The sequence below is a fragment of the Theropithecus gelada genome, chromosome 9 (assembly GCF_003255815.1).
Source record: "Theropithecus gelada isolate Dixy chromosome 9, Tgel_1.0, whole genome shotgun sequence".
Lineage (NCBI taxonomy): Eukaryota > Metazoa > Chordata > Mammalia > Primates > Cercopithecidae > Theropithecus > Theropithecus gelada.
In genome coordinates this window covers 21,230,203-21,374,381 of record NC_037677.1, presented here as the reverse complement: position 1 = coordinate 21,374,381, position 144,179 = coordinate 21,230,203, and the positions used below count along the sequence as shown (strand labels likewise).

Genomic DNA, 144,179 nt, shown 5'->3' with positions numbered 1-144,179 from the left:
CTTTTTTTTTTTCTTTTTTTTTTTGAGGCAGAGTTTCACTCTTGTTGCCCAGGCTGGAGTGCAATGGCACGATCTCGGCTCACCGCAACCTCTGGCTCCTAGGTTCAGGCAATTCTCCTGCCTCAGCCTCCCTAGTAGCTGGGATTATAGGCATGTGCCACCAGGCCCAGCTAATTTTGTATTTTTAGTAGAAACGGGGTTTCTCCATGTTGATCAGGCTGGTCTCAAACTCCCGACCTCAGGTGATCCACCCGCCTTGGCCTCCCAAAGTGCTGGGATTACAGGCGTGAGCCACTGCGCCCGGCCCTTTTTTTTTTTTTTTTTTTTTGATGTTTTCTTTATTCATTCATATGTTGATGGACACTTAGGTTGCTTTCAAATCCTGGCTATTGTGAGCAGTGCTGCAACAAACAAGAGAGTGCAGATATCTCTTCAATATACTAATTTCCTTTCTCTGGGGTCTATAACAGCAGTGGGATTGCTGAGTCATATGGTAGCTCTATTTTTAATTTTTTGAGGAACCTCCAAACTGTTCTCCATAGTGGTCAGGAACACTCCTTAATAAAGATCCTGCCTACTAGTTTCCATCTCAGAGTCTGCTTCTGGGGGAGACCCAACCTTAACATTCGTATTTGGTTTATTATACTGACAACAATTGCATCCACTTCCAGAATTTTATATGTATAGAAAACTGTCTTCGATACGGTACAATTTCTTGAGAGACTTCTGATTGTTGACTGTTAATAAGGAGCTAGTGTGACAAAATAAATAATTAAACTGATACTTATTGTTGACTTTCGTTTTGAAAATGACAACCTTTAAGAAATGAAAGACTTAGATATACAGGAAAGTGAACTTGGAGTCTGAGGGGCTAGGTCAGTTACACAGCAGAGTCTCTCACCGGCCAAGCAAGAAGTGATGTCAGGGAACAACCGTGGTCCTTTCAGCCCCAGTTCATTGGTGGTAAATGTTAAACATTCTGTTGGTACTTGTTTAGCTCCTATTTCCTCCTACACTAGCAGGGGAGCAGGAAAATGCATAGCAGCAAACTCAAATGAAACCACAACTACCCCACCCCTGCCACAAAAACAAAAGGAAAAACCTCCCAACTCATAGGCACTTGTGTTTGTGTAGGAATGGAAGGGAGGAGGAGAAATTGTGCAGTTACTCAGCAGTGAAAGTAATGTTGATGGTAGAACTGCTAGTGACCACCAGAAATGGAAAGAAGAATGTCAGCTCCTTCAGCCCCAATAGAGAGAGGGAGGGAGGGAAAGGAGAGGGAGAAGGAAGAAATTCTGAAAGAAAAATGACCTGGCGGGGCACAGTGGCTCACACCTATAATCCCAGCACTTTGGGAGGCCGAGGCAGGTGGATCACTTGAGGTCAGGAATTGAAGACCAGCCTGGCCGACATGGTGAAACCCCATCTCTACTAAAAACACAAAAGTTAGCTAGGTGTGGTGGTGGGCATCTGTAATCCCAGCTACTCAGGAGGCTGAGGCAGGAGAATCTCTTGAACCTGGGAGGTGGAGGTTGCAGTGAGTCGAGATTGCGCCACTGTACTCCAGCCTGGGTGACAGAGTCAGACTCAGTCTCAAAAAAAAAAAAAAAAAAAAGAGGGAGAGAAAGAAAGAATAATGACCTGAGAAAAGTATGTAATAGTAGGAAGCCCCTGATACAAAGAAATCCCAGTTTTGGTAAAAATTGGTTGTGATTTATGTGCAATTCTTTTGATAAAATTCTGTGGTCTCCTGGAGGAGCCATAACCACAGACATGTCGAATAACAAATAAAACAAATAAAAAGCAAGAGAGAAGGTGCTGATCTTTTTTTTTTTAAGTTTATTCTCCAGCTGGTTTGTTTCCCCAGAAAGCAGCTGTTTAAAATTGAGAAATAGCTACTACTCTTCTGTAACACACTCTGGTGAAAGAGAAGAGGAAGGAAAGCAAATACAATATTACAAAAAAAACCTGTGTAGTGTTAGGTTAAATTGGAAACGGTTTGTGGGTTCCTTCTCTCATCAGAAAGGAAAAAGAAACGTAGGAAGAAACAGATGACTACATCTGAGAGGAAAAAAATTAAATTCTCGCTATGCACAGGAAAAATTAAGCTACTTAAGGTAATTATTAACAATGTGTATGTTAGCATATTGCTTTGGGAAGCGGTGGAAAATGCTCTTTTGAGCATTCTCTACTTGATTATGATCTTGCATACAATTTTGAGGGCATTGTAAAACAACAGGTAGAAGCTTATTATCTGCCACACCCGCTCTGACTAGCTCTATAACCCGCCCCATTCCATTCGGTGACTGAGAGGCCCAGGGTGTTAGTGCACAGAGATCACGGGGAAATCCATACAGAAGCCTCTGGAGGCGGGGCCCAGTGGCTCATGCCTGTAATCTCAACACATTGGAAAGCTGAGGCAGGAGAATCACTTGAGGCCAGGAGTTCGAGTCCAGCCTTGGCAATGTAGCGAGACCCCATCTCTATGAAAAATTTTAAAAATTAGCCAGGCATGTGGTGGCCTGAATCTGCAGTCCCAGCTACTTGGGAGGTTGAGGTGGGAGAGTCGCTTGAGCCCAGGAGTTTGAGGCTGCAGTGAGCTAGGATTGTGTCACTGCCCTCCAGCCTGGGTGACAAGGCAAGAATCTATCTCTAAAATAAACACATACAAAAAAAAAAAAAAAAAAAAAAAAGCCTGTGTAATCTGCTGTCTATACATGCTCAAGCAATTCAGCAAATATGTAGGTTACAAATTGTGTCACCAGCTCTGTGTGTTGTGGGGCTACAATTTCAAATATAGCCCTTTAGGGACCTATTTTTTATTTTAAATCATTAAAAGTAGAATCTTGTTTTTAAAGAATACGTTGCATGGATACCAATCTCTTTTTCAATATTTTATTATCTGTAGTAAACCAATTCAGATTTCAAGACCCCATGTGTGAGCAGATCAATGCTAAGCACTAATGACAACGGAAGGATAAATACTGCCATTGTCGGCTGGGTGCGGTGGCTCACACCTGTAATCCTAGCACTCTGGGAGGCCGAGGCAGATGGATCGCTTGAGCTCAGGATTTCGAGACCATCCTGGCCAGCATGGTGAAACCCCGTATCTACTAAAAACACAAAAATTAGCCAGATGAGGTGGCGGTCACCTGTAACCCCAGCTACTTGGGAGGCTGAGGCAGCAGAATGGCTTGAACCCAGGAGGCAGAGGTTGCAGTGAGCCGAGATCACGCCACTGCACTCCCGCCTGAGTGACAGAGACTCTGTCTCAAACAAATAAACAAAACAAAACAACACAAAAAGCTGTCTTTGCCTTCTAGATCAGTCTTGGCATGAAGTCTATCCAATGAAGTAGCTTGTGACAAGTACTGGAAGCAAATAGTTTGTGCATTTTTCTACATTTATGCTAATTATTCCTATTTCGGAACGGCAGTCTTTCAAAACAGTGTGATGGTTTTAAAGATATATCCACAAATCCTCTGATACTGCCTCCCTTAAAAGAAGAAACTTAATTCCTCTCTCTCTGTGTGAGGATTAGGGTTAGGGCTAGGATTAGCCAATAGAATATGGCAGAAATGATGTCACTTCTTTCTGTTTTTTTTTTTAATTGTGGTAAAATATACATAACAAAATTTACCACTGATACCATTTTTAAGCATACAGTTCAGCAGCATGATATACATTCACATTCTTGGGCAACCGTCATCACCATCCATCCATCCCCAGAACTTTTTTTTTTTTGAGACAGAGTCTCGCTCTGTCACCCAGGCTGGAGTGCAGTGGCCGGATCTCAGCTCACTTCAAGCTCCGCCTCCCGGGTCCACGCCATTCTCCTGCCTCAGCTTCCCGAGTAGCTGGGACTACAGGCGCCCACCACCATGCCCAGCTAATTTTTCTGTATTTTTAGTAGAGATGGGGTTTCACCATGTTAGCCAGGATGGTCTCAATCTCCTGACCTCGTGATCCGCCCACCTCAGCTTCTCAGAGTGCTGGGATTAAAGGTATGAGCCACCGCACCCAGCCATCCCCAGAACTTTTCATTTTGCAAAACTGAAATCTGTACCCATTAAACATTAACTCCACATTCCCCTCTCCCCTGGCCCCTGGCAACCACCATTCTACTTTCTGTCTCTATGAGTTTGACTACTCTGAGTCCCTCATATAAATGGAATCGTACAGTATTTGTCTTTTTGTGACTGGCTTATTTCACTTAGCCTAATGTCCTCCAGGTTCATCCATGCTGTAGAGTGTGCCAGAACTTTCTTCCTCTTTAAGGCCTAATAGTACTCAATTGCATGTATATGCCACATTTTATTTATCCATTAATCTGTTGATGGACCCTTGAGTTGCTTCTGCCTTTTGGTTATTGTGAATAATCCTGCTCAGAACGCGAGTGTACAGATAGCTCTTAGAGATCCTGTCTTCAGTTCTTTGGGGTATATACCCAGAAGTGGAATAGCTAGATCACATGGTAATTCTGCTTTTAATGTTTTGAGGAACTGCCATACATCTGCATCATTTTACATTTCCATCATCAGTGTCCAAGGGGACCAATATCTCTACGTCCTCACCAGCTGGAGCAGACTAATACAGTCTCACAGGCATTCTTTGTAAAAATTATAAGAATAAAAGCAGGGACTCTGTAGTCAAAATACTGGGTTTGAGTTCAGTTCCACTACTTACTAGCTCTATGACCTTAGGGAAGTTAATCTCTCTGTTCCTACTAGGGAAAAAAAATCATATCTACCTTATAGGATTATGAGGACTACATTTGTTAAAATTTTAAAGCACTGTGCGTGGCTCATATAGAGTAAATGCTGTATAAGTGTGTGACAAATAACAAAGAAACTGAACCAGGCACAATGGCTCATACCTGTAATTCCAACGATTTGGGAGGCTGAAGCAGGAGGATCACTTGAAACTGGAAGTTCAAGGCCAGCCTGGGAAACATAGCAAGACTCTGTCTCTAAGAACAAACAAAAAGACTGGACACAGTGAATCACACCTGCAATCCCAGCACTTTGGGAGGCCGAGGCAGGCAGATCACCTGAGGCCGGGAGTTCAAGACCAGCCTGGCCAACATGGTGAAACCCCGTCTCTACAAAAATACAAAAATTAAACAGGCATGATGGCGGGTGCCTGTAATCCCAGCTACTCAGGAGGCTGAGGTGGGAGAATCACTTGAACCTGGGAGGCAGAGGTTGCAGTGAGCCAAGATTGCGCCACTGCCCTCTAGCCTGGGCGACAGAGTGAGACACTGTCTCAAAACAACCAACCAACCAACAAGCAAAACCCACAAAAACCAGCCGGGCATAGTGGTGCATGCCTGTAATCCTACCTACTTAAGAGGCTGAGGTGGGAGGATTGCTTGAGCCCAGGAATTTGAGGCTGCAGTGGGTTACGATCACACCACTGCACTCCATCCTAAGCAACAAAGTGAGACCCTTTCCCTTAAAAACAAAGAAAACTAACACACACACACACACACACACAAACTGATGAGTCATATTCCATTAGTCAGGAAAATAAGAGCAACCTAAGAAATTTGAATAAGGAGATTATTATTGGGAACAAGAGACTTATATAACCTCTGAAGATAAAAAAGGCAGGAATGGCAGGAGTCAAGGATCACAGAGAAGCCACCACCAATCCTCAGCACTGATTCTCAGAGGACCGTTAAAAGCCTCGGGCCGACGCTGATGTCAGCTGTCTGCATCTGCAGATATCCATGTGTTTCTGGGGAAGAATGGTTCCTCCTAGTCTTCCACCCACCACTCGCTTCTCAGATGCCTCCCTGTGTGCTGGCGAGCCTGGAAAGTGGGGGGTTCAGGCTTTCAACAGCTCCTGGGAGGTCTCAGGGAGGCAGGGCTGACACCAAGTTTGAACAGACAGGGTTTTATTTAACTTCTGATTATCTCCATGTGTGTTTTGCCTTCATTCGTGATTAAAACATTGATTAGAGCCCTAAGAGATCTGTCTACAGCTGTATTATAAATTCTTTAATGTAAGGGAGAGCATATTTTATACTTCTTTTACTCTCCTTTTGTGCCTTAATAGAATTTTGAACCTGGAATGCACTATGGATGCTCAAGAGACTTTTTTTATTAAAAAAATTAAAAACCTTTATAAGAAAAGTGACTGTGATATAATTCAAGCCACAAAGGGCCACTGCTGAAATTATTTTAGATGAAACTTCCTTTTACAAAGCATCTCTTTTTCCTTTTTTTTTCCCCAGTGTATTTTATGTTTATTTCCCAGTCCATTCTACACTGCTAATAAAAACATACCCGAGACTGGGTAATTTATGAGGAGGTTTAATTGACTCACAGTTCCGAAGGGCTGGGGAGGCCTCAGGAAACTCACAATCATGGTGGAAGGGGAAGCAAACACATCCTTCTTCACACAGAGGCAGCAAGGAGAAGTGCACAGTAAAGGGCATATAAAACCATCAGATCTCATGATAACTTACCTTCATGAGAACAGCATGGAGGTAACTGCCCCTATGATTCGATTACCTCCCACTGGGTCCCTCACACAACATGTGGGGATTTTGGGAACTACAGTTCAAGATGAGATTCAGATGAGGACACAGCTGAATCATATCACCCAGTAATAGTAGAATTTATTATTAAAAATCAGTTCTTAAAAACACCCTGGGCTGGGTGCGGTGGCTCATGCCATGTAGCACTTTGGGAGGCTGAGGCGGGTGGATCACCTGAGGTCGGGAGTTCGAGCGAGACCAGCCTGACCAATATGGAGAAACCCTGTCTGTACTAAAAATATAAAAATTAGCTGAGCGTGGTGGTGCATGCCTGTAATCCCAGCTACCCAGGAGGCTGAGGCAGGAGAAGCCCTTGAACCTGGGAGGCGGAGTTTGCAGTGAGGTGAGATTGTACCATTGCACTCCAGCTTGGGCAACAAAAGCGAAACTTCATCTCAAAAAACAAAAAACAAACAAAAAAACACCACCGCTATTCATGGCATGTCACAAAGACACAGGACTCAGCTTGATGGGGAGCTGACAAGCCAGATCTGGGACAATTTGAGCACCAAAATAACTGCGTGTGTCAATACATTGCAAACTGTTGGATAAAATAGTAATCCATGAGTTCATACTGATAATAATAGGTAATGAGCAATACTAAACAGGTAAATCAACAACTGGGAGAAAAGGAAGTCTTGTTGACGGTTCACTGGTCAACTTGGAGGAGTGCTGAAGTTGGACACTCATAGTAAAGCCTGAATAAGGTAAGAATTATTAATATCAACAGGTGTTCAACCTTGGAGGGTATTTCAATGAGGAGCTTGGCTTTAAAGTGTGTTCCCCTAGACCGTTTATTAGCTGCAAGATAAAAGAATACAGCAATTATACAGTGGAGAGATTGGATAACACCTTGACTGGGGTCTAAGTGAACCCACTGAGGAACTGGTGAATACCACTTGCCATCAGACGTGGTCCCCTGAGAAGGGTCCATCACTGATGTGGCTGTTTGGAGACGAATGCATACCCACATCTAATAAGGAAACACCAGCCAAACCCAAAGTGAGGAATATTCTATGTTTTTTAAAAGACGGGGGAGCTGTATTTTCAAGAATATCAAGAAAAGTTGTAGAAATGTTCTAGTAAAGGGGACTAAAGAGACATGACAATGAAATGCAATATCTGACCCTAGAATGAATCCTGTACTGGAGGAGAAAAAAATTCTATAAATGACACTGGCCAGGCACAGTGGTGCATGCCAATAATCCCAGTGCTTGGGGAGGCAGAGGTGGGAGGATTGCTTGAGGCCAGAAGTTCAAGACCTACCTGGGCAACATAGCATGACCCTGTGTCTTCAAATATATAAAACAAAAAATTAGGCTAGGCACAGTGGCACACGCCTGTAATCCCAACACTTGGGGAGGCCAAGGCAGATGGATCACTTAAGGTCAGGAGGTCAACACCAGCCTGGCCAATATGGTGAAACTTCACCTATACCAAAATATACAAAATTTAATTGGGCATGGTAGTACATGCCTTGTAGTCCCAGCTAGTCAGGACGCTGAAGTGGGAGAATTGCTTGAACCCAGGAAGTAGAGGTTGCAGTGAGCTGAGATTGCACCACTGCACTCCAGCCTGGGCAACAGAGCAAGACCGTGTCTTTAAACAAACAAACAAAAAGGGACATTAGTGAGTTAACTGACAAAACTGGAATACCAATGAGGTTGCTATTTTAAATAAAAGTCATTGTATGATGTCAAATTTATTGAGATTAATAACTATGAAGTGGTTAGGAAATGTACGTTGTCATATATAGGGATAAAGAGCCTTAATGTATGTAACGTACCCTCAAAATAGTTCAGGGAAAAATGATTAGGAAGAGATAGACAAAACAAATGATAAAGCAAATGGGGTAAAATGCTAACAGTAGGGGAACAATCTAAGTGTTCTTAGTACTATTCTTATTCTTTCAAGTTTTCTGTGAATTTGAAATTATTTCCCCATTAAAAAAGGAAAAAAAAATTCACTCATGTTTTCACCTTTTTTTTTTTTTTTTTGAGACAGAGTCTCGCTCTGTTGCCCAGGCTGGAGTGCAGGGGCGCAATCTCAGCTCACTGCAAGCTTCACCTCCCGGGTTTGTGCCATTCTCTTGCCTCAGCCTCCTGAGTAGCTGGGACTACAGGCGCCCACCACCACGCCCGGCTAATTTTTTTGTATTTTTAGTAGAGACGGGGTTTCATCATATTGCCCAGGATGGTCTTGATCTCCTGACCTCGTGATTCGCCTGCCTCAGGCTCCCAGAGTGCTGGGATTACAGGTGTGCGCCACTGCGCCTGGCCCACTTTTCACTTTTAACTAATTTTAATGAACAAATCTCAAACAAATGGAAGAATATAAAGGAAATTATAACTAAATCCGATGTACTTATTATTATTATTATTTTTTACAAAGAAAAACTTTAGTAAGAAATAAAACTCAAGAAGATTTCTTTTTTTTTTTTTTAATTTGAGATGGAATCTCACTCTGTCACCCAGCCTGGAGTGGTGCAGTGTCATGCTCTCAGCTCACTGCAACCTCCACCTCCCAGGTTCAAGCAATTCTTCTTCTTCAGCCTCCAGAGTAGCTGGGATTATAGGCTCCTTCTACCACGCCAGGCTAATTTTTGTATTTTTAGTAGAGACGGGGTTTCACCATGTTGGCCAGGCTGGTCTCGAACTCCTGACCTCAAGTGATCTGCCTCCCTCGGCCTCCCAAAGTGCTGGGATTACAGGTGTGAGCCATTGTGCCCGGCCCTCAAGTAGATTTCTGAATGCAGTCTGAAAACTGAAGAGTTCTGAAGGTAGACCCATTGATGGAAACTCGTGTTCCTAACCAAAGGGAACATGCAAAGCCGTGATAGAGGAAAGGTCTGCCTCTATCAGAGCTCACCAGGTCTCCTGTTTTCTCCATCACTACCTTTTCTAGTGTAGGGTTTGCCCCTGTGTCATCCTTACAGAGCACAATGTGGTTACTTCACTCCCCTTCTCTACTGAGTTGAAGAGTGTCTCCCCCAAATTCATGCCCACCCAGAACCTCAGATTGTGACCTTATTTGGAAATAGGGTCTTCACAGATGTAATTAAGTCAAGAGGAGGTCACACTGGATTAGTGTGCACCCGAATCCAATGATGTGTGTCCTTATAGGAGGGAATTTGGGCACATAAACAGACACATGGGGAGAACGCTATGTGATGACAGAGGCAGAGACTGGAGTGATACACCTGCCAGCTGAGGAAGGCTAAAGATTGCAGGCAGCCGGCTGGGTGTGAGAGCTCATGCCTGCAATCCCAGCACTTTGGGAGGTCAAGGTGGGTGGATCACTTGAGTTCAGGAGTTCAAGACCACCCTGGGCAGCATAGTGAATCTGCGTCGCCACTAAAAATACCAAAAAAAAGGCCGGGCGCGGTGGCTCACACCTGTAATCCCAGCACTTTGGTAGGTCGAGGCAGGTGGATCACAAGGTCAGGAGATCGAGACCATCCTGGCTAATACAGTGAAGCCCCATCTCTACTAAAAATACAAAAAAATTAGCCAGGCGTGATGGCAGGCACCTGTAGTCCCAGCAACTCAGGAGGCTGAGGCAGGAGAATGGTGTGAACCTGGGAGGTGGAGATTGTAGTGAGCCGAGATTGCGCCACTACACTCCAGCCTGGGCAACAGAGTGAGACTCTGTCTCAAAAAAACAAAAAACAAACAAAAAAAAAGATTGCAGACAGCACCAGAAGCTACAAGAGGAAGTGAATGACACTCCTTTAGAACCTTCAGAGAGAGAGCATAATCCTGAATATGCCTTGATTTTAGACTTCTAACCTCCAGAGTTGTACAACAATAAATTTCTGTTGTTTTAAACCACTTACTTTGAAATAATTGGTTACAGCAGCTCTAGGAAACTAAAATACTAAAACACTTTCCTTTTTTTTTGGAGATAGGGTTTCACTTTGCCATCCAGGTTGAAGTGCAGTGATGCCATCACAGCTCACTGTAACCTCCAACTCCTGGGCTCAAACGATCCTGAGTAGCTAGGACTACAGGCACGAGCCACCACACTCGTCCGACTAATTTTTAAAATTATATGTAGAGACGGGGTTTTCACCATGTTGCCCAGGTTGGTCTTGAACTCCTGGCCTCAAGCAACCCTCCTGCCTCAGCCTCCTAAAGCATTGGGATTACAAGCGTGAGCCACTGCACCCAGCCAAAAACACCTTCCTAATCGGGTTTAACCTGCTGAGGATAGCATTCAAGGTCAGGGTGGTACCACACCCTTTATTCCAATACACTAAACTTGGGATTGCTGAAATGCGAGGCGACGGGGCCTTTCAGCAGGAAGGCCGTGAGCACCCACTCTCAAGTAGTCACCCTCATCCTCTATATCATATTATTGGTTTATTGTCCTCATCATATAACATTATTTGTTATCATTTTTCCTTGCTTATCTTCTGTCTCCCCCATCAGAATACAAGACGTAGGAGAGCAGGGATCTTATCTGTCTTGCTCGTGTTGTCCCCATGTCTGGTCCACAGTCTAGGCTGGGTGAAGATGTTCTGAATAAACAGCATGAGTGTGAAGAAGCTCGACATCCTGGAGAAGGGAGAGAAGGTCAAATGCCTGCAGCAAGGCCAGCAAGCCCAGTGACAAGCAGCAAGCAGAAACATCTTGTGGCGCCCCAGAAACACCTTAAAAGATTGTGAATTTGTTTCCTAGGATCTTAATGTTAAAAAAAAAAAAAAAAAAAAAAAAATCCCGGCACAGTGACTCATACCCATAATCTCAGCACTTTGGGAGGCCCAGGTAGGAGGATCACTTCAGGCCAGGAGTTGAAGACCAGCCTGGGTAACATAGGGAGACCACATCTCTACCAAAAATAAAATAAAAATTAGCTGGGCATGGTGGCATCCACCTGTGGTCCCAGCTACTTGGGAGGCTGAGGTGGGAGGATCACTTGAGCCCGGAAAGTTGAGACAGCAGTGAGCTGAGATCATGCCACTACACTCCAGCCTGGGTGACAGAGTGAGACTCTGGCTGAAAAAAAAGAAAAAGAAGAAAAAGACTGTAGATATATCTATTTCGCTCTCTGTGAATGGAGCTCCTTCATGTCGTTTCTCTTCACTGTCTGACCATCTCTTCCATCCTTCAGTTTCCACTTTAAATGCCTTTCCATCTGCCAAGTAGTTGGAGGTGTCCTTACATACTTCCCAAGTCAGTTCACATCTCAGTTTTAGGGCTTGTATTGTATCTTTAGTCCGCCTGTTTCCAAGCCTATCTTCTCCATAGACTTGAGTTTCTTGAGGATAACCTCTGTTATCTTCAGGGCCCACCAGTGCTGGTCATAGAGTGGGTGCTTCATGGACTTCTTTGTGTGCATGGGTGGATAGATAATGAGGTGACAACTTGCCTCTCAGAGCCTTAACCACCCCTAGTTAAGCCATGAGATAGGGCTATGGTTTCCAGTTTGCACGACCTCCTCCCTAAGTTCATTGCCCCAGACCCAGAATGAGGAGAATTGGCTGGTCCCACTTCTTTCCTTTTGGCTTTCCAATGGTTTTCTTCCAAGCTATAAGGCCTTGCTCTAGAGATTTTAAAGTATTAAGAACTGGAATACTGTTCTACATGTTTAGGTCAACAGAGTCAGTTGATCCACAAAATGCACATGTTGGTTTTTTTTTTTTTTTTCATCATTAGGTCTTAACCCTTCTAATGAATGATATTTGCCCCCGAACTCAGAAGTGATGTTTGATCCTACATTACACATGCAAAACAAGTTACTTAAATAATGATTTAGTCCAGGTTCTCTGACAAGCAGATGCCAAGACAGGATTAGCTGGATAAGAGATTAATTGGTGAAAACACTGGGGAGGGAGAATGAGAAGGAAACAAGAGGGTGATAGGAGAGCCATCAGATCATGACACAGGTCTGACCCCTGGGAAGGCAGAAGGAAGAAGGGAAAGAAGGAAGGAAGGGAAGGAGGGAGGGTGGGAGGGAGGAAGGAAGAGAGAAGGGAGAGGAGGGAGGGAGGAGAAGGGAAGGAAGGAAGAAAGGAAGAAACTGGAGAGGGAAAGAGGAAAAGAGAAAAGGAGGGAGAAAGGAAAGAAGAAAGGAAGGAAGGGAGGGAGGGAGGGAAGGAGGAAGGGAGAAAAGGAGGAAGGAAGGAGAAGAGACAGGCCATAGACTGCCTTGTAGTTCTAAGAAAGTTTCAGCAAGGTCAAAAGGGAGTCAGTGAACCTAAGTTGCCCATTAGAGGAGTCCCTGCCTCCCAAGAAGGGGCCTCCTTGGTATCCCTGCCATACTCAGTCTTTGACTGGGAACAGCCCACAGGAAGTGTGGCCTCAATGCTGGGCACACCAGCAGCTAGGGCTGGAAATAAATTATGCTTCCTGCAGTAGGAGATCTGAAAGGTGTATCCTCATGCTACTGCAGACAACAATTTGTATAACTTAGAGTTAACTACCCTCTGATCTTACCGGAAACAGTGGAGTGATCCAAGGAAAGTTTGGGGTTTAGTCCTCAATCATCATCCACCTGGGCCTTGTTCTCAATTCCACTAACTAAACAAAGGGTTGTAGTCACAGCATCCTAAATGAAGATTGAGAAGAAGGATCCACATTTTGCTAAAAATGTTAAGCTATAGCTCTGTAGCAAAATAATTCGTTTTCATTTCAAAATACAATAGATGTATTACTTTTCTTCTGCTTCCGCAATACACTGATTTGAGATGAGTGTTGGATGCCTGCAAACAGGCAAAAACAAAACAAAACTGTTAGTCCAAAGTCTTACTTATTTTTTATTTTTTATTTTTATTTTTATTTTTTTTGAGACGGAGTCTCGCTTTGTCGCCCAGGCTGGAGTGCAGTGGCCGGATCTCAGCTCACTGCAAGCTCCGCCTCCCGGGTTCACGCCATTCTCCTGCCTCAGCCTCCCGAGTAGCTGGGACTACAGGCGCCCGCCACCTCGCCCGGCTAGTTTTTTGTATTTTTAGTAGAGACGGGGTTTCACCGTGTTAGCCAGGATGGTCTCGATCTCCTGACCTCGTGATCCACCCGTCTCGGCCTCCCAAAGTGCTGGGATTACAGGCTTCAGCCACCGCGCCCGGCCCACAGTTTTTAAAATAAGATTAAGGACTGAGGACTGGTGGGGGCTCATAAACGATATAAATAAAGTGTTAGCCAAAACAGAAGAAAAAAAAGGGTGCCCAAACAAGTCACCTTAAAATTTGATACCTGTGCTATCATTAATAGTAATAAGTTAGGAATAAAGTGTGGTTGTCTTAATTAGAAAAGAGGCTATATAGCAGAAAATAAGTACATCTGTCATAAATTAGGACTGTGTGGAAATAAATGTAAATATTGGTCTTGTGTCATTTAGGCCACTTGGATAAAAGAAAAAAAAAATGATGAAAAGGATCCAGTCCACCTTCAGAAAGGAAAAAATGGCCCTTCCTGTACTAAGGGACAATGTAACCCCTTAGAGCTAGTAATAACCAATACCCTTGATTCTTGCTGGAAAAAAGAGGAGTGTGTGATCTTAGGAATTGACGGGGCCAGACTGGATCCTCGAGTAAATATCTTGGTTCGAGGAGAAGTTTACAAAGGCTCTCCTGAGCCAGTGTTTCAAACTTTCTATGATGAGCCAAATGTACCAGTATCAGAAATTCCAGAAAAAACAAGAAATTTGTTTTTGCAATTAGCCGAGCATGTAGCCCAGTCTCTCAATGTCACTTCATGTTATGTATGTGGAGGAACTGTAATGGGAGATCAATGGCCATGGGAAGCCCAATAATTAGTGCCTACAGACCCAGTTCCTGATGAATTTCCAGCTCAAAAGAATCACCCTGATAATTTCTGGGTCCTAAAAGCCTCAATTATTGGATAGCTAGAGAAGGAAAATAATTCACTCACCCTGTAGGACGACTTAGTTGTGTGGGACAGAAACTGTATAATGGTACCACAAAAAAGGTCACTTGGTGGAGTTCAAATCAAACAGAGAGGAATCCATTTAGCAAATTCCCAAAGTTGCAAACCGTGTGGACCCACCCGGAATCCCACCGGGACTGGACAGTCCTCACTAGATTGTATTGGATATGTGGGCATCAAGCTTATGCCAAATTACCTGACCAGTGGGCAGGTAGTTGTGCTGTTGGCACTATTAAACCATCTTTCTTCCTACTGCCCATAAAAAGAGGCAAACTCCTGGGCTTCCCTGTCTATGCTTCCCGTGGAAAGAGAAGCATAGCTATAGGAAATTGGAAAGATGATGAATGACCCCCTGAGAGAATCATACAACATTATGGGCCTGCTACTTGGGCACAAGACGGCTTGTGGGGATACTGGACCCCCACGTACATGATCAACCGAATCATCCGGTTACAAGCTGTCTTAGAAATAATCACTAATAAAACCTGCAGAGCCTTGACTATTCTGGCCCGGCAAGAAACTCAGACGAGAAATGCTATCTATCAAAATAGATTAGCTCTTGACTACTTGCTAGCAGCTGAAGGAGAGATCTGCAGGAAATTTAACCTTACTAATTGCTGCCTACACATAGATAATCAAGGGCAAGTAGTAGAAGACATAGTTAGAGATATGACAAAACTGGCACATGTGCCCGTGCAAGCGTGGCATGGATTTGACCCTGGGACCATGTTTGGAAAATGGTTCCCAGCGCTAGGAGGATTTAAAACTCTTATCATAAGAGTTATAATAATAATAGGAACCTGCCTACTGCTCCCTTGTTTGATACCTGTACTTCTTCGAATGATAAAAAGCTTCATTGCTACCTTAGTTCACCAAAATGCTTCAGCACAAATGTACTATATAAATCGATATCCATCTGTCTTGCAAGAAGACATGGGTAGTGAAAATGAAAGTGAGAACTCCCATTAATAAAATGAGTGAGAGTCTCAAAAAGGGAGGAATAAGGGAGGAGACCACCCCTCATATTGTCTTATGCCCAGTTGCTGCCTCCAAAAAAAGAAGAAGTAAAAACTAAAAGGCAGAAATGAAATCCACAGGCGGACAGCCCGGCGCCGCACCCTGGGCCTGGTTGTTGAAGATCGACCCCTGACCTAATTGGTTCTGTTATCTTATAGGTTACAGACATTGTATAGAAGTGCACTGTGAAAACCCCTATCTTGTTTTGTTCCGATCTAATTACCGGTGCAGACAGCCCCCAGTCCCTTCCCCCCTGCTTGCTCAATCACGACCCTCTCACATGCACCCCCTTAGAGTTGTGAGCCCTTAAAAGGGACAGGAATTGGTTACTCCCGGAGCTTGGCTCTTGAGACTGAAGTCTTGCTGATGCCTCCGGCCGAATAAACCCCTTCCTTCTGTAACTTGGTGTCTGAGGAGTTTTGTCTGCCGCTCGTCCTACTACAGGATTACAGGCGTGAGCCACTGCGCCCAGCCTGCAACTTTTAAAATTTGGTTTATCCATCCATTTTTTTCTAACCTTATTCTATAAAAGATTTGAGGTGGTTGTACTTCAACTAGATCCAATATATTAATGGGTTTAGCTAAGGAGATTCTATACATAGAAAGCCTGATAACTTTCTGAGATTATCCTTAGTTAAAACTACTGGATGACTTCCACTAAAATATCACATATATTTGATTAAACAATTTGTTAAGCAAAGCAATATATTTTTGGTTGAGAAACTCACAATAATAAGAATTTGTAATTTACCTTTATTCTTGTCAAAAACAAAATATCAGCTTTTAAAAATAAAAAGTATATTTTAAAAAGAAACCACAAAATTCACTTCTTTAATCCTTTATGAGATACAATGCAGAAAAGTACATAAACATACAGTTTAATTGATAATTAAAAGCAAATATATGCAATTACCATATAGGTCAAGAAAGAAAACGGCCAGCACTTCAGCAGCAATCCTTTTCAGTAAAAAACTCACCATTAATTCAACATCTAATCTTTTGAATTCGTCAGGACATAAATTACCCATAACACTAATTTTTGTTTTCACAATCGCATTAGACACAAGCATTGGAAATGTTACTGAATTTGCCTTTTTTTTTCCAAAGCAGGTTTGAGTTTGCTTTAGATACTCTATTTCAGCTTTTCAAGATGCTATTTATTCAAAGGAAGTGAACATCATATTCAAGGTACTGACGCCCTCAGAAAGAGAAATTGGAGTGAGCTGTATTGTTGCTATGATTTTTTTTTTATTATAGGAACATCATTCAGATTTGAATTACTTCATGGAGACGCCACCATTAGGCCAAACTAAATAACTTGGAGTACAGTATGGTCTATTTCCTTCCTTCCTTCCTTCCCTCCCTCCCTCCCTTCCTTCCTTCCTTTTTTTTGAGATGGAGTTTTGCTCTTGTTGCCCAGGCTGGAATGCAGTGGCACCATCTCAGCACACTGCAACCTCCGCCTCCCAGGTTCAAGAGATTCTCCTGTCTCAGCCTCCCGATAGCTGGAATTACAGGCGCCCACCACCACGCCCAGCTAACTTTTTGTATTTTTAGTACAGACGGGGTTTCACCATGTTGGCCAGGCTGGTCTCAAACTCCTGACCTCAGGTGATCCACCCATATTGGCCTCCCAAAGTGCTGAGATTACAGGCATGAGCCACCACGCCCAGCCAGTATGGTGTATTTTCAAAAGGAGGTCATTTCTTCCCATATTTGAGGTTTACCCATTTAAATTAGTTTAGCTAGGAGTAACAGTAAATGAAAAATTACAGTGGTTTATCAAAAAAGCAGATTATTTTCTCACTCCTCACATTAAAAATCTCTCTAGAGAGGTAGTAGTCTCTCTAGAGGTGACATGCCATCCCATGATGCTAGGAAACTGGGCTCTTATCTTTGGCTCTATCATCCTTAGCACATGGTTTCCACTTCAGAGTCCAAGGTGCGTACTCACCCTCCAGCTCTCACATTCACATTGTAGCCAGAAAGAAGGAGAAAAGTAGAAGAACCTTTTCCCCTTAAGGACATTTCCTGAAAATTCCGTGCACCACTCCTGCTTATGTCCTGTTGTCAAGCTACAAGGGAAGGGGAGAAATACAGTCTGTTTCTGGACAGAGAGAGGCCCACTAAAACCTAGGGATTCTACAAAGAAAGAATGGAGAAAAAATACTGGGAGAAAGCCTCCTTTTGACAGAGCTTTTATATTTGTAGTGTTCCACAGGTAAATGTATTCACTATATAAACGGGTCAATCTTCTTTCAAATGTGAAAGTAACTTGCATATAGAAAAACATCCAAAATTTACTTTAGAATTTTGCAAATTAAATCTAGTTTTCTAAATGTTGATTTAAGATGGCCTGTCTTTGTTGATAAAGTAATATTCCTTTTTTCGGAAGTATACTTTGTGATGAAAAAAAAAGAATCAAAGCCAGATGGAAAACAGCATTGTAAAAGGAAAGAATTCAGTACTACCACACCGTTGTATACCACCTGGCAAGCAGACAACACTAATATGAATTTGGAACCCCACCGATGGAGTCATATGTCCGTGCTGGACTGGGCTGCTAGGATACGCACCTGCCTATATATGCCAAGCGCGTTCCCTACTACATGCTTTTAAAGCAGTGGCTTAAAGGCACATAATGCAGGCCAAAGGTGGGCTTGAAAGAATACTCCCATAGAAGTCACATTATCCCAAAGTAATAACAAGATTTGATTAATTAGGAAATACTGGACATTTATATGAGTAGAATTATCGTATTTCCTCAACACTCTCTCTTTACAGACTCTAATGCTCCATCAGCTCAACGTAGCATCCACGTCCTCAAAACCCTCCATCAGAGTAAACATAAGGCTCGGTAAACACAAACATATTTGAGGAAATATGATAATTCCACTCATATAAATGTCCAATATTTCCTAAGTAATCAAATCTTGTTACCACTTTGGGATGATGTAACTTCTGTGAGAGTATTCTTTCAACCCTCAAACACTGCATGAAAACTGGATGCCTAGTAATTCAATGCTACCTTGGATTAAACTGTAGCCTGCATGACTCCTTTGATCTATCTTGCAGGAATTCGAACTATGAAAATAGTACCTGAATATGCATGTTTGAAAGATGTTTGTTTGTTTATGTTTACCGAGTCTTATGTTTACTATGATGGAAGGTTTTGAGGAGGTGGATGCCATGTTGAGCTGAGGGAGCATTAGAGTCTGTAAAGAGAGAGTGCTGACAGGGGTAATGATTGCCGGCTACAGGGTCCAGAGAAATTCTACATTAACAAGAGACAATTGCAGAAAACATTAGAAACCTCTGGGATTCTACAACACACTCTATTATTAAGCAAATTTTGCTTTACCAAAGACCTCTAGATAGGTACCATTTCTCTAAAATTTGGGAGAATAAAGGGGACCCAAGAAATCACTGGCAGGCTTTCCTTCTGCTTCATTTCAAAGACAAATAGCTGAAGGATAATACAGAAGCCTCTGAGGCAATGATAAGCCATTGAAAGCCGAAGAACTACATGTAACTTACCTAGTGACACTATTACACTGGCAAAACAATTGCAAGAATAAGAAACCAAAGTAGAAGATCATTGCATTCACTGATTCATTTGTGTTCACCCTGCGAATTAATACTGCTGCTTCTATATTGGGGCTGGGAAAGTTGCATAGTGCTCCAGGATTTGGTCAAGGATGAAAGCTTCCTAGATACAGGTGGCATTTGGGACCTGAAAAACAGCATACAGGACAGCAACGAGTAAGCAGCAAGAGAACCCACACACAGAAGAAAAATACTAAAGAGCTGCTCCCATTTCTTTTTCTCTCTTTCCTTTTTTTTTTTTTTTTTGAGTCTCACTCTGTTGCCCAGGTTGGAGTGCAGTGGCACAATCTCAGCTCACTACCACCTCTGCTTCCCAGGTTCAAGCGATTCTCCTGCCTCAGTCTCCCAAGTAGCTGGGATTACAGGAGTGCACCACACTTGGCTAACTTTTGTATTTTTAGTAGAGATGGGGTTTCGCCATGTTGGGCAGGCTGGTCTTGAACTCCTGACCTCAAGGATACATATCAGGTGATACGCCCACCTCGGCCTCCCAAAGTGTTAGGATTACAGGCATGAGCCACCGCGCCCAGCTGTGCTTCCATTTCTAAACTATCTCTTGCAGAAATGTTGCTAGTTTACCCAGTTCGTAATATACATATTAAATAACAACCACAGCCTGGCCAACATGGTGAAACCCCATCTCTACTAAAAATACAAAAATTAGCCGGGTGTGGTGGCATGCACTTCTAATCCCAGCTACTCTGGAGGCCAAGGCAGAAGAATGGCTTGAACCCGGTGGGTAGAGGTTGAAGTGAGCCAAGATCGTGCCACTGCACTCCAGCCTGGGCAACAGAGTGAGACTCTGTCTCAAAAAAAAATTAAATAAATAAGTAAAAATAAATATATAAGTAACAACCAACCATTTACTCACAAGAAAAGCGGGACTACACTATCTTGGTAAAAAATAGATAAAATTATGAAAATGTTTTGAAATACAGATCACCTTTCCTATTAAAAAAGTGCTTATGATTCTCTTAAGGTTTTGTACAGTACATGTACTGTTTTGCAAAAAGAAAGTCTGCACAGCAAAATGATCTGGATACACCAAGGATCTGAATATGTAGGCCCTGGACAACTGTTGCTGTAGCACTGTAACTCCCCTAAGCACGGTTGCATCATACATTAGTTGGATAACAGGTGCTTCTGTTTTGGGGTAACTTCCTGGCACAACAGAGCCCCATTGCTTCCTTTTTGGCTCCAGCCTTCTGTATTGTAATATTACCAGGGTTGCAAAAGAAAAGCCTAAAATGGAGACCTAAATGCAATATTCTATCTGTCTAAATTTTTAATCTGTGAGTAAAACAACGGATAACCATGCCATGCAAATTACATTAACTATTGTGGTTTGTGAGCAGGGATTGGTTAGTACCTTGGGGTCATCTGTGCTGTATGTCTCATTATCTGTTTCACATGAGACATACAGTAATTCAGATCATATTTTAAGTTATATGGATAATAGTTCCTAACAGTGTTTTTTTAAAAATTGTGATTGAATAGATATAACATAAAATTTACCAGTAAAACCATTTTTTAAATGAACAGTTCTGTGGCATTAAGTACATCCACATTGTTGTGCAACCATCACCACCATCCACCTCCAGAACTTTCAAAATCATATCAAACAGCAATTCTGTACACGTTAAATAAGAACTTCCTGCTCCCCTCTCCCCGCACCCCTGGCAACCACCATGCTACTTTCTGTCTCTATGAATTTGACTACTATAGGCACCTCACATAAGTGGAATCATACAATATTTGTCCTTTCATGATGACATTATTTCACTTAGAATAATGACTTCAAGTTTCATCCATGTTGTAGCATATGTCAAAATTTCCTTCTCTTTTAAGGTCGAATAATATTCCATTATATATATATATACACACACACACACCACATATTGTTTATCCATTCACCCATCAACAGACACTTGGGTTGCTTCCACCTTTTGACTTTTGTGAAAAACTTTGCTATGAACATTGGTCTGCAAACACCTGTTAGGGTTACTGCTTTCTTTTGGGTGTATACCCAGAAGTGGAAATGCTGGATCATATGGTAAATATATTTTTAAATTTTTGAGAAACTGCCAACTCTTTTTCATAGGAGCTGCACTTTTATTTTATTTTATTTTTTGAGACGGAGTCTTTCCCTGTTGCCCAGGCTGGAGTGCAGTGGTGCGATCTTGGCTCACTGCAAGCTCCCCTTCCCGGGCTTGCACCATTCTCCTGCCTTAGCCTCTGGAGTAGCTGGGACTACAGGCGCCCACCACCATGCCTGGTTAATTTTTTTGTATTTTTAGTAGAGACAGGGTTTCACTGTGTTAGCCAGGATGGTCTCGATCTCCTGACCTCGTGATCCGCCTGCCTCAGCCTCCCAAAGTGCTGGGATTACAGGTATGAGCCACTGCGCCCGGCCAGTAGCTGCACCATTTTATATTCCAACCAGCAGTGCACAAGTGTTTCCAGTTTCTCCATATCCTCACCAACACTTGTTATTTTCTGCTTTGTTTTTGTTTTGTAATAGCCATCCTAATGAGTGTGAGGTGGTATCTCACTGCGGTTTTGACCTGCATTTCACTTGTAACACTGAGCATCTTTTTATAAGCTTATTGGCCATTTGTATATCTTCTTTGGAAAAGTGTCTATTCAAGTCCTTTGCTCATTTTTTAATTGTTGTGTGTGTGTGTGTGTGTGTGTGTGTGTGTGTGTGTGTGTGTGTGTGGTTGAGTTGTAGAGAGTTCTTTATATATTCTGGGTAGCAACTCCTTATCAGATAGATAATCATAAAGTGTTTTAAGGGAAAATTAGGTCTCTAGTGAAGACTGAGTAGCAGTAGAAGACATATAGGTGTGAACACAAGCTTTGTGTGAGTGAAACATACCACTAAGCAGATTTACTGGGGAAGGAACAAGTAGAGACTAGAGGTCCTCTCACGAATGCCAGGGTGCAGAGTTTCAACCTTTCACTCTCAGGTAGAGTTGCCTTTCCACTTCACTTCTTAATCTCCCTTAGCGTGGGAGTCTGGAGTTACTCCATGTCTGCCCCATTTTTCTCAGACCCCTAACTACTACATCAAAGACCCACCCCAGACAGACTAATGATGTGCTTTCTAGCAATGTTTCTCAAACTTCCTTAACAATTTTTGCCATCTTTACGTATATAACATTTTCCTAACACTTTTCTTTAAATCAATTCAATTTTGAAAATTAAATTTATTTTATTATTTTATTTTTGAGACGGAGGCTCAGTCTGTCACCTAGGCTGGAATGCAGTGGCACAATCTCAGCTCACTGCAACCTCCGCCTCCTGGGTTCAAGTGATTCTCATACCTCAGCCTCCTATGAGTAGCTGGGATTACAGGTGCCTGCCACCACGCCTGGCTAATTTTTTTTTTTTTTTTTTTTGAGATGGAGTCTTACTCTGTCACTCAGGCTGGAGTGCAGTGGCACGATCTCAGCTTACTGCAACCTCCGCCCCCCTGAGTTCAAGCGATTCTCCTGCCTCAGCCTCCCGAGTAATTGGGATTACAGACACCTGCTACTGCGCCCAGCTAATTTTTTTGTATTTTTAGTAGAAACGGGGTTTCACCATCTTGGCCAGACTGATCTTGAACTCCTGACCTCAGGGGATCTGCCTGCCTCCTCCTCCCAAAGTGCTGGGATTACAGGTGTGAGCCACTGCAGTATTATAAATGGAAAACCAGAATCAGGTGTCTTGAGGCACAACAGATAAGCATCAGTCACTCCTTTGTCATCCAGGACATTTCTTACTGTTGGTACTAGATAAGCACGTCCTTTCCCTAACAGAGAGCATCTGCTAGCATGCCATGGTGGGGCCATTTAGTGAACACAGGTGCTACTCAATAGACAGTTTGCACTTGTGCAAAAGTTTGTGTCCAGGAAGTAGAGAACGACTGATAGTGACATGGTACCATCTCAAATGTTTATCCTTACCATACTTTGCTCTAGCCTACAGAAGACCTCTTGAGATTTTATTCCTGGGGGAAAAGCCACAGATTCCCAGTGGGTTCCCTCCGTATATGTGAGTGAAGGGTGATAGAGGCCTAACTGACTCAGCTGTCAGTTGACTGGAGGTAATTCTTTAATTCAGTAGTTCTCAAACTTTGTGGCCTCAAGATCCCTTTACATCCTTAAAAATTATTGAGGAATACAAAGAGCTTTTGTTTATGTGCATTTTATCTATTTATATTTACCAATCAGAAATTAAAAGTGAGAAATATAAAACTATTTATAAATTCATTTAAAATAAACTAATTACATGTTATAAATATTTTCATGAAAAAGTTACATATTTCCAAACAAGAGTAGCTTTGTTTACTTTTTTGTAAATATCTTTAATATGAGACTTAATGGAAATCAGCTGAATTCTCGTATCTGCTTCTGCATTTAATCTTTTGCAACATTACATGTCATGAAGCCTCTGGAAAATGATACTGCCATACTCATGAAAGAGTGGAAAAGCCAAATTATGTTTTGCTATTATTATGAAAAGTTTTAACTTCATAGATCTTCTGAAAGTGTCTTGGCCACTCCCAGACCTGCTTTAGTTCATTTAGAGGTAGCATAGTATGGTGGGTTAGAGGGTAGATCCTAGAGTGCAAATGCTGAGTGCACACCAGCTCTGCTGCTTTGATTATCTGTTTGACTTTTGCCAAATGATTTAACTACTTTATGTCCTAGTTTTCTTATTTGTAGAGTGATAATAATAATGAGGTGATGCACCTAAGGGTATGTAATGGTGAAATTAGAAAAATAAAGACCTTGAAAGAGAGGTACCTATGGGTGCTCAGTCTAGCCTTACACTGAAAGTTCAATGTTATTTGTGTTTCATATTTTATATATGAGATTAAACATTTATTACTGGCCATCTGCGTTTCCTTTTCTGACTCATCTATATGTTAATATATTCTATCTACTTTTTGTTGAGTTGGTATTTTTACTAATTTTGGGAGTTCTTTGTATAGTAAACGTATTAACTTCTTGATTCTTTTATGTATTGTAATTATTTTCTTCAAATCCATAGCTTATCTTTTAACTTTATTTATATTTTTCATCATAAAGAAGTTATAAATTTGTATGTGTCAAATCTATCAGTGTTTTTCTCTGTGGCTTCTGGGTTTCATGTTCTGTGTATACCTAGATTAAAACAATTCTATATATTATTTTAGTCCTTTCATACTTTTTTTTTTAACATTTAGGTATTTAATACATTAAGAACTTATTTGGGAGTACAATGTAAAGGAGAGATTTAACTTTTTCTTCAGAATGAGTAGACACGTTTCAACATCATTTCTTAAATATTCTGTCAATTTGCTACTGATTTAAAATGCCTCCTTTAAAATTCACTGAATTCTCATAGCCATATGGAGGTATTTTTGAAGTATTTTGATTCATGTAGTATTTGTCGCTTCCAGTAGCTACATACATTTAAAATGACTTTAGACTTACAGTACATTTTAATGTATGGTATTCCCTCATTCTTCTTCTTCATGATTTAAAATTTTTCATGAATATCTCAGGATAAATTTTAGAATAAACTTATCAAACACTACCCTCATTTTCCCAAAGTTATGATTATGATTGAAATTGTTGCATTACATGTATACCTTTACACTATTAGGTTATTCTAACCAGGAAATTAAATGGTTTTTTTTTTTACTTAGTCAAATTATTTTTACTTTTTTTTTGAGACGGAGTCTCGCTCTGTCACCCAGGCTGGAGTGCAGTGGCCAGATGGATCTCAGTTCACTGCAAGCTCCGCCTCCCAGGTTCATGCCATTCTCCTGCCTCAGCCCCCGCCGAGTAGCTGGGACTACAGGCGCCAGCCACCACGCCCGGCTAGTTTTTTGTATTTTTTTAGTAGAGACGGGGTTTCACCGTGTTAGCCAGGATGGTCTTGATCTCCTGACCTCGTGATCTGCCTGTCTCGGCCTCCCAAAGTGCTGGGATTACAGGTTTGAGCCACCGCGCCCGGCCTACTTAGTCAAATTATTTTATGTCCTTCTGTAAATTCTTAAGATGTTCTCAATATAAGTCTTGATATTTCTTTTAAAACATATTCGTGGATATTAAACAGGACATTTTACAAAAATCTGTTAGTGATTATGAACCTCAGGATAAAAATTGTAAGGCTGATAGAAGCCTATGATTATTATTTCAACACAATATTTTTGTTTTGGTTCATCTTAAAAATAGAAGTTAAGGTAATGATACTGAAGGTATACATGGTGAACAAAATGCATCCAGAATGAAAGATATATATATATATCTTTATATACATATATATCTTTATATCTTTATATATATATATAGTTTTTTGAGAAGTAGTCTCACTCTAACACCCAGGCTAGAGTGCAGTTGTGTAATCTCGGCTCACTGCAACCTCTACCTCCTGGGTTCAAGAGATTTTCCTGCCTCAGCCTCCCAGGTAGGTGGGACTGCAGGCACGCACCACCACGCCTAGCTAATTTTTGTATTTTTAGTAGAGATAGGGTTTCACCATGTTGGCCAGGCTGTTCTTGAACTCCTGACCTCATGATCTGCCCGCCTCAGCCTCTCAAAGTACTGGGATTATAGGCGTGAGCCAGCCACCGCGCCTGCCCCAAAGATAATTTCATATTGGTTAACATGGGAGAAACGATTACCTATTATACTAACCCTGTCTGATCCATTAAATTTGTCTCCCTAAGCAAGACTGCGTTTGAATCAACAGCAGACTCTATTCCTCTGTGTGAGGAAACAAAAAGGCGGTAAGAAATAATCTTCCTGAGTCTCATGCAATATTCTCAAATAATCTCATGTATAGAAAGCAGTTGGAGGACTTACTAAAATGCAATTTGCATTTCTAACAAGTTCTCAGGTGAAGCTGACGCTATTAGTCCAGCAACTACATATTGAGAACCACTGTTTTGACGTAGTAACTTTGGGAGAGAAAGCCCAGTAGCTTTGCTAGGAGATTGATGCAGGAAGTGATGATAGATCATTATTAGTAAGAGCTCTGATCACACTAAGAATTATTTTGTTTGGCATTATATTGCTTTAAAGCTATGAATTCTTCTCTGGGCTTAGGTTTGATTCACTTCCCATAAATATTCATATGAAGTGTTCCAATTTTTCAATTTGTATACAACTTGTAATCTCAAATTTGACTTCTGCTATACTCCAGTAATTATTTTGTAGTGTTTTCAAAGAATTGGGAAGTTTTTAAATTCATTTTTATTTATTCCACAAATATTTATGAAGCATCAACTATGAGCCACGTGCTTGGAATATATCACAGAGCGAAAGAGATTCTGATTTTTATCCTTATGAAGCCCCCATTAGGGGGCAGGAGCTAGACAATAAACATAATACATAAATTATACAGCATGCTAGAAGGTGATAAGTATTATATGTAACACAAAAATAAAAAAGAGGAAGGAAAATCATATGTGCAGATGGGGGGCTGCAATTTAAAATAATGTGATCAAGGTAGGCCCCACTGAGCAGGTGGGGTTTAGGGAAGGACTTAAAGGAGGGGAGGGAGTTGGCCAAGTGAATGCACAGCAGAAGAATAGAAAGTAAACAGCTTGTGCAAAAGCCCTAAATTAGTAAGTGCCCAGAATAGCATGAGTGAAGAGTTGGAGATGAGGTCCGAGAGGCAAGAGGGATGAGTTCATGTAGGCTTTTAGGCCATTGTTATGACTTTGGGTTTCACTGAGTGAAATGGGGGGCCACTGAAGAATCCTGAGCAGATGGGTGACACAAAATAATTCACATTTCAAAAGCATGACTGGCTGCTATTTGAGCACAGATTACAGGGAACAAGGACAGAAGCAGGAGGCAAGTGAGCAGTAACCCAGGTGAGATAATAGCAGCTTGGATCAAGGTGGTGGCAGTAGAGGAACTGAAAAGGGGTCAGACTCTGTTTCCATTTCAAAGCTACAGCCAGCAGGATTTCTTGATACAATGAATGTGTGTATTAAACAGGAAAGTCAAGGATGACTCTAAAGTTTTTTTTCTTTTTTTTTTTTTTGAGATGGAGTCTTGCTTTGTTGCCCAGGCTGGAGTGCAGTGGCAAGAACTTGGCTCACTGAAAGCTCCGCCTCCTGGGTTCATGCCGTTCTCCTGCCTCAGCCTCCCAAGTAGCTGGGACTACAGGTGCCCGCCACCTCGCCCAGCCAATTTTTTTTTTTTTGTATTTTTTAGTAGAGATGAGGTTTCACTGTGTTAGCCAGGATGGTCTTGATTTCCTGACCTCATGATCCGCCCCCCTTGGCCTCCCAAAGTGCTGGGATTACAGGCGTGAGCCACTGTGCCCGGCCTTTTTTTTTTTTTTTTTTTTCTGAGGCAGAGTCTCACTCTGTCGCCCAGGCTGGAGTGCAGTAGTGTGATCTCAGCTCACTGCAAGCTCCGCCTCCTGGGTTCATGCCATTCTCCTGCCTCAGCCTCCCTAGTAGCTGGGACTACAGGCGCCCGCCCCCACACCCGGCTAATTTTTTTTTTTGTATTTTTAGTAGGGACAGGGTTTCACTGTGTTGGCCAGAATGGTTTCGATCTCCTGACCTCGTGATCCGCCTGCCTCGGCCTCCCAAAGTGCTAGGATTACAGGCGTTAGCCACCGCGCCAGGCTGACTCCAAAGTTTTTTACCATCATTATCGAGAAGGATGAGTTAACATTCATAAAATGAGGATGACTACTGAGCAGGTTTAGGATTGAAGATCAGAAATTTGGTTTTACATGTTTTGGTTTTGAGATGTTTATCTGACATTTACCTGGAGATGTTGGGTAGGTTGTTAGATAAAGGAATCAGGGTTTTAGGCGAGAAGTCAAGGCTACATATAAATTTGGGAGTTGTCAGCAAATAGATGGTTTTGAAAGCCATGAAACTGGGTAAGATCCCTCAAGATGTGTAGATGGAGAAAGACAGGGTGAGCCCTAGGGCACTTCACTGTGAAGAGATCTGGGAGAAGTATCAGACCAATAAAGGAGACATCAGTAATGTAGGGAGAAAACAGTGTGGTGTTCTGGCAATCAAGTGAAGAAAGTTTACCTAGGAGGAGGTAGTGATATACTTGGTCAAACGTTGCTAATAGGTCAAATAAAGGAGGATTGAAAAGTGACTGCTGGAATTAGCACATGGAAGCTATTAGTGACCGTGATAAGGACAGTGGTCTTTGTGACAGGGGAGAAAGCCTGATTAGAGTAGGTTCAAGTGAGAATTAGAAAGGAGGAATTCAAAACAGCAACTAAAGACTATTATTTCAAGGTGCTGGCCGGGCGCAGTGGCTCGTGCCTGTAATCCCATCACCTTGGGTGGCTGAGGTGGGCGGATCGCCTGAGGTCAGGAGTTCAAGACCAGCCTGGCCAACATGGTGAAACCCTGTCTCTACTAAAAATACAAAAATTAGCTGGGCGTGGTGGCGCATGCCTGTAATCCCAGCTACTCAGCAGGCTGAGACAGGAGAATCCCTTGAACCCGGGAGATGGAGGTTGCAGTGAGCCGAGATTGCACCATGGCACTCCAGCCTGGGCAACAGTGAGACTCTGAAAATAAAATAAAATAAAAATAAAAATCAAGGTGCTGTGTTTTGAAGGGGAGCAAAGAAACAGGACAGTAACTGGCAAGAAAAGTAGCATGGAGATTTTTTCGGTTTGTTTAAAGATGGAAGAAATAACAGAAGGCTTGAATGCTAGTGGAAATAATCTTGAATGAGGGCAAACACTGGTTAATGTAGAAGACAGAAGGAAGAATTGCTGTTACTCTCAAGTAGGTGTGAGGGAATGTGATCTAGTACAGGATTCAGTTTTGGAAAGAGCCAAACAGTAAATATTTTAGGCTTTGTGGATCACACATGGTCTCTGCTGTATATAAATTTTTCTCCTCAACACTTAAAAATGTAAAAACTAGCCGGGTGTAGTGGCTCACGCCTGTAATCCCAGCACTTTGGGAGGCTGAGGCGGGCAGATCACAAGGTCAGGAGTTCAAGACCAGCCTGGCCAACATAGTGAAACCCCATCTCTACTAAAAAATACAAAAATTAGCCGGGCATGTTGGTGGGCGCCTGTAGTCCCAGCTACTTGGGAGGCTGAGGCAGAAGAATCACTTGAACCCGGGAGGTAGAGGTTGCAGTGAGCTGAGATCGTGCGACTGCACTCCAGCCTGGGTAACAGAATGAGACTCCGAAAAAAAAAAAAAAAAAAAAAAAAAAGGAAAAACTATTCTTGGCTTATGGGCTGTACAAAAACAAAGCAGGATTTGGGACACAGGCTGCATTTTGTCAACCCTGATCTAGTACACAAGCAGAGGCTGATTTTAGATGACAGCACGGACATCATCCTTTTATGTATAGTAACAGGCTGGAAAGAACATTATATGAGTTCAGAAGCTGCTAGAAAGATAGATTTAGTGGCAGGGGATCTCTTCTGATTGCTCCAATTTACTCCAGGAAATAGGAACAAGAGTTATCATTGAGGGTAAGACTGGGAATAGAGTGTTGGATATTTGAAAAGAGAGAATTATATAAAATCATCTCAGGAAAAGGGAGTGTTATGCTCTGAATGTTTGTGTCCCTTCAAAATTCGTATGTTGAAATGCTAACCCACAAGGTGATGGTATTGGAAGGCCTAATCACCTTTGGAGGGTGATTAGGTTATGGGCAGTGGTCCTCATCATTGAGATTAGTGTCCTTATAAAAAAGGCTCGAGAAAGGACCCCTCTTTCCTTCCACCATACCTTCTCACAGTGAGAAGTCACCATCCATGAACCAGAAAGCTGGACTTCAACAGACACTAAATCTGCTAGTGCCTTGATCATGAATTTCCCAGCCTCCAGAACCATAAGGAAGACAAGTCTGTTGTTTACAAGCTACCTAGTTTATGATATTTTATTGTAGCAGCCCAAGCTGACTACAAGTGTATAAACTTGGAGAAAATATAATTTGATTGACTGGCAGCATTTTGAGGTCACATGAGGTTTGTCTTCAAGAATTTAAAGTGAAACTCTTGCAAATTTCTTCCAGTCATGTTCAGCTACATGGGAGCAAGAATGGAGTAGGTAAGTAATGATTAGGGTTATGGTTTTGCCAGTGAGTAAAAGGAATATCCAATCAATGACTGGCTATGGAATTTAAGCCAAGGGAGGAGGAAAATAAGGGTGAGGGGCAGTGAAATAGGGATAGAATCAATAGATTAGAATTAGCAACAAAGGGCCAGGTGCAGTGGCTCACGCTTGTAATCCCAGCGCTTTGGGAGGCTGAGGCGGGCGGATCACCAGGTCAGGAGATCGAGACCATCCTGGCTAACACAGTGAAATCCTGTCTCTACTAAAAATACAAAAAAATTAGCCAGGCGTGGTGGCGGGCGCCTATAGTCCCAGCTACTTGGGGGGCTGAGGCAGGAGAATGGCATGAACCCAGGAGGTGGAGCTTGCAGTGAGCCGAGTTCTCGCCACTGCACTCCAGCCTGGGTGACACAGAGTGAGATTCTGTCTCCAAAAAAAAAAAAAAAGAATTACCAACAAAGTTCAATAGTTATTAGGAGCTAGGGATCTAGAGGGGAAAGCTGGAAAAACAGGATGTGGCAGTCAGAAAGGTGGATGCATGAAGCTGAGATAATTGAGTTTGCTGTTAATGGTAATAAGCAGATCTAACTAGGGAATGACCAAAGGAGTGGCTTAAGTAGAATGAAAGAGGTGTCCAAGAACCTGGAGGTCAAGATATTGGAAAGATCATTGATGCGCATATTAAAGTCACCTAGAATTAAGGCGGGAGTGTTGGAGAGACTGATAGTAAACCAGCAGTTAAAATCATCAAGAAACAAAAATAATCTTTGTTGACTTTAGGTTTTAGTGCACTATCTGAAAAGTAGCTTTTAAGATTTCTACTTTTCGAGATTCACTAAGGTTTTCTAGTTGGTCAATCTTATGATTAATATTTGGAAATGTTCCTTGGGCATAAAAAGAGAAGAATATAAATTCCCTACCTGTAAGATACAAATTTATACTTATAAATATTTTTATTAGGTATTGTCAGTGAATATGGGAGTTAAGAGGCCATTGTATAGACAAAAGACGGCTGCTTGGATAAGGCTGGTGGTAGCAGATGAAATGAATTGGATGGAGTGAGAGTTATTTAGGAAGTCAAATCAATAGGACCTCATGATAAATTGTATAAAGCATGTAAAGAAGTGACAAAGATGACTTCTAGGTCTCTAGAAAAAGGTAGAGGATGGTATAGCAATGGCATTAAGAACACAGGCTCTGAAAAGTCAGGCTGCTTTTGTTGAGGGCTAGCCTTTCCTTAAAAGGTGTACGATTTCAGTAAGTTCTTTTTTTTTTTTTTTTTTTTTTTTTAAGACGGAGTCTCGCTCTGTCGCCCAGGCTGGTGTGCAGTGGCCAGATCTCGGCTTACTGCAAGCTCCGCCTCCCGGGTTTACGCCATTCTCCTGCCTCAGCCTCCCGAGTAGCTGGGACTACAGGCACCCGCCACCTCGCCCGGCTAGTTTTTTTGTATTTTTTAGTGGAGACGGGGTTTCACCGTGTTAGCCGGCATGGTTTCGATTTCCTGACCTCGTGATCCGCCCGTCTCGGCCTCCCAAAGTGCTGGGATTACAGGCTTGAGCCACCGCGCCCAGCCTCAATAAGTTATTTTACCTTTCAACTTTCTCACTGCAAATGGAAAATAGTATTATCTGAGGCTTTTGTGAGGATTAAGTGAATTAATGGATTAACACTTACTTTAGTCCCAACACACAGTAAACCCTCAACGACTGGAAGCTATCTTTAGTGAGACAGAAAACATTCACAGATAATCAAATTTAGGAGAAAAGGTAATGAACTCAGTTTTATATTTCAAAGTTGCATTTGAAACATGTGTGGAGGTGGTAGGTAAGTAAACATCTGGAACTCAGAAAAAGATGTGGGTTGGAGATACAAACTGCCTCTAGTGAAGCATCTGTGTATGGATGCTAACTACACACAAAAGCCACGGGAGTGGAAGAATTCATGGAAAAAAAATAGTGAAGAGAGGGACTGCTATGGATTGTGTCCCCCAAAGTTCTTGTGTTGGAAAATTAATCTTCAATGCAACAGTGTTGGGAGGTAGGGCCTAATTAGAGGAGAATAGATCATGATGGCTCTGTCCTCATGAATAGATTGTTATCATGGGAGTGGGTTCGTTATAATGGAATGGGCTTGTAACAAAAGCACCTTTTCTTGCTCTCTCTCTCATGATGTGATGCCTTCCACCATGTTACGATGCAGTAAGAAGGCCCTCACTAGATGTGGCTCCTTCATCTGCCAGAATTGTGGGCCAATATATTTCCTTTTTTTTTTTTTTTTTCTTTTCAGACAAGGGTCTCTCACTGTCACCCAGGCTGGAGGACAATGGCTTGATTGCAGCTCACTGCACTGCAACTTCCACCTCCTGGGTTTAAGCAATTCTCCTGCCTCAGCCTCCCAAGTAGCTGAGATTACAGGGACACGCCACCACGCCCAGCTAGTTTTTGTTATTTTTAGTAGAGACGGGGTTTCACCATGGTGGTCAGGCTGGTCTCGAACTCCTGACCTCGTGATCTGTCCACCTCGGCCTCCCAAAGTGCTGGGATTACAGACGTGAGCCACCGTTCCCAGCCAACATTTGTTCTTTATAAAGTTTCGGGTATTCTGTTAGAGCAGCACAAAATGGACTAAGAGAGGGGCTACTTTTTAAAAATTATTGACCTAAAATTCACATGACATAAAATTCACCATTTTAACCATTTTACTGTACAATTCAGTGCCTTCCAATACATTCACAATGTTTGCAAGTATCATCACTACCTAAATCTGAATATTTTCATCACTCAAAAAAGAAACCCATTAAGCAGCAACTCCCCATTTCTACATTTCCCTAACCCCTAGCATCCACCAACGTTTTCTGTCTCTATGGTTGTGCCTCTTTTATATGTTTCACATAAATAGAATCATATGAATGTGGCTTTTCCTTTCAGTTAGCATGTTTTCAAGGTTGATCCATGTTGCAACATATACTAGTAAGTAATTTCTTTTTATGGCTGAGTAGTTTTTCATTGTATGAATATACCACAATTTGTCCATTCATCTATTGATGAACATTTGGGTTGTTTCTACTTATTGGCTATTATAATGCTGCTGTATACATTCATGTAGAAGTTTTTGTTTGAATATTTGTTTTCTATCCTCGAGTATATATTTAGGAGAACTGCTGGGTTATATGTTAATTATGTTTAAAATTTTGATGAACTGTCAAACTATTTTACAGTGACCGCACAATTTTATATTCCCGTCAGCAGTTTATTAGCTTTCCAATTTCTCCACATCCTTGCCAACACTTATCTTTTAATAACAGCACCCTAGTGAGTATAGAAAGCGGTATCTCGTGGTTTTGATTTGCATTTCCCTTAAGGTGGAAGGTTATGAGGCAAAGCATCTTTTCATGTACTTGGCCATTAGAATATCTCCCTTGGAGAAATGTCTATTCAAGTCCTTTGCCCATTTTTAACTTGGGTTGTCTTTTAATTGATGACTTCTAAGAGTTATTTGACCTTTACCAGGTATATGACTTGCAAATATTTTCTCTCACTCAGTGGGTTCTCTTTTCTCTTTCTTGTGTCGTTTGATGTGTAAATTTAAGTTTTGGATTGAAATTTTGATCAAGCCCAATTGTATCTATTTTTCATGTTGCTACTTGAGTTCTTGGTATCATATCTAAGAATCCACTGGCAAATCCCAGGTCATGTAGACTTACCCCAATATTTTCTTCCAATAGTTGTATAGTTTCATTCTTATATTTAGGTATTTTATTTCTTTCGACAATGTTTGCATGTGGTGTAAGATAAGGGTCCAAATCCGTACTACTGCAGGTGGATACCCAGTAGCCTCAGCATTTGTTAAAAATACTATTCCATTCCCCAGTGATCTATATTGACACCTTTGTCAAAAATCAATTGACCACAGATGTATAGGCTTACTTCTGGGCTCTCAATTCTATTTTATTGGCCTATATATCTATCCTTATGTCAGTACCACTCTTTTGATTACTGTACCTTTGTGATAAATTTTGAAATCACAAAATGTGGGTCTTCTAACTTTGTTCTTTTCCAAGACTGTTTTGGCAGCCTTGTAATTTCTTATGAATTTTAGGATCAACCTGCCGATTTCTACATTAACGGCAGTTGGAATTTTGATAGGAATTTCACCGATTCCGTTGGTCAATTTGGGGGAATACTGCCATTTTCAAAGTCTTCCAATACACGAATATAAAATGCCTACTTTATTTAGGTTTTTTAAAATTTATTTCAGCTATGTTTTGTAGTTTTCAGTATACAAGTCTTACATCTTGTTTATTAGTATTTTCTTCTTTTTGATGCTATTGTAAATGAGTTTTCTAAATTTCACTTTGAAATGTTCATTGCAAGGATACAGAAATATAACTATTTTTTGTATGTTGATCCTGGGCATCGTGTGACATTGAGGTATTAGCTCTAACAGTTTTTTCTGTGGATATCCTTGTAATGTGATTCAGGATTCACTTTTGTTAAGGATCTTTCCATCTATATTCATTAGAAATATTGGACTGTAGTTTTATTTTCTTGTGATGTCTTTCTCTGGATTTGGTACTAGGGTAACGCTGGCATGACATAATGAGTTAAGAAGTATTCCCTCTTCCCCTACTTCAAGTGTTTGAGAAGGACTGGCACTCTTATTTTACATCACCAGTAAAGCCACATGGTCTGATCTTTCCTTTCTTGGAATTTTTTTTTTTTTACTGGTTTGCTTTTTTTTTTTTTTTAACTAGTATGATTATAGGTTTAGTTTTTTCTTGAGTCAGTTTTGGTAGTTTGTGTGCTTCTAGGAATTTGTCCATTTTATCTAGGTTATCTAATTTGTTAGCATATAATTAATAGTATTTCCTTAAGTCCATTTTATTTCTGTAAGATTGGCAGTAATGTCCCCACTTTATTCCTCATTTTAGTAATCTGAATCTTTTTGTCTTGCTCAGTCTTTTTAAGGGTTTGTGAACATTATTGTTTTGAACAATCCACTTTTGGTCTTGTGGATTCTATTTTCTACTGCGTATTTCATTTATCTCTGCTCCAGTCTTTATTATTTCCTTCCTTCTGCTAGCTTTGGGTTTGATTTCCTCTTTTCTAGTTCCTGAAGGTGGAAGGTTAGGTTGCTGATTCTAGGTTTTTTTTTTTTTTTTTTTTTTTTGAGACAGAGTCTCGCTCTGTCTCCCAGGCTGGAACGCAGTGGCGCGATCTGGGCTCACTGCAAGCTCCACCTCCCGGGTTCACGCCATTCTCCGGCCTCCGCCTCCCAAGTAGCTGGGACTACAGGCACCTGCCACCACACCCAGCTAAGTTTTTGTATTTTTAGTGGAGACGGAGTTTCACCATGTTAGCCGGGATGGTCTCGATCTCCTGACCTCATGATCTGCCTGCCTCGGCCTCCCAAAGTGCTGGGATTATAGGCGTGAGCCACAGTGCCCGGCCAATTCTAGGTATTTTTTAATGTAGGCATGTGCAGCTATAAAATTTCTTTTGAGCACTGCTTTTGCTGCATTCCATATGTTTTAGGGTGCTGCATTTTTGTTTTTATTCATTTCAGAGTATTTTCTAATTTCTCTTATTTAATCTTTATTTGAGCCATTGGTTGTTTAAGGATGTGTTATTTTTAGTTTTATTCCATTGTAGTCAGACACTTTGTAATTCAATCTTTTAAAACTGAGACTTGTGAACTAATATATTTTATTGTGAAGAATGTTTGATGTGAACCTGAGATAAATTGGAATGTCTTTTTCCACTTGCTACGGTTTGAATGTGTGCCCTCCAAAATTCAGATACTGAAACTTAATGGCCAACATGATGGTGTTAAGAGGTGAGACTTTTAAGAGGTGGCTAAGTCTTTTGTTTTTTGAGTTGGAGTCTCACCCAGGCTGGAGTGCATGGCGCGATCTCTGCTCACTGTAAGCTCCGCCTCCTGGCAGGCGCCCGCCACCATGCCCAGCTAATTTTTTGTATTTTTAGTAGAGACAGGCTTTCACTGTGTTCACCAGGATGATCTCGATCTCCTGACCTCGTGATCTGCCTGCCTCAGCCTCCCAAAGTGCTAGGATTACAGGCACGAGCCACTGCGCGCCCCCAGGAAGAGGTGGTTAAGTCTTGAGGGCTCCTCCCCTCATGAATGAGATTAAGTGCCCTGATGAGGAATTTCATTCCTTTTTGCCCTTTTACCTTCTGCCATGTTGAGGATATAACATTCCTCCCCCAAGGCTAGGCACGGTGGCTCATGCCTGTAATTCTAACACTTTGGGAGGCCAAGGTGGGTGGATCGCCTGAGCTCAGGAGTTCAAGACCAGCCTGGGCAACACAGTGAAACCTCATCTCTACTAAAATACAAAAAATTAGCCACGTGTGGTGGTGTGCGCCTGTAGTCTCAGCTACTCGAGAGGCTGAAATTGCTTGAACCCGGGAGGTGGAGGTTGTAGTGAGTCAAGATCGCGCCACTGCACTCCAGTTGGACAGAGCAAGACTCTGTCTCCAAAAACAAAAACAAAATAACATTCCTTCCCTATAGAGGATGTGCAACAAGGTGTCATCTTGCAAGCAGAAAGCAGCTCTTAGCAGACAACCAAGCCTGCCAATGTCATAATTTTGCATTTCTCAGACTCCAAAACTGTGAGAAAATAAATTTCTACTCTATATAAATTACCCAGTCTCAGGTATTCTGGTATGGCAGCACAAGAAAACTAAGGTACCGGCTGGGCATGGTGGTTCACGCCTGTAATTCCAGCACTTCGGGAGGCCAAGGTGGTGGATCACCTGAGGTTGGGAGTTCAACACACCAGCCTGGCCAACATGGACAAACCCCATCTCTAGTAAAAATACAAAATTAGCCAGGTGTGGTGGCGCATGCCTATAATCCCAGCTACTCAGGAGGCAGGAGAATTGCTTGAACCCAGGAGGCGGAGGTCGTGGTGAGCCAAGATCGCGCCATTGTACTCCAGCCTGGGCAAAAAGAGTGAAACTCCATCTCACACAAACACACACACAAAAAACAACTCCATCTCACACAAAAAAAGAAAACTAAGGTGCCACCCTCTCACTTTCAACATACTTATTTCTTTAGTTCTAAAGTGAGTCTTTTATAAACACGATATAGTTAGAAGATTTAAAAGACTCCATTCTCCCAATCTCTCCATCTGCTAAATGGAGTTTAAAGCATTCACACTTAATGCAATTATAACAACGAAGGTCATGGCCACTAGCTATTTGTTTTCCCTGTATCTTCCTCAATTCCTCCCTTATGTCTTTTTTGTATTAGGTATTTTCTAGCATACCATTTTTATTCCCTTTTCAAAATTTTTAGTTATTTTCTTAGTAGTTGCTCTAGGGATTACCATTAACTCTTTCATTTATAACAATCTATTTCAAATAAATACCAACTTAGTTTCAATAGTACACAAAATTTTTGCTCCTATACTTCATCCTTTCCTCATCATCATGAATCACCTTTATGCATTGTGCTTTCATTGTCACAGATATAATTATTGTTTTCATTTATATCTACCTATGTATTTAAATCTTTATCAGTGGTTTTAATTTATTCATGTGGATCTGAATTACTGTCTAGTGTCTTCATTTCAGGCTGAAGAATCCGTTTAGTATTTCTTGCAGGGCAGGACTACTAGTGACATACTCTCTCAGGTTTTGCTTATCTGTGAATGTCTTAATTTCTCCTTCACTTTTGAAGGATAGTTTTGCTGAATACAGAATTCTTGACAGTTTTTTCTTTCAGCACTTTGAATATGTTATCCCACTGCCTCCTGGCCTCTGTGGTTTCTAATGAGGAGTCAGCTATTAATCTTATTGAGAATCCTTTGTACGTAAGGAATTGCTTCTCTCTTGCTGCTTGCAGGATTCTTTGTCATTGACTATTGACAGTTTAATTATGATGTGTCTTGCTGTGGGTCTTTTTGAGTTTACCCTATTTAGGGTTCTTTGAGCCTTTTGAATATCTAGATTCATGTATTTCATCAAATCTGGGACATTTTCTACCATTATTTCTTCAAATATTATTTACGTTCCTTTCTCTCTCTCTTCTCCTTCTGGGACTCCCATTATGCATATACTGGTATGCTTGATAGAGTCCCAGAGGTCTTTTATGCTCTGTTCATTTTTCTTCACTCTTTTTCCTTTCTGCTCCTCAGACTGCATAATCTTAATTGAACTATCTTGAAACCTGTTAATTCTTTCTTCTGACTTCTCCAGTCTGCTGCTAATAGTGGATTTTTAGTTTTAGTTATAATACTTTTCAATTCCAGAATTTCTATTTGGTTCCTTTCTACAATTTCAATCTCTTGATATTTGATGAGACATTGCTTTCCTAATTTTTTTGTTTTCTGTCCACGGTTTCCTTTAGCTCTTCTAGCATATCTAAGAGTTGATGAAAAGTCTTTGTTTTGTACATCCAAAGTCTGTGCTTCTTCAGGGGTAGTTTCTATTAATTTCTTTTTTCCCTGTGTATGGGCCATACTTTTTTGGTTTTTCCTTGCCTTGTAATCTTTGCTAAAAATGTGACATTCTGAATAGTATTATAATGTGGTAACTCTGGAAATCAGATTCTCCTCCCTCCCCATAGTTTGTTGTTGGTACTTGTTATGGTTACTATTGTTTGGTAACTTTTCTGAACTTTACAAAGTCTGTATTCGTTGCTGTGTGTAACCAGTAGAGCTTCCGTTCTATTAGCTTAATTTGCAGCTAGTGATTCAACAGAGAAACAGATTTTCTTAAATGCCTGAAACCAAGACAAAAAGAAAACACTCTCAGTCTTTACCAGTGGGCTCTGTGTAAGTGTTGGGGCACACCTTCAACATTCAGCTAAGCAACTTACAAATTCACCTTAGTTTTCACTTCCTATTTTGAGTAGAGCCTGATGGTTAGCCAGAGGTGAGAGTTTAAGGCTCTCTCAAGTCTTTTCTGAGTATTTGCTCACCCTGGGTGTGCATGTGGCCTTTTGGGTTCTCAGGTATATGTGGATGTTTTAAAAGCCTTTATTCTCCAAAATATCTTACTTTCTAGCTTTTCCTCCCAGGCTTTTTGGTGTGGCTATTGTTTGTCTTAGCTATTATTCTTTGCCCCAGATGGCAAAGGATAATAAACTTGCCTTTACAAATTTTTGACAAATGCCTGTAATCACCTTTCTTCCTTAGGAGATTTCCAAGTTACATGAACTAAAATAAGTCTCCATAATTCTTTTAAAACAAGGTCCATGGCCAGGCATGATGGCTCACACCTGTAATCCCAGCACTTTTGGAGGCTGAGGTAGGTGGATCACCTGAGGTCAGGAGTTCGAGACCAGCCTGGTCAACATGGCAAAACCCCGTTTCAACTAAAAATACAAAAATTGGCCGGGCGTGGTGGCAGGCGCTTGTGATCCCAGCTACTCGAGAGGCTGAGGCAGGAGAATCGCTTGAAGCCTGGAGGCGGAGGTCGCAGTGAGCCGAGACTGTGCTACTGCTCTCTAGACTAAGCAACATGAGCAAAACTCCAACTCAAAAAAAAAAAGAAAGAAAAAAAGAAAACAAGGTCCATTCTGCTCCCTTTGGCACCAGGAACTGATATCAGAAACGCAGGTCGTTGAACAGATATCAGAAATGCAGGTCATTGTTTTCAAAGCTGGACAGGGAGGTGGCACCAGGGTAAGTTTAAATGATAGAAAGCGCTCCTGAGATTCAGGATTCAGACATCTTTTCTTTTCTTTTTTTTTTGAGACAAGAGTCTCGCTCTGTCACCCAGGCTAGAGTGCAGTGACACGATCTTGGCTCACTGCAACCTCCACCTCCTAAGTTCAAGTGATTCTCCTGCCTCAGCCTTCCGAGTATCTGGGATTACAAGTGCCCGCATCCACATCCAGCTAATTTTTTTTGCTGGTCTCAAACTCCTGACCTCAAATGATCCGCTCGCTTTGGCTTCCCAAAGTGCTGGGATTACAGGCATGAGCCACTGCAACCAGCCTCAGCCATCTTTTTAAAAAGATGTTTCCTTGGTTACTATAAACCTTTGACTAATTTCCAGAATTTATATAAAATTGATTCTGACATTTTTTGCCAATGTATTGACTGGTTTTGTGCAGAAATGCGTTCTTGAAGTTTCCTACTCATCATTTTCAATGACATCACCTCCAAAAGACTGATTCTTGAAGAACTTCAACATTTGGTAGTGAAGTAGATGAGGATGAGCCTGTGAAAAATGAGAGAAGCAGTCAAATAAGGAATAAGAAAATACAAAATGTGTTGTGCCACAGAAGGCGAGAGAAAAGGGCGATGCAAAGAGAGTTGCTATCAAGGTCAAATATTCTGAGATCGAGTAAGAAAAAGAATGAAAAAAAAGTTTGTTAAACATAGGTACAAAGAAGTTGTTTGTGACCTTAACACTATTTCTAAATGAGACAACATTGATATTTTGAGCAGGACAAGTCTTTTAAATATAAAGGACTGTCCTATGCATTGCTACATGTTTAGCATCTTTGACCTCTGGTAACTAAATATCGGTAGCACCCTTCACCCGTAAGTCATACAGAAAATACAGCAGTGATAATAAAAAAAATACTGCCATACATTTCCAAATGCCCCCTGGAGACTCAGCACTGCCTCTTGAAGAACCACTGCCTTGGGGAAATCTATTTTGCTAATATTATGGGGGCAGATGTCAAACTATAGTGACTTAAAATGTAAATACGAGAATAAAGAATGAAACACGTGAGGTACCACAAATAAGACTTAGCGGATGTTTGGCTGAAGTGAGCAGTTAAGAGTATAGGGTCAAGAAAGGGTTTTTAGTGGTAGGATTTAGGTATGTTTAAAGACCAGTGGAAATAATCCAGATGAAAGAGTTTGAATATTCAAAGGGATAATTGATAATATAAGGTGAACTGAAAGCAGGGTGGGGGGGGTGGCAAGAAAGGACAAGTAAAGAAAATGGCCTTAGATAAGCTTCCTTTCTGCTTTGAAACAGTAACCTTAGGCACTCAGGCAATGCAGTAGCATCCTAACTTAGTTTCCCTGCTTCTTTCCTTGCAATATAGACTATTTTCAATATAGTAGCCGTGTCATTTTCTACTCATAACTCTTCAATGGCTTCCCCATTAACTCAGAATAAAAGCCAGTATTCTTATAATGGCCTATAAGATCCTTCACAGTCTGTTCCTCCACCCACTCCTTTAACCTCACCTCATTTCCTAATATTTTCCCTCTCAGTCACTACCCTTCAACCACAGAGCTTTCCTTATTATTTCTGAACACATCAGGCACAGTCTTTCCTCAGGACCTTTGCTCTTGCTGTTCCCTTTCCCAGAAACATTCCTTTCCAGATACCTGTACAGCTTGCTACCTCATCACTTTCAAGTCTTTGCTCAAATGCCACGTGCTCAATAACCACTCTACTTGAAAACATTACTCCTCCATCCAACACTTTATCTTACCCCACTATTCTCTGTAGCACTTATTACTTTCTAAATTACTATGTCATTTGATTTTGGTGATGATGGGGCTGAAGTGGCATCAGTATATTCAATTATTTTATAATCTCCTGCGGCGTGCAACTGCTCAGTGGTGCTCAGAAAATGAATGGTTGGGTTAACTCAGGCTGAAGTTTCACCAGACACAGGTAAAGGGTTTAGGGTATGCTTCTCAATATTAGCTGAAATTTAGTATCTATTACCTGGTAGAACTTTAAAAAATGGCCAATCTTGAGTCAGTAAGTAATTCTCCCAAGATGTGTTGATTGCATCATTTACATCATCCCTGCCTAGAAGGGTACACCATATGTTGATATGGTGACGTCCTGGAGGTTTTTACTCCTCTTTCCTAGACAGCAATTTCTGTTGCAATTTCTTATTTTTCCTCATAATTGAATGAAAGCTTCATATCACAAATCTGAGACCCCAAAGTATCTCCTTTTAGTTATGTATTATACTTAATTAAAATATAAACTCCATAAGAGCAAAATCCAAGTGACTTTGCTTAACACTATGTTCCTAAGACTTGACACACAGAACTTCAATACTATTTTCAAAAAATGAATAACCACCATTAGTAAAACATGTATGTGCCAGGTACTGCTAAATTATTTACACAATTTCGATTACTTTTCACAAAAAGCACTACGTCCTATTAAGCCAAGTTTAGATACAAAGCAGGATAATCCTCAAGACCAGTAATTTGCCCAAGGTGACGTTGCTAGTCAATAATGTAGCCAGAGCTCTATGTAATGTCATACTGATTCTAAAATCCATGCCTTTAATCACTATAGTAGGCTGAGTTTGTGAGGAAGGCAAGGACAGAGAAAAAACAGAAATGAAGTACGTGAACATTTTAGGGAATACATCCTTATTTTATGATGTTTTAGAAATTGCAGCAAAGCTTTTAAAAGTCCCTTTTGGCCAGGCGCGGTGGTTCATGCCTGTAATCCCAGCACTTTGGTAGGCTGAGGTGGATGGATCATGAGGTCAGGACATCGAGACCATCCTGGCCAACATGGTGAAATCCCATCTACTAAAAATACAAAAATTAGCTGGGTGTGGTGGCATGTGCCCGTAGTGCCAGCTACCCAGGAGACTGAGGCAGGAGAATCGCTTGAACCTGGGAGGCGGAGGTTATAGTGAGCCGAGATCGCGCCACTGCACTCCAGCCTGGTGACAGTCAGACTCTGTCTCAAAAAAAAAAAAAAGTCCCTTTCCCAACTAGAGGCTTGAGGATTTCACTCTTCGGTTCTTCCTTCAACAGAATCACATTAAAATCTTGCTCAACCTACATATAACCTATGAGTTGACAGTTTCTCCCCTCTATTGGTTGGTACGTGTTCAATCTACAGTTGAAATACGGGTCTTTTACTTATTTGCAAACTTTCACTCATTTGCAAACTCATTGCTATCATTAGATAGCAGTGTAAATAATCTGGTTTAAGATTTGCTATACATGCAAATTCATGTATATTTTAAAATATTATCTATTACAATATTTTGCCTGTATTAGGAATAATATAGCTTTATTCTCCATCTTATTTATGAGAACAGGACTGGATTTATAATTCTTTTATTCTTTTGCAAAGCAAACAGAAATAGAACCTATGCTTTTTCCTCTTGAGAATTCAATTTTGCTATCTTTGTTGTATATGTTTCTGCAGGCAAATATCCTTTCATTCAACAAATATTTATGGTACGTCACATGAAGCATTCATTCTAGTGGGAAACAACTAATAAACAAAATATATTGCAAATGGTCTAAGAAAAATAGATCAGGGTTAAGGGAGCAACATGGTGGTAAGGTGCCATCACGTAGAGTTCTGAATTAAACAAGACAAGACTTAAGCAAAGACCTGAAGAAGTGAGGGTGTGAGCCAAGCAGGTACTAAGGGGGAAGAGGATTCCAGGCAAAGGGACAGCAGTGCAAAGGTCCTGAGGCAGAGGCATGCTTGGTATATTGGAGAAACAGGGAGGGAGGGTAGAATGGTGGGAAAAGGAGAAAGTAGGGCTGGGCTTGCTGGCTCACGCCTGTAAATCCCAGCATTTTGGGAGGCTGAGGTGGGTGGATCACGAGGTCAAGAGATGGAGACCATCCTGGCCAACATGGTGAAACCCTGTCTCTACTAAAAATACAAAAATTAGCTGGGTGTGGTGGCAAGCGCCTGTAGTCCCAGCTACTCAGGAGGCTGCGGCAGGATAATTGCTTGAACCTGGGAGGCAGAGGTTGCAGTGAGCCAAGATCATGCCACTGCACTCCAGCCTGGCAACAGAGTGAGAATCAGTCTCAAGAAAAAAAAAGAGCAAGTAGTCAGTGATAAGAGGCCAGAGGTAACAGGCAGTTTACATATGGCCTAGTGGATCATGGCTAGAACTTTGGCTTTTATTCTTTTTTTTAAGATTGGAATGATACTGTCTGACTTTTTAAGGGATTATTGCACTGTATGAGATAGCAAACAATGTGGAAGCAGGCAGAGAAGGGGAAGATCAGTCAGAAAGTCTTTGCCACGGTCCAGATGTAATGATGGTGGCTTGGACCAGAGTGAATGTGGTGGAGGTGGGTTACAGAGATCAGATTGTGGATACATTTTGAAGATAATGTTGGCAAAATTTGTTGATAGAGTCAATGTGAGATACAAAAGAAACAAAGATGATTCCAAAGTTTTTAGCCTTCACTCGAAGAATGGAGCTGTCACTTCAAGAGATTGGGAAGATCTCAGCAGGACTTGTTTGGGGTGGGGGAGATTAAGAATTTGGTTTTGAATACATTAAGTTGGTGATGCCTGTTAGAAACTCAAGCAGTGCTATACAGTAGGCACTTAAGTGTTGGCCTTGTGTTCAGAGGAAAGGTGTGGACTGGAGATTCAAATGTGGGTTTCATCCAGCCAGAGATTTGAATGAGATTGCCTACGGGGAGAGAACAGAGGAGTGCAGGTTGTGGCATTTGAATCTTGGGCCACTCCAGCATTTAGAGGCTGGAAAAGGAGGAGAAACCGGTAAGAAGTCTAAGGAACAGCCACTTGGGAAGGAAGAGAAGCAAGAAAGAAAATGAAATCCTGGTAGGTAAGATAAGGAACTTTAGGGAGAAGAAAGTTATCAGCTGTGTCAAATACTGCTGACAAGTGAGATGAAGACTGAGAAATAAAAATCAGGCTTGAAAACATGGATGCCACAGATGATCTTGAACAGGTTCAGGAGTGTGGGAATGAAGTCTGTGGGTTCAAGAGTAGAAGTGAAGATAAAGTATTTCTGTAAAGGAGAGCAGATCAGACTTTTGGTAATGTGATTTTATTTAAAGACAGAGTCTTACTCTGTCACCTAGACTGGAGTGCAGTGGCGAGATCTTGGTTCACCACAACCTCCGCCTCCTAGGCTCAAGCGATTCTCCTGCCTCAGCCTCCTGAATAACTGGGATTACAGGCGCACACCACCACACATGGCTAACTTTTATATTTTCAGTAGAGATGGGGTTTCACTGTGTTGGCCAGGGTAGTCTCAAACTCCAGACCTCAAAATGATCCACCCGACTTGGCCTCCCAAGGTGCTGGGATTACAGGCATGAGCCACCACATCCGGGCTATTTATTTTTTGAGACAGGGTCTCCCTCTGTCGTCCAGGCCAAGTGCACTGGTGTGATCATGACTCACTGCAGTCTCGAACTCCTGCACTAAAGCGATTGTTCAGCCTCAGCCTCTGGAGTAGCCAGGAATACAGGCAGGCATCACCATCCCTGGCTACTTTTGAGCAAATGGTTTATACCGATTTCAGCAGACATCTAGTTATCAAACAAATTAGTAGTAATTTTGCTACCAGTTTTCAAAAAGTTTCTATGTAATATTTGTTATTTGTTGTACTCCTGATGTTTGTCTTCAATGGATTCACTACAAATGTGTCAGAAATTGCATGTTAAGATGCTACCGAATTTTTTTGTTTTCATCATTTCAGTCACTGGCAATTTTTTTTTTTTTTTTTTTAGTTGCTGATACTTTCATTAAATAGGCTTTTTATTGGTCTGCACATCTCCACAAACAGCAATAAGCTTTACATCTGGCAGGTGGATGTGACAAATAAGATTATACAATTAAAGTTTTTTCCAACCAGTTGTGATTTCAGAGCCTTTCTCCCTACATCATTCCATCTCTTCATTCTATTAGGTCTAGCAGTATTGTAACTTCTTGCATACCAAATAAATCAGTTACTTTTTATTACTGTTTATTTGGAGAGGATCTTGTTTCTTCTGACTTGTTTAGTATTTGCCTCTTCTGTGTTAATCACGTTTATGTTTATCACAATTCTTTTCATTAAACTAATGTTGCCTTACAAAGAGTTTAGTGCAAAAAAAAAGTCAACCAATCACCCGAATACCACCACTCTCAACTAACGGTTGTTTGGTATACTTGACGTTTCTCCTCTCAATGTGCCTGCAGCAGTACATAAAATCAAATTTGTAGCAGTTTCACTTAACACACCTCAGGACTTTATTCACATCCAGAACTTGCACATGAATTTTCTTTAGCCAACGGACTTCAGCGAGGAAAAAACAGAGCAAAAAGTGAGAGATAAAGAGAGGGTGGGGCAGGGCACCGATGGGCATGGAAAACGTTAGAAAGGGGTAAAAAGCCGAGCGCTGTGGCTCACGCCTGTAATCCCAGCACTTTGGGAGGCCGAGGCGTGAGGATCGCTTCAGGACAAGGGTTCGAGACCAGCCTGGGTAACACAGCGAGACGCTATCTCCGGAAACACTTTTTAAAAAAATTAGCCGGGCGTGGTGGTGCATCCCCGTGGTCCCAGCTACTCAGAAGGCTGAGGTGGAAGGATCCCTTGAGCCCCCGAGATCGAGGCTGCAATGTGCCGTGATCGCGTCACTGCGCTCAGCCTGGACCACAGCGCGAGAGCCTGCCTCAAAAAAAAAAAAGCGGGGGGTAGGGTGGGACAGAGAAACGGTTCAGCGCTGTTCCCAAGGAACTCATCTCCCTAAATCTCCAGTCTCAAGCGCCCCTTTCATTCCCTGCCCCGAGCGGCGCTCCCGGATCCGTGCAGGCATCTCCGCTGAGGGCCGCCCTGGCGCACGGCTTTCCGCCTTGGGCACAGAACCCCTCAGCCCTTCCTTTTAGCCGTTTCTGGCCGGGACAGCACGCACTCCTTCCCGCCTCGCGGCCAGGGTGAGACTTACGTCCAAAGGGCGCCCGGCGAGCTCAAAGCAGCCCCTGCCCCGCGGAGGACCGGTGGCGCGCGCAGCGTCCGGTGAGGGGCAGCGGCTCGGGCTCGGTTCCGGCTTCCAGCAGCGGCCAGAGGGCGCCGCAGCACGCTCCCCGCTTCCTAGAGCGAGGCTTCCGCGGCTGCAGCCCAGGCAGCTCTTCGGGAAGCGTCCGCCCGTGGTCTCGCCAGGGGGTTTCCGACCTCCCCGCCCGAGACCGCAGGGGCGGGGGCAGCGGCCGGAGAGCTCGCACGAGAACACCCCCTCCCGCGGCGCCTCTGGGCGCACGCGCAGCCGCCGCAGCCTCCCTTATTTAGTCCGCGATGGCTTCCCTCGCGCCCCACCGTCCTCTTCCGGAAGGCGGCTCCCTCCCCGCGCAGCCCGGAGCCCCTGGGATCTGCCTCGAGCAGGCGCCCGAGCGAGACTATCCCTAAAGAGGAACGGCGGTGGCCGGACTCGCGAGTGAGGAAAAGAAGGAAAGCGCTGACAGGTCGCGAGGAGGAGAGCCAGGCCTCAGAGGAGGACAGAGGCCGGAGCCAGCCGAGGTTTGCAGAGGGCGGCGTTCCGGACCCGCGCGGGGCGGGGAGGAAGGCCGAGGGTAGGAGAGGAGGGGCGCGGCGGAAACTGCCGAGGTTTCCCGAAGGCGGCAGCGTCCGAGTTGCCCGGATGTAGTTGGTGGAGCGGCAGCGGCGGCACCAGCGGCGGCGGCGGCGGCGGGAGGAGGAGGAGGAGAAGGACCAGGCGGCGGCAGCAGCGGCGGCGGCGGCGGCGGGGGGAGGAGGGAAGGAGGCGGCGGAGCAGGACGAGGAGAAGGCGGAGGAGACAGTCGCTCTCCGCAGGGCTGAGCCGGGCGCGTCGTCTTGCCCCCCTCCCCCCGGTTCGCGCTGCCGCCGTGTAGTTGGCGCCGCTGCCCCGGCTGAGAGTGAGCGTGGTGTCGACGGAGGGAGATGGCCCGGGAGCGCCGGCGCCAGTAACTGGGAGGTGCTGAGAGTCGCCTAGGGCGCGCCGGGCCCAGGTGCCGGGGCTGCCTGCCGCCCGCCGCCGCCGCTGCCTGCGCGCCCGCCCGCCTCTTGCGGCCGCTCTCCCCCCTCCCCGACACACACTCACAGGCCGGGCATTGATGGTAATGTATGCGAGGAAACAGCAGAGACTCAGTGATGGGTAAATTGTCTTTTCGTTTCGGTCCGGGCGGCGGCGGGGGGCGGCGGCGGGGGGGCTGTTCCTCCTTATCTGGAGCTGGCCCGGCCGCCATTTTTGTTGTTAACCCTGATCCGGATTGGGTTGGGGAGGAGGAGCGGCCGCGCGGGCGGGCGGGCGGGAACGGAGTGTGGCGGGGAGTGGGGGCCCGGCTTTGCGGCGTTTCGCCCTCCCCGGCCCTCCCGGAGGCGCCGGGTTTGCGCCGTGTGCGCGCGGGGCTCGGCGCCGGGGCGCTGGGTAGGTCTCCCGCGGGGAGGGGCGGCGGGGGACCCGTTTTCTTCTTCCCCGGCCCCCCCCACCCCCGCCGTGTCTTATGTCGCTGTCTTCTCTTCCTGTTTTTCAGCTGTCACGACCGGAGGGGGGACTCGCAGCCTTACCAGGTACCAGCCGAGGCCGGGGTGGAGGGATTGGAAGGGGCCGAAGGGGGAAGGGAGGGACTGCTACTCGAGCGCAGGCCTCAGAAGTCGATACAGGCCTTTCGGTGCAACACATCCGAAACTAGCACCGCGGGTCCCCTTAAAATTCGAGGTTTGGTTCCATTAGTGCTCTCCAGCAAGGTTTAGTGACTTATTTTGACAGGTGACTGGAGGGAGTTCGCTGATTTAGGAAAAAAGAATCATTTGCAGCCAGAAAGACCTGACTGGATTATTTGCGGGTGAAGGAATCGATGGGATGAGATGATAGGTGACTTCCGAGGCTTATTTATTTATTTATTGTGTGGGGGGAACTGAAAGTTAATGTAAAGATACTAAAATTAAGTGAAGGACTTGGGATAAATAGCTAAATGACTTAAAACTTTTAAGTCGGTTATAGAGTACTGTTCTCTTTTCCTTTTTAATATTTTTGGTATACTTAATTGCGTTATAAGTGAAAGATGGTACTTTTGTTTCTGTAAGAATTGAGGTTTTTGGGTACTTGGATAATCATTCTGATGTAGGTGGTTCTAGGTAGGTGGGTTCCTTTTAGTTACTGCAGTCGTTGCGTGTAAAGTTCTAAGGATTATGCTAGAAGTGGCTCCAGTTTTCAGGAGGCAAACCTCATAAATGATTGTTAACCATCAAATAACTACAGAAACACTTTCTACATCTTAAAGGCCCAGAGAACAGGTTTCTACCTGATAGTTGTGTTATACAGCTGAATTTGAAAACACCGTCTTCTGATGTGTAAAACATTGGATATGTCAAAAATTAAACCTTAGTGAATCTGTCCTCCAAAGCATAGCTAATTACACATTGCAACAGACTAGTACATCATGGTTGTCCTAAGATATGTGTTAGAATAAAGCTAAACGATTATTTTGAGTGCATTATGCTTGGTTAGAAATAGTACTCACATTAGTTTATTTTGGTCAATATTTTTATACCTTAAAATTGTTTCCCACACCTGTGAGAGTAAGGAAGTTAGGTCTGAAATGCCTTATTTGAATCAAAGAATTGGAGAAACCAGTGTGTGGATTTTTTTTTTTTTTTGGTAGGTTTGCAAAAATATGCATGTGCTTATTTATACATGTGCTTGTGTATATCAGCTGTAGAGCAGAAATTGATTATAGTAGTACTGAATTTCTAGCTTTCTTTTGACTGTCAAAAAATGGTTTTAAATATTCCTAGCCAAATTTGTTTTCTTTTTTTTTCAGAATCAGTGTGCCAAGGTGGTTTGATTTATTTATAAGATAATGGAGTTTTTTTTTTTTCTTTTTAAATGTTTAGTATTATGATTTGTAGCAGGAGTCTTATTGTAACACTTAAGCATTAGGTTTTTTGTCTGAGAAACTTTAAAGAGTAAAGCAGAAAGTGGAAATTTTAATTTTATAAGTTCATAAAATTTGGTGATAATACACCAAAATTTATGTTTAAATTAGTTTAGGGAGTTTAAGGTTTCAATTCTTTCTCTCTTTTTTTGGGGGGGTGATGTTTTACAGGCACTTAAGTATTCATCGAAGAGTCACCCCAGTAGCGGTGATCACAGACATGAAAAGATGCGAGACGCCGCAGATCCTTCACCACCAAATAAAATGTTGCGGAGATCTGATAGTCCTGAAAACAAATACAGTGACAGCACAGGTCACAGTAAGGCCAAAAATGTTCATACTCACAGAGTTAGAGAGAGGGATGGTGGTGAGTATCTTTCTTGTTGAAACTTTGACATATATGTTTAACAATAGTTCTATATAAAACAATAGGCGGCAGAGTATTTCTAGCTTGAAAAAGTTACTCTTCGGTTATGTCATTAAAATATTTTAATCCTATCAATGTTTTTTTTACTCCGAACAAGTTACTGTAGAAATAAGATGCTGATGTGAGCATCTAAAAAGTGGACTCTAAGGCCGGGTGCAGTGGCTCACGCCTGTAATCTCATCACTTGGGAGGCCAAGGTAGGCAGATTACTTGAGGTCAGGAGTTCGAGACCAGCCTGGCCAACAGGTGAAAACCTGTCTCTTATTAGAAACAAAAGTTAGTTGGGCATGGTGGTGGTGGCAGGCGCCTGTAGTCCCAGCTACTCAGGAGGCTGAGGCAGGGGAATCACTTGAACCTGATTGGTGGAGGTTGCAGTGAGCCTGAGATGGTGCCACTGCACTCCAGCCTGGGTGACAGAGTGAGACTCCATTACAAAAAAAAGTGGACTTTAGTGTCTGGTAACAAGGGAATGCATTTATGAATATAGTTTAAAACATGCTTTGTTAAGGATGGGAAAATGCAGGACGTTTTTCCAAGAAAGGAACTTTGGACTTAAAAAGATTTAAGTTTATTTCGAGATCCTTGTTGCTTCAGTTTGTTACTTTTTAAGGTGTTCAAATCTGTTTTCTAATTACGATGATAAATTATGAATTTAAAAACTCAGTATGTTTTTTCAGGATAGTTCCTAGATTTAAAAAATTATTCATTAGTTAGGATACATTCTTGCTTTTTGTTGTAAACATTTTTTCAGTATTCTCCAGTTTCGCTGATGTGATTTTGATACCTGGTTCATTGAAATATTCTTTTTAAAAGTTAGTCTGATTTCCTTTGCACAGTCATCTGTCTTCAATTATAAGTTTGCCTCAAGCTCTTTGTTGTAGGAGGCTGAGAATAAGTAAACAAAACCAATTCTCAGTAACTATTTTCAGAGTTAATTTGCCCTAAATTTGCTAGAATTACATTTCATGTCAAAAGCATGCATTAAGGAACAAAGCAATTTTAGTAAAGACATCTATATTCTTTCCTACTGTAACATGTTGCTCACGTAGATAATATATCTTAAGTAGATTTACAATATTAAAAGCTTCCAAGAAAACTGAGTAAAGTATTATGTGACTTTTTGCCCCTATTGGCAACTAATTCGTCAATATTTTGCTTACTTTAAAAAAACACCTTGCATCTTCTGGTCCCTTTTGTCCTCCTATGATAGCAATCAGCTTTATTCATTGTGATCATATATTGAGAAACATTGGCTTCCTCTACATAATTACTGGTTTGAGAAAATTAATACTGGTCAGAAGATTGCACTGGGTTTGAATAATTTGGATGAGAAGAAAGTAGTTCTCTATTGAATGTAGTTATAGCTTAGTGCTATTTATGCAGATAAACCACGTTTTTGTCTGTAACAGTAGTAGCAGGTGTATTTGATTATTAAAGTGTTACAAGTTATTGAGGTGCAAAATTAAACTTTTAGAGTTACCAGTTTTGTGGGTATGTTTTCCATAGTGTTATATAAAACCCGAGATGGTACTGTCTACCAACCACTCTTCTATAGCAGATTTCATTTCAAATTTTAGCTCTTGGAGAGGAGGAGGTATTGGTTGTACTATACTGTACTTTATTTTGAAAAATTTGGTGATTGTAACAAAATATGACACCTCATCTTCCAGGTTGGCTCTTATTTTAGTGACTGTGATCCAGTATATTCCCAAATGCAAGAAGTCAGTTTCTCATTCAAAGAAACTTACTTTATAAATGCTTTCAATCATTTCCAGCCAACCTTGCTCAGCCAATTCTTTTACAGGTGAAGTAATCCCAGGAACATTCTGTTGCTTATTCATTCAGCAAACGTGGGGCATTTACTGTGTGCCAACATTTGTGTGATAACTCCTGGGAGTCAAGATGTGATCCTGGCCTTGAAGCTATTCTTAAATACTTAGACTCTTAAGAGCTAGTGGTGTTTTAGCCACTTACTTTTTCTGTACCTATTTTTTCTTCACTTTGTTTTTTTCATTTTTCTGCCTGTGTGAACTCCAGGTACTTGTTAACTTTTCGTTTTTAAAAATTTGCATCTTTCTGATGTTTCTTTAGCTTCATTTGCAAGAAACTTGATGTTTTTCTGATCTAATCACTTGCTAAGTTAGGCCCCACTTTCTGATTTTCTTTTTAGCTGCTTGTTGTCTTCTGGAGTCTTCCAGCTAATACTGCAATTCCATTCCTGGCTCTGCCATCTCTAACAGACCTGGCTGCCATATTCCTTTATATTATATGGGAATAATAATATGAGCTATATCTCCATTCTGGAATTGAGAGTAAATCTTTGATATTAATACTATCTTTAAAAAATGTAAAATGGTGATTTTTCCTCATTTAATACTGAGATATTTAGTCATAATTTGATTTTTGGTGTTTTATTTTTTCTTTTATTGCTAATGATGTGTTTGGCACTAACTTGTTAAAAGTGTATATGTATGATTTTTATTGCAGGCATTATAAACTACTTTGGATTTTTATCCAAAAATGAATTCAGGTGGGTTCAGTGGCTCACGCCTGTAATCTCAGCACTTTGGGAGGCTGAGACAGGCAGATCACCTGAGGTCAGGTTTTGAGACCAGCCTGGCCAACATGGTGAAACCCTGTCTCTACTACAGATATAAAAATTAGCTGGGCACAGTGATGAGTGCCTGTAATCTCAGCTACTAGGGCAGGAGAATCACTTGAACCCAGGAGGTGGAGGTTGCAGTGAGCTGAGATTGTGTCACTGCACTGCAGCGTGGGAGACCGATTGAGACCCTGTCTTAAGAAAAAAAAAAAAAAAAAGCAGCCAGGCACTGCTTCATCTCTGTAATCCTGGTTGCTTGGGAGGTTGAAATGGGAGGGTCCTTTGAAGCCAGGAGTTTGAGATTAGCCTTGGCAACATAGCAAGACCCTGTCTCTACTAAAAAAAAAAAAAAAAAATTTTTAATTGGCTGGGTGCGGTGATGCCTGCATGTAGTCCTAGTGCCTGTAATCCCAGTTCCTTGGAGGCTGATGTGGGATAATTGCTTGAGCCCAGGAGTTTGAGGTTAACAGTGAGCTGTGGTTGTGCCACCACACTCTCGCCTGGGTTGATAGAGTGAGACCCGTCTCTTTTTAAAAAAAAAAAAAAAAAGAAAAAAGAATGTATATAAGTTCAAGACCATTAGCAAAAATCAAATGCAAGTGAGTTGGATTATCTAAGCTCTAAGCATGTAAAAAACTTAAGGTTACAGCAGGTTACTTACTATATTCATTGAACTACAAATTTCTTATTTTTTTATTTGAAGATTTAATGATATTCTTTACTAATAATTACCTATATGCTACGATTTGTAACTTGTATTTTACAAAGCAAGTTAAACAAATGTGGAACTTGTAAAGTGTTTGTTTTCTTTAGGATTAGGCTTTACTGGCATCACAGCATTTTTCAGTAATTACTAGATTTCTTAGCATCTTGGATATCATTGAAAAATGCTCGTTCGGAAGTAATGTATGAAAGGACTTTCAGGTATACTATAAAAAATGAGAAATCGGGGATTGTGAGAGTTTTTACTCCCAAAAACCTTATTAGTTAAAATAAGACTTGCTGGCCGGGCGCGGTGGCTCACGCCTGTAATCTCAGCACTTTGGGAGGCCGAGGCAGGCGGATCACAAGGTCAGGAGATCGAGACCACGGTGAAACCTCGTCTCTACTAAAAATACAAAAAATTAGCTGGGCGCGGTGGTGGGCACCTGTAGTCCCTGCTACTCAGGAGGCTGAGGCAGGAGAATGGCGTGATCCCGGGAGGTGGAGCTTGCAGTGAGCCAAGATCACGCCACTGCACTCCAGCCAGGGGGACAGAGCGAGACTCCGTCTCAAAAAAAAAAAAAAAAAAGACTTTAACATAACGTGTATAAAGAGTTAGAGAGTTTATCCTTTAGGATTTATTAAAGGAAATAATGTGTATTGTAAATTTTAAGAGAGGTTATATGAGAGTATAATTAAAAGGTTTTTTTGTGAAATTAGTTACTGTTATATAGTCTGTGATCTGTCTATAAACATACAATTTTTTGTTTAAAGTAACCAAAAGCAAAAACCTTAAGGTACAATCGTTAGGGTTTTTTTTGTTTTTTTTTTTTTTTGGAGACGAGTCATTCAGGCTGGAGTGTAGTGGTGTGATGCCGGCTGGCTGCACCCTCTAACTCCTGGGTTCAAACGATGCTTCTGCCTTAATGTCCCAAGTAACTGGGATTACAAACATGCGCCATCATGCCAGGCTAATTTTTGTATTTTTAGTAGAAACAGGGTTTCACCGTGTTTTCCAGGCTGGTCTCAAACTGCTGGCCTCAAGTGATCTGCCTGCCTCGGCCTCCCAAAGTGCTAGGATTACAGGCGTGAGCCACCGCATCTGGCCCATAGTGAAGTTTTTATCTTGTCATTTAGCTATATCTTTGGAAAAATTTGGAAATGTATTTTCATCTCCCTAACTTTCAAACAAAAGTTACTGTTAACGTTTTGAAGGAGTTAGTAGGGATTATTTGGCGATAATTTGTCTTTTTTTTTTTTTAAATATAATTAGTAAAGTTTGAGTCTTTCACATTGAATAATAGACTGGCAGTTGAGCAACATGGTCTTGTCCTTATTTAGATGACTTTGAAATATGCTTTGCGTTAGTAATGTTAGAAATTACTAACATTAGAAATGTATAGAAAGTACTATATAAATTAACAGTTGCTTTTGATATTCATGTTGACATTGGAAGACAACAGGTAGTATCCTTATTTCACAGTTTTACAAATGAGGGAAAATTTAATAAAATTGAAGAGATAGCAACAGAGCTGCATCTAGAAACTAGTTCTCTAACTTGGGTAAGTTTTGTACATTGTCAGAGATGAAACGCTTTTGTATTGAAAGCTTATTTGGTGGTGGTTACTATGGCATGAATTAGTTTGAAGGTATTTTTGCTTTTATCCTCCTAATATCTATCTTCCCTCAGTGGTTACAACGTGCCAAATTATAGTACGCTGATAAAATGTATTTGTGTAGTTCTAGGCCCAGTTGTCACATTAGTGTTTTATTTTCAAAAATAAGTTTTGACATGGAAGCATGACACAAATTTCACTAGGAAAAGTCCATTTTCTCTTAATCCCTCATATCTAAAGACTTGTTTACAAAGTGGAAATATTGTATGTAATCTAATATACTAATGTTTGGATTTTAATACTATTGACTAATGTTAAGTATTTTTTGTCTAGTAAAAATAGTGACACATGACCTTTTTTCATTGATTTATTCTCAGTGATAATACTATGCAGAAATGTTTGCACTGGATTTCCATTGGTCAGTTTAGAAAACACAGGAAACATACTCTGTTTCAAGAGAAATGGAGTAAGATTGAAGGAGTAGCAGTCTTAATGTTCCAACTCTTCAGCGTTTTTTTTTAGTTTTAGAAAACTGTGATGTAAGCATCTGTGCATGTAAATTTTTAAATTTGAACACCAGCACCAAGTCATTTGTCTTATGGCTTCTCATCATCACATTTTAACATTTTTTATATTTTTAGACATGGTTATTATGTATTGTTTATGATTTAATGGTATTTCTATTATGCAATCATAATATTTTGGAATGAGTTCACTTAGATCCTTAGATCCTCTAAGACAGTCTTATTGAACTGTTTTCTAGTTGTGCAAGAAGTATTTAAAATTTTTGGTGTAACACACTGAGGGTTTTGGTCTGTAAATCACAGGAAATTTATGTACTTTAATTTGTCTCTATTAAGCATCTGTTACCTTACTCTGTTTTGCAGAATTGTTTGGGGGGTAGTGCATCATTTTGTTAAATGATGCTGGAAAGACCAGGCATTAGATATAATTCATTGTCAATTTAATCATACAAAACCAGTTTTTGTGTGTGTGTGTGTGTGTGTGTTTTTTTTTTTTGAGACAGAGTCTCACTTTGTACCCAGGCTGGAATGCAGTGGCACGATCTCAATCTCACCTCACTGCGACCTCCACCTCCTGACAAAACCAGTTATTTGGGGCTTGTAAATATATTGTATGAACAGTCTTTTTCAGGATTTGTACGATGCTTTATAATTTTCAGAGGGTTTCTATATTGTTCCTCATCTGACTCCACAGTAGCTCTTTGAAATAGGCTGATCAGTATTATTCCTGTTGTACTGATGAAATTATAAAGTATTTAGCCTACTGTTGTTGAAACTGGAAAGGAAGTCTCTTCACATAAAATTTTATCTCTGCCACATTAGTTAAACTTTAAACTCCAAGTTTAACTAATTCTCACTACTTTATCATTTTAGTTCTGGCTACCAGCTTTTCTCAGCTTGAATTCTGCAAGAGCCCCCTGGTGTTCCTGAGTTCATTTTGCTTTATATAATTGTTTCCCCACACAGTAGCCACAGTGATCCAGTTAAAATGCCAGTCAGCTCACATCTCTCTCAAGCTCATGGCCCTCCAGTGACTCCTTGTTTCTTAGCAAGACTTAGATCCTGTGTAATGTGGTGTCTGGGTATTTTTTCAGCCTCTTCTACTATCTTCTTGTTTATGCTACTCTCTCCATACTGGCCCTGCAGTCAGAAGTTTGTTCCTGTCTCGGGGGTTCTGCATATTATGCACCTTTATGTTTCTCCTACTGTGCTCACTCCAGTAATGTGTTCTCTGCTTAGGTGTCACCCTCTCACAGGGCCTTCTCTGCCCATGCTGAACACCGTGAAACAGTCATTCTCATCATTCTTTCCTTGCCCTGCTTGTTCCTTCCTTGTATGAAGGTGACCTGTTATGATTTACTTGTAATCATTGTGCTATAACATGACATGAGCATTCCTGAAGGTCACTGTGCTGTGCAAAATTGCACCACACCAATTTATGGGGAAAAGGGGGTTAGGAGCACAGTAACCAAAAACATTGTCAGTGACATATTTTAAAAAGATAAGAACCTAATGAAAATTGTAACTTAGTTTCATACATATAAAATAGTTAAGGAATACTTTAGCACCGCAATAAATGGCACTTTACCTTGACCAAAATCTGACTTCTGTGGAAGTGGGCACTCATTGGAAGGGTTGCAGCTCATGAATTACTGTGAAGTGATGGATGGAAGATACCTGATATGAGACAAAAACTTGTAACATCAAATGTGAATGGACCTGACTCATAATTCATAATGAACTAAGACCTATTAGATGTTTGAGCTGTGTGTATCTGTGCCTTGCGAATTCCTGTGCAGCTTGATGTAACTAGTGTTTCTCACAGGTGAAAATACACATGGGTGGGAAATTTGCTGTTTTCTGATATATCAGCTTTCAAACAAATTTGTGTATTTGGAAATAAATGTTATAGCAGAGCTGACTGTATTTTAGTTTTTGTTTGCTTGCCTTCTGTGGAATATAAGCTCCACCAGAAGAGGAAGTGAGTTTTAATGTTTTAACCACCTTGTATTCCTGTGACCTAGAATGGTGCCTGAAACTTCATAGTATTTCACTGAACAGATAGATAAAAAAAATTTGGATTGTTATAATTTAAGGGAATGAAATTACAGTATTTTGGATTAGTGTTCCTCAGACTTGAATGTGTATACTAAGCACCTGGAGATACTATAGTCAGTAATTCTGGGGTGGGTTCCAAAGATCTGCCTTTTAACAAGATCTCGGGTGATGCCTATGCTTCACTCCAATAACGGTTCTATAGCAGCACTGTCCAGTGGAAATATGTTAGCCACAAATGCAAACTGTATGTGTACTTTTCTAGTAGCTTTGCTTAAAAAAAAGTAAAAATGAATCAATTTAAGTATATTTGACCTAATATATAAAAAATATTTAAAAATGTAATTGATATCTTAAAAACTATTAATGACATACTTTATATTCCCTTTTTTGTATAAGATCTTTGAAATCCAGTGTCTGTTTAATATTTACAGCACATTTCAGTTTGGACAAGCCACATTTCATGTGTTTAATTGCCACATGTGAATGGTGGTTGTTGACTTGGACAGTGCAGTTCTGAAGAATGTGATTGCCCTGTTGGCCTGTCTGACTTTCACACGTATTTTTATTTCTCTAAAGAAAGTTTTTTGTATGCTTGACTTCTGAAATGCCATATTTATGCAAAGCAAGGTTGGAGTTAATGGGTCCTTGAACTATGTATTCTGTAATCTTTCCAGAATTGGTTTTCTTTGTTTTTTTTTTTTTTTTTTTTTTTGTAGTAGTTGTTTTAGGCAGGGTCTCTCTCTGTCAACCCAGGCTGGAGTGCAGCAGCTCAATCTCGGCTCACTGCAAGCTCACCTCCGCAGGTCAAGTGATTTTCCTGCCACCCAAATAGCTGAGATTACAGGTGCACACCGCCGTGCCCAGCTAATTTTTGTATTTTTAGTAGAGACGGGGTTTTGTCGTGTTGGCCAGGCTGGTCTCAAACTCTTGGCCTCATGTAATCCATTTGCCTCAGCCTCCCAAAGTGCTGGGATTACAGGCGTGAGCCACTGAGTCCAGCTTCTTTCCAGATTTTTTGGTAAAATTGTTTCACATTGTGTTCCCTTTTTTTAAGCTTGTATTAATATTTGCATAGTGGATTAAACAAATTCTTGGTGTTGACTCTCCATCTTAGAGGACTGACTAGAATTAGTTTTCATTTGGGGCTCAGGGAATATTGATACCTACTTTATATTTCTAGCTAATTAGGAAAATCATTTTTCAGTTAGGTTTGTGTTTTGATTCAGCACTCATAGCTAAGTGACCTAACATACTACTTAATTTCTGAGTGTTTGTGTCCATCCCTGTAGGATTCTTGTGGGGTTAAATGAGATTATGTGTATCTAACACTTCTAAAGCATTTACTTCAGTGCCCAGACTGTGACAGAGTAGATTATTAGGCATGCTGTTACTTCTGTGATTAAATTTAGTGTCAGATTAGCAACCTGTAGCTACTTCTAAAGCTGCTGCTGCTTGCTTTGTTTAGAGTTAGGAAGAAACATGCTGGACACTTTGCCAGATGAGACCTACATGATGTGGGCTGTGGGAACATTCTGACTTGGAACTTGCCCATCTCCAGAACTTTGTGGTTCAGAGATTTTTGGGGATAGATGTAAGGGTTAAAAAACAGAAAACGGCCAGGTGCGGTGGCTCACGCCTGTAATGCCACCACTTTGGGGGGCCAAGGTGGGCAGATCAGGAGTTTGAGACCAGCCTGGGCAACATGGTGAAACCCTGTATCTACTAAAAATACAAAAATTAGCTGGAGCCCGGTGGTGCATACCAGTAATCCCAGCTACTCGAGAAGCTGAGACAGGAGAATCGCTTGAACCCGGGATTGCACCACTGCGCTCCAGCCTGAGTGACAGAGTGAGACTGTCTCAAAAAAAAAAAAAAAGCAGTGCAGGTTTAGAGTAATGGTTCCCAAATTAGGCTGCTTATTAGGCTCCCTTGAGAAACTTTTAAAGTTACAGCTTCCTTGACTCCATCCCCATTACCCAGAATCAAAGCAATAGTCGATGGAGCCTAGAAAACTGAGTTGTTATGCCGGGCGCGATGGCTCATGCCTGTAATCCTGGCACTTTGGGAGGCCGAGGTAGGCGGATCACCTGAGGCTGGGAGAGACTAACTAGCCTGACCAACATGGAGAAACCCCATCTCTACTAAAAATACAAAATTAGCGAGGCATGGTGGTGCATGCCTGTAATCCCAGCTGCTCGGGAGGCTGAGGCAGGAGAATTGCTTGAACCCGTGAGGCGGAGGTTGTGGTGAGCTGAGATCACGCCATTTCGTTGCACCCTGGGTAACAAAAGCAAAACTCGGTCTAAAAAAAGAAAAAGAAAAGAAAACAATTTTAAAATAAACACTGGGTTAATTTAAATATTTATAAACTGCAGATTTAGGGAGAGTACACAGAAGGGAAGAGGAACTCTGAATCGGACATTGAAGAATGAGTTTTATCATTAACAGTCTGATTATTAGAGTGGTTATTTGGCAAATCGTGTAATGTGTTCTTGTTTCAAAGAATTCTCTATAGCCTTTTAGATTCACAGATAGGATTTGTAAGTGATTGCTATTAAATAGCTAACTTAATATCCTGTGGCAAGGGTATCTAATGCCTAGCAGTAGAGAAGTTTCTAATTGGACAGGCCAGTGAGATATATTGGGTAGTATCTGGAGCCACTGGTGTTACTTTAGATAATACGTACTTAGGTACTACATTTCCACCATAACCCCTCGTCTCTAGCATAAAGCTGTCCTGAGACACGTCAGTGGTAAATTTCATTTAGCTTTTATCTCGGTTTGAAAAATAGCCTTTCCCCAAGTTAGTAAAGTATACTTAGGCCAACCTTAGGTGTTAACAAAAGATTTCTTGAAGTTTACCCTTAGGAGTATTTGCATCTTAAAGGAAAATTAGAATGTGTGTGGTTGATATATTTAGATATAGTGCTAGTCTTTCTGTGTAGGTTTTAATTACTTCTGACTTTGTATGAAAGTGTGCCAAAAGAGCATGACCTACTACTATTGGCATCTTCAGAAAGGTTCTGACCTGTTCTATATTCATAGAACTAATCTTTTCTGGTAGCTGAAAAAGCAATACTAGTGAATTATGATATCCTGGGAATACTTTGGTTAGGATGAAGAGAGGATCATGATAAAATATTTCTGCATTTAATAATTTGTTCTAACTTCATAGAATTGTGTGCCTGTTGATTGTGAAAAGATTCTTTGTAATGGAAGAAAGCTGGAGAAGTTGGGGTACAGAGTGACAGGCTGCTAGAAGTACTGTTCTCTGCTGCCTTCAGCCTTTTCTGTGGTTATTGGGGCTGGTTTCTGTTCTGCTGCCTGTTGGGTCCTTGACAGTCTTCTAAGCATTCATACTTAATATATGCACAGATACCTGAATCGCAGTTATGATACTTTGATTTTTTAAAATAAGTCCCAAAGTACTACTTTCTAAAACTAAAATAATTTTTTATTTTTGCATAGTTATGAGAGTTCCTTTTTTATATAGCTGTTAAATAAATGCCAGTGTTAAATTATTTTGGAAAAATAGAATGAAATACTTAGACCGTTAAACTCCCCTTTGAGTTTGACCAATTTTATTTATTTAAACATGTAAATTTTGTGAACTTTGCTGCTTTGTTCATATTGCATAGGTTTTGATGGAAAGTTGAAGAGTCGTATCTCATTTTTTATTCAAGCCTAAATGTAATTTCAGTTTTGATTTCTTTTTTTTTAACCCAGATCTCTTAAGAAGTGTATTTTAAAAATCTAAATGAGTCAGTTTTGTAAATGACTGTTAGGCTTTCTGTTTCTAATTTTCTTGGCTTTTTGGAACTAGGATTGTTACTATCTCTGGATACTTTGTCGGTATTTTTTGGATATTTGAAAATAATGTATTTCCTGTTGGGTACAAAGCTCTCTGTCAGTAGATCAGGCTTTTTAATTATGTAATGAATAATTATTTAGTATGTCTTTTGTATCTTTATTTGATTTAGGATTTTCTGACAGATAGGATAATTTTCTAGCATAGTTGATTTCATTTCTCATTTTTAAAAGCACTTTTTGCTTTATCTGTTACATATGTTTTTGCTTAAAGACTTAGGGCTTTTGGCCAGGTGCAGTGGCTCACTCCTGTAATCCCAGCACTTTGGGAGGGCAAAGTGGGCGGATCACCTGAGGTCAAGAGTTAGAGATCAGCCTGGCCAACATGGTGAAACCTCGTCTCTACTAAAAATACAAAAATTAGCTGAGTAAAAATTAACTACAAATTTAAACATATTACTTTCATTAACCCTGAAAGCCTGAATTTTAGAGGTCTTAATTATGTTGTATTGATGACAGTTGTCCAAATACGAGTTTTTCTCTCCGCTTGCACATATACTTATCAGATGCATTTTCTTATGTACATAAGAGGCTACTGAAATGAAAAGAACTGTTATGTCCATGCCAGAAAGTTAGCATCTCAGACTAGGTTTTTGGCTTGTGTAAATATAACTTGAAGTTTAAAGAGTTTAAGTTATGGCCAGGCACAGTGTCTCACACCTGTAGTCCCAGCAGTTTGGGGGGCGAGGAAGGCAGATCCACGAGGTCAGGAGTTCAAGACCAGCCAGCCAAACATGGTTGAAACCCCATCTCTACTAAAAATACAAAAAGTTAATCTGGGTGTGGTGGCTGGCACCTGTAATCCCAGCTACGTGGGAGACTGATGAGGCAGGAGAAGCGCTTGAACCTGGGAGGTGGAGGTTGCAGTGAGCAGAGATCATGCCACTCACTGCACTGCAGCCTGGGCGATAGTGCAAGACTTAGTCTCAAAAAAAAAAAAAAAAAAAAATTTTTTTTCATGAGCCACCATTACCCAGAGTCCACATTACTCTTTTCTCAGCCACTCTCTGCTTTGTCTATAATCTAGTCATGTAAAAGCACTTACCCAGTCCTAGACTTTTTTTTTTTTATGCTGTTGTCCCATTGTATGTTTTCATAGCCAAAACTGTCCTCTCTCCACTCCTACCTTACTATTTTTTCCTTTGCCAAACCTCTTACTCCTTCAAGGTCCCACTTTATTTTATGAAGCCTTCATTGGGCCTATCTTTATTATAGCTCTTTTGTAGAGATTTGTAAATATTTACATATGTTGTTTGCCTGCTACACTGTGAGCTCCTAATAGGCAGCGATTTGTGTGTGTGTGTGGGCGGGGGGGGGGGGTGGTGTATATATACGTGCTCAGTAAATGTTAAATGTCTTATATGTCATTTGACATATTCAGAAACAGGTGAGTGGCAGTAACCTTCAGAGAACTGGTGTCCCTCAAAGTTTCTTTTTTAAGTGCGTTTAAGCGTAAAATCGTAAGAATTTACTACTACAGAGTTCCTATAGTGTTTGAATTGAAGTTGCTTTTGTATTATTTGTGGAGGAAGCAAATAGTCTCTTCAGGCTTTCAGGAAAGTATGTAAATGATAAGCATGTAAACTTAAAAATCGTGTACATAATTGATATGCTGATTCCAAACCATTATCAGTCTCTTAAGTAGCACTGCTTGTTAGTGTCCGTTGCATTAGTGTAATCCTATAAAAAGCTGTATGTGATTTGAATACTGAAGTGACATTTTAAATTTTGCAGTTCAGACTACTAATTTTATTGTTTCTTTCCCAAATCATTTCTCAAACCCTGTTAAATTCATATCTGAATAGGAGATTTTTATGGTTTTTCTCTGTAGTAGATTAGGTAGAATAATGGGGATATTTTGGGGTGGTGTTAGTGGTGGTCTGTTTTCCAAATATCCTGTATTTGAATATTAAGTAAGCTTTTTGAAGCTACTTGTACATCCCTAAAACTTCTCAGATGTAGTGCTCTATTTCCTGTATCCTTAAGAATGGCTAATTGTTTTGAACTGGTGATTGATTATGTTGTGATTTTATTTCTAACGTGACTATAGTGATGTAAAGTGACTTTCATCACTTTGTATCAGGGGAAAAAAAAGAATGCAGCTATTACATGGGCATGCTTTAGCTCTTGAGCTTGTGCATTTTGACAGTAAAACTATGACTTTTACAGGTAAACCTATTGAAAGCATATAGCTATTACAGTCCAGCAGTGGCTCAGTTGTAAAGTCTTTTTGGGGTTGAATTCACATCTTGTGGAAAAACCAGGGGCCACATAGCAGATCAGTCTTGATTTCTCTTCAATCCCATCTTATTTTTGATTTGAAACAATATAAACCACATTGCCTTTTATCTTATTTACTGTTATTTTCACTGAATTATTGTTTTTAATAAACCCATCCCCAGTGATTAAAGAATTAGCTTAAGATATTGGAGTGAATGATGTAGGATCTGAAATTGTTTTTCAGAAACAATGTTTTGAGAATTGATGTCATTTTAAACAAGTTAAATGCTTTTATGTTTCCTGTCTACACTCTCTGTGTGTGTGTGTGTGTGTGTGTGTGTGTGTGTGTGTGTGTGTTTTCTGAGATGGATTCTTGCTCTGTTGCCTAGGCTGGAGTGCAGTGGCACGATCTCTGCTCACTGCAACCTTTGCCTTCCGGGTTCAAGTGATTCTCCTGCCTCACGGCCTCCCTAGGAACTGGGATTACAGGCATGCGCCATGATGCCCAACTAATACTTGTATTTTTTTTTTTGAGATGGAATCTCGCTCTGTCACCCAGGCTGGAGTGCAGTGGCGCGATCTCAGCTCACTGCAAGCTCCGCCTCCCAGGTCACGCCTTTTCCTGCCTCAGCCTCCAGAGTAGCTGGGACTACAGGCGCCAGCCACCACGCCCGGCTAATTATTTTGTATTTTTAGTAGAGACAGGGTTTCACCATGTTAGCCAGGATGGTCTGGATCTCCTGACCTTGTGATCCGCCCGCCTCGGCCTCCCAAAGTGCTGGGATTACAGGCTTGAGCCACCACATCCAGCCCTTGTATGTGTATTGTAATATTTATACTGTTTACTTTTCAAAAATCAGCACATTATTTGTTACTTTTCAATTTTTTTTTCCTCTTAGTATTTATTCTTAGGTATATGTGTGGTTTTTTGAAAAGCCATCTTCTGACTTTAAAAAACTAATTTTGTGGATGCTGCAGTGGTGTATCATTATGGCTTTTCTGCCTAGACTCAGAATTGATCAGAATCAGGTGGTTAAAATTAGGCTTGTTGGTCAGAGTGATACTTTATATTTTGGTTTGTTAGCCCTGTTTCTTCCTTATGACATTAGGTACTATCCGCTCTTTCTACTTTAATTTTTCTTTTTTTTTTTTTTTTTTTTTTTTGAGACAGAGTCTTGCTCTGTCGCCTAGGCTGGAGTGCAATGATGTGGTCTTGGCTCACTGCACCCTCCACCTTCTGGGTTCACGCCATTCTCCTGCCTCAGCCTCCCAAGTAGCAGGGACTACAGGTGCCCGCCACCACACCTGGCTAATTTTTTATATTGTTAGTAGAGATGGGGTTTCACGGTGTTAGCCAGGATTCTCGATCTCCTGACCTTGTGATCCGCCCACTTCGGCCTCCCAGAGTGCTGGGATTATAGGTGTGAGCCACTGCGCCCAGCCTCTGTTGTAATTCTTTCAATATCATTAATGTTGCTATCAATGGAGGGATTCAAAAAAGCGTATAGAGAGCTTGTGTTTTGTGTAGTTTTACTTCAGAAGACCCTTATTGGTTGGCCTTTGGGTTTTTAATGTAAATGTGAAAGCATCATGTTAAGGAGTTACACCAAATAAAATTTAAAACTGAAAATGTTGAATCATATAGTCAGAACTCTTTGAATATTGACTGGATTCTAATGTGTTTGAGGAAGTTCCTTTTTGGGTTTGGATATTACATATCATTTAGGGTTGTATGCTGCTAGAGAGTATTGTTAACTCGATAACAAGAATTGAAGTGTGAAAAAAGGTTTTAGAACAGTCTTGTAGTCTGTATGTTGTCATTTTTATTTTGGTTTTTAGTGTTTTGACAATGAGCAAATCTTAAAACCACTTGACTGCTATTTTTTTTTTTTTTTTGGTCTTCCTTGGGTATAAAGAACAAGGTTGAATTTGATAATCTCCAAGGTCCTTTTCAGAATAAATGATTTGAGACCTGTACAGGAGAGCCTTTTGATTTTTGTACTTTAATTTCTGCTTTCAAATATTCTGTGTCCTGCCAGCCCATGGTATCTTTCTCTGCCAGAGGTAGTGTTTATGGCTTCATTTGTTTGTGTGGAGATGAATGGAATATTTTCCCCAGTGTTCATTTAATATTTTCATCAGTATTTAGAGAAGGATAGAACAGGAAAATAGTTATCTCTGGATTTATTAGGTTTAAATTGAGAAATAAGGTTGAAAATTTTCACAACTATTATAAACAGAAATCTTTTATAGTTTTTGGTGTATATAGTGTATGTACTATTTGTCTACAAGTAATTTTTGTTTATGTAAAAAGTAATTTACTTTGTGACCATGTTAATACAGCTTTCAATTTAGTAAATCTTAAGTTGCCCGCCAGATACAGTATTCATTTTCTGCTGCCAGATACAGTATTCATTTTCTGCTTAATTCAGGAAATACTCATTTTAACTCTTGAAATAGTAGATACTAAGCATTTTAAACTTAATCCACTGGGCAAATACAATTTTTATTTCTGGTGGGTTTAATTTTTTTTAATTTAAAATGAATTTCATATTTCAGAAATTCTTGTGTATTTGTATTTGAATGTATGACTTTTTCTTTTTTCCTTAAGACACTTATGGTGTTGAGGAACAAAGGCATTATACGATTTTATAGTGCTATATAAGATTGAGGGAAGAGTTATTGTTTTAAGTTAAAGTTTTAAGGTTAAGGTATATATGAGGTAGAGTATAAATGTTAATACAGTCAGCCTTCTGTATCCATGGATTCCACATCTGTGGTTTCCTCAACCACAGATAGAAAATATTTGGGGAATAAAAGGGTGGTTGTGTCTTTACTGAACATATACAGACTTCTTTCTTATTCCCTAAGGAATAGGGTGTAAGAACTGTTTACATTGTAATAGATATCATAAGTATTTAGAGATTTCTTTTTTTCTTTTGAGGCAGAGTCTTGCTCTGTTAACCATGCTGGAGTGCAGTGGCGCTATTTTGGCTCACTGCAGCCTCCACCTCCCAGGTTCAGGCAATTCTCCTGCCTCTGTCTCCCAAGTTGCTGGGACTACAGGCGCACATCATCACGCCAGGCTAATTTTCGTAATTTTTGTAAGAGATGGGGTTTCGCCATGTTGGCCAGGTTGGTCTCGAATTCCTGACCTTAAGTGATCAGCCCACTTCTGCCTCCCACAGTGCTGGGATTTGTAGGCATAAACCACTGCACCCAGCCTCAGAGGTGATTTTAAGTACGCAGGATGTGCATAGGTTATATGCAGATACTACACTATTTCATATAAGGAAATTGAGCATCTGGAATTTGGTATCAGTGGGAACATCTTAGAACCAGTCTCCTGTGGATACTGAGACACGACTGTAAATGTGATTTATTTTTTGTGAAAATGGATTTTTTCAAAATGCAGATATCTAGAATCAGTAAATATGTGTAAAGTTGTTTGCTTCTGTTGCTGTGGAATGGAAGGAACTACTGAGGTTTAATAAAACTTAGGAGTTGTACTAACTTAAGTTCATTTTTGTATTTTGGTTTCCTTTACTTTGCTTAGCTCATTATTCTCCCTTATCCTCAATATCCACACATAGCTCATGAATTTGTTCGCTTTTTATAGCTTAGGCCATGATTGTCTCTTGCCCTGAGTTAAGAGTCATACTACCCCACCATTCCCTCCCAGTTCTTTCTCTACATTGCAGTCAGAATCATCTTTTAAGAAAAGCACATTTGCTCTTTCTTTCTGTAAAAATCTTTTGTTGTCTTCCCATCGCCCTTAAAGCACAGACATCGCAGTGGTCAACTCCTATGTCTTTCTACTTTTCCACCCCCCCCCCCCTTTGCTCTTTTGTTTAAGATGTTCTTTGAAGACGGTAAGAGTTCTGACTGACTTAGGTACCTCACACATGCTTTTTCTTTCTCACTCCGTCAACTCCTTTTGCCTAGTTAATTCCTTATTTTTCAGGCCTCAACTTAAAAGTTACTTCCTCTATCCTCTCAACCCCAGTCTAAGTTACTTAGCACATCTGTTGTCACATATAATAGTTTATGATGATAGTATTTTAGTGTCTGAAGTGGAATTGTGTGTTTTCCCCTCCCAAACCTGCTTTTCTCAGGTCTTCTGCATTTTGTTAAATAGAAACTACAGTTTCCCAATTGCCAGGCCAATAATCTTGAGCCTCCTTCTTATCCGGTCTTTCTACTTTCCAACCTTCTACTCTTCAGTACCTTTATGTAGGAATGAGCTCAAGTTACTCTTCTGCTCAAAACCCTCTCAGATGTCCTTGCAAGTGGCTCATGAGACCCTACACCTTGTTACTCCTGCCTAGCCCTTTTACCTCTCCAGCCTCATGTCTCTGAGTTATGCTCTTCACTTAGGTTTACTCATTCACATGAACATTGTAGTTCTTTGAGCATTCCAGGCACATTCCTGCCTTATGTTAGAGAATATATTATTCAGTGATACTTGTTTAAAGCACAGTAAGGAAGATTTTCTTTTTTTGGGACGATTGCAGTAGATATAAGAACTGCAACCAGGTCTTGGAGTTGGTGGGAGTGTTGGGCTCAACTCTGAATGCATCATGAGCAAGTGGGAGTTCATAGCCAAGGAGTAGTGTAGGAGTCAGTGGATGGAAAATTACTAAGAGGAAACATACAGTGGTAAGGGGGGATTTGGCTAAACCAACTGCTGTGGTTTGAGTGTGTTCCTTAAATTTTTATTTGTTGGAAACTTAATTCCCAGATTCATATGTTGATGGTTTTTGGAGGTTGGGCCTTTGGGAAGTAAGGTTAGATAAGTCACCAGGATAGGGCCCCCATGATGGCATTGGTGGCTTTGTAAGAAGAGGAAAAGAGACCTCAGTTTGTATGCACTGGACCTCCCGTCATGTGATGACTGACACCGTGCTATACGACTTTCCAGCTCCCAGAACCATGAACTAAATGAACTTCTTTAAATTACACAATCTGGTATTCAGTTATAGCGACAGAAAACTAAGACACCAGCCGAGCAGGATTCCTGCTGAATATTTGCCAGGGTGATTAGACATCACCTGGGAGATGGTGGAGGATGAGAACACTGATCAGATATTGAGTATATCTCTTTGAGATACTGATTTCCTTTCCTTCGGATATATATCAAGTTGTAGGTGTGCTGGATCATATGGTAGTTCTATTATTAGTTTTTAAAGAAGCCTTTATGCTGATTTCCATTACTCCCACCAATTGCGTACAAAGGTTCCCTCTTCTGCACCCTCACCAACACTTATCTCTTGTTTTTTCCATAATAGCCATCCTAAGAGGTGTGAGCTAATAGATCATTGCAGTTTTATTTGCATTTCTCTGATGATTAGTGATGCTAAGCACTTTTTAATATACTTATCAGCCATTTGTATGTTTTAAAAATGGTAAATTGAATGTCTTTGCCCATTACATTTTTTTTTTTTTTTTTTTTTACCATGAAGCTGGTGAGTTCCTTACAGATTTTGGATACTTAACCCCTTATCAGGTACATGGTTTGCAGATATTTTCTACTGTTTCATAGGTTGTCTTTTCGTTTTGTTGATTTTTTTCTTTTTTGGCGAAAGAAGCTTTTTAGTGTGATATAGTCACACGTATTTTTGCTTTTGTTGCCTGTACCTTTGGTGTAATATTAAAAAAGTTATTGCCAAGACCAAAGTCAAAGAGCTGTTTCGTCCCCTATGTTTTCTTGTGGGAGTTCTACAGTCTCGGACCTTATGTTTTCAGTTGTTATTCATTTTGAGTTACTGTTGTATATGGTGTATGACAAGGATCCAATTTCATTCTTCTGCATGTGGATATCCAGTTTTCCCAGCAGCATTTTTTGAAGAGACTTTCCATTTCCATTTTTCATTGTGTGTTGTTGTCAAAGATTAGTTGACCGTGGAAGCATGGGTTTATTTTGGCATTCTGTTCTGTTGCATTGTTGTGTGTTTTTGTTTTTATGCCGGAACCATACTTCTTTTTATTATTACCATAGCTTTGTAAGACAGTTTTAAATCAAAAATTGATACCTCCAGCTTTGTTCTTTCTCAAAATGCGTAGCTATTTGTGGTCTTTTTATGTTCCATACAAACTTTAGAATTTTTTTTGTGTGTGTGTTAAAAATTTCATTGGAATTTTGATAGGTTTAAGTCACAATTATTTAAGTTGAACAGCCCTTTTCTAATAACTGGTAATGTAGGTGTTTATATCCTGACTCAGGTTCCTGTACCAGATTTTTAAAGATAAATTTGAGTGCCTTGTAATACTGACTAATAAACTGTTAGGCATAATTTAATGCATTGTCAGTGCCAATAAAAATCACCTGTTGAAGCAATGTAATAATATTATAAAACTGTCAATATTACACAGTATCATTAGCTATATAAAGGATATGAGATTTTCTTTTGTATAAACGTCAAAATTGAAAAATAAAGGAATAGCTGTAGGCTGAGTGTGGTGGCTTACACCTGTAATCCTAGCATATGGGGAGGCCAAGGTGGGAGAATCACCTGAAGTCAGGTGTTCAAGACCCACCTGAATATAGTGAGACCTTGTCTCTACAAAAAATTTTTAAAATTAGCTGGGCGTGGTGGTGTGCCCCTATGGTCTTAGCTATTTGAGAGGCTGAGGCAGGAGGATTGCTTGAGCCTAGGAGGTTGAGGCTGCAGTGAGCCATCATTGTGCCACTGCACTCCAGCCGGGGAGACAGAATGAGACCTTGTGTCTTTAGAAAAAGGAATGACTTTATTAAAATGGTCCTGGAATGTGGAAAAATGTCTTTGGATAGATTTTGATAGATGTTAAGAAAATACTCTTAGGGGTCGGGCTCAGTGCCTCACGCCTGTAATCCCAGCACTTTGGGAGGCTGAGGTGGGCAGATCACGAGGTCAGGAGATCGAGACTATCCTGGCTAACACGGTGAAACCCCGTCTCTACTAAAAATACAAAAAATTAGCCAGACGTGGTGGCGGGCGCCTGTAGTCCCAGCGACTAAAGAGGCTGAGGCAAGAGAATTGCTTGAACCCAGGTGGCAGAAGTTGCAGTGAGCCAAGATCGTGCCACTGCATTCCAGCCTGGGTGACATAGCAAGACTCCGTCTCAAAAAAAAAAGAGAATAGTCTGATGGTCATTTGAAACACTTTGAGAAATTCCTTCTGTGTCATCTTTTGGCCTAGCTCTTTCCTTATGAAATATCTGCAAGAAAACTCAATTTTTAGAGAGAAAACTTTGTGAAATTATTTTGCTCCTTTTTTTTTCTGTTGCCACTTTGTTCACTAATGTTTAAATTTTAAAGATTTTATTGATGAGAGTGATTTACACTCAGACCTTAAGCAGTTGGGGAGCTCAGCCTGCAGTGTTTGAGGGGAAAGCTTATATAGGGTAAATGCAGAAGCAGAACAAAGAAATTATTTGATTTCTTAATGTTTGAGCAGTTGCCTTACTTGGACTGTCCAAGTGGGAAGTTCAAGACACTGTAAGTAATACCTGTTTGGCCACCTGTGATTGGCTGAGTGTGTTTCATTTTCATTAGGAAGCCGGGTTTATTTCATTTTAATTATTTTGAGTTATGTGTAGCAGTCTATTTGTATAAATATAAATTGTAAAAAACAAGTGAGCCACCTGTGTGTGTTCCAGAATTTTCTATTTTTTACTTTGTTCCTCATTGCCTTCATTGTATCAGAGACTAACATCGTGGGTATTAATGAAGGCAACTAAAATAATAGTGAGTTTGCTTTACAATGAATCAATAAAGTCTGGTGCACTCAAGTAATTCCAGGAATCCAAAGGTGGTGCTGTCCTGTAATAAAGATACATTGCAAAGAGTAGAATATAATTTTTGTGCACTGTAGGTTTTTTACTTGATAACATTGGCAGGCCCTTAGAAGTCAGGTATTGCTTTAGGTGTTATTGGAATGTTGGAAAATATCAGAAAATCCTGGAATGATGAATATGTGTAGTTCATTTGGTGCAAATCAACCCAGCTCAATTTGTTAATATAAGGAATAGAATGTGTAAAATAAAGCTTTGGAGGTGGGTATAATATTTTCCATCAGATACTAATGTAGTACATATATATGTCAAGCAGCCTAGTGTGTCAAGTACTGTGGGTATGGTAGACAACAGATGAGTTAAATCTCTGCTCTCGAGAAACCTGATGTATGTGTGTTTAAGTCTGATGTTCTTTTGGGTGCAATAGCATATGAGTTGGTGATAGTGCTGTCTTGTAGAAAAATAAAGCTAGGTAAAGGAAGTAGTAAGATATGCTTGGAAAGTAGGAGTTGCTTTTCTATGTAAAATGAGGAAGCTAAGCCTATGGATATGGGAGTGAGGGAAGTGTGTTCTAGGCAGAGAACAGTAAATGTCCAGGCCTTATGGTGAGAGTGTTTGTTTAAACAAGATTGCTACCAGTGTCTTTCTGGTGGGAAAGTATTAGATGAGTTCAGGGAAGGGGTAACAAGAGTTGACCTAAGAAGAAAATGGAGGCAGAATTAATACAGAGATTTCCTTTGGACCAAGGTTGAGGACTGCAGCCCCAAAAACACCGGGAGGTGCTCTATTGGCATTTGTGACAAGCAGGTTTGTAAAGACAAGGAAACAAGGAGTGGGCTGATACAAGGATGTTTGATGGTGGTTCCCATTGGTTTACAGAAATAACATTGATTATTATTATATATCGTTAATGATAAGGGATAAGTTAAGGTGTCCAGCGTATCAGTGTTAGGTTAATTTATGGCTCCTTGGTGTCAGTCTAGAACCCCCATTGCAAGAAACTTCAAGAGGTGATTACTTAGCTTGAGCAGGGAGAGAGACGTGACTTCGTGTCAAATATCATTGCCTCTCCGGGCCTGATGAAAGGGTTCACATTCCTCAGATAGATGTTTCTTTTCTTTTTCACAAGGGCTAGATCATGTAAGGTCTTGTAGGCTTTTGGAAAGGATTTTGGTTTTTCTTCTGAATAGAATGACTTGGATTAGGGTAATGACAATAGATATAATGTGATTCTGGATATATTTTGAAAGAATCAACTGATTGATGAACTGGAAGTTAAGAAGGAAGAATAAGGCTGGGAGTTATGTCTCATGCTTGCAATCCCAGCACTTTGGGAGGCTGATGTGGGAGGACTTCTTGAGCCCAGGAGTTCGAGACCAGGCTGGGCAACATGGTGAGACTCTGTCTCTATGAAAAATAAAATAAAAAATTTAAAAATCAGCCAGGCATGGTGGTATGCACCTGTAGTACCAGCTGCTAGGGGATGGGAGGCACCTGAGGGGCAATCACAGACAGCTTGAGACTAGGAGGTCTAACGAGCTGTCCTGATGCCACTGTACTCCAGCCTGGGCAACAGAGCGAGATCCTGTTGGGAGTGGGAGTGTGTGTTGGGGGAAAGATTTTAAGCCGAAGCAGGCATTAGCTGGAATTGTTTATTGGGATGAGGAAGACTATAGACAAAATGTTTGTGGTGTGAGGAGAATCGGGAGTTTTGGGGTTTTTTTTTGTTGTCTTATGCCTGAGATTCTGGTTTAGACACCAAACAGATGTTGAGTAGGCAAATAAGTAGGTAGAGTCTAGAGTTCAAGGCACGAATTTGGGCTGAGGTTATCTGCATGTAAATGGAATTTAAAACTGTGAAACTAGTATATTCCACCCAGACTCTTAAATTGAGTGAAGACCAGGAGCCTGCAGACTCTGTAAAGGACACATGTAAATATTTTTGGCTTTGCTGCTATAGAGTCTCTTGCAAACGCAGTAGTATTCAAGTTTGCCTATATAGTGTAAAAGCAGCCACAGGCAAGATGGAAGTGAAGGGGTGTTGCCAGCTTTGACCAGTAGGCAGATTTTCCTAATTTGTACACTTCTGCTGTAGACAGAGGAAGTTATTAAGGCTTTGGGGTGATCCCTGTGTTACTATGATGTTGAGGAGTCGAGGATATGAGGAGAGACTAGCAAATTTGAGACAGAGGAGTGGCATGTGAGGTAGAAAGAGAACCTAGAGAGAGTCTACTGAATGCCAGATGAAAAGGATGTCTCAAGAATATGTGAGTGTATACTGTGTCTAGGTCTACCAGTAGATCAGATAATGTAATAACTGAGAATCTGCAACCTAGGGGGCATTGACGTTGATGGAGAGCAGTATCAGTGGATTTGGGGATATTTCAAAATATTTTAGCTTATGTTCTATCTTTTAACATGAAATATTGATGTCCAAGTTACACGAACATACAAGGTGATGATCTGCTACAGCTCTCCAGAACTGGGTACTCGCCACTCAATTACACATAAAGAAAGCCCGTATGTACTACCACCCTTTCTCCATCGTTTTATTCTGTAACCCTTCTTTTCCCAGAATTGTCCTGATTTTGTTGTTTGTCATTCCCATTAATTTGACTATCTTGTTTCTATTTTGGATTTATCCAAAATGCAGTTTTACAGATTTTCCTTTGACAAGAATTTAACCCAAAATGAAAAGTTCACTTTTAAATGTTTTGTTTTTTAAAGATGTCATAAACAATTTACATTAGAGCATGTGTGTATTTAATGGAATTTGACCCTGTGGGGAAAAAATAAGGATTATGGAGCTCTGAAGTTTTTTCGCTAGGTGGGATAATGGGTGAAATGATATAGGGTCTTTGAAACCAGGGGGTCTTTAACCCCTGGGCCACAGACTGGCACCTTTCTGTGGCCTGTTAGTAACCAGGCTTCACAGCAGGAGTTGAGCAAGCATTGCATCCGGAGCTCCGCCTCCTGTCAGATCAACCACAGCATTAGATTCTCATAGGAGCATGAGAACCTTATTGTGAACTGTGCATGTGAGGAATCTAGGTTGTATACTCCTTATGAGAATCTAATACCTTATCTGAGGTGGAATTGTTTTACCCCAAAACCATCAACACCTTCCCAACCACCCTCTACCCCCATTGAATTGGAATAGTTGGGATGAGAAGCAGGTAGGGTGCAGAGACCAGGAGGTGATTATGATCTGTGATATGCTACAGACAGCTGAGATTAGTTCTGTTTTCTAATAGAATTTCTTTTTGAGATGGAGTCGCGCTGTGTCACCCAGGCTGGAGTGCAGTGGCGCCATCTTGGTTCACTGCAACCTTTGCCTCCCGGGTTCAAATGATTCTCTTGCCTCAGCTTCTTGAGTAGTTGGGATTGCAGGTGTGCGCAACCACGTCTGGCTAATTTTTGTATTTTTAGTAGAGTCGGAGTTTCGCCCTGTTAGCCAGGCTGGTCTCAAACTCTGACCTCAAGTAATCCGCCTACTTCAGCCTCCCAAAGTGCTGAGATTACAGGCATCAGCCACCAGGCCCAGCCAGTTTCCTAATAGATTTTCCATGTGTTTTTTTTCCAGTTTCTTAAGAGCAGTGACAATATTTGAAGATTTGTTGCAAATACAATGATTGATCTGATCATTTTACAAGCATGATTTTTGGTCTGATACAGTGATCTGATATTTTACAACATGATTTTTGGTCTGATATGTGTTGTCTTTGCACGTAGTAGATGCTGAATGATATGGTGATTTAGTGAGTGTTATTGTTTCTGAATTTGAATATATTTTCAGAACATTTTTATGAGATAATAAAGGTAGTAAACATTAGCTCATTCTGTGCTTATTTGAAGAGGTTAAACTAATTACATTGTGGCTGTCCTGTAACCAAATATCAGATGTTGTATAAATTGTAGTGCATTAATGACAGTGACAGAATGAAAATAATAAAGTTAGCATTAGGGCAAAAACTCTAACCTGTGGTTGTCTTCCCACTTAGTGGCTTTGGGCTTTTTTTTTTTTTTTTTTTTTAATGCTGTTTTCAGACTGGAAAAAATGTATTTTTTACTACGTTCTGCAAAGATTTTCTCGAAGAATAAATGAAATGGTGAAATCTGTGACAATTACTAGTGTGTAATAAAATCAAAAATTTTATTTTCTTTTGTGTTTTATGTTTGAGTAAAATTCTTTGGAGTTATTTACAAAGAACTATATTACTCTTTCAGCATGACTCTTTTATTCATTTTTATTTTATTTTATTTTTAGTAGAGGTGGGGTTTCACCGTGTTGGCCAGGGTGGTCTCAAACTCCTGACCTAAAGTGAACTGCCTGCCTCGGCCTCCCAAAGTGCTGGGATTACAGGTGGGAGTCACCACATCTGACCGAGCATTTTAGCATTACTCTTTTCAAGTAATTTGATTCTTTTCCTTCTAGTTGGGAAGTTTAGTAATACCCAGTGTTCCTGTCTTTTCTTAATTTTCACTTAATGGCCCACTTTAGTGATTATGTTCTAGGAGGTAGAACAAGTGAGATTTTGGAGGAAAAACAAAAGAGCTAACAGTTTTCTATTTTAGGAAATATGTATTACAATTCTTAAAACGCTGTGTTTCGTAACAGTAATCAATTAAGTTTGGGAATTTTTATAGTATATTTTGACATACGGTATTTTTAGTCTTTTTAGTTCTTCAACATGTTTTAGATTTATGGCAATTTAATGATAGCAACACAAGAGATTTAGTATGCAGTATTTTATTTTATTTTATTTTGAGATGGAGTTTCGCTGTGTCACCCAGGCTGGAGTGCAGTGGCGCAATCTTGGCTCACTGCAGCCTCTGCTTCCCGGGTTCAAGCAATTCTCCTGCCTCAGCCTCCTGAGTAGCTGGGACTACAGGTGCATGCTGCCTACACCCAGCAAATTTTTTTTTTTTTTTGTATTTTTTGTAGAGACTGGGTTTCACCATGTTGGCCAGGATGGTCTTCATCTCCTGACCTTGTGATCCACTGCCTTGGCCTCCCAAAGTGCTGGGATTACAGGCGTGAGCCACTGGGCCTGGCCTAGTAGGCAGTATTTTTAATGAGAATTATAGTAAAATACTCTTTGAATAGAGGTTTGTTTTCTGAAACACCATCCAATCTGAAAGTAGAAGAAAAAGACTGGGTGTGGTGGCTCACACCTGTAATTCCAGCACTTCAGGAAACTGAGGTGGGCAGATCCATTGAGCTCAGTTTGAGACCAGCCTGGGCAACTTCATCTCTACTGAAAAATACAAAAATAAGCCAGGCATGGTGGTGTACACCGGTAGTCCCAGCAACTCAGGAGGCTGAGGTGGGAGGAAGGCTTGAGCCTAGGAGGTGGAGGTTGCAGTGAGCCAAGATTGTGCCGCTGCACGATAGAGCCAGACCTTGTTTCAAAAAAAACAAAAAACAAAAACAAAACCCTAGGAACAAGAACAATGGGAAGGGAAAATGTCCTGTGGGCAGATAATATTGTTGTAACTAGAAGGCGAAAATGAGTTTTTTGGATTAATTTTTGATGCTGACTGAAGTCGTAGAGATGGAAGAAGAGAAGACAGAGAAAAGGCCATGGTGGTTAGAGGAGGAGTGGGAGTGATGAAACACATTAGTGGAGATTAAGGAATGTTAGTGGCGATACTGAGGAGCAGTGACAAAAGAATATCCACTAACAATGTCTTTGTCATTAGGGACAAGGAGAACAAAACCACACTATTCATGCTTGTTAATAGGCAGGAGAGTAGACATAAAAGGGTTATACTTGGGTTTAAACCTCACCTATTTATATTTAGCTAGTTTTTTAGGGGAAAAAAATCCATTTTGAGATAGTTGTAGATTTACCTGCAATTACAAAATAATCAGAGAAATTCAATATACCCTTCATCCGGTTTGCCACAGTGGTAACACCTTGCATAGCTATAGTATGACAGCCTCAAAATTGATAGTGATTGAGATTTTACTAGATTTGGATGCACTGTGTGTCCGTGTTTGTATTTTGTTCCATGCAGGGTTGAGTTTGTTGTTGTTGCTTGAATAGGTTAAGGCGACTACTGCCACAGTCAAGATACAGAGCAGTTCCATCACAGGAATTCTTTGTGCTACTCTTTTAAAGGCACAGCCGAACCTCCCATAACCCCTAGTAACTATTAATCTGTTCTGTCTCTCTAGTTTTGTCATTTCAGGAATGTGTTATGTATAAATGGTATAGTATTACCCTTTTGAAATGTGCTTTTTTCACTCAGCAAAATTCCGTTGAAAACCATCCAAGTTGTTACATGTTCCTGTTTTACTGCTGGTTTGAATATACCACAGTTTGTTTAACCATACGCCATTGAAGGAAATGTGGATCATTTTCAGATTAAGGCTGTTAGCAGTACAGCTCTTATGACATTCATGTACAGATTCTTGTGTCAGCCTAACTTTTTGTATCTCTGTGATAAATTCCCAAGAGTGCAATTGCAAAATTCATATGACAGGTTAGCTGCTTAACATTTTTTACTTTTGTTCTAAAGAGATAGGGTCTTGCTCTGTCACCCAGGCTGGAGGGCAGTGGCTCAATCATAACTCACTGCAGCCTGAAACTCCTGGGCTCAAGCAATCCTCCTGCCTCAGCCTCTGGAGTAGCTGGGACTACAAGTGTACACCACCCCGCCCAGCTCTGCTTAATATTCTAGTGACAGTTATAAGCAGAATAATCTTCGCTTATTGTCATCAATTATCAAATAGTATTATTATAAATTGTTACTGTTTTTATCTGTTGTCCTCTCATTAAATTATTCTGTAGGTTGTTACGCTAATACCTGAATTTTTAAAAGGAATTTGCTAGATGCTAATTTTTAAATGTACCAAATTAGCTTTTCATTTTGCTCATAAAATAATACAAGCAACTCTTTCTGTACAACCTGCACTTTAATTTTGGTCAGTACAGATTATAACAAATACACTTCTTGTTTGTATTTAAGGTAATTCATTTTGAGCCTATCAAACTCTTGGGCTAGTATGTTTGCACAGGTAATTTTGCTGCCACTCTGTATTTTCGAAATGTTTAAAAATACTAAAGAGTGTGCAGAAAGCAGTGGCACAATCTAGAATCTGACATTTATACTTATAGTACTGCCATTGTGTTGAAAAAAATTAGAGTAAAATACAGTACCGAAGGTACTTACTTTGCCTTAGACGATACAGGAGATCTGAAGAGGTTGTAGTATATGTTGTAGCTATTGCAGATCTGTGGTTCCTAAACCTGGCTGTCAGAATCACCTGAGAGGTTAAAGATATCTGAAAATCTGCTGATTATTAAAAGTGGTGGTATGGAACTAGGAACCTTAAAAAGCACTTCAGTTTTGTTCGATGCCTGATAAAGCTTGCAAAGTCGACAAAGCTCCAGGGAAGAATAATTTCTGTCTTACTCTTTTGGTGTCTTATACCTGCTTTGCTATATAGTAAATGTTCAGTAAATTAAATGTTTGTTAAATGATTATTGTGTGTGCACGTTTGTATGTGCATATGCTGGGAGTAGGGTGGGGCAAGTGTTGACTGTTTTTATAAAAAAATAGAAAAAGTGTAAAGAATGTATTTACTGTATAATGTCAGTCCTTGGACACAAAACAAATAAAGTTGTCAAAATAAGCACATGGTAATCAGTGGCTGTTGATCTCAGACAGTAAGCAGGTGAGTTTAGCTGGATTTGGTGTACACTGCCAGTCCTCAAAGTACAGCTACTCCATTTGCAAATGTATGTTGATTTTTCTTATGATTGTCTGTATTCTGTAGTTTCCTCTTCCCCAGTGTATTTGAGAATGTCTTCCTATTGCTTTTACTCATGAATGACATCTCAGATTGAAAAATAATTTTCTGGGTCACATCCGATTTTTTTCTCTTAGCATAAGACATTATTCCATTGTCTTCTGGCATTTAGTGTTGCTGTGGAAAAGTCCAAGATCATCCCATTTTTGTTTTGTAAGTGACATGCTTCTGCTGGGTAGCTTTTAGAATTTTTTTTTAATGGGTAAAATTCAGCAGCTCCACCAGGATATGAGGACATGTGTCAGTTTTTTTTGGTTCTTTGTTTTTGCTGGTATGTGGTGAGTCTTTTTCAGTCTGCAGATTCAGATCTTCTTTTATTTCAGGGAAGTTTTGTTTTATTATCCCCTTGAATGTCCTCCCTGTTTTTTTTTCCAGGACCTTCAGTTTTGCATATATTGATTTCATCTTTCATATTGGACATCTTATCTCTAAGTACTTTACATTTTTGTCCGATGTGCTTTATGGTATTTCTGTGTTCTGTTTCCTTGTGATTGACATTGCTTTCAGCCATGTTATTCTTTTGCTACCTCTAATGTGGTTTTAATTTTTTAAATACTTTCGTCTTTTTCCTTAAGTTCCTCTAAATTCCAGCTCCTTTTTTTTTGCCCCCTGTGTGGGGGGGCTTTGTTTGCCTAAAGTTTTTGGTTTCCTGAAATTTCTTTTGAAGTATTTTCTTTGTGTTGTGTACCCCCACTTCCATGTCTGTACAGGCTTTGTGCGTGTGTGTGTTGAGTGGATCATGTGTGTGGATAGTATGATTACTCTCTGATTCTGCTTCTTACTCTTTTGGACACTATTTTAATTGTGCTCTTAAAATTTGGTGTTTGTAATCTGAGACCAGGTTAAGGAAGGAGGTATGAAAGGCATATATTTGGAAGAGAGCGATAAAGTGAGGAGGTTACATATTTACTCTGAAGGTTTACAGTATTTGATGAAGTCTTTTTTCAGAGATTACACCTGGGGATCCAGGCAAAGACGTAGGGTGGCGGCAGGGCTCCCTTCTGAGAATTCTCTACATCATTGGGCCAAAAAAAGGCAGTTTATTGGTCTCCCACCTCTTCTGCCTGCCATAAGTTTTCAGAGTATGTAGTCTTGACAAGAATTGGAATTTGTACCTTCCTGCGTTTCAGTATGGGCTTTTCTTCTTTTTCTTTCTTTCTTTAAATGGAAATGAGGTCTCGCTTTATTGCCCAAGCTGGAGTGAGTGCAGTGCACCATCATGGCTCACTGCAGCCTTGACCTTCTCCTTCTCGGCTTAAGTGATCCTCCCACTCCAGCCTCCCAAGTAGCTGGGACTAAAGGCAGGTACCACCACACCATTGTAGAGATGGGGGGGGTCTCACTATGTTGCCCAAGCTGGTCTCGAACTCCTGGGCTCAAGTGATTCGCCAACCCTGGCCTCCCAAAGCTCTGGGAATACAGGCCCGAGCCACCTCGCTCGGCCTCGGTGTGGATTTAATTTGTCTCTTGAAACCATTTGTCAGAGACGGTTTGTTGAGTTACAACTTCCCTTGTTAGATTTGATTACATTTTCTTTTTAGTCCCTTTAGTTTTGATAGGTGTTATAGAGGGCAAATACAGAAACATGTTCTCAAACTGTCATCTTTTTGAAAGTTTACTTTTAATGTAATTTTCAGTGTCAATTTGATGTCTGATTCTTCTGTTTGCAAAAATACATTATTCCAGTTGCTGAGTTAATGGCTTTTTAAGTCAGTTGGAAATAGGTCTTTTAAGATAACTTTCATATGATTATTACAATATTAGATACTGCTAAGTTCTTTTTTTTTTTTGAGATAGAGTCTCACACTGTTACCCGGGCTGGAGTGCAGTGGCGTCATCTTGGCTCGCTGCAACCTCCGCCTCCCAGGTTCAAGCGATTCTCCTGTCTCAGCCTCCTGAGTAGCTAGGATTACAGGCACCTGCCACCACGCGAGGCTAATTTTTATAGAGACGGGGTTTCACTATGTTAGTCAGGCTGGTCTTGAACTCCTGACCTCTTGATCCGCCCACCTCGACCTCCCAAAGTGCTGGGATTACAGGCATGAGCCACTGTGCCCGGCCTAAGTTCTTTTTATATGAGTTGGGAATTCCAACACTCAGATAAATAGTAATTAGAGAACACATATGTCACAGTGATTACATTCAGTATATGCATTGTACATGTGGAGTATAATGTTGCTGTTAAAAACAATGGTGTAGAGGCACATTTATTGATGAATGAAGAAGTTCCTGGATACTAAATAGAAAAATCCCCGCACAAAGTAGCATGATTCTATTTTTGGTTACAATATGTACATACAGAAAAACTAGAAGGAAACTTACCTTTTCTAAGTGTTTTTCTGTAGCCTCTTGATACTAATAACTGTTCTTTATAGAAAATCAGATAAAATAATACTACAGTTTTAAAAAATAATGGTAAAACTAGACTTACGAGAATTTCATTCTTGTTCCCGATGGTAAATGATTATTGTGCAAAAACTTTTTCATATTGAGGAAACCTTCATCTATTCCTACAATTAGTTGTTAATGCTTTGTTGGAAATCTGTTTGAATTTTATCAACTGCTCTCGTTTGATAGCATATCTTAAAGACATTAACATTTAAGAATTAAATTTTTGCCAGTCTGATTATTCAGACATTTTGTATTCCTGTGCTAAGGGGTGTATATAGTTGTGAATTCTCTTATTCTGTTATTTGTCAGCATTTTGCAGTTGATTACTTTTATGATTGAATCTGTTTCTGGTGCGTATATACACTGAGAATTAATCTCTGAATGTTTGAAACCGTTCCTCAATGAACTTCTGTAATCTCAGTTTGGCTAGAGCTGTGGTTGGGCACGGAGGTTGGTGGGGAATGGAAAGATTGGGACTGAAGGGAGAGTGAAGAGATGTCTAGAGCATGTTGTCGTAAAATTGGTATGTAGATTGAACATGAACAAGTGTGATTTTTTGGGGCTTCCCCTCCAGTAATCATGGAGATTGTTTTTATTTTTAGTACAGTACCTTATAGTAAGTAACATTTCCATCTGTTTCTTTTTGTGTATAAAATTGGTTTAGGCAGTGCGGCAATATGTACTTTCCCTTGAATAAACAACCATTTCATAGTTCAGCAGCACCAAAAGTGTCCAATATTAGGTTATCAATGGCTCTGTCCAAAAATGCACCTCTGGTTGCCTCAGCTCAAAAGCAGGATGACTAAGCACCCAAAACAGATGGAGTTTTAGAATAAATACTGCTTTGTGTACACATGTCTCAGCTGAGACACATGAGCAGCATTGAAATTGTCTTATCTGTAAGGGAGAATTTACTTAAAGTTTTTCTTGAAGTAACTCTGCTGTAATATGCTACCTTTTTTCTTTCTTTAATACCACATATTTTTGGGAAAAGTACTATTCCAATTTATTTTATTTTGTACAGATAGAGTGGAGGCTAGAGTAATTTTAAAGTTACTGATTACCAACTTTAAGTATTTTTAGTGGGTATTACAGGTATAGTGTGTTGTCTTAAAACTTTTTTTGGTATGCTGTAACAGTTGTATTTAATAGATGATGTTTATATTCTTGGATATGACCCTAAGATTTGTTATCACCAGTCTTTGGCAGCTCATCTGCAGAGACTATCTGTATCCCTTATTATTAAATGATGCTGTATGGAGCCCAGAGGTTCTAAGAACAGACTGAACTAAGAGTTGATCCTTAATCACCCACTATCCTTGATGCAATAGGAGCATCTCCACTTTTAAGTATTGGACTTTCATTCATGCGTTTATTTTATTTTGGAGTCTACTGTCAGACCTGGGCACTGTTGTAATTATGAAATTATTGCAATGGTATGTCAGGAAGATCCCTGTGCCCTTCTAGTGGAAGGACAGACAATATAAAATATATAAAAAGGATAATGGTGTGATAAGGAAATAGTGATTCAAACAGTAGTGACAGTGAGGTAGGCAGAGTAGTTATTGGTCAGGGAAAGGCTGACATACGAATTAACATCTGACAGATGAACAACCAGCCATATAAGGTAAGAACTCTGTGGCTTTAAATAGTTGGGGAAAAATTAGATAACTGTTTTTCTTTTTTTTTTTTTTTTTTTTTTTTTTGAGACGGAGTCTCGCTCTGTCACCCAGGCTGGAGTGCAGTGGCCGGATCTCGGCTCACTGCAAGCTCTGCCTCCCGGGTTCACGCCATTCTCCTGCCTCAGCCTCCCGAGTAGCTGGGACTACAGGCGCCCGCCACCTCGCCCGGCTAGTTTTTTTTGTATTTTTTTAGTAGAGACGGGGTTTCACCGTGTCAGCCAGGATGGTCTTGATCTCCTGCCCTCGTGATCCGCCCGTCTCGGCCTCCCAAAGTGCTGGGATTACAGGCTTGAGCCACCGCGCCCGGCCAACTGTTTTTCTAGAAAGACTCTTCTTCTTTAGTTGTGGTATCCTTAAAGATACGCTTTTTCTTTTCTTTTTTTTTGGCGATGGAGTCTTTCTCTGTCACCCAGGCTGGAGTTCAGTGGTGCGATCTCGGCTCACTGCAACCTCCATCTTCTGGGTTCGGATGATTCTCCTGCCTTGGCCTCCCCGAGTAGCTGGGACTATAGGCGCTTGCCACCACACCTGGGATTTTGCCATGTTGGCTAGGCTGGTCTTGAACTCCTGACCTCAGATGATCCACCCACCTCAGCCTTCCAAAGTGCTGGGATTACGGGCATGAGCCACCATGCCCGGCCCTTAAATATATACTTTTAATGTGCTTTTTCGTGATGCCACTAGTACTATTCAGAAGCATCGAAAAATGCTTAAAAGTGAAAAGTAAATACTTTTGGAATTTGTTATTCAGAAGATGAGATCTGTTCTTTCTTTAGTTTAGTATCCAAGGCCCCTTAGTAGTCTAGCATAATAGCTTTACACATACGTTACATCGCAAGCGCAGTAACCATGTTACTGTCAGACTGCTTGTGCTTTGCCCTCTGAATCTTTATCACCATGTACTTTCCTACTTTTATGCTGTTGTGAATAATGTGTCCCTTGACTGAAGGTTGTTGTCTACTGTACCAAGTTGAAATCTCCTGTGTGAGATGATTTTTGTAGCTTGCCTTACTATCTTAATGTAACTGAGACAGATGAAAGCACAGTATGTACTTGAAGATTCCTTTGTGCTCATTTTCACTCCTCCTCAGATTGAGAAGTGAGTTCCATGTGGCTTCCAAAGTTGAAATCCACTTCTTAATTAGGGTCAGGAGGTAAAATTATTTGAAGACACCTGTGTGTGTGTTCAGGTACCTGCCTCTGTTTCTTTTTGCTTTCTGTTCTTGTAACTCTAATCAGTCAGCTTGGAAAAGGGATAATACTCAGTTTTTTAACTATATTACTTGCTCACCCTTTAGAATCCTATTATAATTTGATAATTTTTTTATAAAACTTACTGTTTTACACTAACTTGTATTTTTTCTCTCAGAGGAATGCTTTCCTCCTTTAGAATAACTACTTAGCTAATTTAAAAACAAGAAAATGGAGCAATATGGGATGTAGTGTAATTACATTGCATAAAAGTAGCTATTGTCCAGGTGCAGTGGCTCAGGCCTGTAATCCCAGCACTTTGGGAGGCCGAGGAGGGTGGATCATGAGGTCAGGAGTTCAAGACCAGCCTAGCCAAGATGGTGAAACCCCATATCTACAAAAACTACAAAAATTAGCTGGGCGCTGTGGCAGGTGCGTGTAATCCCAGCTACTCGAGAGGCTGAGGCAGGAGAATTGCTCTAACCTAAGTGGCAGATTTTGCAGTGAGCCAAGATACTACCACTACACTCTGGGCCTGGGCAACAGAGTGAGACTCCGTCTCAAAAAAAAAAACAAAAAAAGCTATTAAGGAGAGATGTGTGCTATGATGGGGGCTTGCTTTAAATTGGGTGGTCAAGAAAGGCTTTTCTGAGGATGTAGTATTTAAGCTGAGAAATCAAACACGGCCAAGAAATAGAGTGGGAGATAGAGGAGAGGAGATACAGAATGTATAAAGGATCTTAAAAATCTTACTTTTGGCTGGGTGTGGTGGCTCACGCCTGTAATCCCAGCACTTTGGGAGGCGGAGACAGGCTGATCACTTGAGGTCAGAAGTTCTAGACCAGCCAGGGTCGCACCATTGCAATCCAGCCTTGATGACAAGAGCGAATCTCAGTCTCAAACAAACAAAAAAACACCTTACTCTTGAAATCTTAGCTAATTCCTTAGTGAAAAGTCAGATGACAGGAGTCAAAAGGAGTTAGTAACATTCGTAAGTATCTCATTTCAGACTTTGTTGTGATTATTGCAGCCCTGTACAGTGTCAGGCAATATCTTACTTGACAGGTGACCAAAGGTAGGCCCCCACCTAGGTAGAGGCAAAGTCTGAACTGAAGCCCAGATTGCCTGATTGCTAATGTCACTGAAGGGAGTGGCTCTTAACTTGGTTAGACCAGCCATCTCAACTTTTAAAAAATATTTTCCGTGGCTATTTTTTTCTATTTTTAAGATATTTGTTACTATTATTGTAGAGACAAAATCTCTCCCTATATTGCTCCAGGGTAGTCTGGAATTCCTGGTGATTTTTAAAAATTGAGATGAAATTCACATACCAATTATCATCTCTCCACCCAAAGTTACTCTATACCTGTTAGCAGTCACTTTCATTTTTCTTCTCAATGCCCAGCTCTCCAGTTACTGATCTGCTTTCTGTCTCTGTAGATTTTTGTTTTCTGGATATGTCGTATAAATCGATTACACAGTGTGTGGTCTTCTGTGACTGGCTTCTTTCACTTAGTGTTTTCAAGGCTCACCCATGTTGTGTTATATATCAGTACTTAGGCTTTCACTTCCTGGGTTAAAATTTTCCTCCAGTAATTCTCAGAGCATGTAAGGTACATTTAAGCCATAAGAGAATGTCAATACAGCTTATTCCAGATTCACAGTTGTGCACCACTTTATATTCAAAGCATCCCATGGGATTAGGTGTCGAGAACTGATGAATTAAGGTCTGTGTCTAAGCTAGACAAATTAAAGTCACACGTAAAATACAGTAGATTGCTTTTTTTGGTGGGGGCGTAAGTTTTATTTATGTGTAATTCACATACCATACCATTCAGCCATTTGAAGTGTATAGTTCACTGATTTTTAATATATTCACAATTGGTAGTCACCAGTGTTCCAATACATTACTTACCCTGTAACTGTCATCCCCCAATACCCCCCTCGCCCTCACCTCTAAGAAACTATTACTGTATTTTGTGTCTCGACAGATTTGTCTGTTCTTAGTGTTTTGAATAAATGGACTCATGCCATATATGATCTTTGGTGACTGGGGTATTTCACTTAGCATGTTTTTGAGATTCATTCACGTTGTAGCATGCATTAGTATTCATTTGTTTTTATTGCTAAATGATATTGTATGATTATGCCACGTTTTCTTATCAATTGTAAACACTTGGTTTGTTTTTATTTTTGACTGTTAAGAATAATGCATTATTATTATTATTTATTTATTTATTTATTTATTTATTTATTTTTTTGAGACAGAGTCTTGCTCTGTCCCCCAGGCTGGAGTACAGTGACATGATCTTGGCTCACTACAACCTCTGCCTCCCAGGTTCCAGTGATTCTCCTGCCTCTGCCTCCCGAGTAGCTGGGTTTACAGTCACGCGTCACCACACCTGGCTTATTTTTGTATTTTTAGTAGAGGTGGGGTTTCCCCATGTTGGCCAGGCTGGTCTCAAACTCCTGACCTCAGGCGGTCCACCTGCCTTGGCTGTGCGAAGTGCTGGGTTTACAGGCGTGAGCCACTGCGCACGGCCTGTTGCTGTTTTTGAGATAGTGTGTCACTCTCTTGCCCAGGCTGGAGTGCAGTGGTGCAGTCTCAGCTCACTGCAGCCTCCCCCTCCTGGGTTCAAGTGATTCTCCTGTCTCAGCCTCCTCAGTAGCTGGGACTCCAGGCACACAGCACCACACCTGGCTAATTTTTGGTATTTTTAGTAGAGACGGGGTTTTGCCATGTTGCCCAAGCTGGTCTCGAACTCCTGAGCTCAGGCAATCAGCTTGCTTCAGCCTCCCAAAGTGCTAGGATTACAAGTGTGAGCCACTGTGCCTGGCCAAGAATAATGCATTATGAACATTCGTGTACTAGTGTTTGGGCCTATGTTTTCATTTCTTCCGAATATATACCTAGGCGTGGAATTGCTGGCTCATATAACTGATTGGTTGGTTGGTGGTTTTTTTGGTCTCTTTTTCACTGCTTTATTCTTGTTTGCCAGTATAATGCCGGTACATTTTAGGTACACAAGTAGATGTTTGAATGAGTGAATGAATCAAAGAAAAAGTTACATTAATGGTGCCTAGAACTTATTATTTGGTAAACATTGATGTTTTATTTAACCCAGGAATATAGCACTTATTTGTTATTAGTATTTTGTATATATCTTCAACTAATAGAGGATATCCTGTTTTTAAGTTTTTGTTTGTTTAAGATTTAGTTGGGTACATTTGAAGATTTGTTACTTGGGTATATTGAGTGATGCTGAGGTTTGGGATACGAATGATCCCATCACCCAGGTAGTGAGCATAGTACCCAACAGTTAATTTGTCAACCCTTATCTCCTCCTTTCCTCCCCTTCTAGTAGTCCCCAGTTTCTGTTGGTTGCTATCTTTATGTCCCTGAGTACCCAGTGTTCTGTTTGTATATATGATATGATTTTGTTCTTTTGTATGGCTACAGATAACTATGCTTAACATTTTCAGGAACTACCAGACTGTTTTCCAAAGTAGCTGCAGTATTTTACTTTCACATTAGCAGTGTGTATGAGAGGGTTCCTTCCAGTTTCTCTGCATCCTCACCAACACTTGTTTTTGCCTGTCTTTTTGGCTATACTTACTCTAGTGGGTGTGAAGTGTTACTTCCCTGCAGGTTTGGTTTGCATTTCCGCAATGGCTAGTGCCATTGTTCGTCTTTGATATACACTTTGAAAGTTTGTGTGTCATCTTTGAGGAAATGTTTGTTCAGATTTTTTACTCATTCTTAATCAGATTATTTTTATTGAGCTCTGGAGTTCTTACTGGTAGAATTAGATAAAAGTCTTATATGGATGTATGATTAGCAACATTCTACATGTTGTCTTTTCACTTTTTGATAGTGTCTTTTCAAACACAAAAGTTTTAATTTTTAAACTCTCGTGTTGCATAATGATATTTCCATAAATGAAGGACTGTATATGTGAAGGCAATCCCATAATATATTTTTACGGTACCTTCTCTATGTTTAGATATGCTCAGATACACAAATACTAACAGTGTATTATAGTTGCCTACAGTCTTCAGTACAGTTACAGCCTGTATAGGTTTATGGCTTAGGAGCAGTAGGTTATACCACATAGCCAAGGTGTGTAGTAGACTACACCATCTAGGTTTGCGTCAGTACACTGTTACGATGTTTGCAAGACAAAATTGCTTCACAACATGTTGCTCAGAACGTAACCTTGTCTTTAAGCAACACATAACTGTATGGTAGAAAATCGCCATAGTAATACATACATAATAACGTATATTACCTGCTACTACCTGCACATAGAATGAATGTTATGTGTAATTTTCACAAACTCTTGGTAGCACTGTGCTAAAAATATGTAGCCCCATATATATATATGTTTAAGATAAGCTATGGCAGGGCTGTTTTTTAAAGAATGAAATTTGTTCACTGTATCATCTTGTGTTTATGTCCGCCACTTCAATGTTTGGACCTAACTGTTAACAAAGGAATCTACTTAATGTCATTTGTTTGTGACAGATATAAGGCAGATGTATTATATATATGTAGCATTATTGTCAGTGGTGAGATTTTTCCAAGTAGTGAACATTTTGATAAAAATGTTCCAAAAAATGACCTTATTATAAACTAAAGTTGTATTGGTTCATGTGTAAAAATGAGTTAAGTTTTATACAGTACAGTTTGCATAGCAGCTATATTCCTGGAAAATTCAGCATGCTGTGCTCAGCAGATTTTGGTTCTAGACTCAGTTAATTACAAGCAGCTTATTTTCAGACATTAGACAGTTCTTTGGGAGACATGTATAATGTACAGTAGGCATCCCTGGCCCCCTTTCACTAAGTATTAGCGCACCTTCATCTAGAGCAGTGCTTTCCAGTGAGTCAGATACACAGTTTTAAGTTTTTTTTAGTAGCCAATATCTGGAATTTTAATTATATTTATTATTTAACCAAATATAGCTAAAATACTTCATGTAATCAATATAAACATATTAGTGTGATATTTTTCATTTGTTTTTTCCTAAGTCTTGGAATCTAGTATATATTTTACACATACAGAAAATCCCAATTCATATTAGCAATGTTTCAAGTGCTCAATAGCTATGTGTGGCCAGTGACCGTCATTGAGTAGCACAAATGTAGAGGGACTAACTGTACAGCCAAGTGTCAAATTGTTGATACTTCTTGTGATCCACTTTTCCCTCCCCCGAGAGACAAAGCCTCGTTAGCTGTAAGTTTTGCTTTTCACCACCAGGTTTCTTGATATACAGTTGGTAAATTGCAGGATGCCATTATTATAAACTAAAGTTGTATTATTGGTTCATGTGTAAAGATTTTTTTTTAGTCAAGGATAATGCTTAGAACTTCATTTCCATTTCCATGTTCTTACCCCCAAATAGCTACATTTTTATCCTAATGGGTTTTTTTTTTTTTGCATTATTATCTCTTGAAAGTAACTGATAACCATGCTGAGCTGCTTGCCTGTGCTATTCAAGTTATTAGTACTCTGATAATAAAGTTACATAATTTTGAATGTCTTTGTTCCTATTTTTCCCATAAGACTTTTTATTTTTAATATGCAGTTTTGCAGAATTCAAGATTTTTCAAGGAAAACATTTATCGTGTTATAGCAAAGAATACCGTATAGTACAGATACGTGGCTCTCTTGGTGATCCCTTTTTAAGTACTCTGGCCGCTGGTTAGGAGTGATGAAAGGCCAAGGACCCTGAAAGGTAGTACAGCATTCAGAGTAACAGAGGAGGATCCTGGGAAGGTACTGGAAAAGGCTTAGGAAGAGACCTGTAGAGTATAATCATCTCTGTAAGTGAAGAGGGTATGATCATCAGTTTATTTTTAGCATATTGCCATCTCAGAGGAGATTTTGTTGAGTGTCCTCTACTATTTGACTTTGTAAACCTGTATTTCCCAAAGTGTGGCCTGGGTGCTAACTACACTAGAAACATCCTGAGAATGCCTATTAAAAATTCAGGTATTAAGCCAGGCGTGGTGGCTCACGCCTGCAGTCCCAGCACTTTGGGAGACCAAGGCAGGTGGATCACTTGAGGACAGGAGTTCGAGAACAGCCTGGCCAACATAGCGAATCTACTAAAAATACAAAAATTAGTGGCATGTGGTAGCGTCCACCTGTGGTGCCAGCTACTTGGGAGGCCCTGAGGTGCAAGGATCTCTTGAGCCCGGGAGGCAGAGGTTGCAGTGAGCCAAGATCGTGCCACTGCACTCCAGCTTGGGTAACTGAGAGATCCTGTCTCAAAACAAAACAATTTTAAAAAAATTAAAAATGACTCTGAATTAGAATCTGAGAAAGACCACCTTGAAGTCTACAATTTTTAATATACTAAAGATTCAGATCCACTACTGAGTTTTATTCATTGCTACCTATTTTTGCTTTTGTTTGAAAGCAATGTCGGATGGTAGATGTCCTTGAATTATTTCATTTAGTATACAGATATGCCTGTTCCTTCCTTAGTGTCTTAAAAAGAGTAAAGACTAACTAAGACTTCTAAGTCTGTGGATCTGGTAATATATTCTGGTGGTTGTCATGGTCTGAATAAGGACATAAAAGCCACAATATTTTGCTCCTGAGTAGACTGAAAACTGTTGTTCCACCTTTTCGAAAGCTGATGGCCGTTCCCACTGTCATTTAATCGTATAGAGTTGTATATCCTCCCTCTGCTTTCCCTACTCCTAATGTCCTGGTTCCCTTTTGTAAATGGAAGGGCATTGTAATTGCTTAATGTCCATTTCTTGCTGAGTCAGGTATGTTTTGATCAATTTTTTTGGACCATTTTCTGATTATTCTCCTAGTCCCTCACTCTTTGAAACTATAAGTTATAAGTTATAGTCCTTCTCACACTTAAATTTTAGCTTCTGAAGTTTTAGAAGATGCCAGATAGGGATTATTCTGTCAGAAATACTGCAGATTTTGTCAGGGAAAATGTCATTCTCTTGTACCGACCCTTGGACTCTGGTCTGAAACTAGCATCCAGTCATGTTGTTACATCTCCATTTTATAATCTGCCATGGTTAAGCACTGGAAGGGAGAATTTTGCTCACCATTTAAGTTCTTCAAGTTGCAAGCTTAAGTATAGAACCCCTTTATCTGTCCTGCCCTTCTCCCAAAACGGAGTCATTTCCAATAGCATGTTTTCTTAGACTCTTTTAAGACTTAACTTTATCAGTTCTAGCTTTAATTTCTTGAGATTGGTTTAAATGTGCAGCATTTTTATCCCAGTTATTCACTGATACAGTGTTTCTTGGGTAGATGATTTTTTTTGTCGTTAAATAACAAGCTTTTCCTTGGTAATATACACAGTGCGTAAAGGTACTTGACTGTATAAACAGCACTGCCTCCGATGCTTCTTTGGGTCAGTGTGTGACCCAATGAAGGAATGGAGGCAATGCTGTTTATACAGTAAAAAGTACCCTTTATGCACTCTGTCTCTCACCAGCATGTATATATTATCTTCCTTTGTGTACTTGAATACTCACTGGATTTGGGATTGAAATTCTGAGTTCAAGTTTTATGCATCGGTTCTTCTCTTACTGGATATGTTCAGAAGTCTTACTGTATTCTTTCTCTTAGCCTTAGATTCTGTATTATAATAAGAGAAATCTAAAACTTGTGGGGTCGCATATAAAAATTCATGTAATATTTTAAGATAGGAGATTTAAAAGGAATTTTGTGTTGTAGCACTTCTTTTCGGTATGGCTCTAGAACATCATAACCACCATTACCCCAGCCCTGGGGAGGATGCGCACAATCACTTTGTTCTTCTGCTTGTGTATTACTTCAGTTTGGAATGAGTTAAGTAAAAGTCTCAAATGAAATACCAAAAAAAGTATGTAAGGTAATATAAGCTGAAGCTTTTATTATGAGACAGTTAATTTTGTTTACCTTATTATTGTCATTTTATTCAGGGGCAAATCTGCGCTACCTTCAGGTCCAAAGGGCATCCTTCTGGTTGGAATCTAAAGATGTATTGCCTGCCATGCTTTGTATAAAACCTCTTATGTAAATTTGAAATCTGTTTGAGAATGTTAGTTTATTCTTAGTCTTTTACAAAAATGTCTTTATCTTCTCACCCATTTCAAGTTTTGTTTTTGGTAAGCAGTCTTAGTAAATCTCCATAGAATGTGGAATCTGGTCCCTATCCAGAAAACTCCTGTCTTTGAAAATAATTTCCCCATCAACAACTGATTCTATTTTCTCTTTTAGAGAAGTCTTAGGCCGGTGTGCCTTGATGCTTATGAAGACTTGATTATTATGCTGTGCCTTCTGAAGACACATATACTAGATCTAAAAGTTAGTTGGTAACTTCCATCAGGCTGGTGGAAAGCATACCGTTTCTTTAGAAGTATAATTAATTGGAATGTTTGTCAATATCTGAGTTTTCATTGACTTTAGGAATAGTCACTAAAGTGGAGTGAATTCCTGGATCTTAACCTCATGAGAGGTCAGTGGACCTCATTTATAATACACCTTATGTTTGTAGAAAACCTGTTATGTCTTTCAGTAAACCTTTAATGTGGCACTTCCATTTCGTAGATTTAAGCATAGAACATACTGTTCAAGAATGTGTGCAAATAAATGTCAGAGTGGGGTATCTAAACCAGGCTTTTTAATGGATTACTCTGGGGTTTATTTCAGTCAGTAAGATTAGCTTTTTTCCCATCACTGTCGACAAACTTAGGGAAATTTCAGGGAAATCTCAACTCTGCGAGTAGTGCATATATATTCTAGTAATCCATATTACTAGTTCTACTTCTTTCTTATATTCAGTTGTAAATCTGATTTTAAAAAAATCTTCGGAGTTATATCTGAAAAGTAGAAATTTCAGCATAGATCTCATATTTTCTTTAAAACTTGAAGTGTTAATTTTCCTTTGTTACTAAGCATTTTGGGATCCTAAAACCATTTGTGAGGTTTGGTGAGTCTCTCAGACTCTCAGGACTCAACATAGTCATTATTATGACTGTGACTTACTACAGTGGACAGGTGCAAAGAGAAAAGGCACACGGGGCAAAATCTGAAGGAATCCAGGTGTAAGCTTCCAAGAATTCTTGCCTAAGAGAGTGATACAGGATGCACTTAATTCCTCCAGCAACAAATTGACACACTTGTGGAATGTTGTCTACCAGGGATGCTCACTAGAGATTTAGTGTGCACCGCTTTTACTGGATTTGGTGAGTTATATATGTACTCTTTGCCTTGCATGTACCAAAATTTGAGACTGCAGTAGGAAAGCAGCTATTCAGTACAAAACATACTATATACCCAAACAGCTTAGGTACAATGAACAATTCTTTTTTTTTTTTTCCTTTGAAGACAGGTTCTCATTATGTCACCCAGGCTGGTCTTGAATTCCTGGACTCAGGGGATTCCCCTGCCTCTGCCTAGTCTGAGACTACAGGTGCAAGCCACTGTGCTTGGCCTCAGTGAGCACCTCTTTCACCTCTTTATCAGTTACGGTTGTGAGATCCCTCCGGAAATGTAGCTTCCCACATGTCTGTCAAGGGCCAGCTGTGCCAGAAAGCCTTTCTAAAGATAGCAGTCTCTGGGCTTCTGCTAACTTTTCCTGCATACTCAGTCTTTTTTTTTTTTTCCCCCCCCTTTTTCTTTTTTTCTTTTTTCTTTTTTTTTTTTTTTGAGACAGAGTCTTGCTCTGTCGCCCAGGCTGGAGTGCAGTGGCACGATCTCAGCTCACTGCAACCTACTCCCCAGGTTCAAGTGATTCTCCTGCCTCAGCCTGCCAAGTAGCTGGGACTGCAGGCACATAACCACCATGTCCAGCTAACTTGTGTATTTTTAGTAGAGATGGGGTTTTACCATGTTGGTCAGGCTGGTCTCGAAATTCCTGGACCTCAGGTAATCCACCCACCTCGGCCTCCCAAAGTGTTCACCTTATTTTTGACTGATTTCTTCTTGATTGTGTTCATTCTTAGAGCTTTTTTTTTTTTTTTGAGATGGAGTCTCGCTCTGTCACCCAGGCTGGAGTGCAGTGGCCGGATCTCAGCTCACTGCAAGCTCCACCTCCCGGGTTCACGCCATTCTCCGGCCTCAGCCTCCCGAGTAGCTGGGACTTACAGGCACCCGCCACCTCGCCTGGCTAGTTTTTTGTATTTCTTAATAGAGACGGGGTTTCACCGTGTTAGCCAGGATGGTCTCGATCTCCTGACCTCGTGATCCGCCCGTCTCGGCCTCCCAAAGTGCTGGGATTACAGGCTTGAGCCACCGTGCCTGGCTCTTAGAGCTTTTATTGAGGATTTATTTCTTGCTTCCTGTTATTACAAGGGGGTTTTAGGGTGTTCTCTCTATATAAATATAATACTATACAGCAAGATAAATCAAAATAAGTAGAAGAACCCATCAGGCGTCTCAAGCATCAGGCTTCTTAGGAAATGTCCTCTGTCATACCACCTACGTTGTTCTTAAGTAACCATTGTAGTTAGGTAATTCTCTTTGATAGTTTGTGACATAACTAGCTTTCTTGGGTCTTTGAATCTGCTTGTAGTTTCCATTGTAAGCAGACCCTTATCTGAGGGTAAATCTTGGCCATTGCCTTTTTTCCTTCCATACTCTTACTTCATCCATGAACTTTTAGTGCTTGCTGCTTACACACAAAGCAGTTAGTCCCTCTCCTACCTTTGACCTGTAACAGAAAACACTTCCAAATCCACATCTACTTAAACCTTTTCTTCTGAATTCCTAGTTCTATATTAATCTGCGGACCATTTTCACTTAGATATCTAAAACCTTACAGTCATCATCTATCTGAGTTCACCTTTGCTCTTACCATTTAGTTGTTTCTATTGATTGAAATAATATTCCTAACTTATTTCTACATTTATCCACCCTGGTTCTCACTAATAATTCCTGGACCACTGGAGCATTTAAATTGCTCTCTGCACTTTTCGTTTTTGTTCATAATAGTGTAGCCTCCATGCCACTCCCAGATCACTTATTAAAAAAAAAATACCAGTTCGATTATGTTACTTTGTTGCTGAAAAATCTAGAATTATGTGGAATGAAATTGAAATACTAACATTAGACTTCTGTGGTGAACCTTTTTTGTGTCATTCGTCAAAGTGTTTTTGCAAGTCTGGATTTTTACACCCTGGTTTTTCTTAAAGCAAGAGAAACTTTTTTCTCTGGTCACTGGCATATACAGATTTTCATAAAACCTGAGTTACTCTTAAGCAATTTTTAGATAGAGTTGGTCCTGTTAGGAAAAGACTCTTGATCATCTTATAAGTGAGCACCTTCCCTAAGACTCTTTAACTTCTTGAAAAAAGTTGATGCTGTTTTATTTGAAAAATTGGCAAAGCTGTTAAAAGGCAAATAGGGGAAACTATTAAGAAATTGAAATACAGTTGCAAAAACATACTGATAACAGTGACTTTTAGTTCTGTATCATTTGAGTTCTTGTGCCTTTTTTCTGAGCACGTTGTACTTCTATTTTTCTCCAATAAAACTTTAAGAAAACCCAGAAGTTGCTACAAATGATAAAGATAAGGTTTTGTTTCTCTCAAAAAGGTTTTGTTATATGCTGTTGTTCCAGGGCATATAAAGCCACTTCTTTAGTAGGTTCACAGATACTTTATATACTATAAAAAGTATGACTATGTATATATTCCTAATGCTTATGTAAGATGTTCATTTAGAGATATACAATAATGTATGATAGAAAACAGTTTAAACATTAAATACAGTTTACTTGTAATTCACTGTATTCTTTATTTTCTTAAGGGACCAGTTACTCTCCACAAGAAAATTCACACAACCACAGTGCTCTTCATAGTTCAAATTCACATTCTTCTAATCCAAGCAATAACCCAAGCAAAACTTCAGATGCAGTAAGTATTATAAACATGTCCAATATTTTTTCTTTGGAATTTATTGCAAAAAAAACAAAAACAAAAAACAAAACAAAACCCATGGGAAGTCTTGTAAAATCTAATGTCTTAAAAAAAGTTTGAATCACAGTCTTAATGTGTTTACTTGATATCATTATCCTATTTTAAACCAATGAGCCAGTCTTTTTAATGGAACTGAGCGTTGTGAGAAGCTAGTATCTTTGGTATTACTTAATTAGGATTCCTGTACAAAGCAATGTTTTTCCATTGTGATATCTGAGATAAAAATAACTTCAGGCTGAAACTTCTTATAAAGTGGTCTAACTTAAGCTTTCTTTCCATAGTGTGTAAACTCCTTATAGGATATATTTATTATCTACTGTGTCTTACACACTCTCCCAGACACTAGGGATATACAGTTACCTGTCCACAAGGGCGTGAAACCCAATGAGGGATTTTAAATACTTTCAGAAGTTTAGGTTAATGACATTAACTTATTTTGAATTTTTTAAGTCATAGGTTTCAATGAAATTTTTAATTCACCATAGAATAAGGTTTTAATTCACAAGGCATATGCTAAGCTGAATGTATTATAGAATGTGGCCCGTCTTAAAGGAAATTTGGGACCTGCGGTAGAGACAGAAAAGTAAACAACAGTGCCTGTTAAAGTTGCTTTGGGGTGGCACTCAACACAGGACTCCCAGCTTGGGTGAGGAAGATAGTAAACTATAACTAATGCTTCCCAACAGTCTGACTATAACTTAGGCAGTAAACGAGCTCTGGAATTCATAGCATACAAAGGAATAGAGCTCCTAACGATGTAGAAGTGTAAAATAGTGTAGCACATTTAGAGAAATGCTGGGATTTTGACGGTGTGGGAAAATGGCAGGAGCTAAATTTACAGAGGTAAGTGGGAGGCATATCATGAGAAGTTCTATGTCATGCCAAGGAATATTAATTAGACATGTATAAGGCAGTGGAGAGGTATTGAAGGATATTATCAGTAAAATAAGATCATATTTGCAATTTAAAAAATTATCTCCGGTAACAGTGTGGAAAATACATGATAGGGAAAGAACAAACAATGAGAAGGCCGTCAGAGGTGTAGGTTGAGTCCAACAGATTTTGCTTTGAGTATTTGAGTGATCATCGTGTCTTAATTGACGTTGAAAAACCTTCAGATTTTTTGTTTCTTTTTGAAGCAGTGTGAATAGTACATTTCCATAGAAAATTGAGACATTAGGATAATATTTGGATAAAAATAGATAGTATTAGTGTTCATTTAGAAAATTATACTGTTGGCCAGGCACTTCACTAGTGGCCAGGCACGGTGGCTCACTCCTGTAATCCCAGCACTTGGGAGGCCAAGGCGGGTGGATCACTTGAGGTCAGCAGTTCAAGACTAGCCTGGCCAACCTGGTGAAACCCCGTCTCTACTATAATTACAACAATTATCCTGGTGTGGTGGCAAGCACCTGGAATCCCAGCTACTTGGGAGGCTGAGGCAGGAGAATTACTTGAACCTGGGAGGCGGAGGTTGCAGTGAGCCAAGATCACGCCATTGCATTCCAGCCTGGGCGACAGAACAAAACTCTGTCTCAAAAAAGAAAGGAAAATCATGTTGTTGTAACACAGAATTAAATATATGGGATTGGTTAAGCAGATACTGAAAAAAAAGGAGGAACCCTGAGGTAACACATACAGTAATCACCACTCAGGGCTATGGAACAACAGGATGAATTTGGGGTTTTAGAACCTAATAGTCTAGAGGAGGAGCCCCACAGAGCTCGTGGTAATACCTCTGAGGGTATGGTGAAGCTAGTTCTAGTGGTGGGATGGTAGTCCAGTGCTGGTAACAACTGTGGCTGATCCTTTCTCCTACCTTTCATTCATCTAATTAATGCTTCTAACAGGAAGGAAGCCACCTGGCTAAATAGAGAGTAATTTGCACTGTCCCAGCCCTAGCATCACAGAGCGGACTATCCTAGGGGGTGGGATTGAGACTGAGAAAACAGTCTTGCTAAGTACTTCATGCATACTATCGTCAAACTATTTGTGATGAGGCATTTCCTTTTTCCTTTTTTTTTTTCTTCAAGTAGGGAAGGGAGGATTAGACTGAGTGGGGAGAAAGGGGAGCAAATCATTTTCAGTGAGATGTATATTCAGGATTTTAGAATGAATCTGCCTGTTTTCCTGGAAAACATTCTATTAATTTACAAAGTAACACCTGAAGTTCCACTTGTCATTGACAGTTTAGGTTTGCTATTTGTCTACTCTTACTGCAGCAGCCCTTGTGGGCATTGTTTTTTTCGTAAAACACAAATGCAAACAAAACAAACACCTCATTCAGGGAAGACAGATTTTGATTATTTGGATTTTAGAGCAGTGGGTTTAACCCAGTGAAATCAGAAAGAATAAATAGGCCGGGCGCGGTGGCTCAAGCCTGTAATCCCAGCACTTTGGGAGGCCGAGGCGGGTGGATCACGAGGTCAGGAGATCGAGACCATCCTGGCTAACACCGTGAAACCCCGTCTCTACTAAAAATACAAAAAACTAGCCGGGCGCGGTGGCGGGCGCCTGTAGTCCCAGCTACTCGGAGGCTGAGGCAGGAGAATGGCGTGAACCCGGGAGGCGGAGCTTGCAGTGAGCCGAGACCGCGCCACTGCACTCCAGCCTGGGTGACACAGCGAGACTCTGTCTCAAAAAAAAAAAAAAAAAAAAAAAGAAAGAATAAATAGTGGGCATCAGAGAAGCTTGAATGATTCAAATCATAAGGGTGTCAGGGAACTTAATTATGTGAGTGAAAGTTGAAGACCATTACTAGAACAGATATGTTTTGTGTTTCTGGAATCCGGGTTTTGGTTTCTGTTGATTTCACCTGTAGGTACATAATTAACTTATAAGTAGTGGTCTTTTGTATTATAATGTACCTAGTGGAAATGACACAAACAGCCCTTACAGACTGTAAATTTAATCTTACTTGAAAAGTTGGCTTTAGAGTTATCTACACAGATACTTGGGTATGTGGGTGATTTTTTTTTTTAAATCAAGTTAACTATTAAAAGCCCAGTTGAAATTATCTTTTATTTTCAGTATCAGATTAAGGCGTTGACATTTAATGTACTTCCTGCTAAGTCCTATGACAAACATTTATTGTGGGGTGTTTACCACAGAGCCTGACTTCTGGTAAAGATCAGGAAAAGATTGGTGAATGCCTCCTTCACAATAAAAATTATGGAAATGTTGTTGCAGTGGCTCACAGCTGTAATCCCAGCACTTTGGAATGCCAAAGCAGGAGCGTCACTGGAGGCTTGGAGTTTAAAACCAGCCTGGGCAACATAGGAAGCTCCTGTCTCTTAAAAAAAAAAAAAAATTAGCTAAGTGTGGTGGTGTGTTCCTGTGGTCCCAACTACTTGGAAGGCTGAAGCAAAGCATTGCTTGAGCCCAGAAGGTTGAGGCTGCTGCAGTGAGCTATGATTGCACCACTGCACTTCCAGCCTGGCCGACAGCAAGACCCTGTCTCAAAAAAAAAAAAAAAAGGTAAAATAAAAAATCATGGTATGACTTGTAGACCAAATTAGTCGTGCATATTTGATTTTTTCAAAGGGGGCTCTGAATTGCTGAAAAAATATTGCTTATTTTTATTTAAAAACACTGTAATTGAGATTTTCCCTTCTAAATACTCTATGCCAATTTTAATTTGCCGAGATGTGCTTAAGTTCAATCCTGTATGAGTTTGCATTCCTATTCCAGCTCCTTTTGTTATCAACTAAGTATCATCTGCATACTTTGAAGCTTTTGAGTCTTTAGCCAGGAGAGGTGCTTGTCCCTTGTAGTCCTGGCTACTCGGGAGACTGAGGAGGGAAGATCACTTGAGCCCAGGAGTTAAAAACCAGCCTGGGCAGAGTATAGCAAGACCTCATCTTGGGGAAAAACAGAAAGAAAAAGTTTGAGTCTCATCAATATCTACCATATTAAAAATTAAAACTGTGAAATTTTAATATTTCATTTAAAATATCAATTGTAAACCCATTATATGGTAACATATGTAACATCTTTATGAAAAGTAACTAATTTTTAAAAAAATAGATATTGAACATCTTGGTAATATTTGACTTAATAGAAAAAGACACTTAGAATTTCATAACTTCCTATCTGCTGCTTCATTCAATCTGTTGTGATACATCCAGTGTTTTGTTGAGCCTCTGGGTAAACTTCACTGTATGCTTGTGATAAAACGAGGAAGAAAAAAATCATGTTAGTATTATTATGAAAATAGTTTTGGTCTTGTGAAAGGGTCTTGGGGTTCCCCAAGGTTTCCTGGATAACACTTGGAGAGCTGCTTTAGAGCATATGTTGGCAACCATCCCAGGCCAAATCTAGAAAACTTTAAATGTTTGCAGGCCTTTTGTTTAAGTTTTCAATGTTAGATATTCTTTTTGTAAAGTTAAGAAATTTGACACCTGCTGTTGCACATCAGCATTGTAAAAGTTATCCCATAATTTGAAGGGTTTCTTTTTCCTTAACCCCTTGAGGATGGCAGTGGGGTGGAGAAAATAAAGTTGTTGATATGTGATTGTATGCTTTACCCTGGAATTTTGTTAAGTGTAAGACATCAGCTTGAACTAATGTACAATTTGATAGGCAAAATCAATGTAGCGTGGTAGACCAGTGCTCTGATTGTGAACTTTCTGTCCTGGAGGTTGTGCCAGAATGTTAATCACTTAAATACAATGTTTAGTTCAGCTGACTTTTTTTTTTTTTTTTTTTCTTAAAGCACAACTTCTGTGAAAGAAACAGTATGTTTATATATTCAAATGCAAACTCCTTATTTCCTCCAGGATAAGTTGGCAAACCATCACTTGGAAGAGCACTGGCCTAGACCATGCTGACCTCTGGTGTCCTCTGTCCACTAGTCTCAAATCTCATTGTACCTCTTCAATCCAGTAATTCCACATAACCACTTGGCAAGCAAACCAAATCTTCCAGATAACATCCGTAGAAGGGATCAGTTGCATAATAATTTATGTATAGGGAGGAGGGGGTGGTAGAGAAGAACTTTCTGAATTTGGCCCTTTGTGATTGGGTTCCTAAAGCTTGATTGTAGGCTTCTGGAAGCTAGTGGGATTGAGAATTAACTCTCCACTGCTTTTTGAGGTGTGGGGGTACAGGGCTGCTTTGCCACCCTCATTATTTTGAGATGTAAACGTGAGCATATAAATATATGACAGAGTCTGTGATCTTTTTCCAACTGCCTTGAGAATTATTAGGGGAATTTCCAGAATTTGGTGTTAATTTAGTGGAAATAATAGGCCTTTGGAAACCAGAGTCTTTTGTCCTTTGATAAATCACTATTTTTGTGAGCTGTAGACAGCTCTTAAGTCTATATGTTGTCTCAGCTTGTTTCCTAGTTGTTAAAATTAAAGCTGGGCCAAGGGTAAGGCAGTGAATAAGACTTTGTTTCCTCAGGCTTGAAAATTGTATCACAATACAGTGAACCTGGAAGGATAGGCTATGATAGTATAGTACATTATTTCATTTTACTTTTTTCAAGTGGTTTAATATTTTTAAATTTTTTTTATTTTTCTAAATTGACAATTGTACATATTTATGGGATATATGGTGATGTTTCGATACATTCAGTATATTTAATGTTCAAATCAGTAATTTGTGTGTCTGTCATCTCCAACATTTGTGTTGGGAACACTCAAAATCCTCTTTTCTAGCTATTTGACAAAATATAATCAATGTTGTTTCAGTAAGCTCCTTTGAAAAACTAATTAAGGAATTCAACCAAGGTACTTGAGATTCTACCAGATTTCCTGGGGCCAATCAGAAACTTAACTAATCTTTGTGAGATTCTTTTCATGGAAACTGGGCCTTTCTGATCTTTCTAATTTCATTATGATGTTACATTGCCTGTAAAAATACCTGGAAGAGACTGTATCTGAGAATGTTTGAAAGACCATTTTTAGTTATGGGAATATGAGTGATACTGCTAATCCTGTATATCACATGAGAACAAGATTTTAGTTATGTGTACTTGATCCATCTTGTCGATTTTGAAGGTGAAACAAATTTATAGCATTTAATTAGCTTTCTGTTTATGTTTACATATTTTGGTTCCTTTTGTCACTGAGTAACAGTTAATACAGGCAAGATTGTTCTCTTTTATACCATATGTAATTACTATTGTGCCTTAGAATTTAGAACTGACGATCTCACGCCATCATCTAGTCTAGAGTGCATTCCTCACCCCCATGTTACTGGATTTCAACAGTTAAAATTGTGGGGGATTTTGTCATGCTTTCTAAAATCAAGGTGATGTTAATTTCACAGTTTTCTTTGTCTAACAATCTAATTTTTATGCTACTTAATTTTGGTATTTTATGAAGTTCTATTCTTTGAAGCCTTTCATAAACTAAGGTCTTATAAATACTTATGCAGATAATTACATTCTAGTTCAGAGTACCTTTATCTCATAAGTGTTTTCCTGTATGTGTGCTTTGATGTTCTTGATATTTCATGTGATTACATAGTATTAACATTTTCTAATTGTAAAAAATATATTTTTAAGCCTTATGATTCTGCAGATGACTGGTCTGAGCATATTAGCTCTTCTGGGAAAAAGTACTACTACAATTGTCGAACAGAAGTTTCACAATGGGAAAAACCAAAAGAGTGGCTTGAAAGGTAATTAGCTTTTAATCTAATTAAACGTTATTTCTCTAGCTTGGTTCTACAGGTTAACATCTTACAGCATTAAACATTCTAATTTAGCTTTTTTATGGTGCTACCCATCTACACTTTTTAGTTGCAGTGGTTGGTTGCCCCATCATTTTTTCCATAATTTGTCTTTACTTTTAAAAACAAAAACCTGGCCGGGTGCAGTGGCTCGTGCCAGTAATCCCAGCACTTTGGGAGGCCAAGACTGGAGGATTGATTGAGCCCAGGAGTTTGAGGCCAGCCCTGGCAACATAGTGAGACCCTGTCTCTACAAAAAGTTAGCTGTGAGTGGTAGCATGCACTTGTAGTTCCAGCTACTGAGGAGGCTGAGGTGGGAGAATGGCTTCAGCCTAGGAGGCCACAGCTGCAGTGAGCCATGATGGTGCCACTGCACTCCAACCTGAGCAATAGAGCAAGATGCTATCTCCAAAAAAAAAGAAAAATTTTAGGACAGCTAGGCAGCTGTCCACAAAGGCCTTTTGAATAGTCAGTATAATTAATAAAATACTTACCTACATTTATGCATCTTTAATTTTGATGGAAATATTAATAGCTTAATAAGACCATAATGTTTCTTTCACATGTAGAATTAAAATTGATGAGCTTTGGTTATGGCGTTAGTAGTATAATTAATTGGTATAGTTTTGCCATTAGTGAGAAACATTAGTGTTTCTGTTTGCCACGTTCCATCTCCCACACCAGTTAAATTATGACCATGTTCACTGCTTTTGTTTTTTATATAACCGTTTGTTAGGCATTTGGCCAGAGCTGTTTATTATGGAAACTCATGCCCTCGATGTAATTTTTATGTGTTTATCTTATTTTTTTTATTTTTAGAGAACAGAGACAAAAAGAAGCAAACAAGATGGCAGTCAACAGCTTCCCAAAAGATAGAGATTACAGAAGAGAGGTGATGCAAGCAACAGCCACTAGTGGGTTTGCCAGTGGAAGTAAGTATTAATTTTTTTTCTTTGAAATGTATGTTTGATTTATTCGTATTATTTATTTTTCAAATCTGTGTCCATCGCCATCTACATATGTAAATTAAAATAAATAGAAACATGTAGAGATTCTTTTACATTGGATTTATTATCCCCTACCTGCCACCATTTTGGTCCCTGAAAAGGGAAGAGATACATGGTAGAGTAGCATACGTATGTGTTTCCTGCTGCGCATTATGGCTATAATGGAGCTGAATTGCAAACAGTAGAATTTTGTTTTAGATTGGTTTCCCCTGATCCCCCCCAAACAGGAGCTTCCTCTCCCACCCTACCTGCCTGCCCTTAAGTTGTGTCCTATTAAACTGGACACAGATCTCATCAGGTTTTAGTCTAATAATTGAATCGTAGCCACACAAGTGACATCAGAGTAGCTACTGTGTTTTGTTTGTTTGTTTATGTTACCAGTGAGTAACTTGTTTATCCTTGTATTTAGAAACAAATTTCACCATGATCATAGATCTGTGTAACATCTCTAGTTTGAATTTGCACACAATTTAAAAATGTCTAATAGAAAACTTAAGCCTTTTTGTTCTAAGGTGGTCTTCATCTATAAATCAAACTGTGGGCATACTTCATTGTTCTCCTGAGGCCAGATTTTGTGCTAGTGGGACAATTTTGTATCCCATACATTTGTTTTGTAATTCATTCTCCAAATTTGAAGCTTTATTAAAGGTACTCTATTTCCACTGGCTTCCCTTACCTTGAATCAGATTTACTCCCGGTGCTGTGGCTCATGCCTGCTGCAATCCCAGCCCTTTGGGAGGCCGAGGCAGGAGGATGGCTTGAGGCCAAGAGTTTGAGACTGGCCTGTGCAACATGGCAAGACCCAGTGTCCACAGAATTAAAAATTAACCACTCAGCTGTAGTCCCAGCCACTTGGGAGGCTGAGGCAAGAAGATGACTTGAGCCTTGGAGTTTAGGTCTTCAGAGAGCTATGATCTTGCCACTGCACTCTAGCCTGGCAACAGAGTCAGACTATGTCTCAAAAAAAAAAAAAAAAAAAAAAAAAAAATTAAAAATATTTAACTGTCACGTAGACTTCTAGGATTCGTTTTGCAATTTTGGGAGGAATTTCAAGGTGATGTTTTCTGGGAATTCTTAAACTTCAGTGTTTCAGTTCTGCTCCTGTAACTCAAACCAAAATGTTGGGGGTGTGTTTGGTCTCAGAGGGATTATTGAGTTTTTGATGGGAGACAATATTTAAGATGAAACAGTAACAGATCTGCAGGATTAAGTGTGAAATAATAAATTTTTAAATCAGTGAAATCGTATATAATTTTTTAAATGATATAAAGTACTGAAGTTGGCATATTGAAGAACATTGAATTTTGAACATTGAATTTTGAGGTGGAAGAATTAGATTCTAGTCCCACTTCTTTTTATATCTTAATTAACTGACTTTTGTCAATTAAAAATGAGAGAGAGGTTTTCCTCTAGACATAAACAAGTTACACCCAGCTTGTGGGTTTTTTGAACATATTGCAGGGTAAGGGGATGCATAGAAAATGAGTGACAGATGGCTGGGCGCGGTGGCTCACGCCTGTAATCCCAGCACTTTGGGAGGCCGAGGCAGGTGCATCACGAAGTCAAGAGATCGAGCCCATCCTGGCCAACATGGTGAAACCCCGTCTCTACTAAAATACAAAAATTAGCTGGGTGTGGTGGTGCGCCCTGTAATCCCAGCCACTCAGGAGGCTGAGTCAGGAGAATCGATTGAACCCAGGAGGCGGAGGTTGCTTTGAGCTGAGATTTCACCACTGTACTCCAGCTTGGGCGACAGAGCAAGACTCTTGAGTCTACCAAAAAAAAAAAAGTATTAGATAAGTATAAAAATAGTAACTTGTTTTTCTTCATGATTTCAAAAGTATGCCATATTTGTAAATAATTAGGTAAAACGTTTAAATTCCATGACCCTGAAACATTTTGGAATATATACTTTTTTCTGTATGCTTATAAATGTGTATACAAATTACATATGTATGTATTTCAAAAATGGGATTCTATATTACTGTTTTTTACCTGTTATTCAGTAATGTATCAGGAATGTTTTTATGTCTGTTTATAATTCTGCATTTGTTATATTGATTGCATAGGTAAACTTTCATCAATAAATAATCCCCTATCAATGAATACTTGGGAAGTTTTCAGCCTTTCCCTACTATAAACAAGATTATGATTCATATCTGCCCACTTGTCTGATTACTGCCTTCACTTAAATTCCTAGATAGGCAAATGATGAGTCATTGTGTCTGTGCTTGTGTTGAAATCTAGTCATGTTTCACACTTTTTTTGAGTTAGGTAGTGTTTGAGAAAGAACCTTAGCTGTGTTGCTTTTTTTAAAGATTGGTCAACTTAGTAATAAAGTCAATAAGCCATTCAAGTGTTTAACTTAGTCTATCAGAAACATGTTGGCAGAGTGTTCCCTTGTGTTGAGTATATTGGTATTTGTGTAGAGTATGGCTTAAAGCTTGTTCTTGACTACCAATAAAAAAAACTTTAGGGGATGGCAGAGGGGGAAGGATTGGGAAGATTTTTACATGTAAAGAGATAAAGTAGGTTTTAATGAGGTTTTCGTTATTGTTTTTGTTTTTTTGCAATATATTAAGTGTTTGTAAAGCACTAAAATATTTTAACAAAGGCTGGGCATGGTGGCTCATGCCTGTAATCCCAGCACTTTGAGAGGCCGAGTCGGGTAGATCATCAGAGGTCGAGTTTGAGACCAGCCTGGCCGATGTGGCAAAACCCCGTCTGTACTAAAAATACAAAAATTAGCTGAGTATGGTGGTGCACACCTGTAATCCCAGCCACCTGGGAGGCTGAGGCAGGCAGAGATTTCAGTGAGGCGAGATTCGTGCTGTTGCACTACAGCCTGGGTGACAGAGTGAGACTGTCTCAAAAAAAAACAAAAAACATAAAATATTTTATCAAATGTTAATATTCTCCACAACCTGATGCTGAAAATTAGATGGATAAAATTTTTAATTTGCTATTAACTGCTACTAATTTTTATTTTTGCGAATCTGTGCTTTATATGTTGATGGCTCTATGTTTAGAGACACCTTTCTCAACAGAAGCACTAATGACGTTTTGGGTGAAGTAATTGTTTGTTATGGAAGGCTTTCCTGTTTTGTAGGTTATTGAACACCAAAACTGGCCTCTCCTCACTAGATGCCAGTAGCATACCTCCCCTCTCTCCAGTCAGGACAAGCAAAGCACTGCGCTCTGGGAGGGTGGCAAATAGGCACTGCTTTAACTGTGTTTATTTAGAGTTGTAAGTATAGAAAGCTGTTACAGCTATAGCTTCCCCCGTTCCTGTAATGCTGCTGCCCTTTTTGCTTTTTAACTTAAAAATGTTAGAAGTATCATCCTTAATTTCCATTGGAGCACCTATGCTTGATACATTTTGACTAGCCCTATAGAACTGAAAGGAAATTTTCTTGGTTGAGGAAATAAAAATTGTATACAGGGTTGGGCACGATATTATCCTATTATGTCTGTCCCTAAAGGTTTCTGTCTTAGTAGTATCCTCATTGCAGGTAGAAACTGTAGAATAAAATTTTTAAAATTTTATATTCATGCAAGTTGATAGCTTACTGATATATTACTGTCATACAACAGATGTTTGTATTCTGTTCATTTTTGTAGATTTTTATATTGTATCCTTTATAACACTAAATTTTATATATTAAGTCATTGTCAGAAGACCTTGTGCTTTGATGTGATTGGTTTTTTGGATGGTATTCTGGTACTTTTTGTTGTGGTGTACCATGTAGCGGTTGTGTACTGACAACTTTGAAACTGACTTCTAGTTTGAATGTTCCTCCTTCGTTGTTTTGTCTTGGTCTTTATAATTGGAGGAGCTGTGAATTGGAAAAAACAATGCAATAATCAACAGAGAGGGCATACTTTAGTAAAATTATTGTACATCACATGCTTGGATTTTAGGTCATTTCTCTCCTTGGAGGTTATTTCTCTCCTTGGAGGTTATTTTAGTTCTTTAGTTATTGTTGGGAATATTGTAATTTAGATTGAACACTTCGAATGAACTTTAACATGATCGTTGAAATTTTCCTTCTTTTGTACTATTTTGAGGAATCATGGTGTTAGAATTTAAATTGTTGATAGATTTTAAACTGTTTTCAGTATTTCTGAGCTTAAAGTATTTTTGTGGCTATTTAAATTGTTGATAGATTTTAAACTGTTTTCAGTATTTCTGAGCTTAAAGTATTTTTGTGGCTTTAAATTGAAAGAGGATTTGTTTTTAATACACCTAGCGATAAGTAGATTGTTCTGACTGTGCTGCAGGTGTTGGACTTCTATTTTCAAATAGCATTATGCATCATGATTTTATTACTAACTCTCTGGTTATTTGTAACATTACTAAAAATACTACAGATTGGTTTACTTACTGTATTCACAGTTCATCATAACTTCAGTCATCTTAAAATGATTTCATTTAAGCCTTCGTATAAACTGCTTTAGAGGCAACTAATTAGCTAATGTAGTATTTAGAAAGACCAGGCTAATAAAGCCTAATATTCCTTTGCAGTCGAACCACTGTGAATAATTCAGTTATTAAAATCTATGACCCATAGTGTAAAACAATGAAGCATTTATTTTTTCTGCTTTTAAAACAATTTAAAAATTTTTATGAGACGGTATTATAACTCCATATGTTGATTTTTGTTGTTGTTGTTTTTGGTATGTTTTGTTTGAACTACAGTGTGATTCTAAGGAATCCTTAAAAAATGTGTAGCCCCTTGAAATATGAGTATAGATGAATATTTATAGTTGAGCAAAAACTCCTCTTCTTCCAGTATTGCATATTTACATGCCAGTGGTAAACTGCAGACACTAACTGGGTTTGCAGTTTTATAAAAGAATATGTAAGTACAAGTATGTTGCTGAATTAGCTGATGTTAAAGGTAGGATTCTAATGTAATCTTTTTTCTTCCCCCTTCTGTCATTCCAACATCTGTTTTTTCGAACTGTGAACTAAAGTGGAAGACAAGCATTCCAGTGATGCCAGTAGTTTGCTCCCACAGAATATTTTGTCTCAAACAAGCAGACACAATGACAGAGACTACAGACTGCCAAGAGCAGAGACTCACAGTAGTTCTACGCCAGTACAGCACCCCATCAAACCAGTGGTTCATCCAACTGCTACCCCAAGCACTGTTCCTTCTAGTCCATTTACGCTACAGTCTGATCACCAGCCAAAGAAATCATTTGATGCTAATGGAGCATCTACTTTATCAAAACTGCCTACACCCACATCTTCTGTCCCTGCACAGAAAACAGAAAGAAAAGGTATGCCATTATTACTAGATGCTGCACGTTGAACTATAGTTTCTAAGTTTCTTATATATTACATTATTTCCTTTGGCTTATAAGTCTCCGAATTATAAATTTTTTAAAAAGTCTTTTAGAATGTTTCTGTGTAGAGTTAGGTGTAGAGTTAGCAATATTTAGCTTTTTTCTTTAATTTATAATTATCCAGCCTCAGAACTGTTTCTTGCCTCTGGATTAAGTCAGGTGCTTAATGTGTAACAATAATGGTTTAAGTAATTTTTTTAAAGTCAAATAACTGTCTCTTCAATTTTCTGTTTTTGTGATCATTGTCTTGACAGTTTATAAATCGTCTCAGTTTTCTCTTAATATGAATAGAGATATTTTAAAACTAATTCTGTATAACATTTCATTATTGGTTTCAATTTGCGATTAGAAAATTAAGTTGTGGGCCATAAGATAAGGAGTGTTAATGTCTGAATTGGACCTTAAGTCTGAGGAGTGGAAGTTAAACATTGCAACCCAAATTGTGTTTATCCAACTCAGTGTCAATAATCACAGCATGTTTAAAAAGTTACAGAAAACTTTTAAGAACAGCTACTTGGAAGGTGTGACACAACATAAGCAGTGTGATGAAATTTGCATAGACCATTCACAGTCCGAAACTTGTACTTCATAGTATGTTTTAAGAGTCTAAGGAAATTAAAACGCAGTAAATAAATTGTCACAGGTAAATCCATTAGCAGACCATTAGTAAGTGTTGATGCACTTTTAAATGTCCTGTGGGTTTAGGAGAGGCTTGATACGTTAATTCACATTGATTTAATTTGTTGGCAAAGGGCTCAAATAGTTGAATTTCTTTTGTTTCTGATTTCCCCTCTCCTTGAACTACAGTGTGATTTTAAAGAATCCTAAAAAAGAACTTGTAGCCCCCTTAAAATCTACATTAATATAGATTAATATTTATAGTTGAGCAGAAACTAAACTATCAATACATGTTGTTTGAAATTTTCGTATATTACATGTTATATGTTTGTAATACATGCGTATGTACTATGCATGTTATTTGAATTTTCCTTGTTATTCAGCCATATACTTTATATATCATATAGTACATAATGTGTCAGATTAATGCTTGTTCCAGATGTCAAATTCGGTCAAGATGGTTTGTACCAACATTTATAAATAACATGTCGGATTTACCCTGTGACAGAATTAAATTTGCAAAGAGAAATACTGAGAGATGAAATCTGAATTAATGCTATAGTTACTATATTTTCCAGAGGACATTTTGGTTTTTTAAGTTCCTATAATTTTGACAGTTTGCTCACAGAAAACTTTATTTTAAAAATCCTTGTCAGTTAGAATTCTGATGGCCCTTTGAAAGTATTTATCCTATGTCACCTTTGTACATTTAACACTTTTAAACTCCTTTTTGAAATTCTTCCTCTGGCTTCTGTGATACTACCCTCCTTCAGTTGCCTATTTCTGTTCCTTCCTGCTTGTTACATATCAGCATCTCAGCCTTTTTTTCTCTGTTTGGTTCTTTTTCTTGTTCACCATATTCCTTGGTAGTCATTTTGTTACTGTTATGACTACCAAATCTTTAGTTCTAGTTCAGACTTACATGTCTACGTGTAAACTCTCAGTATTTGTTACATATCCTCATATACAATGTGTCCCTAATTTCTCCCTTTCCCACAATTTATTCTTAGATTTGCAGTAATTGACAACACTGTTCTCCCTAACTTTGCCTTATTCTTAAACATTCTCACCCACCCACCCATTGACAAATCTTGGACTCTCTCTCTCAGCACTCATTGAAATTCAGATTCTCTCTTTTAATTGTAAAAATCTTTCGTGGAGATTTCACTTACTGAAATTCAGATCATCTCTCTCTGTTAATTTGTAAAAATCACTGTGTTGCTTAGACTGGTCTCAAACTTTTGGCCTCAAGCAGTCCTCTGGCCTTGGCCTCCCAACATGCTGGGATTACAGGTGCAAGCCACAGTGCCTGGCCAGGTTCTCTTGAAATAATCTGATTATCTTCTTACCCAGTCTATCCACTTAACAATGGCATCATTATACAATTTAAATTGAATTGTGTCAGCTCCTTGCTTAGAAACTTCTAGTGGTTTTTTAAACATCCAAATGATACAGTCCATACTTAGTAAGATTATAGCAAGCACTTGACAGGATGGTTGCAGTCTGTTTTGCTAGCTTGATCTCCACCCATTTCACTCTTAATTCTCTAATTCATCTGTTGCAAACTTGGACATTTCTTAGGACTTGCCATTATCTTTCCTGTCCTGAGCTTTTGCTAAATAGAACATGTTCTTTCTTTGATTGCTGTCCTGTTGAATCCAGTACTCTATTGTTACAAAACTTAAACATTGTAATTTCAGTTTTTTCAATTAGATTATATCCCCTTTAGGGCTCAACATTATGTTTTACTGTATTTCATACTTTATTCGTCTTCTAACCCTTCCCTATGCAGTTTGATGCTAATTGCCTTATGTTCATTTTAGTTTATTCCTTAAAACAACACTGTGAGGGAAGGTGGTAATATCTCTGTCTTAGAAATGAAGAGCCTAAACATTACCCCAGTTCAAACATGTAGTGTTAGAGGCAGCTTCTCCACAACCCTGTTCTTTCCTCAAAACCAAATATAATGAAAGACTAACATACAGCACGTCTATGTCAGTTCGGATGCTCGTAATGTAAAATTTCTGACAGAGTAGATTCGAGTTTAAATTTCACGAAGTGTGTTTGCTAATCACAAGCATTATGTGCCTAATTTATATGTAGTATTCTTAAACTTGTAGGAAGAAACTCGATTACCTACCATGGAATTATCTGTTTATATAGGGGAAATTGTGCAGCCTTTCCAAGTACTTCTCCTTGTATGTTAATTGAAGACTGTTACATCCTTAGATAAGTTTTATAGCAACTGTAATCTTTACAGATTGTTTTCCATTTAGTCTGTTTAGATTGTTCATTTAGATTGTTCTTCGTGTTTCTGAAGTGTCTATTTGACATTTTTTTTTTCCTTCCTCAACGGGGACATCCATGTTATTTAAATTAAGCTTTCTATTGACTCTTCTCATCAACTTAGTGATTTTACTTGTTTAGGTTTTTCTTAACAATTAAATAATTTATATTAAGCACTGATGGTTCAAATCAGGTTGGCCTGTTGGTGTTAAGCACTAATAGTATAGCTGAGCTCTGTCTAAAGTTGTCAGTGGTGGATGCTGTGTACAAGAGCAGAGTCTTTGTCTTTCTTAACCACTGCTCTATTCCTAGTGGTTGACAAATAATAGGCAGTGTGTAAATGTTTGTTGTAGATGGCTATACAACAGTGTGTAAATGTTGGATGGATGCCTATACAGCGTGTGTAATGGATGTTGTATAGGCATCCATGTGGTATGTATAAATATTTGTTGTAGATGGATGCTATAAGAACAGGTGTTGAGAGTTGGGAGCACTTGCACTGGTCATGGTTTAAAAAAGTATTTGAAGAAAAAGAAGTTTGCATATGTGTTGTGCATCCGATTAAAGCATACCAGCAATGGATTTATATCTGTTTGATGCCAATGTGTCATTTGAGAGAAAGAACCTAAGGTGAACTCAAGGTTTGTGCCTATGTGAGTGGTCAGAAGGGTAGAGAAAGCTGCAGAGCTCTTTACTTTTGCAGAGAACAGTCTTGATGTTAGGTAGAGTGAAACAAGGGAGTGAGGTGACCCCATTTAGGTCTATATTTGTTTGTTAGGGGAACATTTGAACATCTATATATGATCACTTTATTGGACAACCATAAAAAGAGAAACTCTGATACACCAAAAAAAAAAAATGTAAAACTGAGTTTTACCAGTTGGCTCCCCAGTGGCCATTTTAAACCTGCTCTAACTCTGCCATCCCTTCCAGATTTGTGAAATGACAAAAGAGGAAACGTGGGTCCTTACTGTTTGCTATGACCAGGTTGTCAGGAGAGTTTAATAACCTTATTCAATAAGTTCCTTATTTAGTGATTTAGAATTATGATTTATTAGCAGAGATAAATGTGAAAACAAAACAAAGTAGCCATAGGATTAGACCTATTTAGTAACCTCAAGCTAGCTCTCAGTATGAACGTATGTAAATAATCACATACTCACATGCTGGTGCCATATGTAGTGGGCAGGACAGACTAGTCATGTTAATATGAGGTGTGAGTCAGTCACTTGCAGTAAAATTCACTTCTGTTTTTATGCTATCTGTAGACTAAATGACAATTGAATGAAGTCAAAAACTTCAGTATGTATTAAAGCTAGGCTCTTATAGCTGATGTAAATGGTCATTAACTGGCAGTGGTAGCACTCAGTTGATTTGCTTTAAAATAATTTTCAGGGTTACTACTCATGAAAAGTAATAAAGATTGGCCATAGTTATTCAAATATTTATTGAATAATCGAATACATTGGTGTAGGAATTTAGTCTTAGTCATTAAGTTTAACTAGGTTTAGTCAACTTAATGAAGAAATAACTGATCAAAAGAGTATTAGGAAATATTGTTTGTAATTTGAGGGTAAGGAAAATATTCATCAAGACCCAAATGGATTTGTCTTTTTAAAAATTAATAAATTTGACCACAAATAACACATTTAAAACTTCTTTATGGAAAGTTAATAACAATAAACTAAGGTTGAAAGATAACTATCAGACAGGAGAAAATACTTGAAACATAGGTAACAAGATATGTTGAAGATACATAAAAAGATACAAAGCATTATGAGAAAGACAATCCAATGGAACAATAGACAAAGACTATGAACAGAAAATAAGAAAAGGGCAATTGCACCAAATACAAAAATTCACTGAGAATGGATCAAAGACCTAAAGTTAAGAACTAAAACACTAAGACACTTGGAAGGAAACAAAATCTAAATGGTATTGGAGTTGGCCATGATTTCTTGAAATATAATACCAAAGCACAGGCAACAAAAGAAAAAAACAGGCACATTGGACTTCATCAGTATTAAAAAACTTGTACATCAAAGGGAGTGAAAATGCAATTCATAGAATGAAATAAAATATTTGTAAATCATGTATGTTGATAAGGTATGAATGAATATACGTAGAAGTCCAGCTCAACCACATAAAACAACATAGTTCATAAATGGGCAAAGGACTCGAATAAACATTTCTGCAAACAAAACATTCTGGTGGCCAGTAAGCACATGAAGAGATGCTCAACCTCATTAGTCATTAGGGAAATGCAATTCAAAAACCATAATGAAATAACAGTTAATACCCGTTAGGAAGACTATTATAATTAAAAAATGGAAATAGGTGTTTCGGAAGATGTGGAAAAATTGAAACCCTTGTACTTTTGGTGGGAATGTAAAATGATGCAGCTACTCTGGAATATAGTTTGTATGTTCTTCAAAAAGTTAAACATAGGATTATGTGTAGGATCCGGCGGTTCCATTTCTAGATACATACCCAAAAGAAAGGCAGAGACTCAAACGTGCTTACATGTGGTTGTTCTTAGTAATTCACAACAGACAAACATTAGAGACAATCAAGTGTTCATCAGCAGAGTGAAATTCTGATACATGCTACATACAACATGGATGAACCTTAAGAATATTACATGAAATAAGCCAGGAGGAGAAGGACACATTTTATGATTCCACATATACAAGGGTACCTAGAATGGGCAAATTCATACAGACAGAAACTGGAATAGTAGTTACCAGGGACTGTTCGGTGGTGTCCGGGGTGGGAGTGGGTGTTAAGTTTCTGTTTGGGAAGATGAAAATGTTCTGGAGACGTATAGTCGTGATAGCTGCACAGAAATGCGGATGTACTTAATGACATTGCCTTATACTTGTAAAATGGTTAAAATAGTAAGTTCGATGTTGTGTATACTTTACCAGGATAAAAACAATGCAAGAGAAAGATTGCTAGTGCATGTTGAAAATTAAGATTACTATGAGGATATTTTTCACTCTTGAGACTAGTGACAATGGAATGTTTCTGGGAAGCACAGTATGTGGAGTGTGTAAGTGGGTCTTGCTAGTATGGGATGTCACTTTAGCAATGTCTGTTGGAAATTGCTTATCTTTTGTATGTATTAACATGAAGATTTTCTCAGTTGAATAAAACAAGTTAAAAAAGGATACTGTCTTCATTATAAAACATCAGTGTATTTATGTACATTTATAAATGCATTGAGATCTAGAAGGATACATGAGTAAAAATACTCATGAATTTAAAAATTAAAGTCACAGATTTAGGTGTTGTCACCTACCTACTTTATGTTTTTTTTCCTTACTACACTTACATACATCTTCATAATTTGCTCTGTGTCTCCCATGTAACACCACTATTACAAAATAAAGCAGGCTGCCTTTGTAGCAGTAATTTGAGTTTCACGTGTTCCCTTGTCCTGCTCAGTATTAGAGCAACTGTCAAAACACAACAGGAAAGTAATGATTAGAAGTGCACTTACTACCAGTATCATTTTAGATCTTCCGTATATTGAAAAGGATTTGAGATACCAGAAAAATTCAGCTCAGAAGTAAAGTTTGGCTTTATTTACAGTAGTTTGCAAGCGTACCTATAGGAAGAGTTGAAGTGATAATTTAAACCCTAGAAAGAGGTTATAGCAACAGATTTTTATGTGTCTAGCCTTTGGTAAGCTGCCACCCCCCACCCCCCACCCCAGCAGAATTTGGAAATACAAGTGAATTATTTATAATTACAAAGCATTAAGAAGTGTTGTCTCTTAAAGCAAATACCTACAACTTAAAATTGAAGGGTGACATTTATAGCACATACCAAATAATTGGTCAGAGATACACAAGGCACAGAAATATCAAATGGGAGAGTGAAGGAAGGTTTAAAATAGCTTAGGAAGAGATCACAAAATATCTTTTGAAAGATCATAGGCACACACAAGTCAACACTAGAGCTAAAACTAGGTATTCCATTACCAAAGAGTGATTATGAAAGACCATTTAAAGTAGGAGTGTCCAATCTTGGCTTCCCTGGGCCGCATTAGAAGAAGAATTGTCTTGGTCCACACATAAAATACGCTAATGAAAGCTGATGAGCTTTTTTAAAAATTGCATATTTTAAGAAAGTTTACAAATTTGTGTTGAGCCACATTCAAAGCTGTCCTAGGCCTCATGGACGAGCTTGATCTGTAGTCTAGGTTTCCTGAATGCTTGGAAAAGTTTGCATTGAAGCAATGAGAGTCGGGCTGATACTCTTCAAGAGCAGAAGAATGCATTGAACTGAGTTGTTAATGAGAAACACTGCATTCTCTCTTATGTAAATTCATTTGTGTTTAGCTGTTTTCAAAGATGTGGATTTTGTATTTATGTTCAGTTTGTTGCAAACATGTAAAACATGTTATTAAGCATGTTAGCCTCATATCCTAACAAATTAGCCTAAAAGGTTTCAGACAAATGAAAGTGTTAATGAAAATTAGGTATTTGTATACTAAAAATACACTGTTTTTTAAAAATTATTCCAAAGTTTTATTGCCTTTGTGTTTACAAAAGGTGGTTTGAGTTATTTTTATAAGATTATTTAAAATAACTTAAATTTGTCTTTACATAGTGTTACTTAGCTTTATGAGTATAGCATAAAATGAGCTGTTCATCATTTTCTTTGACTGTTACATCGATGGAAGCATAAGGCCTACCTTCCCAGCATTATCAAGTTTTTTTTTGTTTGTTTAGCATTAATCAGTTTTGAGGCCAATAAAGATGATTGGCCTAGAAGTTAAATGCAAATGCACGTGTACATGCTCCTGTTACCTGTATTGAAGAATGCTGTCATTAACTGGCATCCAAGCAACAAGTTTATGTTGATGCCATTTTGGTGCCAAGTCCTGTTTTCTACAAGGGCTACAGAGAAAAGTACAACAGGCCGGGCACAGTGGCTCATGCCTGTAATCCCAGCACTTTGGGAGGCCGAGATGAGCAGATAGTTGAGGCAAGGAGTTCAAGACCAGCCTGGCCAACATGGCGCAATCCCATCTCTACTAAAAATACAAAAAATTTGCTGGGTGTGGTGGCATGCATCTGTAATCCCAGCTGAGGCAGGAGAATCACTTGAACCTGGGAGGCAGAGATTGCAGTGAGCCAAGATCGCGCCACTGCACTCCAGCCTGGGTGACAGAGAATGACTATATCTCAGAAAAAAAAAAAAAAGTACAACCCAGTTCCTCTCCTGAGGAAGCTCATGTTCCTAGTACAAAGGAGGGATAATAAATGTTATGTAATAGAGGATACTGAGTAATATGCTAGATTTGGAGTAAGGGCACTCCAAACCAAAGGGAAGGGGCACCCAACCAACACTTTAAATATAAAACTTCTACCTTTTATAATATTTCAGTGATAAAACGATAAAAACTACCTCTCAGAATAGCATTTTATGTTTGTATTATAAAACTCAGTCCGCTATTAGTATTATTTATGTAGATTGAGGCATGTGACATAAGAAATATGTAAATAACTTGCAACATGCTATGGAAGGACGTTTGTATGTGTGTCTTTGGTTGAGTGAGTGGAGCAATAAAGTGTAAATACAGCATGCTGAAGACCTGCTGGATAAAAGATTTTGCTTCTGTCCTTGATTGTATCCTTATTCAACTCAGTTCCCCACGTTGCGCTATATTTTTTCTTTTTTGCTTTGTTTTTCTTTTGTTTTTAAAGTTAAAAGGAACCTTGGAGGTTCTCCAGTCTATTTTTGCATAAACAGCAAGTAGTGCCAGAATCACACATAGAACTTTTACAAGTTGTTAGATATGCCCAGGCTTCCGTTCAGTAGATGTGGCTTGGAGCCCAGGTATCTGTTTCGTTTAGTTTTTTAACTTTAAAAGTGATTCCGATGAGCAGTCTGTTGAGGACTAACACCTTTCTTAGAAGGTTTAATAAAACCAAACCTTTTCATAGAGAAATTCTGGCCTTCAGAGATGTCACTTGCCCAAGAGTCCCATAAATACTAAGTAAGATCAACTGATTTCCACACTACTCACCTATAATTCCCCAAAACTGCAAAAGAAGTCTATTGTTGGGGTAAATAAACTTATTAAATAGAAATTAAGGATGTTTTTGCTAATTTTGGGTGATGATGATGTGTATTTGTTTTTGATTTTGGAGTATTTTCCCTTTTGCTTGTCTTGATGAGCAACACTGAAGGAGTTTTAAGCCCTTCTGTTAATTTTTCATGTCTCGTAGATTTGGTAGCATCAAATAAAGTTGTAAACACCTTGCACTTTCTTCTCCAACTTGTTTCTGTTAAAAGCAGAAGAAAATTTACAGAAATAACAAAGAATGAAGATAATTTCAGGGGGATATTAATACTAGTTTAATTCATGCAGTAAGTAGAAACAGTGTATTTCATTATTAATATTAATCAGGATGCCCCCAAATTGTGTGTGAAAGAACCTTAAGAGGGATGCGATCTGGAGAATACTGCTAATAGACTCTAATTGATTGCTGCATAAAATACAATAGCTGAAAGCAGTGGGTTTTTTTGTTTGTTTGTTCGTTTGTTTTTTTAAATAAAGACCAGGTCTCACTCCCATTGCCCAGACTAGATAGCAGAGGCTTGATCACGGCTCACTGCAGCCACGACTTCGTGGCTCAGGTGATTCTCCCACCTCAGCTTCGTAAGTAGCTGGTACCACAGGCGCAGGCCACCACACCTGGTTAATTTTTTGTATTTTTAGTAGAGACAGAGTTTTCCCATGTTGCCCAGGCTGGTCTTTGAAATCCTGGGCTCAAGCAATCACCTGCCTCAGCCTCACAAAATGCTGGGATTATAGGCATGAGCCACCACATCCATCTGACAGCAGAATTTTCACAAGGAAAACTTTTATCGTTTTATTTGAGTTTCTTTATGCTTGTCTATGACTCCAGAACAGCAAAGCTGAAAATAATAGGCAGTCTGCTGGATTCAAGCACCCTCCTTTAAAAGTGTATACCCTTACACAAATAAAAATATCTTAGTCCTTCTGAGTTCATCATGGTTAATCAACACATTTTTGAACTGTACTTAAATCAGGTATAAGATCCACACTTTAGAGAGCTATTATCCCTAGTTCTTTTGAGCATTATAGTAGTGTAAAAAGACTCATAGGCAAGTCTGTTTTCAGTAAGCTTGCTATTACTGTATATATGATCTTGAAAATCTTAAATAGATCGTTTCTAGTTTTGTGCTAAAATAAAGCAAACAATGCTGTTCTGATAGTCTTTGAATATTTCTCCTGATTTACATATATCTGAGTTTCTCTGAGGATGTGTACCTAAAGGGGAATTACTGGGTCATGTAGTGTTTGTCTCTTCAACTTTTCGAAATAATGCCAAATTACTTTCCAGTGTGGTTGTATCAATTTATTATCCACCAGAAATGTTAAGTAAATGTTCTCATTACTCTTTGCCAACATTTGGTATTGTCTAACTTTTAAATTTTTGCATTATGGTGAGTGTAAAGGGTTATGTTGCTTTATTTTACATTTTCCTGATAATGAAGTTGAGCATCTTTTCTTGAATTTCCTAGGCATTCAAGTTCCTTCTTTGAAATAATGTCTTCTGTACATTTTTCTATTGGACAGTTTGTCTTTTTTGACTTATAGAAGTTCTTTAAATATTCTGATTACCACTTTGAATACAATTGTTTTGCTTTTTGTAACTTGACACGTCTTCTGCTTGGTGTTACAGATACCTTTCTGTGTTTTCCTCTAATAGTTTTAAAGACTTAAATACCTGCACAAAAGTTCAGTCTACCTTTAACTGGCTTTGTTTTAAATGTAAGTTTTAAAAAATTTGGCAGGACATGTCCTGCTGGCAGTGTTCTTTTTCTTCAGGATATGGAATCTTCAGGATTTATGTTACTAGCTTGTCAAATACTATTAACAGTGCTCTTGGAGCTTTGATTACAGGTACTTTAAATCTATATAAATAATTGAAACAACAACTTTCAAATAATTTTCCATGCATATTTTATGCATCCTTTATTTCTAAATACTGTAAGGTGGGTTGTTTTTACTATGAAAGTGTCCTTTTAAATTTTAATAATCTTTAATTGAAACAAATAGCTCATTGGCTTATATATTGAATTACAGAAGGGAAGTATGTAGTTACAAAACTCAGTTATTAAGTATAAAAGTCTTTTCTCATCATGTCTTTAGCCCATTCTGGTTGTAACCACCTTGGTACCTATCCTGATTTGTGTTAAGACCAATGTCATATTTAGGTAGGTTGTTATTGTGGCCATAAACATTTTTCACCTTATTTTATGAGATATAAATTAAATTCTGTAGAATAATATTGTCCCTTTATCCTAATGGAAGCTTACTTGAATATGTGGTTAATAAATAATTGTCTTTGAGATAGCGTTGCTAGTGGACAGATTGGTACTTTTCAAATCAGATATGGGTATGATTTACCAGGTTTTATGGCTTCAGGTTTATCTGACTTTTGTTGTTCAGCTTTCTTACCTACGAAGTAGGGTGAGAAATGTCTAAATCATTATTCTAGTCACTTGAATGTTTACTGAGCATCCTCTGTGTGCGCCAATGTAAGGGTTAAATGAGATTACTTATGTTAGGCGCCTGGCACATGAGAGATGTTCTTTTGATGTTTGTTCTAATTTTCTCTATTCAAGTAATTTTTCAGGCTTATTGTCTTTTTATTTAGAATCTACATCAGGAGACAAATCCGTATCACATTCTTGCACAACTCCTTCCACATCTTCTGCCTCTGGACTGAACCCCACATCTGCACCTCCAACATCTGCTTCAGCGGTCCCTGTTTCTCCTGTTCCACAGTCACCAATACCTCCCTTACTTCAGGACCCAAATCTTCTTAGACAATTGCTTCCTGCTTTGCAAGCCACGCTGCAGCTTAATAATTCTAATGTGGACATATCTAAAATAAATGAAGGTAAATCTTCGTAAGGTTTTAAAAATTTATTTGCATTGTGCAAAGTTATGTAAGTAGTAAAATCCTCAGTTTAGGAATGGTCTTTGTTTTCTTTTGAAATTTATAGTTGAATATTGTTTTTTTTTGGTTTGAGTTTGGAAATTTATATCCATTGTAGTTTAAGACCATTGGTAGTATAATTGAGTTAGTGGTGCTTGGATCTTGTGTATATTTTTCAATACTTGTTAGGCATCTGGTAGTTACTGGGAGATAAGCCATTCTATGTATGTAATGTTTATGGTGAAATTTTACATCAAAACAGTAGAGCATTTGTTGAAATTGGTATAAAAACTTCTGGTATGTTTCTAAAAAATCTGTATAAATAATTACTCAGAATATTTAAAATATGCTAATTACTAGAAAAGTAGGAATTCGGGTAGCTACTTAAAACACTTTTAAAAAATTCTGAGAAGGGAGGAGATGGGTACTAGATAAAATACTGCCATTTTTTTCTGGTGAATTGCATTATTTAATTCCAGCCTTGCTTTTCAGTAATGCTATTTATGTTTCAGAATATTTAGGCAGCCACTTTGAAAAAGTCTGAATAAAAATAGATGCGGTTTAATTTGCAAACTATTCAGAGTCACCTGTTAATTCCTAAGAGCATTGCAAAATTTTCTGTTGAGAATGATCAATTTTTAGGCCAAGGCAGGTGGATCACCTGAGGTGAGGAGTTTGAGACCAGCCTGACCAAGATGGTGAAACGCTGTCTCTACTAAAAATACAAAAGTTAACCAGGCGTGATGGCACATGCCTGTAAATCCCAGCTACTCAGGAGGCTGAGGTACGAGAATCGCTTGAACCCAGGAGACGCAGGTTGCAGTGTGCTGAGATGGTGCTTCTGCACTCTAACCTAGCTGACAGAGCAAGACTCCATCTCAAAATAAATAAATAAAAATAAAATGATCAATTTTTTTGTGTACATTTTCACATAATATACTTAAAAGTAGTGTTAAGTGGTTAAGTTCTTATCCTAAAAATAAAGCTATCTCAGGCTAGTTGGTCATTAGTCTGTTCTTACTGTCCTTAATTTCTTTGTATTTTTATTTTATTCTCTAACCACACAGTTCTCTTGTATGGTAGGTAAATGTTTCATTTAGGCAAAGTGGGGCTTTTAGATAGTTTGAGGAGGCCAGATGCCATGGCTCATGCCTGTTATCCCAGCACTTGCTGAGACTGGTGGACCACTTAAGCCCAGGTGTTTGAGACCAGCCTGGGCAACATGGTGAAACCCCATCTCTACTAAAAATACAAAAACAGGCCGGGCGCGGTGGCTCAAGCCTGTAATCCCAGCACTTTGGGAGGCCGAGACGGGCGGATCACGAGGTCAGGCGATCGAGACCATCCTGGCTAACACGATGAAACCCCGTCTCTACTAAAAGATACAAAAAACTAGCCGGGCGAGGTGGCGGGCGCCTGTAGTCCCAGCTACTCCGGAGGCTGAGGCAGGAGAGTGGCGTGAACCTGGGAGGCGGAGCTTGCAGTGAGCCGAGATCAGGCCACTGCAATCCAGCCTGGGCGACAGAGCAAGACTCCGTCTCAAAAAAAAAAAAAATACAAAAACATAGCCAGTCGTGGTGGTGAACGCCTGTAGTTGCAGCTACTTGGGAGGCTGAGGTGGGAGAATAACTTAAGCCTGGAAGGTGAAGGCTGTGGTGAGCTGTGATTGCACAACCCTGTCTCCAGAATAAATGCTTGAAGAAATAATAGTTAATGTCAATAATAAAATATCTAACACATCAAAAATACATGGTATTTCTAAATACGTGGGGGTTTTTTTTGGTTTTTTTTTTGAGATGGAGTTTTTGCTCTTGTTGCCCAGGCTGGAGTGCAATGGCACAATCTTCGCTCACTGCAACCTCCGCCTCCCTGCAACCTCAGCCTCCTAGGTTCAAGCTATTCTGCCCTAGCCTCCCTAGTGGCTGGGATTACAGGCACCTGCCACGATGCCCAGCTAATTTTTTGCATTTTTGGTAGAGACAGCGTTTCACTATGTTGGGCAGGCTGCTCTCGAACTCCTCACCTTAGGTGATCCTCCCGCCTCGGCCTCCCAAAGTGCTGGGTGTGAGCTAACCATGTCCAGCCAATACTCCCTTTTTTTATCCATTTTTAGATTATTAGGGTGGATCTTGATGTAGGATTTGAATGGCCAGCTTGTCTAAAAAGGCAGTCATATGAAATAGCAATCGTTTATCCAGTTAATTTCATATAACATACTGAACACTCACAAATAGGTTTCTGACGTAATTGGAAGTTCCAATGAACACTCATTAAATTTTGTAGAGAGACTTTGTTCAGGTGATCATCTTAATTTATTAGTGTAAAAGAAATTCTGTTGGTTTACCTTTACTGTAAACCCATTAAGTTCCTTTTTCTCTGCCTCAGATTGTTACAAATCTTGGGACCCATTGTATTACTCCTAGTAGGCTTTTATTTTGAGAGTTCTAGGTTGAAATATTCCAGTTTCTTGTGGGTTCTCTTCCTTGTCAAGTTGTTACTAATGCCACATAAGCCTCTTGTTTTTATACGAATGTATGAAATAATGTGTTTTTAGTTCTTACAGCAGCTGTGACACAAGCCTCTCTGCAGTCTATAATTCATAAGTTTCTTACTGCTGGACCATCTGCTTTCAACATAACGTCTCTGATTTCTCAAGCTGCTCAGCTCTCTACACAAGGTACTCTTACTCATCTTAGATATCTCTACAGTGGTATCTTGATTTTGTTTTGGAATTAATAGCCCTTTTTGTATGTAGTTTTTTTCTTCTGTTTTTTTTGTTTGTTTGTTTTTTAAGAGATTAGCTACAATTTTTTTTTGGTAACACTGGCATATACAGTAGTATTTTTATTTCCTTTCTTTTTAGATGAAGCAAGTTTTGACATTTGTCTTAAGGTATTGCCATCAAATCTGTAATTATTTAATACAGCATTTAATTCAGACTTTGTTAATGAGTTTTTTTATGCCAAAGCTGAAAGTAAACTATGATATGCCATATATCTTTGTGAACATTGCATGTATTTGAAGAGTTGAAGTTTGGTTCAGATTGACGTTAGATGTTTTTTGACTGGATAATATGGAAATGCTCATTTTCTGCCTTGAATTAGATATCCCTCTTCATGAAGGTATCCAAATGGAGAGAGATACACGTAGGAGCAAATGGGAAGTGAAAGGGTCACTTTGTCAGAAAGCTGATAAACAGCAGGAATGCCTTGTCTGGAATGGAAGTATAATGGTGCAAAGACTCTTGCAACCCTCTGGCTAGCCTCATGAGCAGGAGACTGCGTGGGATACCTGGGCCTAAATGTAGAATAAGAAAGAAGAAATAAGGATGGTGAGGAGGCCTTCCATGTGAGAATAGGTTCAGGCCTAGCTTCCTGTTCCAGCCACATAAAGGAGAGTGGGCCACACTGGGTGTGCTTACCTCTGAACACACAGCTCACTTAGTCAGTGTGGCCCAGTGAGAAGGTCAGATTCTGATTTATTCCGATAAGTGTTCTCTGGGTAATATGGGGGTGGGGGGTTTAGAGTGATACAAAGATTGTTACCACATATATTACAAAGGACTTAGTTTTTTTGTTTTGTTTTGTTTTTCTTTAAAATTAATTGCTTCCCTCTTTTACAGCCCAGCCATCTAATCAGTCTCCGATGTCTTTAACATCTGATGCGTCATCCCCAAGATCATATGTTTCTCCAAGAATAAGCACACCTCAAACTAACACAGTCCCTATCAAACCCTTGATCAGTACTCCTCCTGTTTCATCACAGCCAAAGGTATGTCACCTTTGAGGGATATTTGGGAAAGAAACTACTTTTGGAAAATCAATAACATTTTAGACTCTGTTACAGAAAAAGCTCTATGAGAATGAGGTGTAGTGGTGGAATGGATGACAGGTATGATAGTAGATGCAGCCTAGAATTTCTCAGTTCACTGAGGGATAGAGGGGGGCTTTGAATCTGTGCTGCTTTAATACACCATCTGAGTCTGTTCCCTAATGGTTTTGGGATTTGTCACATGGAGAGTGAGATAAAGAGGGTATACTGTGAGTCTTAATATTTGTAGAATTTTCAGACTTCAAAAGACATGAGTGAACATGTTTTCCAGCAACTTTGCCATATTTGTATTTCAAAAATGAGGCAGTTTTTGTGCTAAGAACTTAATGTATGTTCAACTTTCACATCATGAGCATCACTTGCTTCATTTAATAGATAAGAAAATCAGACTGTCAGTTAAGTCTAGTTTTTGTGGTAGAGTCAGAATTTGAAACCTAGGTGTTTGTGAATACAGGGACCCATTTTACTAAGCTTATATTGCCTGTATTTGTCCTAGCAGAATCTCACATGGTTGGCTCCATAGGTGCAGTTAGAAAATTTCTGGGCTAAATGGTAAATATAGGGGGAATTTCTTTTGAGTAGTTTTGAAACAGTGGGCTGTTTCAGACTTTTTAATGCCAAATAATTATTTGTAAGATCTTAAGCAGCAGCCCAAAAATAAAAATGCATTGAAATACAACTTGAAAGAGGTGGTTGGTCAGCTTTTAAGTCTTCCCGTTTGTTCATCCCTTCCCTACCTTGGCCATTGATCAATGCATGTTTTAGGGTCAATTTAGATTGATTTTTAAAATTCCAAGTTACAGTTGTTAGTTTGTCATGCAGTTCCTTATCATTCACCAGTATTTTAAGGAGGAAAGAATTAAAATGTGAGTTTCAGCAAAAGATACGTTATTTTTGGAGCTTAGAACTTTTCTTCAGGGTGATATTTTAAGAGTATAGTAAATAGTGGTTAAAAGTGAAATAAGTGGCAGTATTGGTTTTATAGTCACTTGTAAACTGAGCATTTCAACTCCTTTAAGCAGGCTGGGCGCAGTGGCTCACACCCATAATTACAGCACTTAGGAGGCCAGGGCAGGAGGATTCAGTTAGGCCCTGGGCAATACAGCAAGACCCCATCTCTACAAAAATAATTTGAAAATTTACTGGGGGAGGCTGAGGCAGGCAGATCACTTGAGGCCAGGAGTTTGAAAAAAGCCTGGCCAATAGGCAAAACCCAGTCTCTACTAAAAGTACCAAAATTAGCTGGGCGTGGTGGCACAGACCTATAATCCCAGCTACTCAGGAGGCTGAGGCATGAGAATCACTTGACCTGGAAAGTGGAGGTGCAGTTGAGCCAAGATCACGCCACTGCACTCCAGCCTGGGCGAGAGAGCGAAACTCTGTCTTTAAAAAACAACAACAAAAAAAAACTTATTTGGGCATGGCAATTTGTACTACTCAGGAGGCTGGGGTGGGGGAATCACCTGAGCCTGGGAATTCGAGGTTGGAGTGAGCCAAGATCACGTCACTCTGCACTCCAGACTAGGCAACCAGACTAAGACCCTGTCTCGAAGAAAAAAAAAAAAAAGTCCTTTAAACAGATAGCTATCAGTTTTTTGTGTTCGGAAAACTTCTTCAAGTTGTTTTTAAAATAATTGAACATTTGAGCTTTTAGTGCTTACTAAAATGTTCTTTATAAGACTTGACTAGAATTGATAGGTAATATTCAGAAGTTAAGCAGGACGTTCAAGATTTGTTAGGGAGAATTATTAATCATATCCCCTCACCCCACCAAAAGAAAAACAGCAGTGAGGTGTGGCTTATCACAAAGGACTCCATCTGCCTTTGTGCCTCAATTTAGAGCTTATATTTTAAACTGTTTATTTTCTCTCTGTGGCTTCTGAATATAATATGTATCCTGATGGGCAATCATGGACTTCAGTCTACCTCTGTAGAGTAACATCTCTTTGAAAAACACTCATGATGAACTTTATATGGGCCATAACTCATTTTCTGATAGCCGAATCACATTGTTTCTCCATGTCATTAAAATCTAAGCATCCATATGTGTATGATGTGGTAGCATACATATTTACTTTTATTGATATAAAAGTAACAAATCAGAAGAGATAATAATGTATTGGAAAGAAAACTGAGTTGTAAAGGAGGAGAGCTAGTTTCTTACACTGGTTTGATAGGGAAGTAATTTTATGACCTTGGGCCATTTTTACAAAGAAATGAGATATCGAAGTTTTAGAACTTGACAGTCTTCTTTAAAACACCATATTTTACATGTTCTAAGACGATTACCTAGATTTTGGGGGGAGAGATGTGGATTAGATTTGGAGACCATCTCACCAGATTTTGACATTTCAGGTTAGTACTCCAGTAGTTAAGCAAGGACCAGTGTCACAGTCAGCCACACAGCAGCCTGTAACTGCTGACAAGCAGCAAGGTCATGAACCGGTCTCTCCTCGAAGTCTTCAGCGCTCAAGGTAGGTCGATATTGTATATTGAGACCACATTGTTTTGTTTAATGATAGTATACTGGTATATTGCATTGTTTGAAGATGTATCTGTAAAATATAACAACTTTAAACTCCATGAATACTCTAAAGTAGGCTTACATGTTGTAAAATTTACAAAGACAAACCTGTATACAAGAGGTAGGTTATTATCTCTAGTAGTAAAGCCCGGGTTATTTTGAAGAAAGTGGCTCTTTAAAATTTTACACAGTGGAATATGATGGGGTAAAGATTTGTGATACTTGTACCAGAAAGGCACATGATTTTACAATATTTGTTGGAATTACATTGTTTTGTAACCTCCTCATAGCAGTTTTGGTTTGAGTATATTGATGAAAGCCAAAGTCTCCTATCTAAAACTTGGGCCGATGTTTCCCATGTATGTCAGGCTTTCCCAGTAGCTTAACTGTGACCCTATACAGATGACTTTTAGATAGTTCTATACTGCTGTATTGTGTTAGCACTTTTCTCTGTTCATTAACAACACAACTTTAAATGACATTTGTTGAATGAATGGTTTTCATTTGATTGATTTTCCTATTTTTTATTTCATGCTATGAGGTAGCAAAATAATTGAACTGTTGTTTTTATTGTTGTTTTCTAAACAAGCATTTCAGAACTTATACCTCCAAATGAGAGTTGTTCCCTTCAAACTAATCACCTTGGGAAGCTGTCTACTTACTCCAGCAATGTTGCCATTGCTCAGAACATTTTTGGGAAATTCTTCTTTTAAATTGTTTTTAGAGGCTGCAGTATTATTTTAAATATCCTCAGTGATGAAAACTCTTCATCCTTTGGGAGATTTAGTTTTTGGAAATAACTGAAATTCATTCAGAGCCAAGTCTGGTGAAGCAGGTAGGAGATCAACTTGGGTGATTAAATTTTTTGGTTCTCGCCACCATATCCCCAACCCTGGCCCAAACCATTCAGTTTTAAAAGAAGATAAACAATCTCAGAGTGTTATTTTTTTGGTTTTGTTTTGCCACTATGCTTGCTCAGTGCTATCCAACAAAATGTTTGTATTTTGCTTCACATTATTTCCCCCTCTGATTCAGCAGTTCTGACGTTGAACAAAGGCAATATATATTTTCCCCTTACCTAGATGTATATGAGACAGTCTTCAGATGTGCATTATATCTATAGCTGTTAAAATGTGACCATTTTTTAGTTATATTCTTATTAGTGTTTGTGGTACACAAAGTTAACAGGTTCTGCTCTCAGATTTGGAGAGTACAGTTTACATTAGACTCTGACAGTCGTGTTAAAAAGGCTTTTTCCCCCTAAAGTGTTTTGAGGAATAATATACTTTGGATTGTTAATTCTCTTTATTTGATGTTAAAATAACAAATTTTTCTTAGGAATTTGGATATCTTTAAGTTAATAAAAGGTACTAACATGCAGTTTATAGGATAAGGATACCCAGAAACTACTTTTAAACATATTACACATTCAATTCTGTTTTCTAGTAGCCAGAGAAGTCCTTCACCTGGTCCCAATCATACTTCTAATAGTAGTAATGCATCAAATGCAACAGTTGTACCACAGAATTCTTCTGCCCGATCCACGTGTTCATTAACGCCTGCACTAGCAGCACACTTCAGTGAAAATCTCATAAAACACGTTCAAGGATGGCCTGCAGATCATGCAGAGAAGCAGGTATGTTAACGTACAGCCTAGATTTTACCTTTGGGTGATTAGCAAAACAGAACTTAATCAACTTCTAGAAAATCTAATGTAGACCACTGAATTCAAGCAATACTTAAAATAACAAATCTCTAACTTTGTAGTCATTTAAAAAATATTTGACATATAAGGTAACTTTTTTGGTTTTACAAAATATTTTAACATAATTATAGCCCCTGTTGTCAGGTACTCAGCAGTTAGCTCAGTGCTTAGTGCCTTATATTTATTTTCTCTGCTTCTTAAAACAGCTAAGCAGTGTAGATAGAGTTTTCTCATTTTGCCATTGAAGTCCTTAAGACCAAATAGTCCATAAAACCTTGATCCCAAGGTCACCCCATTAACACAGTGATGTGGCTCAAAGCCAGTGTACTTTTTCCACTCAGCTGCTCTGATAGTTTCAGAATCCATTAGCACCGTTAATCTACTGGCCAAGTGCAGTGGCTCATACCTGTAATCCCAACACTTTGGGAGGCCGAGGCAAGTGGGTCACTTGTGGCCAGCCAGGAGTTCGAGACCAGCTTGGCCAACATTGGTGAAACCCCATCTCTAACCACAAGTACAAAAATTAGCCAGGCGTGGTGGCATGTACCTGTAATTCCAGCTACTCGGGAGCCTGAGGCACCAGGATTACTACTTGACCCCAGGAGACAGAAGTTGCAGTGAGCCGAGATTGCGCCACTGCACTCCAGCCTGGGTGACAGAGTGAGACTCTGTTCCCCCCCACAAAAAAAAATGTTTTATTTTGCTTTGGGGTGAGACACCTTAGGACATTCCAGTTACTGTTGATTTGCCTCTTTTTATCTGATAACTGACCATCTGGGGTGTTCAGAAGTTTACAGAGAATATGTCGTGTGTCTTACCATAGAGAGGAGTATAGTGAGGCTCTTGAATCAATACCTAATTCCTGAACTTGCAGAAATGACAGTCTCTTTGGCTGACCCAGCATCTTTTATTAACCACAAATTATGCGTCATTCTTTCTTAGTGCTGTATTAGCTTCAGATTGGAAATCCTATTTTCTCCAACTTGGAAGAGAAATACTAAAATAAGTACCTTCCACCCTTATAGACAGTTTCTTAAAAGAAATTAATTTTCCCCATTAGATTCACCAGCATTTTTGTGTATTTAAGGGAGAAGGATTATTCTCTAATCTTAAATATAAAATTTTACTCAGAAATGTAATGTTTTATTTTGTGTATGTTAATGTTTATATTTTATGTTTTGTTCATTAATTACAGGCATCAAGATTACGCGAAGAAGCGCATAACATGGGAACTATTCACATGTCAGAAATTTGTACTGAATTAAAAAATTTAAGATCTTTAGTCCGAGTATGTGAAATTCAAGCAACTTTGCGAGAGCAAAGGTAAGTCTTTCACTGAAATACATTTTTATGTTGCTCAGGATTATGATTCTTAAATCGAACTAAAGAATGTAAATGACATTTTATGAAATGTAAAGTTCTCTTTGATACATTGATCACATTCTATCATTGCATTTTCATAAGTTATTAATATTCCTCGTGATGGATAAAGCCTGTCGATTTTCTCTTAACCCATGATGTATGCTTCATTAGACTTTTCTCATAACTCCATAAGCTGCAATAATATATTAAAAAAATGAAATATTGACCACAACTAATTATAAATGTTCTCTCTTGCTGAGGGTGTTTCCATTGAAATTTCTGATTATTTGTCCTTGCATCACCAATAGATGTCTTGAAAAGTATAGAAAGAATTTGTCTAGCAAGTTTAGTGTATCTGCTGTCTCAGTATTTTTCACCTGAACTCTTGTGTCGCATTTCTTGATCTAGTGTTTCACTCAAGTAGAATATCTACGTCACAATAATAATAGCATAGGTATTTTTTTTTTTAATGCCTATTACAGAATTGAGGACAGACTTGGCAGTGGCTTTATGTCCTGTCTGTGCAAGTCACAGAGTTACAGGTAGAGTTAATCTTGTCAAGAAACCATAAATATTTAGTGAATACCAAATAGAGTTTATAGTACAACTTGAAAAAGTAAGTTTATTTATAGTTACTAAAATATCTAGAGGTACTCTTTGAGTAACAACTTGGGTTCTTGTACTCTCAGATTGCTCTGAAAGTAATTCTAACATAAACTTCATTTTGGCTTGTTACATCATTCTACTTTTAGGAATTCATTATTGCATCTTAGGAAACAGTATATACAGGCAAATATCAAGCCAGCCTGATTATGCCTAATTCATGTCTACAGGCAATAAATATTATAGTTCCCAGAAGAGAGGAGTAAAAACAGGAAATATTTTTACATTCATGGGAATCTGGGTAACTGTGGGGTTTGTGTGTTTCAATTTTTGGTTTTTGGCTTCATTTTTATGTACCTACATCTACATTGAGAATTGCTCTTCTAAATGATTAATCTCTTACACCTGGTTAATTCTACTCTTTACTATATAGTGGGCCAGAAAACATGCAGTATAGGTTTATTTCATGTATAATAGCTACTGCTTTCTTTGTGATGATACGGTTTATAAAGTAATAAATTTTAAGTCTATATAGCCAAAGGAATTATTAAGAAATTGTTAGAAAAGGCTGGGCGCAGTGGCTCACGCCTGTAACCCCAGCACTTTGGGGAGCTAAGGCGGGCGAATCACCTGAGGTCAGGAGTTCAAGACCAGCCTGGCCAACATGTTGAAATCCTGTCTCTACTAAAAATACAAAAACTAGCTGGGCGTGGTGGTGTGTGCCTGTAATCCCAGCTACTCGGGAGGCTGAGGCAGGGAGAATTGCTTGAACCCAGGAGGCGGAGGTTGCAGTGAGCCAAGATCGTGCCACTGCACTCCAGCCTGGGCGACAGAGCAAGACTCTGTCTCAAAATAAATAAATAAATAAATAAATAATTAGAAAACTAAAATATCCGTTCACCATCCTGATACTTTAATAGATATTATGTATTAAATATTTACTTTGTCTTAACTATAAACTAATTTATAGTTAAATTATAAAAAAAATTTTGCCTTAATTAGAAATCACTTATTTTATTTTATGTTATTTTATTTTATTTTATTTTATTTTATTTTATTTTATTTTATTTTATTTTTGAGACGGAGTTTCACTCTTGTTGCCCAGGCTGGAGTGCAATGGCACAATCTCGGCTCACCGCAACCTCTGCCTCCCAGGTTCAAGCAATTCTCCTGCCTCAGCCTCCGTAGTAGCTGGGATTATAGGCATGTGCCACCACGCCCGGCTAATTTTGTATTTTTAGTAGAGACGAGGTTTCTCCATGTTGGTCAGGCTGGTCTCGAACTCCCGACCTCAGGTGATCCACCCACCTCGGCCTCCCAAAGTGCTGGGATTACAGGCGTGAGCCACCGCGCCCGGCAGAAATCACTTATTTTAATTTAAAAAATTGTAATTCTAAAAGTTTGGGTTTTCAGTAATATTTGTATATATACACAGATTCTAATGTCTTCTTTTATTTTTCAGGATACTATTTTTGAGACAACAAATTAAGGAACTTGAAAAGCTAAAAAATCAGAATTCCTTCATGGTGTGAAGATGTGAATAATTGCACATGGTTTTGAGAACAGGAACTGTAAATCTGTTGCCCAGTCTTAACATTTTTGAGCTGCATTTAAGTAGACTTTGGACCGTTAAGGTGGGCAAAGGAAATGACAAGGGGATGGGGTCTGTGAAAGTCAATTCAGGGGAAAGATACAAGATTGATTTGTAAAACCCTTGAAATGTAGATTTCTTGTAGATGTATCCTTCACGTTGTAAATATGTTTTGTAGAGTGAAGCCATGGGAAGCCATGTGTAACAGAGCTTAGACATCCAAAACTAATCAATGCTGAGGTGGCTAAATACCTAGCCTTTTACATGTAAACCTGTCTGCAAAATTAGCTTTTTTAAAAAAAAAAAAATTGGGGGGGTTAATTTATCATTCAGAAATCTTGCATTTTCAAAAACTCAGTGCAAGCGCCAGGCGATCTGTGTCTAAGGATACGATTTTTGAACCATATGGGCAGTGTACAAAATACGAAACAACTGTTTCCACACTTGCACCTGATCAAGAGCAGTGCTTCTCCATTTGTTTTGCAGAGAAATGTTTTTCATTTCCCGTGTGTTCCATTTCCCTCTGAAATTCTGATTTTATCCATTTTTTTAAGGCTCCTCTTTATCTCCTTTCTTAAGGCACTGTTGCTATGGCACTTTTCTATAACCTTTTCATTCCTGTGTACAGTAGCTTAAAATTGCAGTGATTGAGCATAACCTACTTGTTTGTATAAATTATTGAAATCCATTTGCACCCCGTAAGAATGGACTTAAAAGTACTGCTGGACAGGCATGTGTGCTTAAAGTACATTGATTGCTCAAATATAAGGAAATGGCCCAATGAACATGGTTGTGGGAGGGGAAAGAGGAAACAGAGCTAGTCAGATGTGAATTGTATCTGTTGTAATAAACATGTTAAAACAAACAAAAATTGTTATTTTTCTTTTCCTTCGGTCAATGCACATTAGAATTTGAACTACCTGGGGATTCTTTATCCGAACTGTTCTTGTTGAATATTTATACTTTATTGAAATAATTCCTTAAGGGAGGTTTTGTTTAAAACATATTAACAGGAAATTGTGTATAAGATATTTAATGAAATAAGAAATTCAACAAGAATGATTAAGTCACTTCCCAAGTGGTTGTCATTTGTTAAACCCTGGTTTACCTGTCTTGCTATTACATTTCATTTGGAAGGATGTTTGTGTTGTAGCTAACTGTTCAAGTCTGGTGCTGACTGCTGTTCTTAGCCATCACAAAACGCTAAATTTGTGTAATTGGAGCTTCCTGCTGTTATCTGAAAATAGCAGGAAAGCGCAGCTTTGTATATTGTTTCCTAAAGTATATTAAAATAAAAAAAGAAACTATTGCTACTATAAAATTACCTGACTTTTTTTTCCTTTGCTAAAATATTAGTCACATGGCCTTAGCTTCACACTGCCAGTAATGTATCAAATCACAAGGGTTTCTGCATGAAAAAAAAATACTTAATCACCCACAAAAAATCTTTTACCCTCAAAATCTTGCCATCTGATTTAGAAAGGTGTTTTTTCTTTTCTTTTGTTTTCTTTTTTTTAATAGGTTTAGAGTTTTCTGGTGATTTTTTTTTTTTTTCTGTAGGGGCAGATAAGTGTTTCCAAAACTGCCAGCACCAAGGGCTTATTTTTTATGTTAGATATCAGTGTCAATGTTACTACATTCTCAGATGCTAACATAAATTTTGAAATTGTTCTTGTGCTTTAAGCATATATTTAAAGTATGGAAGTTAAATGTTGAGGCTTTTCAGTAACTCAAAAAGTTAACTGCAAGCGATAGTGTTGGTGTTTTCTAAAATACAAAAATGTTCCAGTGTAATTAAAAGGAATTAAAATCTTATACTGGAAGCTGATATTTTCCTATAATTTAAAGAGTACTTTGTAAGACAAATGTCATTAATTTATTGTCATGTTCATGCCTCTGTGAGATTGTTAACATATGCTGAATTGAATTAGTGCATGTAAATGAAACCCCAAAGAGCTGTGTTAAGCTAGAAACCTTATTGTATCTTTTCTGGAAAGAAGTGAGCAGCTTGTTGTAATAGGCAAATGTTTCCTGATCAAATGGCAATGTGATTTAGGTAAATTTGAATTTGATTTGCTAATAGTCTACTGGTCTGTGTAGCTATGTTGTTTTTTTTTTTTTTTTTTTTAAGTTTACATCCCTAAATGTATTAGTCACATAGATTTAGGAGAAAACGCCTAATTTGACATTTCTTAGTAGTGAATTATTATTATTATTGTTGTTTGAGACAGAGTTTCGCTCTTGTTGCCCAGGCTCACTGCAACCTCTGCCTCCTGGGTTCAAGCGATTCTCCTGTCTCAGCATTCCGAGTAGCTGGGATTACAGGCATGTACCACCACACCTGGCTAATACTGTATTTTTAGTAGAGGTGGGGTTTCTCCATGTTGGTCAGGCTGATCTCGAACTCCCAACCTCAGGCGATCTGCCTGCCTTGGCCTCCCAAAGTGCTGGGATTACAGGCGTGAGCCACTGCGCCTGGCCAGTAGTGAATTTTTAAACACAGAAAACAAAATTTTGTGGAAATATTTTAAATGTTGCACCTTAATACAGACATGGTGTCCAGCTCCTAACCTTAACTAGGGAATAGGAATAACTATTAAAACAAGCATAATGTTCTGGACTGGAATTTCCTTATCTAGTTGGCCATGGATTTCAACATGTACCTTGGTTCAGATAATTAGAAATACTGAATAGCCTCTAGGGAACTTCTTGAGTGGCTTTTTTTTCCTCCCGTTTTGAAAGATTAGTAGTCTCTAGTCAAACTTTTAAAATGTCGTGGTATTGTAACAATATGTTTGATGAAAGAAGATTAGAGACTCCCCTGAAGATCCAGCTTTCCTACGCTTTTTATTTCTCTAACTTGTCTAACCTGATTTTAAAACGACTGTAATTCCAGACTGAAAACATGTTTCAGCCCTGTTTCAAGACATTATGCTGCTTTTAACAGCCCAAATGAGTAGTTTTATTTTCCTTCTAAATCTTACGTTTCACACTTCTAAAATCTTGGGAAGGAGGTTCTTGAAACTTTGCCAGGAATTGTTACCCATTTCCAAAACAGTTTATTACGTTCAAAAACCACCGTGTCTTTGAGGAACTGTTTTAAAGGGGAGAAGGCAATGCGGGAAATAATTCACTCTGCGCACCGGAACTGTTGTAGTTCAGGACTTCCAGCTACTGTATTTAGATGTTGGGTTTGAATATACAGATTTCTTTTCAATACCTGTAAATACAGCTATATTCTTGTATTTGTACGGGAGTGTACAAAATGACACTGAAAAGTAATAAATATGTTTTGACTATATTGTGCAGTTATTTCAGAACTGTTTTGAAAGTCTTAGAATGCATAATTTGTATTTGAGTAAAGAAATTTAAAATACAGATTACTGCTAAAATTTTAATCAGTCGGTGTGTTTCAATAGTCTCTGAAACATGTTAGTGAAAATTGTGGCATAAAGTTGGGACTCTTTAGGTCCTGCTCTAATTTGCGGTACCCTCCTTTTCCTGATCATGACCTTTGATAGTGCCCTGATGTGCAGCCTGCCTGGATGATCTCATCTAGGCTCTTGGCTCTAAAAATCCCATTCGTGTGCTACTTTATACTTTACATCCAGATTATCTCCAGCCCTGATCTCTCTGAGTTCCCAAAAACAGTCCACTTAGATGCTTTCCTTAACATGGCATGTGCGTCAAAAAGAACTCATGGTTTGTGCTTAGATTATTGTCGACTTTCAATTTTTTAGTGATTGACACTGTCATTGTTAAAGTTGCCCAAAACCCAAATCAAGTCATCCTTTTTTTTTACACTCCATATTTAATCCATCAAGACCCACAAGCTGTCTTTGAAAATTTCCTTAATGTTTACCTCTCTAGTCCAATCCACGATCATTGAAGCAACTCCCTGCCACAACCTCCTAACCTTTCTGCTTCTACTCAGATCTTCCAAGGTTCTCTCCACCCCACCTTCACACATACACAATCTATTCTCCAGCCAACAGAGTGAAATGTAGACACCAGGCCGTTCTGTACGTAATCCTGCAATGATTCACACTCAGAACAAAACCCAGAGCTCATACCATGGCTTGCACGTTCAAGCCCCTGATTATTGCCACGTTTTCATCACTGCAGTCTCTTGCGGGTTTGCATTTCTTCTGCCTAGAAAGCTCGTGATAGAAATCGGTACAGCTTGCTGCCTCTTTATCAGTCTCCTTAAAGAGGCCTTTCCTGGGCCAGGTACAGTGGCTTACCCTTGTAATCCTAGCACTTGGGAGGTCAAGGTGGAAGGATTGCTTGAGCTCGAGTTCGAGACCAGCCTTAGTGAGACTTTTTTTTGGGTTTTCTTTGCCTTTCTTGATGGCTCAGACCATCTAAAAGCACCCTCCATCACTCTTTCTTCACTGACGTTTTCTTCAAAACAACACCAGATGTGTTGAGTGAACTGTGAATGTTTATAAAGGGCTTTGGACAGAATCCGAACCTGTGAAGATGTAAAAGGGTTAATGAATTTTTTTTCGTTTTGATGTTGGTCCCCTCACCTTGAGAGATGGAAAAGGAACAGCAAGTAGCATTTTTTTAAAAAGATTACAATTGGTCACCAAAACCTAACGGCAAACCTGTCCTAAATTGTTAGCATTAATGAAATGTAGTCTCTAAGCAAGGGTAACCAACTGAACCAGTAATCATAGCCTCTTAGGAACACATTTTAGGAGTAAAGCCAATGAGAAATGAGATGATGCTTCTGATGTGCCAATCTTGGGGAGATGGACTGGTAGGAAGTGACCCTGCTTCAAAGGCCAGGATTGGGTGAGGCATGGGGGTTGGGGATTGTCCTGGTTTCACTAGGTAGGACTGAAACTGGTTCAGAAGATGCCTTGACATCCAGCTAGCCCCTTTTGGCTTTTAGAACAGGAACCAGGCACTTATCACATTCTAAGGTGTGTCACTAATAGAACATCTGTACTACCCATATCCATCTTAAAAGGCTAGGATGTAAGAATTGCCTGCCTTTGCAATGGATGGGAAGATTAAGATTGAACAGGTACTTCATGCCACTGTTTTCCCCATAAATGAGCTTCCTTTTTTAAGGTGCCTTCTGTTAATTGCCCAATTTGGTCAGCGTATGTAAGTGTGCTAGTATGAACTGTTTCTTACACTTTTAAGTAGTTGAAGGGCTTTATCTTGGGACAACAGAATGTATGGACAGTGATTTTTGTCATTTTTGTGTCTTATGTATCCCTATCACCTAGAAGAATCAACACATGTTGGAGAATCAAGATATTTGTCAATAAGTCTTTTAAAGTTCATGTTTTGCCCCACATTTTGATGCCTTAACATTTTATTACCTTTATAAACTGTTAAAGTGATAAACTGAAAATACTACCGTGGTTGGTGAGGGCTCACTTTTAAAATGTCAGAGTAGTTTCAGGCTCCACTTGTCTGTATCTGTTTCACAAGCACAAGAGTTCCAAAGATACTATCTAAAATACAGTGGTATGAAAAATGCTCAATACCATTAATCAGGGAAATGGAAATCAAAACCACGAGATATCAACTCCACTTTTGACTATTACCAGATGAAAAATATGCTGGCAAGGATTGGAGGAAAGGGAACTCAATCACTGTTGGTGGGAATGTGATGCTAGTACAGCCATTATGGAGAGCAGTATGGAGTTTCCTTAAGAAACTACAAATAGGGCCAGGCACAGTGGTGCATGCCTGTAATCCCAGCTACTGCGGAGGCTAAGGCAAGAGAATCACTTGAAGCCGGGAGGCGAAGATTGCAGTGGGCTAAGATCACGCCACTGCACTCCAGCCTGGGCGAAACAGCAAGTCACTGTCTTAAACAAACAAAAAACAGTACAAATAGAATGACCTATGATCCAGCAATTCCATTAGCAGCATTTCCTATATCTAAAGAAAAGCATATGTCAAAGAGATATCTGCAACCCCATGTTTATTGCAGCAAGCACTATTCACAATAGCCAAGATAGGGAATCGAGTGTCTATCAGTGGATGGATAAAAGTGTGGTACGTATACACAATGGAATACTATTTGGCCATTAAGAAAATGAAAGGCTGTCATTCCCTGGAGGACATTATGTTAAGTGAAATAAGCCAGGAACAGATACTTCTCATATGCAGAACCTAAACAAGTTGATATCATAGAAATAGAAAGTGGTTACTAGAGGCTGGGAAGGGGAGAGGGAATAGGGAGAAATTGATTAATTGGTTAAAGGATATAAAATTACAGCTAGATGGGAGAAATAAAAGTATTCTATAGCACTGTAGGCTGTCTAAACTAATTATTTTTATTTATATATATATATATATATATATATATATATATTTTTTTTTTTTTTTTTTTTTTTTTTTTTTTGAGATGGGAGTCTCATTCTGTTGCCCAGGCTGGAGTACAGCCTGGGCTCACTGCAACCTCTGCTTCCGAGGTTCAAGCTCACTGCAACCATCTCAGCTCATTGCACCTGCACCTCCCAGGTTCAAGCAATTCTCCTGCCTCAGCCTCCTGAGTAGCCAGGATTACAGGTACCCACCATTATGCCCAGCTAAATTTTTGTGATTTGTAGAGATGGAGTTTCACCGTGTTGGTCAGGCTGGTCTTGAACTCCTAACCTCAGGTGATCCACCCGCCTTGGCCTACCAAAGTGCTGGGATTACAGGTGTGAGCCACCGCGCCCAGCCGAGGGTCCTCTTTTAAATGTGCAAAAAACTATTTCCAGTTTGAACACAGTGTGAATTGCCTTCAAGAAATCTCACAGGTATGAGGTTATATGGTGGAGCCCTGCAGGCAGCCCTGGGACAAAAAGATGCAGATCTGGGGAAAGAGAGGCTTCATTACAAAATCCTTTTCACTGCTTTCCTCAGTGGGGTTTCCATTATGTGAACGAATTGCAAAATTTTTTCAACATTTACTTTGGTTAAATGCATGTCTCCTAGAAGAATTTGTCAGATGACTGGAGCGATTAACTTCAGAAATGGTGGCACTATCTGGTTCCCACAATCCTGGTGAGATCTTTTCATTCTACTTCTTCCACACACACCCATTCCCCTCTGCCCTAACCCCTCAAGACAAGATATCAACTAGCACTTTGGGAACTTTAATCGAGTCTCTTCACCTATTGTTATTTTCCATGTGGGCTTTGCTAGGAGCTAGCATTTCCTGCTTTAGTGTAAAAACACAAAAGTGTTAAAAAGCTGCTGGTAGAGAATGAAGGTGAGAACCTAGGAAGAGAAATGTGTCTGTGTCCAGCACTAGAGGAAGGAACTGAGCTGTTCCCATGTAGTTGAACCAGGAAAGAGGAAAACTGTGCCTGGGGACAAGGTCAGCGCAAACTGCAGAGCAAATGCCAAGCCTTTGCATTGATGCCTTGGCAGTCATTCGTCATGGGGACCCCCTTGTCTGCATCCTCTCTGCTTCCAAAGAATCACTGATGGTGGTCATAATAGGAGGTTCTTGCTGCAAATCACTCTGGTGCATTGCATTTAATGCCGTGTAAAGTTTACCATGTTTTGTTTGGTTGGGGCCACTGAGCTTCTCAGGCAGGGGAAGACTGCATATCTCCAAGAAGGTTTAATGCTACCATTGGGATTCTTGGCTGGAATCCATCCCACATCATTCAGCTTGCTTGTTAGCACCATGCAGCTCCTAGGAGTCCCACTCATATGGAAGGGCACTCATGTCAGCTTTCCTAAGTGTGGATGTTTGACATTCCAGCTGTCTTTCCTCTGTCCTCACTCAACAGTGATGCTGTGACTTCTTATTTTGAAAAATATCAGGCCGGGCGCGGTGGCTCAAGCCTGTAATCCCAGCACTTTGGGAGGCCGAGGCGGGTGGATCACGAGGTCAGGAGATCGAGACCATCCTGACTAACATGGTGAAACCCCGTCTCTACTAAAAATACAAAAAACTAGCCGGGCGTGGTGGCGGGCGCCTGTAGTCCCAGCTACTCGGAGGCTGAGGCGGGAGAATGGCGTGAACCCGGGAGGTGGAGCTTGCAGTGAGCCGAGATCGCGCCACTGCACTCCAGCCTGGGCGACAGAGCGAGACTCCGTCTCAAAAAAAAAAAAAAAAGAAAAATATCAAATGTATAAAAAGTTGAAAGAACTTATACAGTGAGCACCTACTCATATATTCCTCATTGAGATTCAGTGATTAACGTGGTCCTATTTCTCTACCTCTTTCTCTGTCTCTGTATGCTCTCTTGTTTGAACCATTTGAAAGCCAATTGCAGACATGGTGGGACGTATCCCTGCACACTTCAGTGTGACTCTCCTAAGAATAAGGCTGTTACCCTACACCCTACATAACTATAATAGGCTGGGCATGGTAGCTCACACCTGTAATCACAGCATTTTGGGAGGCCAAAGCAGGCAGATCACTTGAGGTCAGGGGTTTGAGACCAGACTGGGCAACATGGCAAAACCCTGTCTCTACTGAAAATACAAAAATTAGCCAGGCGTGGCGGTGCATGCCTGTAGTCCCCGCCACTCGCGAGACTGAGGCACAAGAATCGCTTGAACCTGGGAGGTGGAGGTTGCAGTGAGCCGAGATCGCCCCATTGCATTCCAGCCTGAGTGACAGAGCGAGACAGTCTCAAAAAAAAAAAAAAAAAATACTGTCATCACAAAAGCAAACACAATTTGATGGAATTTGGGAACAGGAATAATTAGAGAAATATCCCTATGGAGGTCAAAGCAGAGTAGGCGTCACGTTCTATTGTGCAAGCAGGCTTTTCCACTTACTCCTTACAAGCATACTTAAATGTTTTACAATAAGCATGTTCTTTTGGAGTCAGAACGAAAAAAAATACAAAACCCTTTAAAGCAGCGGTCATGACCGTTGGGTCTCAGCCATGTCTGTGGTGGTCACTGGGCTTGTCATGGGCCTTCAACACCAGGTGGCGGTGTTGGGCTACATTCAGCAAGCCAGTACTAACCCATGAGAAGCCTCCCTGGGAAACTGGGGATGGGGCAAGAGAAGGGTGGTTGCACTTTCAAAAGTAAATGTCAGAACTTCAAGTAAACCCCTAAAGACATAGGAAGTGGGAAATGACAGAGAACTTATCTTAATGAACATACTTCTTTTGGGGGAAGATGTTCTGTACGTTGTCTCAGGAGGTGATCTACTGAATTCAAACCCTCATTCTGTCCCCTCCTAGTTGACTTGCCACAGACAAGCAACTTGACCTAGAGAACGCTGCGTTTTGTTTTATCCTATGTAGGATGACTGGCAGGGATATGGGTGATGAAAGCCCTGAGCACAGGGCCTGACACCGTGCAAGTGCATACAACGTGCTGGCTACTTAACTACGATGACTCACTTCTCTCCACAACTGAGCCACTGCTGGCTTTGTCCTCTTGAAAACCTCTTCTGCCTCTGCTCTAGTCACCTTGCTTGCAGAGCTACCTGCGTAGGGGTGGACAGTGGCTTCTTTTGCAGAGTCAGGGAGGTGGACAGCACCCACGTGTTGAGAGCAGGACTGCGTCACAGGCTGCAAGTACAGGAGAGTTCTCCATTGGCCTCCAGAGTCCATCCTGTAGCGTAAGTGTACTTATACCTGATGGACAAAGAATCTTGATTTTGGGTTCAGAATATATTGGCACAAAGCCACCCTAGAATGGAAACATTCAGGCCCTCAGCCAGCTTTGCCAAGCTCCCTCCGGAGCATGCACAGTAGCTGCTTTGCTTCATAGGACAGCATCAGCCTTCTCCTAAGAAGCAGGTTGGAGAGGACTCAGGGTCACTGGGTGGCTCATCTTAGCCGGTAAGCTGACCCAGAGCCCTCCCTGACAGCTCTTGCCACTGCCCACCTCCACCCTACGTTGCACCGATTTCTTTTACTTGCTGCCGGTGTGTGCCCTCCCTTGTCACAGCTCCTCTCGCCCCTTTCTCCTGGGAATGCCCGCCTCTTCCTCTAGGTATCTGTACCCAGCATTGTTCAAGAGCTGCGCAAACGCCCCTTCTTAGTACAGATCCACTCTGCTATCTCCAGCTGTTTCCTCTGCCTGGAATGATCCCCCAAGAGTCTCACATGATTGGTTCCTTCACACCTCCACCTCCTACGCCTCGGCTGCAGTGCCCCTCCCCAGGGGACCTTCCCTTCCTAGTCTCACTATCCTGTCACTCTGGGTATTTTCTTCTCTTTTTTTTTTTTGATGGAGTTTTGCTCTGTCATCCAGGCTGGAGTGCAGTGGCACAATCTCGGCTCACTGCAACCTCCAACTCGCAGGTTCAAGCAATTCTGCCTCAGCCTCCCAAGTAGCTGGGACTACAGGCTCCCACCACCATGCCCAGCTAATTTTTGTATTTTTAGTAGAGACGGGATTTCACCATGTTGTCCAGGCTGGTCTCCAACTCCCGACCTCAGGTTTGGCCTTGGCCTCCCAAAGTGCTGGGATTACAGACATGAGCCACCGTACCCGGCCCACTCTGTGTATTTTCTTCATGGCATGTGGCCCTCTCTAAGCTTTATCTGTGAGTATTAGGAAAGGTCATTTTATTTTTAACGTATTTATGATTTCTTTCCTGCTACTCGAGTAATAAATAAACTCCCTAAGGGCAGGGACTTGGTCTTGTTCATTGACTGCTCGGTCCCCAGCACCTAGAGTAGGGCCTGGCACATGAGACATGTGCCATAGGCCAGACATGGTGGCTCACACCTGTCATCCCAGCACTTTGGGAGGCCAAGGTGGGAGGATTACTTGAGGCCAGCAGTTCAACACCCTGTCTCTACCAAAATCAAAAATTACCTGGGCACAGTGGTACCCACCTGTAATCCCAGTTCCTTGGGAGGCTGGGGCAGGGGGATTGCTTGAGCCCTGGAGTCCAAGGCTGCAGTGAGTCATGACTGTGCCACTGCAGTCCAGCCTTGGTGACAGAGCAAGAGCCGATCTCTAAAAAAAAAAGTGCTTGGTAAAAATTACTGAATGAATAAAGACCCCGGCCCCCAAACTGGAAGCAGTCATACACTCTGGCAAACTTGCTCTCGCTCTTTGTCTGAACCTCTCTCATCCTGTGGAAGCTGATAGCTCTGAGGCTCTTCTGTCCAGACAAGCTGGAAGTGAGATG

The 144,179-nt window shown here is 39.6% G+C and overlaps 1 protein-coding gene and 1 long non-coding RNA gene across 5 annotated transcripts in view; one reads left to right on the top strand and one right to left on the bottom strand.

Annotated features, from left to right (window-relative positions):
• LOC112631783 overlaps nt 1-13,077 on the bottom strand; it is a 75,572-nt gene extending 62,495 nt beyond the window's left edge. Inside the window, exon 1 of the long non-coding RNA XR_003121195.1 lies at nt 12,982-13,077. This is a non-coding gene — a long non-coding RNA (uncharacterized LOC112631783). The remainder of the gene's footprint in view (nt 1-12,981) is intronic.
• A 32,478-nt stretch (nt 13,078-45,555) lies between these two features.
• Nucleotides 45,556-134,417, top strand: WAC (WW domain containing adaptor with coiled-coil). Of its 4 annotated transcripts, none has more exons than XM_025395755.1 (14): nt 45,556-47,332; nt 48,328-48,364; nt 49,903-50,098; nt 96,377-96,483; nt 103,061-103,176; nt 104,047-104,159; nt 109,212-109,520; nt 121,196-121,441; nt 124,035-124,157; nt 125,103-125,251; nt 127,667-127,785; nt 129,282-129,471; nt 130,736-130,863; nt 132,968-134,417. In XM_025395755.1, exons 3-14 carry the CDS (start codon nt 49,960-49,962, stop codon nt 133,035-133,037), a joined length of 1,809 nt encoding a protein of 602 aa, XP_025251540.1. In that variant the 5' UTR covers nt 45,556-47,332; nt 48,328-48,364; nt 49,903-49,959; the 3' UTR covers nt 133,038-134,417. The 4 variants fall into 4 exon arrangements, with proteins under 4 accessions (XP_025251540.1, XP_025251539.1, XP_025251537.1 ...); XM_025395754.1 differs by lacking the exon at nt 45,556-47,332 and adding an exon at nt 47,502-47,948 and having other exon boundaries at nt 129,285-129,471; XM_025395752.1 differs by lacking the exon at nt 45,556-47,332 and adding an exon at nt 47,502-47,948.
• The last annotated feature ends 9,762 nt before the right edge of the window (nt 134,418-144,179 follow it).

Coding starts and splice junctions, on each gene's coding strand:
- WAC (XM_025395752.1), top strand. CDS start 47,908: ATGGTAATGTATGCGAGGAAACAGCAGAGACTCAGTGATGG. Junction 50,099..96,376: donor AGTTAGAGAGAGGGATGGTG/GTGAGTATCTTT, acceptor TATTTTCTTAAG/GGACCAGTTACTCTCCACAA. Junction 121,442..124,034: donor CATATCTAAAATAAATGAAG/GTAAATCTTCGT, acceptor ATGTGTTTTTAG/TTCTTACAGCAGCTGTGACA.